The 142,973-nt window shown below is 42.0% G+C and overlaps 1 protein-coding gene and 3 long non-coding RNA genes across 11 annotated transcripts, besides 14 other annotated features; all 4 read right to left on the bottom strand.

The window, feature by feature from the left end:
- Positions 1-677: 677 nt before the first annotated feature.
- LOC105372063 (uncharacterized) lies at positions 678-12,694 on the bottom strand. Of its 2 annotated transcripts, XR_935376.3 has the most exons (3): positions 12,293-12,694; positions 6,957-7,011; positions 678-1,175 (listed from the first exon to the last, which is right to left on the bottom strand). It is a non-coding gene; the product is annotated as an uncharacterized LOC105372063 (long non-coding RNA). The 2 variants fall into 2 exon arrangements; XR_007066338.1 differs by lacking the exons at positions 678-1,175; positions 6,957-7,011 and adding an exon at positions 9,019-12,024.
- Positions 35,843-36,056: a silencer, noted in NCBI's record as "fragment chr18:33012187-33012400 (GRCh37/hg19 assembly coordinates)". NCBI's record gives its function as "represses an EF-1alpha promoter that drives an FKBP-Casp9 reporter gene in an ReSE screen in K562 erythroleukemia cells {active_cell/tissue: K562}" and the evidence as "EXISTENCE:reporter gene assay evidence [ECO:0000049][PMID:32094911]".
- On the bottom strand, positions 38,794-42,791 carry LOC124904284 (uncharacterized). The gene is made up of 2 exons (XR_007066341.1): positions 42,387-42,791; positions 38,794-41,909 (listed from the first exon to the last, which is right to left on the bottom strand). It is a non-coding gene; the product is annotated as an uncharacterized LOC124904284 (long non-coding RNA).
- Positions 42,792-47,488: 4,697 nt separating this feature from the next.
- ZNF24TR (ZNF24 transcription regulator) lies at positions 47,489-70,785 on the bottom strand. 2 transcript variants are annotated; one of them, NR_186611.1, is made up of 3 exons: positions 70,244-70,785; positions 50,495-50,575; positions 47,489-47,642 (listed from the first exon to the last, which is right to left on the bottom strand). It is a non-coding gene; the product is annotated as a ZNF24 transcription regulator (long non-coding RNA). The 2 variants fall into 2 exon arrangements; NR_186612.1 differs by having other exon boundaries at positions 69,947-70,785.
- Positions 61,623-62,450: an enhancer, noted in NCBI's record as "H3K27ac-H3K4me1 hESC enhancer chr18:33037967-33038794 (GRCh37/hg19 assembly coordinates)". NCBI's record gives its function as "activates a minimal SCP1, AML or CMV promoter by ChIP-STARR-seq in naive H9 embryonic stem cells {active_cell/tissue: H9 hESC(naive)}" and the evidence as "EXISTENCE:reporter gene assay evidence [ECO:0000049][PMID:30033119]".
- Positions 66,701-66,845: an enhancer, noted in NCBI's record as "145 bp enhancer 294 fragment used in the MPRA reporter construct; PK_construct_4061". NCBI's record gives its function as "activates an SV40 promoter by MPRA in K562 cells {active_cell/tissue: K562}" and the evidence as "EXISTENCE:reporter gene assay evidence [ECO:0000049][PMID:23512712]".
- Positions 66,764-66,781: a transcriptional cis regulatory region, noted in NCBI's record as "GATA motif; enhancer activity is reduced when this motif is scrambled". NCBI's record gives its function as "necessary for full MPRA enhancer 294 activity {active_cell/tissue: K562}" and the evidence as "EXISTENCE:site-directed mutagenesis evidence [ECO:0005528][PMID:23512712]".
- A 1,167-nt stretch (positions 70,786-71,952) lies between the features above and the next one.
- INO80C (INO80 complex subunit C) lies at positions 71,953-101,580 on the bottom strand. 6 transcript variants are annotated; one of them, NM_001098817.2, is made up of 7 exons: positions 101,339-101,580; positions 92,952-93,005; positions 91,006-91,059; positions 84,073-84,183; positions 82,920-83,031; positions 81,902-81,969; positions 71,953-72,362 (listed from the first exon to the last, which is right to left on the bottom strand). In NM_001098817.2, the coding sequence occupies exons 1-7, from the start codon at positions 101,492-101,494 to the stop codon at positions 72,231-72,233; spliced, it is 687 nt and encodes a 228-aa protein (NP_001092287.1). In that variant the 5' UTR covers positions 101,495-101,580; the 3' UTR covers positions 71,953-72,230. The 6 variants fall into 6 exon arrangements, with proteins under 6 accessions (NP_001092287.1, NP_919257.2, XP_005258253.1 ...); NM_194281.4 differs by lacking the exons at positions 91,006-91,059; positions 92,952-93,005; XM_005258196.6 differs by lacking the exons at positions 91,006-91,059; positions 92,952-93,005; positions 101,339-101,580 and adding an exon at positions 101,144-101,228.
- Positions 81,859-83,058: an enhancer, noted in NCBI's record as "CDK7 strongly-dependent group 2 enhancer chr18:33058203-33059402 (GRCh37/hg19 assembly coordinates)". NCBI's record gives its function as "activates an origin of replication core promoter dependent on BRD2, BRD4, P300/CBP, MED14 and CDK7 cofactors, with strong dependence on CDK7, by STARR-seq in HCT116 cells {active_cell/tissue: HCT116}" and the evidence as "EXISTENCE:reporter gene assay evidence [ECO:0000049][PMID:35650434]".
- Positions 92,085-92,379: an enhancer, noted in NCBI's record as "tiled region #729; HepG2 Activating non-DNase unmatched - State 7:EnhWF, and K562 Activating non-DNase unmatched - State 23:Low". NCBI's record gives its function as "activates a minimal TATA promoter and a strong SV40 promoter by Sharpr-MPRA in HepG2 and K562 cells {active_cell/tissue: HepG2 | K562}" and the evidence as "EXISTENCE:reporter gene assay evidence [ECO:0000049][PMID:27701403]".
- Positions 93,531-94,251: an enhancer, noted in NCBI's record as "H3K27ac hESC enhancer chr18:33069875-33070595 (GRCh37/hg19 assembly coordinates)". NCBI's record gives its function as "activates a minimal SCP1, AML or CMV promoter by ChIP-STARR-seq in primed H9 embryonic stem cells {active_cell/tissue: H9 hESC(primed)}" and the evidence as "EXISTENCE:reporter gene assay evidence [ECO:0000049][PMID:30033119]".
- Positions 94,317-94,978: an enhancer, noted in NCBI's record as "H3K27ac-H3K4me1 hESC enhancer chr18:33070661-33071322 (GRCh37/hg19 assembly coordinates)". NCBI's record gives its function as "activates a minimal SCP1, AML or CMV promoter by ChIP-STARR-seq in primed H9 embryonic stem cells {active_cell/tissue: H9 hESC(primed)}" and the evidence as "EXISTENCE:reporter gene assay evidence [ECO:0000049][PMID:30033119]".
- Positions 94,979-95,640: an enhancer, noted in NCBI's record as "H3K27ac-H3K4me1 hESC enhancer chr18:33071323-33071984 (GRCh37/hg19 assembly coordinates)". NCBI's record gives its function as "activates a minimal SCP1, AML or CMV promoter by ChIP-STARR-seq in naive and primed H9 embryonic stem cells {active_cell/tissue: H9 hESC(naive and primed)}" and the evidence as "EXISTENCE:reporter gene assay evidence [ECO:0000049][PMID:30033119]".
- Positions 100,598-100,747: an enhancer, noted in NCBI's record as "active region_13224". NCBI's record gives its function as "activates an Ori minimal core promoter by ATAC-STARR-seq in GM12878 lymphoblastoid cells {active_cell/tissue: GM12878}" and the evidence as "EXISTENCE:reporter gene assay evidence [ECO:0000049][PMID:35858748]".
- Positions 101,018-101,137: an enhancer, noted in NCBI's record as "active region_13225". NCBI's record gives its function as "activates an Ori minimal core promoter by ATAC-STARR-seq in GM12878 lymphoblastoid cells {active_cell/tissue: GM12878}" and the evidence as "EXISTENCE:reporter gene assay evidence [ECO:0000049][PMID:35858748]".
- Positions 101,488-101,757: an enhancer, noted in NCBI's record as "active region_13226". NCBI's record gives its function as "activates an Ori minimal core promoter by ATAC-STARR-seq in GM12878 lymphoblastoid cells {active_cell/tissue: GM12878}" and the evidence as "EXISTENCE:reporter gene assay evidence [ECO:0000049][PMID:35858748]".
- Positions 107,276-107,470: a silencer, noted in NCBI's record as "fragment chr18:33083620-33083814 (GRCh37/hg19 assembly coordinates)". NCBI's record gives its function as "represses an EF-1alpha promoter that drives an FKBP-Casp9 reporter gene in an ReSE screen in HepG2 liver carcinoma cells {active_cell/tissue: HepG2}" and the evidence as "EXISTENCE:reporter gene assay evidence [ECO:0000049][PMID:32094911]".
- Positions 112,474-113,056: an enhancer, noted in NCBI's record as "OCT4-NANOG hESC enhancer chr18:33088818-33089400 (GRCh37/hg19 assembly coordinates)". NCBI's record gives its function as "activates a minimal SCP1, AML or CMV promoter by ChIP-STARR-seq in naive H9 embryonic stem cells {active_cell/tissue: H9 hESC(naive)}" and the evidence as "EXISTENCE:reporter gene assay evidence [ECO:0000049][PMID:30033119]".

Consider the following 142,973-nt stretch of genomic DNA (forward strand, 5'->3'; position numbering starts at 1 on the left):
TTAGAGGTTTCTTAGATAGGGCACACTAAGTAAGAACCGTAGGAAAAAATAGATAAATTGAACTACATCAAAAATGAAAACATTTTGCTCTTCAAAAGACACTATTAAGGAAGACACAGAAAATATTTGCAAAACATATATCTGATGAGGGATTTGTATTCAGAATATGTAAAACTCTTACAAACCATAAGACAATCTATTTAAAAAAAAAGGTAAATAAACACATGAAATTTGGTCAACATTATTAGTCATTAGATAAATTGCATTTTAAAGCCACCATGAGGTGCTGGGCACAGTGGCTCACGCCTGTAATCCCAGCACTTTGGGAGGCTGAGGCGATTGGATCACTTGAGGCCAGGAGTTTGAGACCATCCTGGCCAACATGGTGAAACCCCGTCTCTACCAAAAATACAAAAGCTAGCCGGGGCCGGCCACGGTGGCTCACGCTTGTAATTCCAGCACTTTAGGGGGCCAAGGTGGGCAGATCACCTGAGGTCAGGGATTCGAGACCAGCCTGGCCAACATGGCGAAACCCCGTCTCTACTAAAAATCCAAAAATTAGCTGGGTGTGGTGGCGTGTGCCTGTAATCCCAGCTACTCGGGAGGGTGAGGCAGCAGAATCGCTTGAACGCGGGAGGCAGAGGTTGCAGTGAGCCGAGATTGTGCCACAATACTCCAGCCTTGGCAACAGAGCGAGACTCCGTCTCAAAATAAAATAAAATAAAATAAAAAAATAAAGCCACAATGAGCTCTTACTGGAGTGCCCTAATGATTCTTGAACCACTCTTGGAAAAACAGATCTCCAGCAGACTTTCAGCTTCTTCAATCTATGGTCTCTGTTCCTGGAGGTGGGCTGAAGCTCCCTAGACAGAAAGGCCAGAAACTGTTACAGTTCTACTAGAAGCTGCCCTTTCAGGTACATTTCTGGTTTCAGCCACTGTTGACAGGGTCCTTGAAGGGTCCAGAAAGAGACTTACGAGGTCCAGGTGAATCTGGATAGCAAAATTTCCTGGCATGTTTTGGAAAGACACGTGGTTCATGGCAGTTACTTCACTCCAGGCTGGAATTCCTGCTCTCTGTGGATAGTGTTCTCTTCTTCCTTTATATTTATACTTATTTCTCTTTCATTTGCAACCCAGTACAGTACCTTTATTAAAATTCAACAGTCATCATGGCTGTGGAGTGAAACAGCAAAACAGTTATTACTCTGAGTTTCCCTCCTCAGAAATCATTTAGGAATGGCAAATTGCAAAACTTCCTTGGGTCATAGATGTCTCCTAAAGGAGGGCAATACTTAATAACATAGTTTTATACATGGAAACATAATGAAATTTCCTAAGTAATTTGCAAGGCTGCTGTAACACTATCATGCACATAGTCACATTTATTTTAAAATAATGCTTTGTTTTATAGAGCACTTAGAGGAACTCAGAATAAGGAGACTGAACTTCTAACATTATTAAAATGTGGCTCCAATTACAGTTAACAAAAGATATTTTCCCTGCTGAAGGAACTGCCTTATAGTGACAGTGACCACCTTTCTATAGTGCTATAGAAAGAGAGACACTCTTTCCTCTGAGATAATGAAGGCTGGAGAGGAATACAGATTTTATACATTTCCAAATTGTTTCCCACACAAGACAGCCAAGGAGCGTAAGTAGTAGATTCTCCTTTTCCTGTATCAGAAATCAACTTACTAATCCTAGCAACAAAATAGCTCACATTTCATAGGCACTTGATACTACTGTGACAAGTGCCTCATACACACCATCCCACTGAATCCTCTCTGCAGACAGGAAGTGCCTGTTAACCATTGAGCTAGGGCTGAGCTCCTCTCCAGGATTCATTCCTTTTGTGCTTCAGAGCATCCTGGAGGCTGGAGGCTTGCTCCTCAGTGGCTTCAGGAGCAGAGGCCTCTCCTAGGTCCTAGGAGTCTGCCATGGGGGCTTCTTCCAGGGCTTCTTTGCCCAGGACCAAGAAAATCTTCATCGAATTGGACAGTATGAAGATCCTTGGTCCCCTTTCCTAGAACTGTTTACAGGGAAGGCTTTGAGTGAACGTGAAGATTGCAATCAGCTGATGACTAAATTAGAGGAGCAGAAAGGAGGCATTAAGTAGAGACGTTTGTGATAGGATAAGACTCTGAAACAGCAACTTCTGATGATGCTGTTCTCAGTAAATTTCCTTCTCACCTCATAGCCTTTCTATCACTCAAGTCATGAGCCTGAAGTGGGTATTGTTTCAAGGGACAGAAAAGCTTAGAGTTTTTCCAAATAGTTTTTTTAACCACATAGTGGGAACAATAGTCTTTAAAACCAATATTTTAAAAATTCCAATAGAACATTTATCTTTTTAAATAGTGGGCTTTTTGAGAAATTTCCTCATTCCTTTCCTTTCTTTTCTTGAGTTATAAAAATTCATCTTTGAAAATTCAAAGCTGACATCTGAAGGATCTCAAATACAAAGTTCATAGCATAAACAATAGTTAGTGGGGAAAATGCATGCTAGCATGAGTTAAAGTGTGACAGGCTAGTAGAATGAGAAAACTAGAAAACGGGAAGGCAGGTGACTAAAGCTTAGGAGCTGGTGGCTTTCTGAGCAGGCACCATTAGATGCCTGCCCAATAGCAGTTCTCTCTTTTTGAAACCAGTCATTGTAATCCAACTCCTTCTCTTTTTATTACCTACTTACATTTCCAGCCTCATTTGTTGCTAGGATGAATGGCCAAGAGATCCAGTTATTAGCAATGAGAACAAAGGAAAAAATGACCTGGAAAGCATTTGGGAAAGACTTTGCTCCTGATAAAAGGAAAGCCCTTTCCCCCTTGCCATTTTCTTCCTGACTTCAATGCAGTTGTGTAAGAAAGTGATGCTTGAAGCTGCACGGTTTGGAAATCATGAGATAATAAAGCAAAAAATGAAATGCAAGCACATTGAGAATGGCAGGTGTGGTAGACAGACTAATGTTCTCCAAAGATGGCCATGTTCTATCCCTGAAACCTGTGACTATGTTATGTTGCCTGGCATGGGGGAATTAAGATTGCAGATGGAATTAAGGTTGCTAATTAACTAACTTTAAAAATAAGAAATTATCTTGGATAATCCTGGTGGGTCCAGTGTAAGCACAGGGTCTTTAAATGGAAGAGGGAGGCAGAAGAAGAGGTTGGAGTCAGAGAAACGAATGTGCTACATTGCTGGACGTGAAGGTGGAAGAAGGGGCCATGAGCCATGGAATGTAGGCGATCTCTAGAAGCTGGAAAAGACAAGGAAACAGATTCTCTCATGTAGCCTCTAGAAGGCTCCAAGGCTGTTGGCACAGCCCTGACAACACCTTTGTTTTAGCCAAGTTAGACCATTTTACACTTCTAACTTCTAGAACTGTAAAACAATAAATTCATGCTGTTTTAAGTCACCACGTTTGTGGTAATTTGTAACAGCAGCAGTAGGAAATGAATACAGCCACTCAAGGGCAAAACACCTCCCAGCCCCCCATGCAGCAAGGTGTGACCATGTGTGTAAGTAACTTCCCACTCATATCCTGAAAAGAAAGCTCCTTGCTCTCAGCTTACATTTTATTTCTATAAAGTAGAAAATGGTCATGCAAATGATTGGCCTATTTCTACCTGGTAGATGTGAACAACCCTGTAGGGGTTGGCTGAAGCCACAGATAGAATAACCTGGATCCCTGAATAATAGTAAGTTGCAGAGACACATACACTCCTTGTTCACCCACCTACTGAGACTTTCACACCAAGGGGAAATAAACTCTCTGTCTTGTTTAAGTCACTGTTATTTAGCATGTACAGAAGTCTTGTAGCTAATATCCTGTATTTCTCTTGGAAACATAGAATTGAGCAGACAAAAAACTCAGCAAAAATTTAGAAGATTTGAACAATTCAATTAATAAACTGGATTTCTATACAGAATATAGAATATATATTTAATATATACAGAATATACAGAATACTGCACCCAACAACTGCTGAATACATTTTCTTTTCAAGGACGCATGGAATCTTCACCAAAACTGACCATATGCTGGGCTCTAAAGTAAGTCTCAACAAATCTCACAGGGTTGAAAATCATACACAATTTTCACAGGATTAAAATTATACAGAATGTTTGCTTACCACAATGCAATTAAGCTAGAAATTAATTACAAAATTACAAAAAGACAACTTTAAAAATATTCTTATGTTTGGAGATTATAAAATATATTTCTAAATAATCCATGTGTCCAAAAATAATTTACAATGAATATTATAAAACATTTTAAATTAAATGGTGATATCTTGAATCACCAAGAGTAGATTTTAAATGTTCTCACCACAGTGATAAGTATGTAAGGTAATGAGTATGTTAATTAGCTTGATTTAGCCATTCTACAATGTATACATATTTCAAAACATCACGTGGTACATGATGAATATATCCAATTTATTTGTCAATTTAAAGTAATTTAAATATAAATTAAAAATACTAAAATGAATAACAATTAACTCCCAATTAAAATAAGTAAATGGTAGTAAAATACTACACATTAAAATGTAAGATGTAGCTAAGGCAGTACTGAAAAGAAAACTTGTAATCTTTAGTGCATAAAAGGTGAAAATTAACAAAGAAAGCATTCATTTCAAAAGGTTAGAAAAGGCACAATAGGCTGGGTGCCGTGGCTCACGCCTGTAATCCCAGCACTTTGGGAGGCCGAGGTGGGCGGATCACGAGGTCAGGAGATCGAGACCATCCTGGCTAACATGGTGAAACCCCGTCTCTACTAAAAATACAAAAAATTAGCGGGGCGTGGTGGTGGGCGCCTGTAGTCCTAGCTACTCGGGAGGCTGAGGCAGGAGAATGGCGTGAACCCGGGAGGCGGAGCTTGCAGTGAGCCGAGATGGCGTCACTGCACTCCAGCCTGGGCGACAGAGCCAGACTCCGTCTCAAAAAAAAAAAAAAGAAAAAGAACAATAAAATATAGCAAAATACAGTAGAAGAAAGAACATATTAGAAATAAAATAAAAACAATAAAAAAAGAAAACATACAATAAAATGATAAATACAATAAAAATGTATTACATTTTTATTGTAATACAATACATAATGTATATGTGTATGTAATACAATACATAATGTAATGTGTATGTAATACAATACATACAATAAAAATGATAACAAAGCTATAGTTCTTTCAAAGACATCCAATCAATAAACCACTGGTGAGACCCTTCAAGAAAAAAAGAGAAGACACAATTAATAAGAGTGACTGTAATTTATGTCTACACCAGGGCATGTTTACACTGAGAAAGGCCACTGAATGTAATTATATACTTTTTTGAAACCTTTATTAATTAACAAATTAATTTTATTATACCAGTGAACCTATAAAATACTTTTATTCAAAAACTATTCTCAAAAATTCTTTTTTAAAAAATAAAAAGAGTATGTATAGCAAAGCAGTCACTGAATTTTTTTGACAGGTGCATTTTTTTCAACATGATCATATTATTTTTAGCACCTATATAAAATTGCCTGCAATCCTTTTTTAAAGCTGGAAGAAGCTTTGAAGGAGCTTCAAAGCTTCCTCAGCTATGATCAATTTATAGTTGGATTGGGTTGGGTTCTTTCGGAAACAGATTCTGAGATGAAGTTGACCGAGCAGTCTGTTTGAGGAATGTCTTTGGGATCAATGTGTGCGGGAGGAAAAGGAAGGAAAGGTGAGAGAGCAAAGGGCCGGATGGGCTGTGATACAACCCAATGGCAGCCTTAATCAACCCCACAGGGAACTCTGCTATTAAAATGACCTGTCAGAGTTGTCCTGTTTGTGCCACAATGTCCAGATCTTTACCCCCCCACCAGTTGTTGAATATGGACCACTGGAGGAAGAACAGGACCTTAGGCAAGGCAGCCCTCCAGCTGAGAGAGGCCCTGAAAGCATTGTATCTGTCACCAGCCCTGTGGCCAAAAGTCGTGATGGAAGCTGCTCAGTGCACATGTGTCTTATACGCTACTGGGCCACATCATGGCTGAAGCCTGAATGAATTCCAAAGTGAAAATTGACCAAAACCATTATGGCTTATTTAAATTCAACTATTGATGATAGTTAAATTTTGTTTCTCTAGGGAAAAATGCTAAACTAAATAGGATGCCAGGAAAATAGATATAAACTGGGACTGTCCCATACACATCAGGTCCATTTCAGGCAAATCGAGATGTATGATAGCCCTATGAATAACTGGCATTAGAAATGAGAATGGAGACATGGTTACAGATTGGCAGAGATTAAAAGAATAACAATTTGAAATTTAGAAATATTCATTTGAAATTCCTTGAAAATACAATTTTCCAATTTACTGATAGAAGTAGAAATAGGAAACATTAAATGCCCAATACTGCTAAGGAAATTGAATCTATAATTTTAAATCATCCCCCCACCCCACAAAAACTACAAGCCTAGATAGTTTCACTAATGAAATCTTCCCGAACATTTAAAGAGGAAATAGTGCCAACCTCAAACATTCTTACAGATGTTAGAAAAATAGAAAATATTCTCATTCTTATTTTATAAGGCCAGGATAACCCTGAAATGCCAAAAGCTAATAAAAACATTACAAAAAAAAGAAAAAAATGGCAAGGTAATTTCACTAATGAATACAGTTACAAAAATCTAAATAAAATATTAGCAAAATCCCTCAGCAATACATACAACATGATGAAATGGGTTCATTCCAGGAATGCAAGGTTTACTTAATACTATTGGAAAATTATTAAATGCAATCCACTATATTAACAAAACAAAGAAGAAAAATCATATGATTTAATAGATACAGAAAAGGCATTTAATAAAATCAAATCTCTATCTATGTTGAAAAGAAAAAACCAACCTCTTAGCAAACTAGAAATAGAAGGAAAAATCCTTAATACAATAAAGAGTATTCACAAAAGACCCACAGCAAACATTACCTTTAATAATGAGATGATCAAGCTTTCTTCTAGACATGGGAAACAAGACAAGGATCTGAGAAACAAGACAAGGATTCCACTGTTACTACCTATACTCAACATTGTCTTAGAGATCCTGGCAGAGACAAAGGCAAGGAAAAAATTTAAAAGCTAAGGATTAGAAAGGAGGACTTTTGGCTGGGTGTGGAGGCTCATGCCTGTAATCCCTGCACTTTGGGAGGCAGGTGGATCACCTGAGGTCAGGAGTTCGAGACTAGCCTGGCCAACATGGTGAAACCCAGTCTCTACTAAAAATACAAAAAATTAGCCAGATGTGGTGGCGGGTGCCTGTAGTCCCAGCTACTCAAGAGGCTGAGGCATGAGAATTGCTTGAACCTAGGAGGCAAAGGTTGCAGTGAACTGAGATCATGCCACTGCACTCCAGCCTGGGCAACTAGAGCAAAACTCTCTCTCAAAAAAAAAAAAAAAAGGATTTTTTAATAAGACATGGTAATATTTGTAGATAACCTATAGATAAATTAAGAGCTTTAACAAGTTCAATATACAACAAGCAACTGCATTTTTACATTTCAGCAACAGGTTGGGAAGTAAAAAAAATTTCCTTTAAATAGTCATTAGAAATTAAACACCTAAAGCATGTAACAAAAGATAGGCATGACTTCTTTATTTATTTATTTTATTATACTTTAAGTTCTAGGGTACATGTGCACAATGTGCAGGTTTGTTATGTATACATGTGCCATGTTGTTGTGTTGCACCAATTAACTCGTCATTTACATTACGTATATCTCCTAATGCTATCCCTCCCCCATCCCTCCACCCCATGACAGGCCCTGGTGTGTGATGTTCCCCTTCCTGTGTCCATGTGTTCTCATTGTTCAATTCCCACCTATGAGTGACAACATGCGGTGTTTGGTTTTTTGTCCTTGCGATAGTTTGCTCAGAATGATGGTTTCCAGCTTCATCCATGTCCCTACAAAGGACATGAACTCATCCTTTTTTATGGTTGCATAGTATTCCATGGTCCATATGTGCCACATTTTCTTAATCCAGTCTATCATTGATGGACATTTGGGTTGGTTCCAAGTCTTTGCTATTGTGAATAGTGCTGCAATAAACATATGTGTGCATGTGTCTTTATAGCAGCATGATTTATAATCCTTTGGGTATATACCCAGTAATGGGATGGCTGGGTCAAATGGTATTTCTATTTCTAGATCCTTGAGGAATTGCCACACTGTCTTCCACAATGGTTGAACTAGTTTACAATCCCACCAACAGTGTAAAAGTGTTCCTATTTCTCCACATCCTCTCCAGCACCTGTTGTTTCCTGACTTTTGAATGATCGCCATTCTAACTGGTGTGAGATGGTATCTCATTGTGGTTTTGATTTGCATTTCTCTGATGGCCAGTGATGATGAGCATTTTTTCATGTGTCTGTTGGCTGCATAAATGTCTTCTTTTGAGAAGTGTCTGTTCATATCCTTCGCCCACTTGTTGATGGGGTTTTTTGTTTTTTTCTTGTAAATTTGTTTAAGTTCTTTGTAGATTCTGGATATTAGCCCTTTGTCAGATGAGTAGATTGCAAAAATTTTCTCCCATTCTGTAGGTTGACATATAGGCATGACTTCTAAGCAAAAAGTTTTGAAATATAATTGAGGGAATCTGAAGCACTCCCAAATAATGAGAACAATCTTGAAACAGAACAAATTTGGAGGTCTCATACTTCCTAAATTCAAAACTTATTCCAAAAATACGGTAATCAGAACAGTATGGTACTGGTGTAAAGACAGACCTACAGACCAAAGGAATAGAATAGAGAGCTCAGAAACAAACTACCCCACACATAGTCAAATGCTTTTTAACAAGGATGCTGAGACCATCCAGTGGGGAAAGTCTTTTCAACAAATAGTGCTGGGAAGATTGGATATCCATATGCAAAAGAATAAAGTTGGACCCTTACACATCATACAAAAATTAACTTAAAATGAATTAAAGACCTAAATGCAATAGCTAAAGCTATAAAACTCTCAGAATAAAACAGGGGAAAATATTCAAGACATTGGATTTGGCAATGATTTATTCAATATGAAACCAAAAGCACAGGCAACAAAGCCAAAATAGATAAACTGGACTACATCAAACTTTAAAACTCCTGTGCATCAAAGGATACAATCAACAGAGTGAGAAGGCAACCTATAGAACTTGAGAAAATATTTGCAAATCATTTCAGACAGGGTTTAATATCCAGAATACATAAAGAACTGCAATGCAACAACAACAAACAACCAATTAAAATATGGGCAAAGGTCTTGAGTAGATATTTCTCCAAGGAAGATATACAAATGGTCTAACAAACACCTGAAAAAATGCTAAACACCATTAATTAGGGAAATGAAAATCAAAACCACAAGATACCACCTCACATGCATTAGGATGGCTACTAGCAAAAAACCAAAGCAAACAACTGGAAAATAACAAGCGTTGGCAAAAATGTGGAGAAACTGGAACTCTTGTGCATTATTGATAGAAAAGTAAAATGGTGCAACTGCTATGGAAAACAGTGGTTCCTCAAAAAACTAAAAATAAAATTACCATATGATCCAGCAATTCCACTTCTGGGTATATACCCAAAAGAATTGAAAGCAGGATCTTGAAGAAATATCTGGACACCCATGTTAGTAGCAGCATTATTCACAATAGCCAGCATTATTCACAATAGCCAAAAGGAGGAAGCAACACACATGTCTATCAATGGATGAGTAGATAAACAACCTATGGTATTTAGTATAATGGACTATTATTCAACCTTCAAAAGGAAGAAAATTCTGACACATGGTACACCATGGGTGATCCTGAGGACATGATGCCAAGGGAAAAAAAGCCAATCACAAAAAATACAAACACTGAATTATTCTTCTTATATGAGGTACCTAGAGTAGTCAAATTCATAGAGACAGAAAGTAGAATGGTGATTGCCAGGGACTGGGCGGAGGGGGAGGTGGCAATGGGCAGTTGTTTAATGGGTATAAGGTTTCACTTTTGCAGAATTACAGGAGTACTGGAGATTGTTTGCACAATGTGAATGTAGTTGACACTACTAAACTGTGCATTTAAAAATAGTTAAGATTGTAAATTTTATGTCATGTATATTTTAACACAATTAAAAAAATGAACAGAGCCTATAAAACAATATTTATGGATAAAATTATTGAGAAACCAGTAAAAAAAATTTACTGAAACACATTAAAGAAGACCTAAATAACTGGAGTGAATTCCATATTCATGGACTGATTATACCTTAATTGTAACCTATCGTAACCTAATATTGTAAAAATGGCAATTTTTCCCAAATTAACTTGTAGACTTAATGTAATCCCAATAAAAATTGAAACACTTTTTATGGAAATTGAAAAATGAATACTAACATTTATATGGAAATACAGAGTTAAGAAGAGCAAAGACACTCTTGAAAGGAGAATGTAGGTGATAAGACTTGCTCTACTGGTTATCAAGATTCATTAAACGGGCCAGGCGTGGTGACTCACGCTTGCAATCCTAGTACTTTGGAAGGCTGAGGCAGGAGGATTGCTTGAGCCCAGGAGTTTTAAACAGGCGTGGGCAACAAAGAGAGACCCTGTCTCTAAAAAAAGTTTTTAAAAATTAGCCAGACATGGTGGCATGCACCTGTGGTCCCAGCTACGTGGGAGGTTGAGGCCGGAGGACTGCTTAAGCCCAGGAGGTTGAGCCATATTTGTGCCATTGCACTCCAGCTTGGGCAAAAGAGTGAGACCCTGTTATCTCAAAAAAAAAAAAAAAAAAAAAAAAGAAGATTCATTGATTCATTAAAAGGTTGTAATAACTAAAAAAGTATGGTGTTAATGTAAGACAAATAAACATACCAATGGAAGAAATTAAAGGTACCAGGAAAAGATTCATACATACATGGGTGGCTTGACATGTGACACAAAGATCTTTGCAGAAGAGTGGGAGAAAGTTTTTTTTTCAATAAATGATGCTGAATCAATTATCTAAATGGAAAATGGAAAATAAAATTGACCCCTACTTCATACCATACACAAAATCATTTTCAAGTTAATTATAAACCTAATTGTAAAAAGCAAAATATTAAAGATGATGGAATATAATATAAAAACATTTTCAAGATATTGGGATAGGGAGAGATTTTAGAAATATGACACTAAAACTCTAATCTCAAAGGGAAAGAAAAAATGATAAATTCAGCTTATTAAAAATTGGGATTTTTATTTATCAAAAGACATGCAAATGTGGAATTCCAGGATGTTAGCTGTGCAACAAATGAAAAAGTAGTCTCAATTTGAGCAGTAGCACTGAGAATAACTCCAGTAATTTTTCAGAAGGAGAATTATTGGAGAATTCAGACTTGTTTAACAATATTGAGAGGACCATACAGCTTCAGTAGAGATTTTAAGCATTAATTTTGATAAGTACCTAGAAAACTAAGCAAAAAAATAAAGCAAGGTTATGATTTTTCAGGAGCAAAAACACAGAAGGATGTTTCCAGACAAGGAAAAATAATTATACAATACAATCTACCTGGTTCATTTGTGAAAAAATTTGCAAAATCATACTATGATGAAGACATATCATTACATTGTATTGCAACTGTATGTTAGAGGAAGAGGATGAACTAAATTCCCGTTTTCTGAGGTAGTATTATAGTATTCTTTGCCTTCTTCTCCACAAGAGGGCGCAAGGTGAATGAACCTTTCCTTTTGTGGCCTGGTCTTCATACTCTGCCGTTGGCATTTCAATCTAATCCACAAGTATTTTCAAAGCAATGGCTCTTTTCAACTTGAAAAGTGGAAAAGTGGTCTGTAATGGTCTGTAACCACCTTTCAGACCCTAAGCCTGGGTCTAGGAGAGCATTTCCGATTGAGCTTGTCTGCTATGCAATGCACTGGCGTAATGGAAATCATGCCAGACCAGGGGTCATCTAGCATGGACTGTCCTGCTGAGGCTGTCCCCTCCTGGCCAGGGCATCTGAGGCAAGTGAGTTGGCCTCTTGGAGTCTCAGTTTCCTCATCTGTAACATAAAGGCAATTAGAGTAATCACCTCATAGGATTGTCCTGGGAAATAAATGAGGTAGAGTTCCCTAAGTGTCTAAGAAATATTTTATATGTAAATTTTTACATATAAAATTACATATATTTTATATGTAAAAAAAGTAACTATTATTATTTTTACTATTAATTCCTTATCTGTGAAACTCTAGAGGGATTGCCAAGGGGGGACTGAGTGACCTCCAAGAGTCTCCTCCAAGATCTTTTTTCTGAGTTTGTCAATGACTTACCATGCATGCTGGTCATTTTCTATAATCTATCTGTAAAGCTTCAGAAAAGAAGAGGAGACCTCTGAAGAGGAGGGACACGCTGTTCCCAGGAATCTGCTCCAGCAGATTTTCTGTCCTGCTGGGCCCTGTACCCGCCCTCCATGCCTGCTGTGTGCTGTGGGGCTGGAAGTATGTGGCCAACACATCCCACAGTTTTGGTCCTGGTCTCAGCTTGGTCCTGCCAGCAGTGGAGAACAGAGGCGGCTTTGGTTTAGTGCTGTCCATGCTGGCCACAGCAGCAGCCTCTGGCTCCCGGGGCAACGGGTAGCTGGTGTAGGCTTGGGGCCAGCCGGGTCGGTAATGACTTCTTCATCTCTAGTTAACCCTCCTCTATTTTCCCCCTCTGGCACCCCTCCAGCCACACCCACCAGCCATTGCAATACCTTGGTAAATAGTTCTTTGCCCTGAATCCTTCTCTGCTTGAAAGAACAAGTGGTTTCTGTTCTCAGACTGCACCTTGATTGATGGGTGCAGGGGCTTCACCATCTGGAAAGCTCTCCCCAGGCAAGTGGGGTGCACAGCCCAGCCAAACCACAGTCATCATCACCACCTCTTCTCACATGCAGGTTTCTAGACATTAATATGAGCCAGGGGGCACCATACGGGTGTTATTTGTATACACCTGGTGTATACAAATATATTCATTTCTATTGTGGTGTAAAATCCCATACAGCCTGCAATGGGGCAGCCTTTCTGGGCCTGAGGAGTGGGTCGAACCTTTGCTAATGTTAAATTATCAGGTTGTGTATTCCCCTTTAGGATGAGTGTTTCCTTGCTTTCTGCTGCCTTCCTGCTTTAGAAGCACAGCAGCCATGAAGCACTAAACTTCATCGCGCACACAACCAGGCACTGCAGGATTTTGAAAGGGTGCTGAAGGATAGATACGGGCTGATTCCCAAGTCATGCTCGAGACTCCCTTATGAAGGAGGCTGCCAAAGACTGGTTTTGTGACCCTAGCTGGCCTCCTATCTTTGACCTAGAAAGAGGTTTCAAAGGCTGAGAAAAGGCTAGTGGTGAGAAGGTTTTTGAGAGGGTTGCTGGGAGGGGCCTGCATGATACCTTGAGGGGCAAAGGGAACGTGGGAGTGTTTCCCAAGGACCTGATTTGGGCGGCTCCACTGAGAAAGCTGGCTGGGGTCATTTGATATCCCACCCAAGAGAGCTGCCTGAAGAGCAAAACTCCGCAGCACAGTAAGTCTGAGGCTCCTTCATCATATAAAGGCTCAGGAAGGTGTCTTGAGTGACCAGCTGGAAAGAGAGCCCCAGAGACTAAGGAGTCTCTGAAAAAAACCTACGAAGTTCCTTACAGGGAGGAAAGAACTTGCTTCAGAGAGGGCTGATTCCAGATCATCACAAAGTTCCAAGTTATGTGAGAATCCTGCTGCCCCACCCTCCTTAGCTCCACCCTGGGTGTGGCCAAAACCCACAGCAAAGGGTGGAGCTGAAGAAACAAAAGAGCTTGGAGAAGAAAAGAGAGAAATGTATCAGGACGCGTCTCCCTGCAGGTGGCTGGTCTGCAGTGGGTGCCTGCCATGCAGAGGAGGGAAAAGGGAAGAACTAACCCCACTGTAGGGGAAATGAATGATGCTTTCTCATCACTTTCCATGAAGCCCCTTTGCTCCACATAAAGGCCAGGCTGGCAACGCATGCTGAGGTTTAGAGTTCATGGGGTGGCTAGGAGGGGTGGCAATGGCTTTGGGCTTTATTGTGGTTCAAGATCCTGAGCCCAAGAGGGTTCCAGCACCACCCCTAGGAGTGAGGGACTTTGCTTCTACCTTTCTCCAGGAACAGTGGGTCTCTGCAGAGCTTGAGGTGGGTGGGAGAGAGGATTTGAGAAAGGGGAGGGTGGAAGTAGACCATTTAGGGGAGGAGTGTGAACTTGTCCAAGGATTGTGGTGAGCCTGCAGGGTAGGGCTGCTGCTCATCTGACATTTCGGAAGGGTCTTCCTGGCTGTGACGTTGCTGTCCCTCAGCACCTGCTCCTCAGGTCTGATGGGGTTGATGGTTCTGGTTAACCAGTGCTGACGTTTCGCCCCAGTGAAGACAAAGTATGCAAAGTAGGTAAGGTCATTGGAAAGCAAGTGGGGCTAGCCCAATGAGGAAGAAAGTGAGACGTTGGCCCTACAGACCACGCCCAGTGAATGGAGGAGTTGGAGCCAGGATTCTATAGTGAGCAAGAACCATGGGGGCTTATGATGACCGAGCTTCAGGCTCCCAAGCAAGCTGTTGAAGGTGGTGCATTTACTTGTGAAGTTAGGCTGTGGGTGTCAGTAGCTGAGGTGTTGAGGAGGGAGAGGATGGTTGTCAACATGATAGAGGACTGGGAACCAGAGTGTGTGGTGCATCTACGGTGCTGAAGTGACAGAAGGTGGAGAGGAGCAGGTTGGTCAGGTGCGAGTCACCATGCAATGAGGAGGAGGAGATGGAAGGGGGTAGAGTCACCAAGTGGAGGGTCATGCGCGGTGAGGTTTTCAGAAAGCTCGACTGGGAGGGAGGAGAAATGGATCAGAAAGGGATTTGGATGGTTGGAATGACCGGAATTATCTGATTACTAAGCGCGTGCGCTCTCTCTCTCTCTCTCTCTCTCTCACACACACACACACACACACACACACACACACACACACACACACAGCCTGAGCTGACCAGGGCCTGGACCATTACTCAGCCCAGACAGACTGACCCTCCTAATGCTCCAGGTCACAAATGCCCTCCAAGGGCTCTTGGGCTGGGAAGTGCTGCAGAAGTAGACAGGGAGGGCCTGAAGTATTCTCCCTCAGCCGTCCCTCCTTTATTTAAAGTACAGAATTATTTGCTTGGTGCAGGGGCTAGGAAGGTGCCATACCAGGAATCTCTAGTGGCATTTTGTGGCTCATGGGTGGCTTAGGCTGGGGTGAGCCTCGGCAATGGCACCCCTCTGCAGTAATCCTCACCCTCCTGCAGGAACTTCAGACAAACTTCAGTTCACAAATACTCATCGAGTGCTCATGGTCGGGGAGGTGCTTTGCTGGATGCCTTGAGGGATCAGCCCTGCCTCCGAGAAGTTTCCAGACCTACAGAAGACAGAAGGCTTGTCTAAGAGTCACCTGAGTCACACAGTGTGAAGTGTGAATATTCACACATAAGGGATGCACAGGGGTTGGTGGAAGACTTCCTGGGAAAGGCAGCTTCAAGCTGAGCTGGGAAGGAGGGTAAAGTCTTGACAGAAAGGGAGAAGATTTCCAGGCTGAGACTGGCAATTGGACAAAATTGTAGTTAATAGGTTCTGGTGATTAAACCCGCCATAGGAGGATAGTGTCTTCTGCTGCTTGTCTGTATTACACACATGTGTGTAAGCAAATTGGAACCAACACATCTGCATGGTTCTTTTCCCACAGTGGAGGAGAGTTTCAATATGTTAATGTCATATTCCTCTTAGCAATGTTGAGACAGTGAAATCTTATTCAGCATTCTGGTTTGACATATTGCTCTGTGCTTGCATGGAATATCAGATGTGATCATAATTTGTAGACAAGAATCTTGCCTATTTTACATTTTCTGTATTCTGTGCAGTAGGCATGTCCTTAGTGACCCCATTCTCTTCTAGCTGACTTCATTCTCTTCCCTCCTGTTTTGTTGAAGGTCCTGGGGGCTCTGTCCTCACTCCTTTTTCTTCTTTCAGGAGAACCTTTGACTCCCATGGCTTTGATGACTCCTCTCCTGTTGGAGGATTGGGAGTGAAGAAGGAGAAGACTCTGTAAATCAGGGGAGTGTGTCAGGCCTTGAGTTAGACACTAAAGGTTTGTTGAGGACGGAGAGAGTGAAAGAGTGGCAGAGAAGCAAAAAACAAAGGTGGGGTCTGCTGCAGCAGATGCAGCTGGTGCAAGCAGGAGGAGGCCTGAAGGTGATTGCAGGGGCCAAGGAGAGATGCTGTGAAAGGCTGGGGATAGGAAGTAAAAGCCAGATTGCAGCTGGGCCAGGTGTGAGAACAAGGAGGAAGCAAGTTTTTTTTTTTCAAGAAATCTGGACAAGAAAGGGCAGGAAGAGATGGGGCAATAACTGCAGAGGGAGTGTTCTTATGATGAATGAGGCTTGAGCATGACAGGAAGCCTGCTTTTTCTTTAAATGCTCCTTGGTTGTAGTGTGTTAAAGCCAAGGTAATAATCTAGTCAGACTGCATGGAGGGACTTGCTCAGGTTTCTCCCTCTGACACGATGGTAGCAGGCACCTAAGCACATGCATACCACAGTGCTAGTGGTTCTTTGACAAACCTCTGCCCCAAGAGAGTCTAGGCTGGGCAGCAGAGAGTGCCTGTATTATTTAGAAGCACTACAGGCTGATGACAGAGAGAGAGGAGAGAGAGAGAGAGAGAGAGAGAGAGAGAGAGAGAGAGAGAAGAAAATAACTCAACTTAGAAATATCTTTATGTAAATGAAGATTGTTTTTAGAAATCTACCAACACCTAAAAGTTAATTATGCTGGATTTAAAAACAAATATCAAAAACTCCCTGAGCTCTAACAGGCTTGCATAGAGCCCAAGGGTTCTATGGACAACTGGAGTGGGGGGCAGTGGATGTGATGATCTCAGTTTAGGAGAGAGTCCAGCTACAGAGTGCATCTGATCTGATGACTAGGGACATCTTCAGCAGTTCATAAACACGTGCTGTTCTCACCAGCTGCTGGGGAAAAGAGGCTCTGGAAGCTGCCATTTGTTGGTTACAGGCAAAGGAGGTTAACTTGAAAGAAATGGGCATATTTTATATAATACAAGCTACCAGGGAGGATTTCAGAATGGTCTTTGTCTTGGTTAAAACGTGATCAAACACCACCATACCTTAAAAAACAGCTACAATGAAAATTGAATTAATTAATTAAAATTAAATTAGAACAGAAAATTTAACTACTTAAACTAAAGCACATAAATTATGTTTTTAAAGGTCAGATTTCTGCTCCTATTCAAGGTAAACTAACTGATACGTATTTAACCTCCCACCTGAAACAACAACAAAAAAGGGAAAAACACACAAAATATATGAAATAATTGTTTGAAGACACTGGACATCAGGCAACAAAAGACAGTGATCCTTGAGAAAAGGAAAACAAATGATTGCCCCAGCTTATTGGTTTGAGATTTTTAGGCAACAGTACAGGGAAGGAGACCCAAGCAAAGCAAGACCGAACTACATGTTGCCTATAAGAAACCCATTTTAAATATAAAGATAGAAACAAAGAATGCAAATTGGTAATTGCCAAGGGCTATAAGGAGGAGGAAATGAATAGTGACTGCTTAATGGATTTTCTTTTAGGGGGATGAAAATATTTTGGAACTAAATAGAGCTAGTGGTTGTACAACATTGTAAATGTATTAAATGTCACTGAATTGTGCACTTTAAAATAATTACTTTTAAGTTATGTGGATTTCACTTAAAAAAAAAAAAAAGAAAGAAAACTAGGCCAGGTACAGTGATTCACACCTGTAATCCCAGCATTTTGTGAGGCCGAGGCAGATGGATCACTTGAGGTCAGGAGTTCAAGACCAGCCTGGCCAACATGGTGAAACCCAGTCTCTATGAAAAAAAAAATACAAAAATTAACTGGCCATGGTGGTGGGTACCTGTAATCCCAGCTACTCAGGAGGCTGAGGCAGAAGGATTGAACCTGGGAGGCTGCAGTGAGCCAAGATCGTGCCACTGCAGCCTGGGTGAGAGAATGAGGCTCCATCTCAAAAAAACAAAACAAGACAAAACATTAAAACCCAACAAATTAAAAAAAAGAAAGAAAGAAAACTAACGAGACATGCAAGCGTACAAAACCATATAAATAACCAGCTACCTACAGGAGAGCTAGAAAATAAAGTTAAAAGACTCAGTCTTTAAAATAATTATGCTTGTTGTGTTCATTGAGAGATGAAAGATTGAGGATTTTGACAGAGACATATAAAGTATATAAAAAAGAAAATTCTAGAACTGTAAATACAACTATCAAAATTAGTAACTCAGTGGATGGAGTTAGGTGGAGAATAGATAGCTGAAGAGAGAATTCATGAACTTTCAATGGATCAGAAGACAATATCCAGAGTACAATATTGGGAGATGAAAGATAGAAAAAGCAGAAGCTGGGGTAAGAGACAAAGAAGTTAGACAAAGAAGTCCCAGAAGGAGAAGAGTAGGGAAGTGCAATAGAAGCAGTATTTGAAGAGTTAATAATTGAGAATTTAAAAAAGTTGATTAAAGGTATTAAGCCATAAATTAAGCTGACTTCAAAGCAGAAACAGTGGAATCTGGACACAATGGAATGATGCCTTAAATGCTAAAAAAAAAAAAAAAACAACAAAAAAAAAACTATTAGCCAATGAATACTTTAGGCAACAAGTGCTCCACAGTTCATAAGTGGGAACATTCACTTAGGACAGGAGAGATGTGAAAGGGTCACGGGAGATGGGTAAGGTTTGAGAAGGTCACTAAAGAGGCATTAGCAAGTGATGTTTTACAGCCAAGTGGTCAGGAAATCTCAGGGTCTGAACACTGATTCAGTCTGTTTGGGTAAAACTGAGCTCCTATTACTAGGGGTAGAATGGAAATTGAGGCTAGAAAGGGTCAGTAAGAGCAAGATGGTGAATGATCTCATTTTACAGGTGATAGGAAGTATTGGAGGTGTATCTGTGGCATCTCTACCTTGTTTCTTGGGAGGACACCACTAGTAAAACCTTTCTGACATTTTCCTGGTGTAGGTATAAATCACACTGTCTCTTGCCACTTTACTATGAGTGAAATGAAATTTAGATAAGTGCCAGGTTCAGCCTGCTCTGTACTTTCACTCCCTTGTGAGAACATATTATTGAATTGCCATTTTTAAAGAATCCAGTTGCAATGAATCTTATTTCCTCTTTCATTTGTTCCTCTGGAGCCAGAGTGAGACAGTAGATTAGGAAGGGAAGAGAAAATATAGAAGTTCCCTTTCAAAGTTGCTTTCACATGGCTGACCTTTCGATTTATTTTCTCTCTAAGTACCACACTTATTTTAGTCATAACCTTTCCCTTTTTGTCTCCGTAAGGGCAGACGCTCCTTATAAACCCACATGGTCTTCATCAGCCCACATGAATTCCGTCTTGCTTAACTGTGTTTTTCTCATCTCTGAGTGTCACTCCTATTTGGCTCCCTCCTCCAGAGTCCTACTCTGACACCTCTGGTGCACATCCTTGCATAATTCATAAATCTTAAAAAAAAATCTGTGGTGCTCTTTATCATGTGTTTTAAATCACATTAATGGCAGTGTGCTTTTAGAATCCTGTAATTTGACCTACTGAACCGAAAGTCTAACTTTCCAATCTTTTATCTTTTATTTGCATTTCTTGGGGTTTTTGGTTTTGGTATTATTCACTTCCTTTAAGATTTCTCAACTTTAACTTTTGCTGATTTAAAATTTATGCCATAAATTTGATATAGTACTCCACTTCTAATTGTTGTATGCAATGCGCAGCTTTCCAGACAGGGTATACATAAAGGGGTTTCAGTGCACAGATGTATGTACACATTTAATTGCACTAGTGTCAGGTTGCTGTCCAGAATGGCTGCATCAGTGTTCACTTCCACCATCGAAGCATGAAGTTTTTTATTTATTTTGTTTGTTTGTTTGCTTTTGAGATACAGTCTCCCTCTGTCACCCAGGCTGGACTGCAGTGGCATAATCACAGCTCACTGTAGCCTTGACTGCCTAGGCGCAAGTGATTTTCCATTTGCCTGCTCCTGTGCCAATATCCACTGTTTTAATATTGTGTCTACAGTATGTCTTCACAATTAATTAGTAAGACAATTTGTCCTTCTTTGTTTTTATTATCAAATTGACTTATCAGGCTGGGCACAGTGGCTCATGCCTGTAATCCCAACACTTTGGGAGGCCGTGGTGGGAGGGTTCGCTTAAGCCCAGGAGTTTGAGACCAGCCTGGGCAACATAGTGAGACCTCATTTCTACAAAAGACAAAAGTAAAAATTTAGCCTGGCATGGTGGCGTGTGCCTGTGGTTCCAGCTACTCAGGAGGCTGAGGTGGGAGTATCACTTCAGCCTGGGAGTTCGAGGCTGCAGTGAGCCATGATCATGCCACTGCATGCCAGCCTGGAGGATAGAGTGAGACCATGTCTCAAAAAAAAATTGACTAATCTATTTGAGAATCTTTAGTATTCTACTACATTTTAGAATAAGTTTGCCAAATCTTTAAAAAAAATCTTGTTGCAACTTTAGTAAGGATTACATTTAATTTACAGATTAGTTTGGAAGAAACAACTTTGTAAAGTGTTCTCATTACATCCTTGTACATTTATGTAAATATTCTTTTATTTCATAATTAAAAGCTTTATAGAAATAAAATTGTCATACAAACCGTGCATATGTTTAAAACACACAAATTGGTAAGTTTTGACATACGGATTAACCCATGAAACCATCACAAATATCAAGATAGTGAACAAATCCATAATCCCCTCAGACTTCCTTGTGTCCTTTTGTAATTCCTTTCTCCCATCTCTCTCCACATCCCTGTCTTTGTGTAACCTGTGATGCCCTCTCATCACTATAGATTAGTTTGCATTTTCTAAAGTTTTTAGTTAATGGAATCATACAGGAGGTACTTTTTTGTCTGGCTTCTTTCATTTGGCATGATAATTTTGAGATTCATCCATCTTGTAGCACGAATCAACAATTCCTTCCTGTTTATTGCTGAGTAGTATTCCACTGTATGGATATACCACAATTTATTTACCCATTCACTGGTCAGTGGACAGTTGAGTTGTTTTCAGTTGTTGGCTATTACAAATAAAGCTTCTATGAACATTTGCATAAAATTGTTTGCAGGAACATATGCTTTCTTTTCTTTTGGGTAAGTACATGGGAAAGAAATGATTGGGTTAGAGGGTAGGTATATGTTTAACTTCTTAAGAAGTTGCCAGACTGTTTTTCAAAGTGTTGGTATAATTTTACATTCCCACAAGCAGTGTAAGAGTTCTAGTTCCTTCAAATCCTTACCAGCAGGTTGTATGATTAGTCTTTTTAATTTTAGCCATTCTAGCAGGAGTGCAGAGGTATCTTATTGTGGTTTTAATTTTCATTTTCCTAATTACAAAGATGTTGGGCATATTTTGCTTATTTGCCATTCATGTATCCTCTTCAGTGAAATGAGTGTTTAAGCCTTTTGCCTACTTTTAAAATTGGTTTGTCTGTTTTTCTTTTATTGTGCTTTGAGAAGTCTACATATATTCCAGATAGAAGTTCTTTATTATATATGTAATTTACAAATATTTTCTCCTAGTCTCTGGCTTGTATGTTCATTCTCATAACAGTCTCTTGAAGAACAACTGTTTTATGGATGAGGTCTACTTTATCAAATTGTTCTTTTATGAAACGCGTCTGTATGTAAAGGAATTGTGTATATAAGAAGTGTGGTGTGTAAGTGTTGTATATAAGTCTTTGCTTAACTCAAGTTTATGATGAACATTTCATGTTTTCTTCTAGAGGTTTTGTGGTTTTAGGTTTTAAATTAAGGCCTATTTACTACTTTTCTACTGCAGCATAACAAATTACCAGAAATGTAGCAGCTTAAAACAATGCAAATTTATTATCTTACTGTTTCTATAGGTTAGAAATCCAGCATGGCATGACTGTATTCTTTGGGCTAAAATCAAGTTATTGGCTAAAGCTGCAGTTCTGTGTCTTTGGGTCCTCTTCCAAGCAAACTAAGGTCTTTGGCCAATTTCAGTTACTTGTGTAATTACTTCAGTAAGTAATTACATTCATTTGGCTTGATAATTTTGAAATTCATCCATCTTGTAGCATGAATCAACAGTTCCTTATTACTTCAAGAAGTAATTACACAAGTAATTGAAGTTGGCCAAAGTAATTACTTATTGAAGTAATTCAATTACTTATGGTCATACGACTGAGATCTCTGTTCCTTGCTGGCTATTAGCCAAGGGCCTTTCTCTCAGCAATTTAAGGCTGTCCGTATTTCTTCTCACATGGCCAAGCTCCATCTTCAAACAAGCAATGGTACACTGACTCTTCATGCTTTGACTCCCTCTAACTTCCATTTCTGTCTTTTTCTTCTGCTTTTAAGGACACATGTGGATTACATTGGAACCACGTGGAAATCCAGGGTAGCCTCCCTATTCTAAGTCAGCTGATTAGTAACCTTAATTACCTCTGCAAAGTCATTTTTGCTATGTAACATATTCAGTCTTGGGGATCAGGGTATAGAAACTTTTTGGTGGACGTAATTCTTCTTACCACAGTCAATGACCCTGATATGGTTTAGCTGTGTGTCCTCACCCAAATCTCATCTCGAATTTTAATCCCCATGTGTTGAGAGAGGGAAGTGACTGGATTATGAAGGCCATTTCCCCCATGCTGTTCTCGTAATAGTGAGTGAATTCTCATGACATCTGATTGTTTTATAAATGGCTATAAATGGTAGTTTTTCCTGCACTCTCACACATTCTCTCTCTCGCCTGCAACCGTGTAAGACATGCCTGCTTCCCTTTCCACCATGATTTTAAGTTTCCTGAGGCCCCAGCCATATGGAACTGTGAGTCAGTTAAACCTCTTTTCTTTATAAATTACCCAGTCCAGGGCAGTTCTTTATAGCAGTGTAAGAATGGACTAATATAGATCCATTTTGTGTTAATATTTATATATAGTGTGAAGTATGAATAGTTCATTTGTTTTCATGTGGATATGCAATTGTTCCAGCATCATTTGTTAAAAAGGCTATCTGCAATGATCTGGATGTGTCCTCCCAAAATTCAGATGTTGAAATTTAATCACAAATCTGACAGTATTGAGAGGTGGGACTTTTAGGAAGTGATTAAGTCATGAGGCAGAGATGCCATGAATGGGATTACTGCCCTTATAAAAGAGGTTGAAGGGAACAGCCTTGACCTGCCATGTGAGGATGCAGTAACAAGGTGCCACCTTGGAAAAAGAGATCATTCCCTCACCAGACACTAAATCTGATAGTGCATTGATTTTGGACTTCCCAGCCTCCAGAACTGTGAGCAATACATTTCTATTATGTATAAATTACTCAGTCTAAGGTATTTTTGTTATAGCTGCCTGAATGAACTAAGATACTTTTTCTCTACTGGATTTCCCTGTACCTTTGTCAAAAATCCTTTGTCAATGTATGTTTGGGTCTATATCTGGACTCTGTATTCTGTTCCATTTATCTGATTGTTTATTGCTATGCCAATACAACACTGTTTTGACTATCACAGCATTACAGTGTCTTGAAGTCTGGTAGAGTTAACCGCAATTTTTCTCTTATTTTTCAAAGTTGTTTGAATATTTCAGGTTTTTGCATTTCTATGTGAATTTTAGAATCAAAATATCAATTTCTATATGAATAATACTGGATTTTGAGATTGAATTGAATATATAGATTAATTTAGGGAGAATTGACATCACAACTATATGTTGTGTTTTCTTACCACCGAACAAAATATAATCTCCTTTTATTTAGATTTTCTTTTATTTATCTCAGCATTGTTTTATATTTTTCAGTGTAGAGCTCTTTCACATCTTTTGTCAGATGTATCCCAAGCTTTTCATTTTTTGGAAACATTGTATTTTAATATCAATATATGATTGTTCATTCCTAGTATATAAAAAAGGAATTTATTTTTGTTTCCGTTTCTTACTTTTCTTTCTTATTGCACTGGCCATAATCTCCTGTGCAATGTTAAATGTTGTCCTTGTCCTGTTCCTAATATTAGGGGAAAGCCTTCAGTCTTTCACCATTAAGTATAATGTTAACTCTAAGTCTTTCATAGATGGCCTTTATCAGGTTGAAGAATTTCCCTCATATTCCTAGTTTGCTAAGATTTGGATTTTTTTTCACAAAAAAACAAACAAAAAAGCCCACAAGAATCAGCTGGGCACAGTAGCTCACACCTGCAATCTCAGCACTGGGAGGCTCAGGTGGGCAGATAGCTTGAGTTCAGAAGTTTGAGACCAGCCTGAGCAACATGACAAAACCCTGTTTTTACCAAAAATACAAAAATTAGCCAGGCAAGGTGGTATGTGCCTGTGGTCCCAGCTACCTAGAAGACTGAGGTGGGAGACCCACCTGAGCCTGGGAGGTGGAGATTGTGCCAAGACCCAAGATCACACCACTGCACTCAAGCCTGGGCAACAAAGTGTAAACCCATCTCAAAAAAAAAAAAACCCACAAAAATTGATGTTGGATTTTGTCTAATGCTTTTTCTGTGCTATTGAGATGATTATATGGTTTTTGTTCTTTCTGCTGATATGATGTGTCACATTTATTGATTTGAACCATCTTTGTATCCCTGGGATAAATCCCCCTTGATCATGGTGAATAATCTTTTTAATGTGCTGCTGGATTCAGTTTGCTAGTATTTCATCCGAGATTTTTGCATACTGGTCCATCAGAGACATTGGTGTATAGTTTTCTTTTTTTGTTGTATTTTTGGTTTTGGTATCAGCGGAATGTTGACCTCATAGAATGAGTTTGGAAGTAGTTCCTCCTCTTTACTTTTAATTTTCCTTTTAACCAGGAAGAATGAGCTTGAATCTTCTTTACTTTTTGGGAATAGCTTGAGACATATTGTTATTGGCTCTTTAAATGTTTGGGCGAATAACTCAGTGAAGCCATTGGGGCCTCGGCTTTTCTTTGATGGGAGGCTTTTTATTACAGATTTAAGCTCATAACTCATAAGGGGTCTGTTCAGGTTTTCTGTTTCTTATTATTTCTATCTTGATAGGTTGTATATGTCCAGGAATTTATCTATTTCCATTCAGTTTTCTGATTTGTTGGCATATAGTTGTTTGTAATGTAATAGACAAATAATTCTTTGTATTTCTGTGATATTAGTTGCAATACCTCGTTTTCATTTCTGTTTTATTTATTTAGATCTTCTTTTTTCTTGGTCAGTCTACATAATGGTTTGCTGATTTTGTTCATCTTTTTAAAAAGCCAACTTCTTGTTTCATTGATATTTTATATCTTTTTATGTCTCAATTTTATTTATTTATGCTCTGTTCTTTATTATTTCTTACCTTCCACAAATTTTGAGTTTGGTTTGCTTTTGCTTTTCTAGTTCCTTGAGATGCATTGTGATATAGTTTCAATGTGTGTTCCTGCCTAAATCTCATGTTGAATTGTAATCCCCAGTATTGGAGGAGGAGCCTGGTGGGAGGTGATTGGATCATGAGAGTGGACTTCATCCTTGCTGTTCTCATGATAGTGAGTGAGTTCTCATGAGATCTGGGGGTCCTTATATTCTCATTTTCCACACAATGGGGGGGATTTAGCCAAGGAAATCTCTTAGTGTCAGGTCTGATACAGCCTACAAGCAGCTGCAATGACACTGGGTTCCAGGTGCAGGTGCTTGCAGTAGTTGTGAGTCTGGAGTCCTAGGCTTAGTGTCTTGTGAACCTATTTTGGCACCTGGGTGTTGGGGTACTGGTTTGCTCTCTGTGGTGGGGTTGGTTGTAGCTTGCTCACAGAGATAGAATCTGTCACCTTGAGGTAACTTCTAGCAGCTCAGGCCCAGAGGGCTGGGTTGTAGCTATGATTATATCCCTGGGGGTCAGAGCACAGCATTGGCCCAACTCCAGGGAGTAAGGGATGCTCTGGAGGTTTGGGCCTGGGGAGAAGGGTATGGCTGCAATTCAGGAACCTGAGCCAATAGGGCTCAGTAACAACTTGAGTGCCGTGAGTGCCACGAGATAAGGCACCATGTAGTAGTAACTATAGACCTTGGGATGGTGGGGCTTGGCAGTGTCCCAGACTGTGAGGGCAGGTGCATTGACAGCAAGTACCCCAGAATGGTGAAGCACAGCTGTCGTTTTGCCCTGGGGAGGGCAGAGCACAGCACAGTGATCATTTGACTCTCCAGGGCTCAGAATCTAGAGGGCTAGTCCAGCTTCAGGGAAGCAGGATACTAGATTTGTTTGGCCTGTAGGGTAGGGCGTCTCACCTCAGCCACTGCTCTATTTCCCTGGGATGCAGGGGTACAAAGTTAGCTCAGCCTTGGGATACACAGTTGCTCAGCATGGCCAGGCCACCAATTCACCAGGTGGCAATGTGCCACTTCAGTTCAGGACTGGGGTGAGGTGGTTTAGTGGTGGCTTTTAGGGATGAAAGGGAGCTATGGCTACTCACACCCAGAGTAAGACACTTCAGCTGTAGTTCCAATTCCAAGATGGCATAGTGTAGTCGCCACATGAGCTACAGTGGGCAGGGCACAATGTCAGCTCCTTCTCTCGGAGAAGCACAGGTATTTGGACTGTGCTCCCTCACCTGAGCTCAGTGCCTGTGAGGACTGCAGGGGACCTGGTAATGAGGTCTACAGATGTCCAAGGTATTGATGGGGGTTGCTGGGATCTTCTTTCTTACCTCCTTGCCTTAAGGAGAAGTTCTTGCTGGTTCCCAGCTGATCCCAGTTGAGTGGGAGGGTTGTAGAGGCCCAGTGTTTCCTTCTGTGGCGATCCCAAGTTTCTGTGCTCACTGGGGTTTCTGTTACTCCTCTGATGCACCCTGGTGCTCTTTCTCAGTTAATCTCATTAAAATGTAGTTGTTTATTCATTGTTCTGGCTGTCTTTGTGAGAGGAATGAGTACTAGGGGCTTCTAGTTGGCCATCGTGCTTCAGTGTGGGAACTTGAGCAGTCTATTCTACATATGTCATGCTGCTTGAAGCTGTTCCACAGTTTAATGAAGCTCGCTATTTTTTTTCCTTTTCTTCTGTCAAGTCTAATCTGCCATTAATTCTTCCAGGGCATATTTTTATTGCAAACAGTGTAGCTTTTCATTTCTAGAAATTTGGTTTAGGTCTTTTTTAAAAAATCTCACATGTTTTTATATAACTTTTTGAAAAATACAGAATACAGATTTAATGATTGCCTTAATGTCTTCGTCTGCTTACTCTAACACCTGGGTCAGTTCTAGGTCAGTTTTGTTTGATCCATTATTCTCATTGTGAATTATACTCTCCTACTTCTTTTCATTGCCTGATGACCATGTTTTGATGCCAGATATTGTGAATTTTACATTGTTGGGTGCTGGATACTTTTTTTTTTTTTTTTTTGAGATGGAGTCTTGCTCCATCACCCAGGCTGGAGTGCAGTGGCACGATCTTGGCTCACTGCAACCTCCTCCTCCTGAGTTCAAGCAATTCTCTGCCTCAGCCTCCCGAGTAGCTGGGATTACAGGCACCTGCCACCATACCTGGCTAATTTTTGTATTTTTAGTAGAGATGGGGTTTCACCATCTTGGCCAGGCTGGTCTTGAACTCCTGATCTCGTGATCCACCTGCCTCGGCCTCCCAAAGTGCTGCGATTACAGGCATGAGCCACTGTGCCCGGCCGATAGTTTTTTATTCTGTGAATATTTTTGTGGTCTGTTCTGGGATGCAGTTAAGTTTCTTAGAAATAGTCTCATCCTTTCAGGTCTTACTTTTATGATTCTAATGGCGCCAGAGTAGTGCTCTGTGTACTGCTAATTATTTCCCACTACTAAAGCAAGACCTTCTTGGGTATCCTATCCAATAGTCTGTGAATTAAGTTTTTCCAGTCTGGCTGGTGAGAATAAGCACTATTCCCAGCTCAGTGTTAATGCCAGGCACTGTTCTCTAATCCTTTCAGCTAGCTTCCTCCCACCCCCCACACCCAGTCTTGGGCAGGTTCCTCTCACTCCTGCGCTGGTCACTCCTCCACTGAATATGCAGGGTGACCATCTACAAATATCTGTGTTTCTCTCTTTGTCTTAAGAACTTCAGCCACTTTTATCTACCTGGGACTCTCAGTTCTGACTGTGACTCACGGAGACTGCTAGGCTGTGCCTGGGTTTCCTCTTCCAATGCTGTAGCCTGGGAACTCTCTCAAGGCAGTAAGTTGGTACAACCATAGGGCTCACCTCATCTGTTTCCTGTCTTTCAGGATTAATCTTTTTGTTGCCTGATGTCCAATATCTTAAAACCCATTGTTTCATATATTTGGTCTTGATTTGTTTGTTTGCTTGTTTGTTTGAGGCGGGAGTGTAAATGTGGTTCCTGTTACCCCATCCCGGGTAGAAGCAAATGTTTCTTCCTTTATTTTCTTAATTCGAGATTTTGTCTCCATAAATATCTTATATATTCTTGAATTATTTCCTTGATAGTTCTTTTCTCTCTGTTTTCTCTCTCTCTCTCTCATTCTACTTTATTGGAGACTTTCTCAACTTTATCTTTGAAATATTCTGTTGAATTTTTAGTTTCTACTATTATATTCCTAATTTCCAGGAGATCTCTCTTGTTTTTTGAATGCTTCTTTTTTTATAGCCTCCTCTTCTTATTTAATGGATGAACTATCACATCTATCTAGAATATTAATTCAATTTTAACACATTTTCTTCTACTCATTGCATTTCTTAGTTTCCAAATTCCCTTTTTCTACTTGTTTATTTGATTTATATATTTTATATTATATATTTTATGTTAAAGGCTTTCTTCCATTATAAGGTGATCTCTGGTTTCTCATTCACATATATATATGAATGAGAAAAATATATATATATATATATATATATTTTTGGAAACAGAGTTTCACTCTTGTTGCCCAGGCTGGAGTGCAATGGCGTGAACTTGGCTCTTTGCAACCTCCTTCTCCTCCCAGGTTCAAGTGATTCTCCTGACTCAGCTTCTGGAATAGCTGGGGTTACAGGCATGCACCACCACACCTGGCTAATTTTTTGTATTTTTAGTAGAGATGAGATTTCACCATTGTTAGTCAGGCTGGTTTTGAACTCCTCACCTCAGGTGATCCACCTACCTCAGCCTCCCAAAGTGCTGGGATTACAGGCATAAGCGACTGCTCCTGGCCCTCTTATTCATATTTAAGAGTAGTCACTTACAAGCAAATTGGAAGCTCTTGCTTACTTACACAACAGTAAATTTAATATTTATAAACAGTAAATGTTACCAAATTATACACTCATCCTTATATCCCTTATTCCAAGGTGCCTTCCTATATTTACTACTTCCCTTCTTGCTAGAATTCTTCCTCTAAGAGTGTTATCAAAAAGGGTTTTGTTTGTTTGTTTGTGTGGTTTTTTTTTTGTATAGTAAAACTCTATGAGACTCAGTATATCTGGGGATATCTTTATTTTATCCTCACCCTAAATGGTAATATACCTGAATATAAAGTTCTAGTTCATATTGCGTATTCTCACCTATAAGTGAAAGCTAAACATTGAGTACATATATGGTCACAAAGAAGGAAACAACATATGCTGAGGCCTACTTGAGGGTGGAGGGAGGGAGGAGGATGAGCATCAAAAAACTACCTATCGGCTGGGTGTGGTGGCTCACGCCTGTAATCCCAGCACTTTGGGAGGCCAAGGCAGGTGGATCACCTGAGGTCAGGAGTTTGAGACCAGCCTGATCAACATGGAGAAACCCTGTCTCTACTAAAAATACAAAAATTAGGCAGGAGAATCAGTGGAACCCTGGAAGCGGAGGTTGTAGTGAGCTGAGATTGCGTCATTGTATTCCAGCCTGGGCAACAAGACTGAAACTCCATCTCAAAAAACAAACAAACAAACAACCTATCAAGTACTATGCTTATTACCTGGATGGCAAAATATCCTGTATACCAACCCCCTGTGACACACAATTTACTTATATAACAAACAAGCGCATGTACCCCGGAACCTAAAATAAAAGTTAAAAATAAAAATAAATAAAAAATTTTAGCTCAATTCTTTTTCTGAAACACTTTCAAAATCATTACTCCATGATCCTCTTACACTAACAGTTGCTGTTGACAAGTCAGATGTCTGTCTTGTTCAGAGGTGTCTGCAGGTTCTCTGGAGTGGTATCTTTTTCTCTTTTTCAAATATCCCTAATGAAGCCATGATACCAGATCTCTTTTTAGAGAAGAGTTTGATAATGCCATGTAATTAAACCCTGCCTAAAGCCAGGGTTGTAATTCCCACCACAAGGTTTGTGAGGCCAGTCACTGAGCACCCTGCATACTAGATTCTGCAGCTGAAGGAAACATCCAACCACAGAATCATCAAAATTTTTCATCAGTTTTCTCTTGGAGAGCTTATTATGAGGTATTAAATTTTAAGAGTCAAAGACAATGGGAGATTGGCATGCATCCCTGCCCACAAAGGGTTCCAGGTCACCTGGGTTCCATCTAGTTGGAACGGAGATGCCTGCCTTTGTGTCGTCCCACCCCAGGGCTTCCACTCAAGCCTGTTCACAGGAATGTTTGGCTTGGTAAAGGAGGAGCCCAGGCGCATCTGGGTCTCAGAAGTGACATAATGTGCTTGCAATGTCTATGAAACACAGTGATGCTGCAGGAGATGGGTCTTTGGGAAAGAAGTGATGGAAGAACACGATGCTGGACAGTGTACAAGTGTGAGTGTGTCAACACAAGCTTGCTGTTCAGATGAAAACATATGGGTTAATCCAAAGTTTCTCTCTTTCCCTGAAGTAAACGAGGATTTTTACTCACTCTCACCAATCTCAGAAAAGTACAGTGAGACCTACAGGACTTCCATTTTCCATGAGGTCTCTCAGGAAATTCATCATTCCCTGACATGCCCCATACACCTAGGTGCTCATGTGTCCACCTAGACAAAGTCTGCTCAGAAGATGGAGCAGACATATGACTTTAGTTCAGCTTTCCCCATCTATGGGGATGTATGTAGAGGACCCTTTGGGAGGCAGAATAGTGGCCACCTCAAAGATGCCTATTCCCGAGTCCCTGGAACCTGTGGATATGTCATGTTACATGGCAAAAGGGACTTTGCAGTTGTGATTAATGTAAGGAGCTTGAGACACTGAAGTTATTCTGGATAATCTGGGTGGGCCAATTTAATTACATAATTCTTTTAAAGCAGAAATCCTTTTCTAGTTAGGTCAGAGAGATGAGATGAAAGAAAAAGGAGACAGAGGATGACAGCTTCAAGCCACAAAATTTGACAGCCTATAGAAACTGGCAACAGCCCTCAGTTTACAACCAGCAAGAAAAGGGGGACCTCAGGCCTACCACCCAAGGGACTGAATTCTGCCAACAATGCAAATGAGCAGTAAATGAATTCTCTCCTAGAACCTCCAAAAAGGAATGCAGCCTGCTGACACCTTGATTTTAGCTCAGTAAGACCCATACAGGACTTCTGACTTCCAGAACTATAAGATAATATATTTGTGTGGTTTTAAGCCATGGGGTTTATAGTAACTTATTATAGCAGCAATATAAACTACCATGGAGCCTTATATAAATGTAAAAAAAAAAAAGTCAACAAATGAGATGACTATAAATTGAGGTGCTCCTGATATATACAATCCTGGGCACTATCATGCGCCCAGATACAGATCACAAGAAGCAGGAACATATACCGTCTCTCACCCAGTCACAGACACCACAGATTATAAGATGCATCCCTACTTTATAGATATTAAAATATGAATTTTAAAATTGATGAACTTCTAGCTAGGCATGGTGGTTCACACTTGAAATCCCAGCATTTTGGGAGGCTGAGGCAGGAGGATCACTTGAGACCAGTTTAAGACCAGCCTGAGCAACATAGCAAGACCCCATCTCTATAAAATAATAATAATAATTTTAAAAAAATTATCCAGGCATGGCGGCATGCACCTGTAGTCCTAGCTACTCGGGATGCTGAAGTGAGAGGATCGCTTGAGCCCAGGAGTTTGAGGTTGCATTGAGCTATGATTGTGCCATCGTACTCCAGCATGGGTGACAGAGTGAAGCCCCATGCCTAAAAGTTTTTTTCAAAAGATGAATTTCTGTTTAAGCTTCGGGACCAAGTCAAGCCCTAAAGAAGGGAGGTGGGAGGGCACTAAGAAGACTGATTGGTGCTAGGCCCTGAGGATGTCCTGCTCACCTGCCTCCAGCATGACCTTGCTCCTGTTCTCCCTCCTCCAACTGTCAGAACCCCCAGCATGGTTTCAGCCAGCAGAGGAAGACAGTAGCACTGCACCTATTATGTGCTTTAGGTTTAATATCTTTCTCCCAACATCTCAGGAAGATGGTAAAAATCAAGAGCCAGGGTCATGGCCAGCCTCTCTAGCACAGATGAGGTTAATAATAAAAGAGTCTCATGAACTAAGCTGTATGTAAAAACAATTGAAAAACCCCTTTGCTTACATAAAATAAAATAGCTGTCTATAAAGGTGGTATATTAGTCCGTTTTCACACTGCTATAAAGACATACCCGAGACTGGGTAATTTATAAAGGAAAGAGGTTTAATTGAATCACAGTTCCACATGGCTGGGGAGGCCACAGGAAACTTATAATCATGGCAGAAGGGGAAGCAGGCACCTTCTTCACAAGGTGGCAGAAGAGAGAAGAGCAGGGGGAACTGCCATTTATAAAACCATCAGATCTCATGAGAACTCACTGTCACGAGAACAGCATGGGGGAAACCATCCCCATGATCCACTCACCTCCCACCAGATTCCTCCCTTGACACCCTGGGGGTTACAATTCAAGATGAGATTTGGATAGGGACACAGAGCCAAACCATGTCAGGTGGACATTTTAGATTTTGTTCCATCTACATTTTTTTCAACTTTGTTTTATGGAAATATTCAAACACACACAAGAAGTAGAGAGAATAACATAACAATCTCTCATGTGCCCATCATCTAGCTTCAACAATTATCAACGATAGTCTGGTTTCATTTCTCCCCACAAGTTGGTTTTACGATGGGTATATTTTAAAGCAAATTCCAGACACCATGTCATTTCACCTATAAACACTTGAGTGTGGGTTTCTATCAGATAAGGATAGTATTTTAAAAATATTTTTCCTATGACATTATCAAACCTAACAAAATTAGTGATTTGAGGTGGACCATTAGGCATGGTGGTATCAAAGGAGAGAGGCTAGCAGTGAAGTGTTCAATCTTGTATTCATATTCTATTGCTGCTGTAACAAATTACAGCAAATTTAGTGGTTTAAAATAATACACATTTATTTTCTTACAGTTCTGGAGGTTAGAAGTCCAAATCAGTCTTTTTTTTTTTTTCTTTTTTTTGAGATGGAGTCTCGCTCTGTCACCCAGGCTGGAGTGCAGCGGTGCCATCTCAGCTCACTGCAACCTCCACCCCCCAGGTTCAAGCAATTCTCCTGCCTCAGCCTCCCAAGTAGCTGGGACTACAGGTGTGTGCCACACATCAGTTAATTTTTGTATTTTTAATAGAGACGGGGTTTTACTATGTTGGCTAGGATGTCTCAAACTCCTGACCTCAGGTGATCCACCTGCCTCGGCCTCCCAGAGTGCTGGGATTAGAGGCGTGAGCCACCACGCCTGGCCCAAATCAGTCTTAGTGAGCTAAAATTAAAGTGACAGCAGGCCTGCTTCCTTTCTGGAGGCTCTAGGGGAGAATGTGTTTCCTTGCTTTTTCCAGTTGCTAGAAGCCACCACATTCCTTAGCTCATGGCCCCTTCCTTCATCGTCAAAGCCAACAATGGTACATGTCTCTGGCCATTTGTTTTGGTATTTACATTTTCCTTTCTGACTGTCTCTTTCACTTTTAAGGACCCTTAACATTATATTGGGCCCACTTGAATAATCTAGATTTTTCTCTCTGTTTTAACATCAGCTCACTAGCAACCGTAATTTCATCCACAACTTTAATTCTGCTTTGCCATGTAACCTAACACAGTCACAGGTACCAGGGATTAGGACATGAACATTTTTGAGGGGGTGTCTGCCACAGTCCCCTCCTCAATTATTTATCCATAGGTTTTAGGCATATGGTTAGGGGTAGGAGCCAGGAGATGCCAATAATAACAGGACTGGAAAAACCATGAGAGAAGGGATTCAAGTTCTGCATAAGAAACTTCAAGGAAAGTTTTCCAGTGTCACTATCATAAATAAAAGAGATATGAAATCTTCACAAAAAGGTGCAAGGCAAACTGAGAAACTCCTTTGCATGACTTGCCAGTCTTGGCTGCATTCAGAATTTGTTTGGAGAAGGAAAAGGCCCTTCCTTTTTCTCTCTAAACAGAGATTCAGTAATGCCAAATGGGCCCTCGTTGATGGAAAAAATCACTATGTAACTTTAAAAAAATTATAGAAATGTAAATCAGTGATGACAACAAGTCTTTGGCCCATCTGATAAGGTGGCTGGTGCCCACTGCTGGTGGCCTTTGCTGGGGCTCAAATAGAGAAGAGCCACCAGGATGAGGGTAGGGTCCCCAGCATCCCCTCTCTGTGAGTCAGCTTACAAAAGGCCATGTTGACTTGGATGTGAATCACGCCTATCTGTTCCAAGCAAGATTAAAAACCCAAGAAAATTATTGTTGAGCAAGGTGTTTTATGACTTTAGCTTACTTCCTTTTTTGAAACATTAGGAAATGTCAAAGTTAGTTTGTTCAGATTTATTAGAGAATGTGTGGAAAAGGGAAAACCTAAAAAACAAAACAAGAACAAAACCGCTTGTGGTTGGTTGACGCACAACTGTCTCTTGGGCATCATTTCTAGGCAAAGATTGTCATTTTGTAAACAAGGGTTTATCTCCCAGACTTCCTTGTTTTTGGATAGCTGATTGCCAGACATTGCTGGCACATGCATACTCACACAGTTATCTATACTTGTTCCTTGCTGCTTATTGCTCATGCTAAAACCTCTTGAATGTAAGGTTTTCAAACAGTAACATTTCCAAATACTAACACTTTGGCATTCTCACGTATATACTTTGTGTATTCGGAAGTTGTATTATTAACGTGGTGCAAACCTTGTGTTTAGTTTAATTAAACAGCAATGCTTTGCTATGTTTATTTCTTGGAGGGTGTGTGTGTGTGTGTACGTGTTCCATGCATGCCTCACATTTCTATTTGCATATGTGCATAAATCAAGAAAGCAACCAAATAAACAAACGCTGTTCTACTTCCCTACTAAAGTGACTTTTAAAGACTTATTGAATTATATTTTAGTGAATTTGAGTAAAGCATTTAAGTGCAGGGCAAATTAGAGCAAGCAAAACATTCGAGCATACATAACCATTTTATCTTGGCTCATGGCCCCTTCTTCATCTTCAAAGCCAACAATGGTGCATGTCTCTGGCCATTTGTTTTTGGGATTTAAATTTACATTAAAACAAATTTAAATTAAAATTTGTTTTAAATTTTAATTTAAAACAAAATTGTGGCCACAGCATGGATTGTGCTTCTATATTTATTTGCTCAGCTTCAAAAGTAAGACTAGTCCAGCCTTTATCCTGGGCAGGCTGTGGTCAACAAGCCACCAATCTCTTCAGTGGGGCCAATATCAGAGGACTGGCATGGGGACCTCAGATATCCATCAGGTTCCTCTCTCAGGAACATGGGAGCAGTGATCTTTTGGGGGGCCACATGGACACTGCATCCCCTGCCTTGGGCACTGGATGGTATTATCTTGCTGGAATTCCCTTCCAACTCTGCCAAGAATGTCTTTGAGACAGAGAGACTGATGGGAAGAAAGTGAGGAGGACCAGCTCTAATGAGGTTCAACTGCAGAGGTTTCAGTGTTGGTTGTGCTGTTTGACTTCACTGGGACCCCATCCTCCAGTTTCAAGCACTTCTCAGAACTCATGATTATTCCTCAATCTGAAACTTTAGAGAGGTTGGGGGACCACTTCAGACACCTAAGGGCAACAGAAAGGAAGCGCCGTGTGCCAGCACTCTACTGTCATTCGTGGTGAAAAGCTTCCTTCTCTTTCCTATTTTTTGTGGTTGGCAAAATATAAAAGGTCTTTCTACTTATTTCAAAAGGAAAAATAGAATGAGGGAGGGAGGGGGAGGTAAAGGCAGAAAGAGAGAGATCAGTTCATTTTTGTTTGGGGAAAACTTTTAGTCTATAACAGCAGCAAACATGTATTGTGGCAGTGGCCTCAGCCCTGCTGAAGGAAATCCAGGCCACATTAAAATCTGGGGAATTTGAAACGGCAGTGTTTGTAGTGGCCTGCAGATTTCCACTGGCAATTTCTTTAAAGCCAAAGAGTTATAATTAAAATAGAAATGGATCCAATTATTTCTGCCTCCTGTCTGAAAGGATGTAGCTGGTAATGAGAATCACATGTCTAAATTTCAGCTCCTTCTATTTCCAAGCAAGTTGCCCCATGAGAGAAATTCTTTCTTTTCAGCAAATCTCAGTAAACCACATTTCTCCCTCCTCCTTAGCTACTGTGGTTTTGCACTGATTTTTACAAGTCCCAGCAATGGAACTCAGTCATAGTAAATGTTCTTATTTTTCTCTCCTTTCTACTCTTTATAAGACATGTCAGGGTGATAAGACTTATTTTTTTGTTTCAAAGAGACAGAGATTAGAAGAGTGGGAGGGCTTAGTCTTAACCAGAAAAGATTTACCTTATCAGGAACAACAGGCTAGGTAGCTTGGCCATTGCCACTTGGGATATTCTTAGGCTAAGGGAGGGAGGTGAGGAGGTGACTAGGTGATGGGGGTAGAAGGGGTGTGTAAGGTGGTATAGGTGTACAGGGAGGCCAGTCTTGGGAAGAATTTTACCCACTGGGTGAGTGAGGCTCAGATAACATGGTGGTCAACAATGTGCCTTAGAAATGGCAAAGCCTATACTGGGACAGAATGCCATGGTCACCATGAATAAATATATAATACTGTTGTTCTTATCAGCATTACTGACTATTCATGATAGATTTGATCTGTGCAGTGCAGATCTATTCAAGTTCCAAAGGACATTCCAAGCCTCCATTCCTTCCACTTGCAGAGCCAGCCCCCAGTGCCAAGATGCTATATACATTCACATACAAGCCTTTGTGTAGACACGTGTTTTCATGTGCTTATTGGTCATTAGAATATCTTTTTTTTGGTGAAATAGCTACTCAAATCTTTCACCCATTTTAAATTTAAGTTGCTTGACCTTCTATTATTGAATCATAAAAGTTTGTTATGTATTCTAGATACAAACCCTTTATCAGACATGGATCTGCAAATATTTTCTCATTGTCTGTGATTCATCTTTTTTTAAATGGTCTCTTTTGTAGGGCAAATGTTTTTAATTTTGATGAAGCCAATTAATTCCTTATTTTGGTAACATATTGTCTTTTTCATGCCATACTTAAGAACTCTTTACCTAATCCAAGGCCACAAAGATTGTCTACAATGTTTTCTCCTAGAAATTTTAGTTTTTACTCTTACTTTTAAGCCTGTGATTCATTTTGGGTTAATTTTTGTACATGTTGTGATTTAAGGATCTAAATTGATTTTTCTGCATATGGATATCAAAATGTCCTAGCAATATTTGTTGAAGACTATTCTTTCTTAACTGAACTACCTTAGCACCTTTGTGAAAAATCTATTGACCATAAATGTAAGGATGTATTTATGAACTCTTAATTCTGTCCCATTGCTTTATACATCTACCTTTATGCCAACAGCACATTGTCTTGATTACTGTGGCTTTGTAGTAAGTTTTGAGGTCAAGTAGTTTGAGTCCTCCAACATTGTTCATCTTTTCAAAAATTTTTTTGGCTAATCTAGGTCCTTTGCATTTCATATACATTTAGGATTGGATTGCAAATTTCTATAAGAAATCCCACTGAGATTTTGATAGGGATTCTGTTGAATCTATAGGTCAATTTGGGGAGAGCTGCCATATTAATAATAGTGTGTCTTTCAATTCATAAAAATGGAATATGTCACCATTTATATAGATTTTTAATTTCTCTTATAATCTTTGTACTTGTAATGTATAAGTCTTGTAGTTCTTAGTTAAGTTTATTCCTAGATATTTTATTATTTTGTATACTATTGTGGACAAAATTTTTTAAATTTCATTTTTGGATTGTTCATTGTGCATATGTAGGAAATATGTAGGAAAGATTGATATTTTATGTATTGATCTTTTATCCTGAAACATTTCCAGACCTAGTACCACTATGTATATGTATATATGCTATATATATGTAAAAAGGTTTTCTACATACTGGATCATACTGTCTGTGAATAAAAACAAAGTTTTATCTCTTCTTTTCCAGTCTGTATACAATACACTGGATTGCCCTTTCTTGTTTTCTTTTATTGACCAGAACCTCCAGTACTACACTGAATAAGAGTGGTCAGAGCAGATCTCCTTTGGTTTTCAGCCTACACGTGTCTTTGAATTGAAAATGTATGTCTTATAGACAAAATATAATTGGATTTGCTTTTTTAAATTTAGTCTGAGAATCTGTGATTTTGACTGAAGTATTTATTCCATTCACTTTTAATGTAAGTATTAATATGATTAGAATTAAATGTGTCATTATGCTATTTGTTTTTCATATGCTTTGTGTCTTTTCTGTCCCTCTATTCCTCCTTTACTCCCTTCTTTGTGTTAAGCAAATAATTTTGTATAGTATTTTAACTCCTTGGTTGATTTTTAAACTATAATTTTGAGTTATCATCTTAGCATTTGCTCTAGGAATTACAATATGAGTTTTAACATACCACAACACACTTCAAGCTAAAACTAATTTAATCCAGTAAAATATAGCAACTTTCCTCCAATCCAGCTCAATTTCCTCCCTACCCTACTCTCACTTTTGTGCTGTTAGTATCGTACATTACTACATCTATTTATATTTTAAACCAAAAAGTACAGTTTTTTTGCATATCATACCATTTAAAGAAATAATAGAAGAAAAAATGTATACTCATTAAGTCTTTTATAATTACCCATATGTTAACCATTTTCAGTATTTTTCATTTCTTCTTGTGGATTCAAGTTATCAACTGGAGTAATTTTCATTCCCATCTTGAAGGATTTTGTTTAGTATTTTTTGTAAGGCAGGTCATTAGCGATATATTATCTCAGTTTTTGTTTATCTGAAAATGTCTTTATTTCACTTTCCTTTTCGAAGGATAATCTTGCTGAATATAAAATTATTGGCTGACAAATGTTTCAGTGTTTTGAATATGTCTTTCTACTGCTTTCCGGCCTCCACTGTTACTAATGAGGATTTAACCATGATTTGTACTATTGTTCTCTTATAGATGATTAGTTTTCCTCTTGCTGCCTTCAGGATTTTCTCTTTGCTTTTTGATTTCAACAGTTTGATGTGACTAAGTGAAGATCTCTGTGATTTTCCTACTTGGGGTACAGTGGGGTTCCTAGATCTATAGTTAATGTTTTTCCTCAAATTTGGGAGGATTTGAGTACTATTTGTTCAATTTTATTTTCCTGCCCTTTTCCTCTTCTCTCATTTTGAAACTCCTCTTCCACAGTTGTTATGCTTGATGCTGTCTCGTAGGTCTCTGAGACTGCTCATTTTTCTTCAATCTTTTTTCTCTTTGTTCTTCAGATTGGATAACATTCTATCTTTAGTAGGGATTCCATATAATCTTTTTTTATTTTGTTACTGCATTTTTCAGCTCTAGAATTTCCATTTGGTTCTTTTTTAAAAATGTTATTTCTTTATTGATATTCCTACTTGTTGAGTCACTTTCATAATATTTTCCTTAAATTATTTAAGCATGATTTCCTTCAATTTTTTTATCATATTTAAAATAGCAGCTTTGAAGTCTGTCTGTTAAATCAACATCTAAAGCACTCAAAGACCATTTCATTGACGTCTCTCCTGCCCTCCACTCCACCCCCTAGTATGGATAATACTTTCTTCATTTTTTTTCTATGACTCATAAACTTTTATTGAAAATTTCATATTTTAGATAATATATCATAAGAACTCTGGATTCATTTTTCCTTTCAACCTCAGAGAGTCTTGGTTGTTGCTACCTTATATTAGTTTATAACTTGCCTGGACTTGATCTGCAGAATCTGTTACCCTTCAGTGTGCATCTGCTGATATCCCTGATCAGTTTTTTTAAAAAAATTCTTATTTGTTGGCTGGGCGTGGTAGCTCACACCTGTTATCCTAGCACTTTGAGAGGCCGAGGAAGGTGGATCACCTGAGGTCAGGAGTTCAAGACCAGCCTGGCCAACATGGCGAAACCCCGTCTCTACTAAAAATAAAAATACAAAAATTAGCTGGGTGTGGTGGTGGGTGGTGGGTGCCTATAATCCCAGATACTCAGGGGGCTGAGGCAGGAGAATAGCTTGAACCCGGGGAGTGGGGGCTGGGAGGGCGAGCGGAGGTTGCAGTGAGCCAAGATCCTGCCACTTCACTCTAGCCTGGGTGAAAGAGTGAAACTCCATCTCCCAAAAAAAAAAAAAAATTCTTACTTGTTTTTTTGCACAGGTGGAAGGGTTGGCTTCTTATGGGTCACCTTTGTGTCTGCACAGCTTAATGAGCACTCAAAAACTGGTCAGAAATTGTGTTCAAATACCATACTTTGCCACTGGTGGATCTGTGATTGAAATGGGAAATGTATTCAAATTTGGGCCAGTTTTCATCTCTGCCCTAGGTGTTATGTTAACACTGGGCCCTCTTGGGTCTCCACTGTGCATGCATACAGGTTCCCAGACAGACAGGGATATGGAATGCTTGTCAAGCTCTCAATGCTAGTTCATTTCCACGACCTTCCTGTTAAATTTCTGGTTAGTTCAATACTGCTCATCCCAACCAGGATTGCAACTTCAGTCTAGGAAATCTGCAAGCTTTTCCCACTTGCTGCTGACTGTGGGTTTCTACTTTTCACTTCAAATCAAGTGAAGGCCTGTGCTGTCCAGGTCAAACAACCATGTTGACTGGTGGAGGCAGTTTCAGCAAGAATGCCATGTATTTCCACTGTGTTTACTTGAATCTCCATAGTTTCTTGAGAACATAAATTTCTCAATTTGCTTGCCCCTTGTCAATTTCCAGAGCCCTGAAATAATTGTTTTCGACAATTTTGTCCAGCTTTATAATTGCTTTGCAGGGAGAGGATTTGTTAACCGCTTCACTCCTTCATAGCTGGTAGTCCCATCTATATACAGTATATTTCCAAAGAAATGGATTTTATTATTTTAAGCATGACATCTTATTAACTTAGATATGACTGCATACTAATAAGTAAAGCTAAATTTAGAGAAACTGTGGTTCATGATAGTGTGCCTTTGACATTTTATGATCCAAAACAGAAAAGGTTTTTCAAAAGGCATTTTGAGATAATTCTTAAGATTTCAAGCCTTTGATTTGAAAAGTCTATTTATCTGAATAGTAAGAGTCTCATATTTTCATAGCAGGAAATTATTTCAAGCATTTAATTTAGCAAATGAACTGGAGCCTAAATTAAAGAATTCCAAATTTATTCCTGACCCTGGTTGTTATTGAGGGATAATAAAATATTTCCCTGGTGTCCTGTGAGAGATTGAAGGAATTTTGAGGTCATGATTTATATATTTGCCATCCTCTTTTAAATGGATTCAGCTGTGATGTCTGCAGCACCAGGAGAATTTAAGTGTCTGCCTGAGAGCCAGGACTCTGTCCACGTCAAGCTTTCAGCCAGACCACTTCCCTCAGATCCTTTCTAGTTTTCTCCTTCTTCAGTCCATTCCAATGACCCCTGGTTTTGATGAGGCATAGGACGAGGGGCTACAAGATCAGGAGCACATCTAGCTCTGGCTTCTGAGGCCACATGATCACCTGGGGAGACTGAGACATCCAGGATCCTGGAAGCAGAGCAAAGAGCCATCTGTGAAGAGGAGGAAGAAGACATCTGAAGAAGAAGGTTTTTCTTCAAGAACCACCACACACTTGCCTTCAGATGAAGTTTGAAGCCATTAAGCTTCCCCTTCTTCTTAAAGCTCTCCTTCCCTATTTTTCCTGCATGCCCTCGTTTTTATCACTGACAACACATCGTTCCCTGAGTCTCACTGTCTCCCAAAGAGGAGCTTCAGGTTCATCTTTGTCTCCCCAAGTCTGAAAATATCAGATAATATGCTTGCAACTTCATCTTGATGGCTTAATTCCTGCTCCTGTCATTTACACTTCACTGCCCTGTTTTGTCTCCTTCATCCTGCCCTGCCCAGCCCTGGGAACTCTGTGTCTCCCATATCACTCCCCTGCTGGGGACCTGAATGGCTCCCTACTGCCTCCCTAAGCCAGTCCAAGTTCCCCTGGCTTCCTGGGCCTTCCAGAATCTGTCCTGGCCTTATCTACCCCCACTTACTTCCCAACTGGGAGGTGTTGTGGCCATGGCAGAGGAAGGGATAAAAGACCAGTCATTCAGCCTTGTGTGCCTGTAAAGCAGTGTACCTCTAACAAAAATTTCCTGGCTTAAGAGCATAAAAATAAGTTTTACACAAAATCAATAACAGAAGCACTCAGATTGAAGCATATTTTTAAAGGTATTAGTGGGAGTGATTCAGAGTCAGCAGACCCAGGGTGTGGACATGAGCTCAGAATGGCTTCTCTGGAGCAAAATCTGTGACTTGATCCCGCAAAGCAAAAGCTGCCAGTCCTTTCTCATCACTGTCTCTTTCCTGGTGTGACATGACTATGGTCAGAACTATGTTCTCCAAAAGGATCCACTGAAGTCCTACCCCCAGTACCTCAGAGTGTGACCTTATTTGGATATAAGGTCATTGCAGATGTAATTAGTGAAAATGAGGTCATTAGGGTGGGCCCTAATTTAATATGACTGGTGTCCTTATAAGAAGAGGGAAGAGGCCGGGCGGTGTGGCTCATGCCTGTAATCCCAGCACTTTGCGAGGCCGAGGTGGGTGGATCACCTGAGGTCAGGAGTTCGAGACCAGCCTGGCCAACATGGTGAAACCCCATCTCTACTAAAAATACAAAAAAATTAGCTGGGCGTGGTGGCAGGTGTCTGTAATCCCAGCTACCCGGGAGGCTGAGGCAGGAGAATTGCTTGAACCTGGGAGGCGGAGGTTGCAGTGAGCTGAGATTGCGCCATTACACTCTAGCCTGGGCAACAAGAGTGAAACCCCATCTCAAAAATAAAATAAAATAAAAATAAATAAAAATAAATAAATAAAAAAAAGGAAGATGATGTGATGCGAAGACACAGAGAGAGGCCAGTGTGTGAAAATGGAGGCTGAGATTGGACTTATGTTACCATAAGCCAAGGAATACCTGGGGCTATCAGAATTTGGGAGAAGCAAGGAAGGATCCACCCCTAAGAACTTTAGGGAGGGTATGCCCTGATTGTACCTTGGTTTTAGACATTTAGTCTTCAGAACTGAGAGAATAAGTTTCTGTCATTTCAGCCCAGCCAGTTTGTGGTGCTTTGTTACAGCGGCCCCAGAAAACTGATAAACATGATATGCATATTTTGTTAAAGTCTGTTCACTCCGACTTTGACTTCTACATATCCAAGATAGCAGTCCTGTGTCTGCTATCTGGGACAAAAGCCCACCTGCCCTGTCCTTCTCTCCTGGGCTACCAGGTCCTGCCATGTGTGGGTTTGAAGCTTTGGGAAGCAGACACATTTAATAGATTGAGTTTCATTTTTCCCACAACTTCTCACCCTCACAGAGGAAGGTATAACTCATGCTCACTGTGAAATCAGGGCTGTTCTTGGGCCCCTAGCGAAGTGCTATCCAGACCTGGCTCTGTGACTCTGAGGAAAACGGCAGGAGTGTGAGGCCAGTGCCCTGGATGCAAAGTGCTATCCTTGGGAGAGGCCAAGCAGGGATGGCTGACCGGTGACGATGGTGGCAAGTGACTCCGTCTCTGGACCCTGTCTTTCCTCCTCCCCACACTGTTCAGGGCTCTTGCACAGGCTGTTGCCTCCACTGGGAACTCTCTAACCCGGCTCTTTCTCCTACTTTGTGCCTCGCCTAAGTGTCACCTTCTTCCTTAAGGGAGCGACGTTGTCTCCCCTCCCCATATGCATCCTCCCCAGCCCGTTCTTTGCTTGTCTCATAACATTCATTATTATTCCTCACTATTTTACTTGCTTGCCCACTTGTGGTGAACTGTCTAACAGTGATGCCAGCTTTGTCCCCCATGGGCCCCTGTAGTCTAGTTACTCAGCAGCCAGAGGAATCTGTTGAAACCGAAGTCAGCCCACATCACTCTGCTGTTCAGAACCCTCTGAGGCTCCCCAGACCACTAATAGTAAAAGCCCAGGACCTTACCATGCCTACTGGGGCCCCTGGGTCCAGCCCCAGCTATGTCCCTGATGCATCACCTTGTTCATCACACCAATTCCTTAGTGCCACTGAGCAGGCCAGGTGCTCACCTGAATTGGGGCCTCTGCCAGGGACACTGTCTCCCCAGATACCTGCACGGCCATCTCTTTCACCTCTTTCAAGTATTAGCTGAAATATCACCCTCTCAGTGAGCCCACCTTGGCCACCCTATTTTTTAAAAATTAAAGTTTTTATTGTGAGATAACTGAAGATTCACATGCAGTTGTAAGAATGCAGAAAGATACCTGGTACACTTTACCCAGTTTCCCCCAGTGGTAATCTTGTAAACCTATGTACAATGGCACAACCCGGATATTGACATTGATACAGTTAAGACACCAGGTATTTCCACCACCGCAAGGATTCCCATGTCTCCAATTTTTAGCCAAACACTTTGCTCCTGCACCACTCCCTCCATAAACCCTGGTAACCCATCACCTCTTCTCCATTTCTATGATTTTGTCATTTCAAAAATGTTACATAAACGGAATCATGTAGTATGCAAACTTTGGGGATTGACTTTTTTCACTCAGAATAAATCCTGGAGATTTATCAGGTTGTTGTGTGTATCCATAGTCAGTTTCTTTTTATTGCTGAGTACTATTTCATGGTATGGATGTACCACAGTTTGTTTAACCATGCTGCAACTGGAAGACGGCTAGATTGTTTCTAGTTTGGGGCCATTATAGATAAAGCTGCTATGAAAATTCATGTGTATGCTTTAATCTGAATACAAGTTTCCATTTATCTGGGATAAATGCCTAAGACAACAATTGCTGGATCACCTATTAGTTGCATAGTTACTTTAAAAATTTTTGTTTTTTAGAGACAGGGTCTCACTGTCACCCAGGCTGGAGTGCAGTGGTGCCATCATAGCTCACTGGAGACCCAAACTCCTGAGCTCAAGTGATCCTTCCAACTGAGCCTCCTAAGTAGCTGGGACTACAGGCACATGCCACTGTACCTGGCTAATTTTAAAATTTTTTTATGGAGACTGAGTCTTGCTTTATTGCCCAGATTGTTTGAACTCCTGGCTTCCAACAATCCTCCTGCCTCAGACTCTCAAAGCACTGGGATTACAGGTGTGAGCCACTGCACCCAGCCCTACGTATTTACTTTTTAAGGAAGCTGTGGCTATTTTATTTTGAACTGTACTCTCCTCGGCCCCTAGCCCCTTCCCCAAACATCTGATACCTTTCACCTGCTTGCTTTTTAGAAGCACTGATGCAGACACCAGATATGAAGTCAGACGTCTGACCAGTGTTCGTATATCAGGGGAAAGCTTGCTGGAATCACCAGCGCACACAAAAGTCAACATGCCCACAAACTGCGTAATGCGGTGATGATGACAAGACAGAATCTGTGCAAGAATTCCCCAGATGAAGCACTTTGCTAGATTTACAAGAAAATCACATTGAGTTCAAAAGTCAAGTTAGTGCTATCTTTCGTGAAAACTTATCACCTCAGGAAAGTTCTAACTCCAGAAACACTCCTGAGTTGTGGGATGACCAAGCAGAGCTGTGGTCCAAGCAGACCCTCACCTCACCAGCAGTTCCAGGCACCCACCAGTCCCAGGGGAGCAAGACTTTTTGCAAATGAGCAGAAACATTCTAGTTAGAAACATTCAGAGACCCCTAGAGGCGGGAGAATCAAAACAGAACTGTATTTCATGCTGAAAAGTGAAAACCAAATCAACAAAGCTCCCTGTCACAGCAACTGGTCAGCTCAGCTGTATAAGTGAATGGCAAAAACATTCCTGGGCTCTGTGGAAGCCCCTGGAAGAAATCCAGAACCTTAGGTACTTAGCCTGACTGGGGGTGGTTGTTATTACCATAAATTTATTTATTTCTTAACATATCAGTTCCTTTCATTTCAAACATTTGCTTGACATTTGTAGTAATTAGGTGAATGCTGGAAGAAATGATTAAATGATATTGTAAAATAATGTTTTGGCCTGACTCAAAATAGAAATATTTATAGTGTTCCCACTAATGCCAGATGATGTTAGCCCGATTATTGTGCTGCTTTTTAAAAAACATGCTAGGCTGAAAAAAAAATCACAAACAATCTAAAGTGAGCCGAGGCTCTAAGAGGCTTTGTGTCTATAAGCCCTCTTCCTGTCTGCTATTTGGCCCCAGCAGTAAAGCCCATGTGCTTCGATCAGTGTGGTGGATGTCTGGAGCACGGTGGCTCTGGGTGTTGGGAACTCACATGTCTCATTATCTGAAGACGAAACCAAAGACTGGAGAGATGGCTTGAGTATCACTGAGTGCAGAGGTCTGTGTCCCCTCCTAGCCTTGTACTGTGGGATTTGGAGGTCACTGTGCTTTCACTCCTGCAACTCCTGTTCCCCACTTTTCTCCCCTGCCTTTTTCTCTCCCCCGTGTTATCCCTCCTTTTCTTTTCCCTTCTCCTCCCACGCTAAGCTGAATCCATTAAACTAACTGAACCAATGAGGTCTCGGCCCAGAAGCATCAGCCTCCTTTATAGTGGAGACAGAGGTACAGACTCAGTGCAGTATATCGCCATGCTCTGCAGAGAGCCACGACTCATTCCTGGGCAACTGGAGGAAGGGGAGTGTGTCTGGGACCAGGGAGTGGCCTATGCCAGGGTGCAGACCTCAGTGTTACTCTCCAACCCGAGCCCAAGCCTGCCCCTGCCCCAACCCACACGATACCAAGTGCCACCCGGACCTGTCCTGGCAGCCCTGGGCTTCCTTCCAGAGCATCATGGGAACTACAGGGAGCAATCACTGTGGTCTCTTTACAGTGTCTTAGGGCAGAAGGTGAGGGTCTGAGGAAGTTTCATTGCAGGCTTCAGTACAATCTCTGGGGAAGATTATCAATTTGTGGAAGAAAAGCAGAAGTCATTTCCAGGAAGTCTTCAAAGACTAAACTATAAATGCTTAGTGAGCAGTGCAGGACGTGGATGGGAGGAAACGCAGGTGCCTGCCCAGGCCTGCAGCCCTGGGTCAAGAACCACAGGGAAGACCATTGTCTTCAGAGTCCATCAGAGGCCCCAGAGCCTGGATTTATGGGCCAGGCCATACTGGGCCAGGCTCATAGTGGCTCCTATGTTAGTCTACTTGGGCTGCCTTACCAAAATACCATAGACTGGGTAGGTTAATCAACAGAAATTTATTTTTTCACATCTCTGAAGGCTGGAAAGTCCAAGATGAAGGTTCTGGCTGATTTGGTTTCTAGTGAAGGCTCTTTCTGGCTTACAGACAGCTGCCCTTCTCCCTGTGTCCTTGCATGGCCTTTCCTTGGTGCCTGCACACATAAGCAAAGACAGAGAGTGACAGAGAGAGAGGGGGGGGGGGAGAGAGAGGGGAGAGAGAGAGACAGAGAGAACAAGCTCTCTTATAATGACGCAAATCCTATCAGCACCCCGTCTTCACTTAACCTTAATCACCTCCTTATAGGCCCTATCTCCAAATACAGTCACATTTGGGGTTAGGGCTTCAACATATGAATTTTGGGGTAACACAAGTCAGTCCACAGCAGCTCCCCAGGAAACGGTGTTCGACTTTCCTAAGTAAAGGCCAAGGATTCCTTGGGCATCAATTTGGTTAAGGTCTGCTCATGCACCACGTCAGTCACTGCTCTGGGTGGGGACTGGGCCATAAAGAAGTCAGGGTACCTTGAGTACCCCTGCCCTGGCAAAGACTCAGCTAAGAATGTGGGATGTTATGCTATGCAGGTTCCTTCCAAATCAAGCTACAGCTCCCACCAAGGTTGATGTGCAGACACAGGAGCTGTGTGCTGGCCCTTAGGCTTGAGAGCTGGACAGAAGGAGAGGTGGGCCATCGGTGTATCGTGGATGGTATATGAAAAGACCAGGCATCCTCTGTTTCCTTCCCTCCCTGGTGCAATGGGGATGATACAGCAAATGCTATGCAGGGCTGCTGTGGCACCTGCATGAGATGCCGTACGTGGAGTCTGAGAAGAAGTGGAAGGAGAAGGGAAGGGAGGCAGAGGCATAAAGAGATTTGTCTCCTCGCTTTTTCATGGCACCATGGGAAGCCCGCCCCTGGGTTGGCAATCCCAGCTGCCATCTCTGTCTCTGGCACTGTGCCTCCCTGGTGTCTGTCTCTAAACCCAGACTCTGAAAGATCCACAACGTGTCTAGCAACCAAAATTAGAGGCCTGCTGCTCTTGCTGCTGCTGAATGGAGAGCAAGCCAGCATGTGGGTTGGAAGTGCAGGGCAGCTCGGCAAACTTAGAAGCTGTTGCAGACCAGAGGGAGAGCCACCTGCTTCAGGAAAGAGGCCATGGTGTGTGTGTGTGTGTGTGTGTGTGTGTGTGTGTGTGTGTGAGAGAGAGAGTTGTAGCCATGAGTTCTTCCAGCAATTGGGCATGACCTTGGGAGGCTGCAAACAGATCCTAAATTGACAGCGAGATTCAGCATCTTGGGTCTCACCGTGTCCAAAGTCCTCTGGTCCTGGCCTCTGGCAATGCCCCTAAGTATGGATGGGACAGGAGTTGCAGTGCCTGTCCTTTTACACTGGGGGAGCCCAGTGAGGGGGTGACACATATTGTGGCAGATGTCTGAGCAGTATGTCCCCAGAGGCTCTCTGTAGGGGTGTGTGTATTGTGGGGAGGGAGGGAGGTGGGGGGCGGTTGGGGGAGTGGATGCTGTAACACTGAGCTCCTTGCTCTCCTGTCCCTCTGTGAGGGATAACCCAAGAAGAAGCTTAAACAGAAATGTGTGACCCCTGCCCTGACTCCTGTGGGGGTAGGGATGACAACCTAGATCCTCTGCAGCCCACTCACCCAGCCATGGAGGGGATATCTGCTTCCACACCTAGCAGGAGGGAGCAAAGAAGACTCAAGCCTTTGGTCAAGTCACGATATTCTTAAAAAAATAAAAAATGATTTAGGTCAGGTGCGGTGGCTCACGCCTATAATCCCAGCACTCTGGGAGGCCGAGGCAGGTGGATCACTTGAGGTCAGGAGTTTGAAACCATCCTGGTCAACATGGCGAAATCCTGTTAGACACAAAAATTAGCTGGGTGTGGTGGTGCATGCCTGTAGTCAGTCCCAGCTTCTTGGGAGGCTGATGCATGAGAATTGCTTGAACCTGGGGGGCAGAGGTTGCAGTGAGCTGAGATCATGCCACTGTATTCCAGCCTGGGCAACAGAGCAAGACTGTCTCAAAGAAAAAAAAAAAAAAAAAAAAAGGAAAAGAATGATTTAGTTGGAGGCCACAAATAGGTATCAGGATTCTCCCACATAGCATTGGCAGCCCTAATTTAAGTCACGATAGTATATAAAGTATACTACCTCCTTAGTTACCTGAACTGGATATGGAATAAGCTGTTTTCAACAGGTTAATATTTGAAAATGTCCCTTTTGTCCATTCAGCAGGTTCTTAGGGAGCCCCAAGCTGTGCCAGGCAGGTACAGCACTAGAGACCATCAGTGAGCAAACCAGAGGGTCCCCACCCTGTGAGTTTGCACTTTATTGGGAAGAGATAGACAATGAGCCACCAGCAGAGTAAAGAAAATTGCACTGCGTGCTGGAAGAAGGGAGAGATGCCCTGGAAAAAGAAAAGACAGAAAAGGAAAAAGAAGAGAAGAATGGGCAGTGGTGCCAGGCGCAGTGGCTCATGCCTGTAATCTCAGCACATTAGGAGACTGAGTTGGGGGGATCACTTGAGGTCAGGAGTTCGAGACCAGCCTGGCCAACATGGTGAAATCCTGTCTCTACTAATAACACAAAAATTAGCCGGGTGTGGTGGTGCTCGCCTGTAATCCCAGCTACTGGGTCGGCTGAGGCAAGAGAATCACTTGAACCTGGGAGGCAGAGCTTTCAGTGAGCCAAGATTGCACCACTGCACTTCAGCATGAACGAAAGAGTGAAACTGTGTCCCCCAGTCCCCTCCTCAAAAAAAAAGAATGGGCAGTGGCAAGGTAGATGGGTCAGGTACAGCTGTGGTCAGGGAATCCTCGTGTGGGAGGTGACAATCGAGAAAAGAAGGAGGCGCTATTGTGAGCCAAGGGCGTGTGCAGTAAGAGGTTTACAACCAGAAAGAAGAGCTAGTGCAAAGGCCCCCAAGGCTTGTAAATGGGGGTCCACGGATAGTCTTCACTGGGCCAAGAAGGAAGAGGATGGATGCCCACCTGGGCCTGGATCAGACTCCTCCTCCATGTGATCTTCAAGTAGTCAGTCCCCTCACCTCCTGGTTCTCCAAGTCCAGGCACCTGGAGACAGAACAGGCTTTGTGACAATGGACCCAACCCACGGTCATGCTAAGGACCCCTCTTCTTCTCCCTAGGGCATTCCTCCCTTGTCTCTGCTTAATCTATCTCTTGCCTTGAGGGCCCTGGTTCACACTCTTTCTCACTCGGCTGGCTGTCTTCATCCCCAACCCGGTGCCATGCAGCCCCTGGAATTATTCATCTCAGAACCTAGAAGACAACTCCCACCCCCGGGGTTTTTCTGGACCCTCTGGTCCTCATAGGGCATTAGATTCCATGATCCATTAGATCTTTTTGAGGATTTGTATCCTATGATTATGGGAGAAATCTCTAAAAAATGTAATGCATTCCTCGCTACCTTAGGATCCAGTGCAATGAATGTTTTATCCTTCTGCAAACTGCCAAGTCCTTATTACAATACTATAGAATCATAAGGTGGTCTTTGAGAACATTTACCACTCTGTTCTACAGATAAGCAAAGGAAATACAGGGTTATATGTACACTGGCCCCAGGACAAACCCTGAAGCATACCTGCTTGTAGAAGCCTATGATTTCAGCCTGGTGTTTTGTTTTTGTCATTTGACTTGTTCTGAAATAAAGTAAAATGGAGACTGTAGCTCTCTGACCCGCTGAAGAGCAACATTTGATAAAACTTATTACTGATTAAGAGAGGCTATCTTCTTGCACCAAGTTTTTTTTTCCCCATAGTAACTTTTCTTCACTGTTATCAGGGCCCTCTGAAGTGACTTAAATCCATACCACCTATTGCTCCCTGGGCTTCATGCATCCACAGATTCTCCCTCCAGTTAAACTACCCACTCCCTGAGAGAAGCAGCAGAACATCATAAATCTCTGTATTTATCCCCTATGGAACTGAGGAGCCACAACACACAAAGTCCCCAACCAACTTGCTGAGTTAATTTATGAAAGGAAAATAAACCTCAGGATCCCAAACTCACTAAGCCAAAGGGAAAAGTCAAGCTGGAAACTGTGTCATGCAAACCTATCTCCCTCATAATTTGCCCACTAGGAAATTTCTCACGGGCCCCAAGATCTTTACCCTAGAACAGTTCTGTTGAATTTCACCCTGACAAAGTGAATTGATAGCTTATCTTCATGGGTATGGGACGAAGGACAGAACTCAAAGTCATCTCTCTGCTTACCTGAGACAAATGCATACCTGATTCTTCCTCTGCCCTATGCTTATTTCATCTTATGTAAAAATGCAGATTCACTGAGCTGGATGAATGCATAAGTGACTATTCCTCTACCCTTCTCACATGTGGACAGCTGATCAAAGACTCAAAAGAACAATCGTTTGACTCTTATCTACCTACAGCTTTTTAAAATTTCTTCCTCTTTCCCCAATATCTGCCCTTTCTCCTTTAAATATTGAAACTCTCAAAATCACCTTTGAAGAAAGGCACAGACCTGTCTCCTGGGCGTGCATCCTCAATCTTGCAAAATAAACTTCTAAACTGATTGAGACTTGTCTTGAGTACTTTTTGGTTTATACATTCTCAACCATTTGTAAGATTCCTGCCAGAATAATCCAATACTTCATCACTTCTAGGGCCTGAAAAAAGGTTCAGGGCCCATTGAAAAAAAATTTTCAAGTCCCACAGCAAAGTTAGATAGATTTAAATTCTTTACATGGTATTTGATGGTATTTGTATTGACATGTAGCTATGCTATAAAAGCAAACATCTGCAAAATCTCGGTTGCTTAAAAAAAACAAAGCCTTATTTCCTTTTGTCTTTGCTTTTTTTTTTTGAGACAGAGTCTCACACTGTTACCTAGGCTGGCGTGCAGTGGTGCGATCTTGGCTAATTGCAACCTCCCCCTCCCAGGTTCAAGCGATTCTCCTGCTTCAGCCTCCCGAGTAGCTGGGATCACAAGCAAGCACAACCTTGCCCAGCTAATTTTTGTATTTTTAGTAGAGACGTGTTTCACTATGTTGGCCAGGCTGGTCTTGAACTTCTGGCCTCAAGTGATCTGCCTGCCTTAGCCTTCCAAAGCGCTGGGATTACAGGCTTGAGTCACTGCGCCCAGACCTCCAAAGCCCCATTTTTTGCTCATACTCCATCCACCATGGTCAGGTGGGGGCTCTGCTTTGCTGAGTGTCACCTGCCTTCAGGAGTGCAGGTGACAGAGCCTTTCCCACCAGGAGCATTGCTGTTCTCATGACAGCATATATTTGTTTCCTATTGCTGCTGTAACAAATTAATGTCAAATTTAAGTGGCTTAAAGCAACAGAAATGTATTATATATAGTTGTAGAGGTCAATGTCTGAATTGGGCCTCACTGAACTAAAATCGAGATGCTGGGGCTGTGCATGGTGGCTCATGTATATAATACCAGGACTCTGGGAAGCGGAGGCAGGTGGATCACTTGAGGTCAGGAGTTCGAGACCAGCCTAGCCAACATGGCAAAACCCCATCTCTACCAAAAATACCAAAATTAGCCAGGCATGGTGGCACATGCCTGTAATCCAGCTACTAGGGAGGCTGAGGCAGGAGAATCGCTTAAACCTGGGAGGCAGAGGTTGCAGTGAACAGAGATCATGCCACTGCACTCCAGCCTGGGAGACAGAGCAAGACTCTCTCTCAAACAAAAAAAACAAAAATAAAATAAAATAAAATAAAGAGATGTTGGCAGGGCTGTCTTTCTTCTGGAGGCCCTAGGAGAGAATCCTTTTTATTGTCTTTTCTATCTTCTAGAGACCACCTGCATTCCTTGTTTCAGTACTCCACCCTCCATATTCAGAACTAGCAATGTAGCGTCTTCTCTTTCTCCAAATTCTCCTTCTCCAACTTCTGCTTCCAAGGTCATATCTTCTCTTATTCTGTTACTCTTATTCTCTTACTCTTCTACTTTCTCTTATGAGGACTCTTGTAATGATGTTGAACCCACTTGGATAATCAAGGATAATCTGCCTATCTCAAGATTCTTAATCACATTTGCAGCATACTTATCGCCAAGTAAAGTAACATATTCACAAATTCTAGAGACTAACATGTGGATTTCTCTGGGGGGCTGTTATTAGCTGATCACACAGAGAGAAGTGATGGTGCCCAATCACACACAAGGCTTAAATATTCTGCCCAGAAAGAGGATACTTCATGCCCTTCACATTTCATTGGTTAATCAAGTCACATGGCCACACCTCACTTTTATAAGGTAGAAAGTACAATCCCTCCATGTATACAGAATGAGGAGGATAAGAAAATGCCAGGAATTCTCCTTCAGAGTTAGGAGGAAGAACGCAAAAGGTTTTCACCATCATGGTCACAAGATAAAACTAGAGGAAACAAAAATCATAATTTTCCATTTGGTGAGTAAGTGGCAGATGCAAAGAAGCCCTGATTAACTGAATTTCAGGTGGTGATGAGCCCGTCATGGTTGAGTCAAAAGGCCCAGTGGAGGCCAGCACCTAGTCTGCTGAAGAGCAGGCTGGCCACAGAGGAAGACTATGTGAATGAGAGGCAGCCAAGCTTTTCATGATAGTTCACAAAGACAAACATAAGCCCACAGACCCAAGAAGCTGAGCAAGTCACGGCAGAATAAATACAAGGAAAATCACATCCAGGCACTTTATAATCAAAATGCTGAAAAGCCTAAGTTAAATACAAAAATCTTTCAAGTAGCCAAAGGAAAAAAAGACACTTTATATACATAAAAAAAATTAGGGCTGACATCTCATCAGAAACAACGAATGCCAGAGGGCAATGGAACAAAATCTTTAAAGTGCTGAAAGAAAAACACTTGCAACCCAGAATCTATAAACTACTAAAATATCTTTTAAAGATCAAGGCAAAAATAAAAGCATTTTGGATAAACAAAAGGAGTCATCTGTAGCAGATTTGCACTCCAAGAAATGGTAAAGAAAATCCTTAATTAAGGCTGATAGAAAATGACATCAGACTGAGCAAGTTAACAAGATAGAAAATAAATTCCAAACATCAGGAACAAAAGGAGGTTATTATTGGCAATGCTGCAGACATGGAAACATTAAATAAAGGATTTTGAACAACTTTATCCTCAAGAATACTGACGACTTAGACAAGATAGGCAAATTCCTTGTGCTGTATTTTTTTTTTTTTTTTTTTTGGTAGAGACAGGGTCTTGCTCTATTGCCCAGAATGGTCTTGAACTTCTGACCACAAATGGTCTGCCTGCCTTGGCCTCTCAAAGTGCTGGGATTACAGGTGTAAGCCGCTGCACCTGATCTAATTTGGTTTTGAGGGCTGTCTCTGGAAAGTTGGCCGTAAGCCAAGATATCCACTGTCTAGGAGAGCCTTGACTAGGGTAAAGTTAGGTTCAAGTGTGTGTGTCAGGTGAGGCACGATGAAGAAGTGTAACCAAAAATGCATGAGATAGAAGGAATTTATTACTTATAGTTCCCAGGGAAGTTAGGGGTGCTGATGGGAGGCTGATGGGAAGTGTAGAGGTAGTAGGGAGCTCAACCAGCAAGTGATGGGGAAGAGGGAGAGGGAAATGGGGAAGGATAAGGAGAGGGAAAAGGGTAGGAGGGAGGACCTATGAGGCTATGCCTATATTAAGGTCCATAGGTGTTACCCTTTAGGCTTTCTCACAGGGATTGTGGATTATCTAATTTAAAGAAAATATGTGCAAAGAGGGGAACTTACTTTCATGACTCTGGTGTTGATCATTAGGTTTTATCACGGTTAGCAGCTATGAGGTGTGTGGGATTTGGGGTCAGTGGGATGAAGAACAAGTGGGCTATATCAGAAATAACCATCACAGGAAGGGGAAGTTTTAACTAGGCTAAAGGAGGTGGGGAATGGCTGGGTTTCAAACAACTTATGTAAGGCCTAAAGATGGATGCCAAGCAAGTATATTAAACATATTTATGATACCTTAAAAAAACGACATAACAAAACTGACACAGGAAGAAATAGAAAATCTGAAAATCTCCAAGTTGATTTAAAAAATTGAATGTGCAATTACTTGCAAGGAAACTTCAGTCACAGATGGCTCTACTAAATTCTATCAAACTTGCAATGCAGAAATTATACCAATTGCACATAAACTGTTTCAGAAAATAGGGGAGGAGGAAATCATTTCCCAATTTTTAAATGTTTTGGCCAGCACAATCCTAGTACCATAACCAGACAAAAAACATTACAAGAAAAGAAAACCACAGACCAATATTCCTCATGAATATAGACACAAAAATCCTTTAACAAAATATTAGCAAATTGAACCCAGCATTTTTTAAAAAGAATAACACAACATGACCAAGTGAAGTTTTTCCGAAGAATGCAGTGTCATTTTATTATTTCAATATTAATAAATCCATATAATTCATCACATTATCAGAAAAAAGAGAAAACCCATACAGCCATCTCAATAGACACAGGAACAACATTTGACAAAATTCAATACCTTTTCATGATACAAACTCTCAGTACACTAGGAATAGAAGGGACCTTCCTCAACCTGAAAAAGACATTTCAAAAAAAGCCCACAGTTAGGCCAGGTGCAGTGGCTCATGCCTGTAATCCCAGCACTTTGGGAGGCTGAGGCAGGAGGATGATTTGAGCCCATGAGTTTGAGACCAGCCTGGTCAAGATAGTAAGACCCCATGTCTACAAAAAATAAAAAATTAGCAGGGTATGGTGGCATGTGCCTGTGGTCTCAGCTATTTGGGAGGCTGAGGTGGGAGGACTGCTTGAGACTGGGAGGTCAAGGCTACAGTGGATCATGCCACTGTACTCCAGCCTGGGTGACAGAGCAAGACCCTGTCTCTAAATAAATAAATAAATAAAAACCTACAGCTTACATCATATGTAATAATGAAATCTTCAAAATTTCACCTTAACGTGGAGAACAAGGCAAGGACGCACAATTTTACCACTTTGATTCAACGCTCTACTGGACATCACTATCCACTGGGACAATAGGGCAAAAAAAGGAATAATAGGCCGGGTGCAGTGGCTCACGCCTGTAATCCCAGCATGTTGGGAGGCTGAGGCAGGTGGATCATGAGGTCAAGAGATCGAGACCATCCTGGCCAACATGGTGAAACCCCATCTCTACTAAAAATCTAAAAATTAGCTTGGTGTGGTGGCATGCATCTGTAGTCCCAGCTACCTGGGAGGCTGAGGCAGGAGAATCGCTTGAACCCATGAGGCGGAGGTTGCAGTGAGCCGAGATCATGCCACTGCACTCCAGCCTGGCAACAGAGCAAGACTGTCTCAAAAAAAGAAGTAATAGTCAGGCAAGGTGACTCATGCCTGTAATCCTAGCACTTTGGGAGGCCAAGGTGTATGAATTACTTGAGCTCAGGAATTTGAGACCAGCCTGGGCAACAGAGCAAGACTCTGCTCCCTGCACCCTCCAAAAAAAAAAAAAAAGAAAAAGAAAAGAAAAAAAATTAGCTGGGTGTGGTGGCTCATGCTTGTAGTCCCAGCTACTTGGAAGGCTGAGGTGGGAGGATGACTTGAGCCCAGGAGGTCGAGGGTGCAGTGAGTTGGAATCAAGCCACTGCACTCCAGCCTGGGTGACAGAGCCAAACCCTGTTTAAAAAACAAAACAAAACAGAAATAATAGGCATAAAGATTGGAAAGAAAGAATTAAAACTGTCTAGAACTAATAAGTGAATTTACAGGGTCTCAGGATACAAGGCCAATATAAAAGTATCAGTCGTATTTCTATACACTAGCAACAAGCAATTGGAAAATTAAATTTTAAAAAGCACCACTTTACAAAAGGTCAGACTGAGGGAATACTCTGGGGTGTTGGAATCATGTTTATGGTGGTGGTTATGCATGATCTGAAAATGAAATTAGGAAAACTATTTTACTAGCATCAGAAAGAATAGCATCCTTAGGAATAAATTTAACAAAGGAGGCAAAAGACTTGTACACTGAATACTGCAAAACATTGCTGAAAGAAATTAAAGAAAATCTAAATAAATGGAAAGACAGTCCATGTTTATGGCTTGGAAGACTTAATATTGTTAATATGATAGTACTACCCAAAGCGATCTACAGATTCAGTGCAATTCCTATCAAAATCCCAATGATATTTTTTACAAAAATAGAAAAACCCATCCGAAAATTCAAATGGAATCTTAAGGTAACCCATATAACCAAAATGATCTTGAAAAGAACAAAGTTGGAGGATTCACACTTCCTGATTTCAAAACTTACTAAAAATCGACATTAATCAAACAGTGTGGTACTGGCATGGGAACAGATGTATAGACCAATGGAATAGAATTGGGAGCCCAGAAATAAACCCTCACATGTATGGACAATTGATTTCTGACAAGGATGCCAAATCATTTAATGGGGAAATGACAGTTCCTACAACAAATGGTGCCAGAAAAATGGAATATTTACATGCAAAGGAATGAAGTTAGACCCTTATCCTACACTACATACAAAAATTAACTCAAAATGCATCAAAGACCTAAACATATGAGCTAAAACTGTATAACTCTTACAAGAAAGCAGCAAAAATATATTTGTGACATTGGATTTGGCAATGACTTATTGGATATGACACCAAAAGCACAGGCAACAAAATAAAAAATTGATAAACTGGACTTCGAAAAAATTTTTGAAGTTTGGTGCACCAAAAGACACTATCCAAAAAATGAAAAGACAACATTCAAAATGGGAAAAATATTTTCAAATCATATATTTAATAAGGATCTAGTATTCAGAATATCTAAAGAACTTTACAATTCAACAACAAAAAGACAACCCAATTTTAAAATGGCCAAAGAACTTGAACAGATATTTCTCCAACAAAGATATACAAATAGCCAATAAGCACATGAAAAATGCTCAACATCATTACTCATTAGAGAAATTCAGTCAAGCCACAATGAGATGCTACTTTACACCCACCAGAATGGCCATAATGAAAACAAAACCAAAATTAACAAGTGTTGGTGAGCATCTGGAAAAATTGGAACCCTCATCCATTGCTAGTGGGAATGTCAATTGATGCAGCCTCTGTGGAAAACAGTTTGGTGGTTCCTGTAAAAGTTAAACACAGAATTATAATATGACTCAGCAATTTCACTCCTAGATATATACTCAAAAGAACTGAAAACAAATATTCAAACAAACACTTGTACATGAGTGTTTATAGCAGCACTATTTATAATAGCCAAAAGGAGGGAGAAACTCAAGTGTCATTGATGGACAATGGATAAACAAAATATGGTTTACCCACACAATGGAATATTATTCAACCATAAAAAGGAATGAAATTCTGATATATGCCATAATGAAGATAAACTTTGAAAACATTATTCTAAGTGAAAGAAGCCAGACACAAAAGGTGACATATTATATCATTCTATTTATATGATTCTCCTTATACAAAATAAATAGAATAGCTCAGTCCACAGAGACAGAAAACAGATTAGTGGTTGGCAGGGGCTAGAGGGAGGGGGAAATGACTACTAATAGACTGGGGGCTTCTTTGAGGGGATTATAGAAATGTTCTAAAAATCAGATAGTCGTGACAGTTGCACAACCTTGTGAATATATTAAAAACCACTGGGTTGGACACTTTAAAAGGCTTTTTAATATATGTAATTTATATCCCAGTTTTTCAAAAAAAAAAGAGAATCTATCATAGAAATATATATCACAAAAGTGAATACTACCGCTTGTAAATAAATTTTTTAAAGACCATTTATAATAGCAACCAAAAACCATAAAATATTTAGGAATAAATTTGATAAAATATGCGCAAGGCTTCTATACTGGAAACTATAAAACATTACTGAGAGAAATTAAAGAAGATCTAAATAAATGGAAGGATGAGTCAAGTTTATGTTTCAGAAAACTCAATATTAAGATACTCATTCTTTTCCAATTGATCTATAGGTTCAATGCAATTCCAATCAAAATTGTAGTAGGCCTTTTTAATATATATATAAACTTTTTTATAGAAACTAATAGTCTGATTTTACCATATGTTGTGCTGTTTAAGTAGCCAACAGGAAGCCACTTCAGGCTCTGGGAAATCTTTGTTTTATGGAAATGAGCAGCATTAGAACCTTCAGCTAGGAGTGGATGAGTTGGATTTTGCTTAACTCGGGGATCCTTTGATTCACTAGTTACTACTCAAGGGAAAATGAGGAAACAGCCCAGAGAAATGAATACTATCAGATCATTCTCTAAGTGTGGGCCATACTCAGAAATGAGTTTGGAGATGTTGAAGTCACTCAGTAGCTCTATGGCTTCTTTGATTGGCTGATTGTTTTGTGAGACTTCTAAACCTTGTTTCCTCTTGAAATGCCAAATCCATTGCTAACTAAATGAGACAACCCGTAAGGAGGACTTGACAAAGCATACAGGACACTCAGTAAAAGCTGAGCTGCACCCTTCCTGGACCTGGCCTTTTTGGGTCAGGTTTTCTGTGTTGACTCATACACAGATGAAGGTCGTGCTCTGGACAAGGAAGAACATAAAACCAGAAAAAAAGCTGGCAAAGAGTAAAACACAGGGGATGGGGACCAGGACCGAGATAGGAAGAAGCCCAAGAGACAGATGAGCTGCAGACATGACAGGGAAAACAAAACAATGAGATGCTAAGATTGCAGAGTTGGGCAGGTCTGCATGACAGGGTTCATGGAGTATATTTCAGTTTTTCAAAGACCGTTGCCAGGACTTTTTTTCCATTTATTTCTTTATGGCTGGGTGCAGCGGTGACTCATGCCTGTAGTCCCAGCACTTTGGGAGGCGGAGGCAGGCCGATCACTTGAGCCCAGGAGTTCGAGGCATGCCTGGGCAACATGGCAAAACCCTGTCTCTACGAAAAAATATAAACATTATCCAGGTGTGGTGGTGCGTGCCTGTAGTCCAGCTATAGGGAGGCTGAGGTGAGAGGATTGCTTGAGCCTGGAAGAGGGAGGTTGCAGTGAGCCAAGATGGCACCACTGCACTCCAGCCTGGGTGATGGAGTGAGACCCTGTCTCAAAAAAAAAAAAAAAAAAAAAGAGAAAGTATTTTATAATTTGAATGGTATTACAATGTGTTATGTACCACAAATATGCAAATCAAGACACTAATGTTATATTTTGAGATATCTGTACTCAGAACAAGAGAAGCTTCTTCCCAAATTTCCCTTTGAGAGCATCTCTCCCCTTCTCAAATCGTCCCTCTCCCCATAAAACAATGGCAGCTCAAGAAACATTTGATGGATGAAAATCAGACACATATTGATAACCTCACCAACTACTGCAGGAAAGAATGGGCTAGGCTTTGCATATGCACGATGAGGTATGGAATCTACTTGTTTGGTTTTATTGCACCTAGCTATCACCGGAAAGCACTGCTTCTTTATCACAATTCCTACAGGGTAGAATGTGGTGGAGTAACTGGGCATTCTGAGTCATTTCCAAAAACTCTTTAAAGGGGTGTTCTGCAAATAATACTATTTCTTAAGGTAGGAGCAACTTTCACAATCTGTTCAAGTCCTAACAAGTAATATATTACATTTTGAATCAGAATAAGTCAAACCAGAATTTTTAAAGTACATATTAATAATAGTTCTTGTGGATTGTGTAATAGTTAAAATAGCAGTTAAAAAAAAAAGAAAGAAAGAAAGTGGATTTCCCACTTAGTAACTAGTTGATACTTTATCGTAACTAAAGTTTGAAAGGCAGCATTTGGGATTCATGAGTAAGATTTTCTTCCATGACACCTGACCAAGCAATTGCTGCTCCATTCTTTCCTGCAGTAACCTTTATTATGATTTTAAAATAAACTTTGAAATTTAAAACAGTTTCAGATTTACAGAAAAGTTACAAAGATACTACACAGTTCTACAGCTCCAACGCCAAGTTTCCCCTATTATTCACATCATAACACTAGTGTGACACATTTGTTAGAATTAACGAACCAATAGTGATATGTTGTTATTAACTGAAGTCTATAGTTTATTCAGATTTCCTTATGTTTTGCTTCGTGTCCTTTTTCTGTTCCATGGTCCCTTCTAGGACACCAGATTTCACTTAGTTGTCATGTCTGCTTAAGCTTCTCTTGGTCGTGACGGCTTTTCAGACTTTATTTTTGATGGCCTTGTCAGTTTTGAAGACTACTGGTCAGGTACTTTTTAGAATGTCCTTCAGTTGGGATTTGTCTGATGTTTTTCTCATAATTAGGCTATTGGGTGTTGGGAAGGAGACCACAGAGGTGAAATGCCATTCTCATCACATCCTATCAAGGGTACACGGTGTCAACATGACATCACTGTGGGCATTAATAGGATGATTTTTTTTTTTTTTTTACCTTACCAGGGAAGCATGGAGCTCCCTGAAGGATGAGCCAGACCTCAGTTTCCAGGCATATGTGGGAGAGGCTGTGGGGAAAGGGGCTTGAGCTTCAGATTCAGTCATGGAAAAGGGAGAGAAACCCGACCAGGCAGAGATCATATGCCTGCTGGGAAGCCACAGTGATTTACACTGCTGAGTGGAGAATTGCTGAGTAAATATTGCTTCCAAGGAGGGAGGATGTGCCCTGCTGCCTGCTCCCACCCAGTGCCTGGTAAGTGGATGCCCAAAAAAGCTTTTATCTATGCTGCAAGGAAGCCCAGGAATCCTGTGGGTGGTGGCAGTGGTGGTGGTTCAGGTGGGAGTAATTTATGAATATAAGTATTTGCTTAGGAGGCAGAGGTTATGTTTAAAATGTGAGCCTGTTTAAGGGAGCAACCTAAGTAAATGAAGGCAAAAGCATTACATAGATATGGCCCAAACCAGGCTGGTAGGAGAAATGTGCCCGAGGCTTGACTCCATGGGTTAGGAGCCAAAGGGGATGGATGTACCCCAGGCTAGCCTGGAAAGGGATTAATTCATGGGCTGCAGGGCCCCAGAAGGCAGGAGCCAGGTGGGGTAGTAATAAAACTGTCTGTGCAGCCCAGTGGATGTTGGCCATGCCTCCTCCCCAAACCCACTGTGGATTGGTGACAGAGGGATGGCATTTCCAGTCTTCTTCTTGCTCACCCTCAAGGACTCTGTGCAGTATGCAGGCCAGGATTCTCTCAGGCTGTGGGTTTCCACATGTGCTTCTGCATGGAAAGTCCCCTGGCTGCTGCAGGATGTCCTTTGCAGAGCCCCATCCTGTCCTCCTTATCGCAGCTGCAGGCAGCCTGAGCCACATTCCTCCTGCCTGAGTCACTGTTCCAGGCCACAGGCCACCTTGCCTCCAGCTTGGCCTATGGACCAGGCCACTGTCCATTCCATCATTTGCCAGACACTGTGGAGTGTCCCTGCCCTTAAGGTCTTACCCTGGTGACCATGCAAGGCAACAACTGTGGAGCTGGGGGACTGCCAGGGTTCCATGGAGGAAGGCAGAGGGCAGAGGAGGGGACGGGGGAGCCTCCTGGAGGAGGCGACTGCTGAGTTAAGTGCTGGGGAAAAGGGAGTGTTCCAGGTAAAAGGGGATAGGGGATGAGATTGCCACATTGTGGGAAATGAAATGTTGTGTTGAATGAAACTCATTTAAGGAGACGCTAAGCCAGAAATGTTAATGGGATTAAAAAGGACTCTTCTATACCTAGGATGGAGTTCTGAGGATGGTGATGCTAGGATACAAAGTCTTGATCCCTTTGTTAGGCTCTTCTCTTCAAAAAGTGGTGGGGGGCCGGATGTAGTGGCTCACACCTGTAATCCCAACACTTTGGGAGGCCAAGGCAGGAGGATCACCTGAGGTCCGGAGTTTGAGACTAGCCTGGCCAACATGGGGAAACCTTGTCTCTAATAAAAAATACAAAAATTAGCCAGACATGGTGGCACACACCTGTAATCTCAGCCACTTGGGAGGCTGAAACAGGAGAATCACTTGAACCAAAGAGGCGGAGGTTGTAGTGAGCTGAGATCGCACCACCGTACTCCAGCCTAGGCAACAGAATGCGACTTGATCTCAAAAAAAAAGAAAAAGAAAAAAAGAAAAGGCAGTGGGGTTAGGTGGTTGGGGATCCCAGGGAAGGAAAGCGAGGGCACATCCTCCTAGACACCTCTCCTCTTCCCAGTAGCTTCAAGACAAGCTTGGACTATGTTCCTGTGCTGCTTGGGCTGATGGCCCAAAATTGCTGAGCCTCAGCTTCCCCCAGGGTTAAACTGGAAGCAATAGTGCCTGCCACAGAGGATACTGAGGAAGTCCTGAGGGAACAGTGCAGGGCCCAGCGCAAATGGCCAGTAAGTGGTGTTTGTGACTAATGACAAAATGGGATCAGGCCTCTCCCTAAGGAGGGACCTGCACAGCAAGAGGCTCAGGGCAGCTAGGGTAGGGGAAGACGCCAACATTGCCTGTCCTAGGGCTCTCCCTCTGGTCTTCCCTGTCCCTGCTTACTCTGAGTAAAAAGACAGTCCAGGCATAGTGGCTCATGGCTGTAAGCCTAGCATTTTGAGAGGTCAAGGCAGGAGGATTGCTTGAGGCCAGGGTTCCAGGTTGCAGTGAGCTATGTTTGCGTCACTGCATTCCAGCCTGGACAACAAAGCAAGACCCTGTCCCTACAAAACAATAATAATAACTTTAAAATTAGCCAAGTGTATCTATCTATACCTCCTTGGGAGGCTGAGACAGGAGGAACCCTTGAGTCTAGGAGTTCCAGGTTGCAGTGAGTTATGATTGCACCACTGCAGTCCAGCCTAGGTGAGAGAGCAAGACTCTGTCTACAAAAAAAAAAAAAAAAAAGAAAAAACAAAAAAGAAGAAAGAAAACAAAGAAAAAGACAAAACACAAACTAGAATTTCTGGAATAATGTGGGTCACAGAATCTTTAGAAATGGGGGATACCTCACCACCCATTGCTCCCAGCCCTCTCTACCCACTCACAATTTCAAGACAATTTCAGTTCCTTCCCATTCAATGACTCATAAGAAAACAAAACAATAGTTTAAATAAATACTACATCTGGCAAAGCCATTCAGCATTTTAGCCTTATTGTTGGTTTCCACTCAAATATTTATGAAGCATATAAGATGTGCAATGCTCACTGCTAGGTGTGGTAATGCCAGTGAAGGGTAGTTTAAATTAAATGTGTACACTCACCCTTCTGCTTTAAACAAAGTGTCTTGGCCAGGCTTCTTCAGGAAAACAGAGCCAATAGGCTGTGTGTATATATAGAGAGAGAGGTTTACTTTAAAGAATTGGCTCATAAGATTGTCGGGGCTGGCAAGTCTGAAAACTGCAGGGCAGATGGGCAGGCTGGAGACCCAGGGAAGATGTGAGTCTGAGGAGGGCCTAGAGGCTTCTTTCCTCTCTTTGGGGACCTCAGTTTTTTTTCCTCGAAGGCCTTCAGCTAGCTGGATAAAGCTCACACATATTATGAAGGGTACTCTGCTTTACTCCAAGTCTATTGGTTTAAATGTTAATCTTATCTAAAAAGTACCCTCACAGAAAAATCCAGACAACATATGACAAAGTATCAGAGTACTGTGGCCTAGCCCAGTTCACACATGAAATTAACCATCACAGAACGTGACATGGGGTGATGTGCTTCTCATGAGTGTCCCAGGCAGTGTTCCTCTGCTTCTCCTTGCCCTCCGCAGGTAGCTCCAAGCCAACCTTCTCCTGCCAGAGGACACAGGGGCTGAGAAGGAGTGCTGGGCGTGGATGCAGGGGCCTGGCTCACAGCCTTCCCTTGCCTCTAGTTTCTCTCTTGAACCTCAGGTTCCTTAGGTGTAGAGCGAGCCCGCCGCTACACTTGCCTCAATATTGTTGTGGGCATTAGATGGAAACAACGTGTGTGGGGTGCACGGTGTGCCGTCAAGTGCAGTGGCTGTGCTATCAGGAGGGCTAGAGGCTCTGACACAGAGCAGGGCAGAGCGACCCTGGATCCTGATGGGTGGCGGTGGGCTTGCCTTATGGACGGAGGCAGCAGAGGACAGATGGTCCAACCTCAAGGAATTTTCCTGAGTTCACAGGAAAGTGTTAGCAATCCTCCCAGCCCAGGGCTCCTAAATTGAGTCTCTCTCACTCTTTGTAAATTATATTGTACTCTTTCCAAAAATTCTAAGACATTCAAGTTCTCCTTCTTCATCCTCCCACCCCAAATCCACTCCTTTTTCCAAAGGAGACAATCATTAACTCCTTAACATAAATCATTTCACATCCTCTCTTACTGATTTTTTTAAACTACAAAAAGGTGGTTGTCTATATTTGTGATTTTATTGTTGTTCACTTACCAACGTATTGTATGTATTTTTCAATGTCTAAATCTGACTTCTTGTATAGTAGTAGGCTTTTTTAACTTTCTACTCACTTAAAATAGAGAAGAAAGATAAAGAAGAAAAATAAACAAAAGACTTCTACAAATAAAATATAAACCTCGTTGTAGGCCAATGAAATCAGTTTTCTGGGAAAGCATCCACATTGCTCAGTCCCTTTTTCTCTGAGAAGGGCCCTGGCCCAGGTGATGCTACCAGGAGGCCTTGCCTGTGCTCTCCAAGAACTTACGTGCACCCAGAAGTCCCCACTTATAGGTTCCATTCCTAGAGTGTCCTCCTTTGTGTTTCTCTTTGGCTGCTGTAGCCATGTTTGCCTCTGAGGCAGAGCCAAATGCTGTGGGCTCTGTGCCACTCCATAAGCAAACAAATGGCAGCACTGAATTTCAAAGAAAATTCCTTAGGTTACTGTTTTCCTTCCTTCCTTCCTTCCTTCCTCCCTTCCTTCCTTCCTTCTTTCCCTTTCTTTCTTTTCTTTCTTTTTTCTTTCTCTTCCTTTTTCTTTTTCTTTCTTTCCTTTCTCTCTCTCTCTTCTCTTTCTTTCTTTCTCTTTCGCTCTTGTTGCCCAGGCCTAGTGCAATGGTGCAGTCTCGGCTCACTGCAACCTCCACCTCCCAGGTTCAAGTGATTCTTCTGCCTCAGCCTCCCGAGTAGCTGGGATTACAGGCATGCACCACCACGCCCAGCTGATTTTTTGTATTTTTAGCAGAGATGGGGTTTCTCCACATTGGCCAGGCTGGTCTTGAGCTCCTGACCTCAGGTGATCCATCCGCCTCGGCTTCCCAAAGTGCTGGGATTACAGGCATGAGCCACTACGCCTGGCCAGGTTACTGTTTTTCTACAAAACCTTCCAAACAGCCAAGCAAGGAGTTCGGGGGGAGTTGTACAAATGCGTACTTTGAGGAAGCTCATTTTTGAGGTCTAATGTTGTCTGTAATAATTTTCCGTTGCGAAGAGCAGAAATTCTCTTCTTTATCTCTAGTGAGCAATTTCCTTTCCAGATGTTATTAGGGGAGATATCAGTCACCAAGGCCTTGGCTGGCTCCCTGATAAAAGCCCTTGCAGTATTCCACACTGCAGAACCCCAGGCTATGCCCTCCTGGATTCATACTAGAAAGATCCAAGGCTCCAAGCCACCAGGGCTGATGGATGTGACTCATCTTCCTGACCCCAGGGGAGGCGAGTGGTGTGTTTGGTGCACACTGTGCACCTGTCAGTAGTCAGCATCCTGTAGGCCAGGAAAACACTGACTCTTCTCAGGAAAGGCTTTGACGGCAGTTGGAACAGAAGTACAAGTAGACAGAGGCCACTGAGTTATGGAAGAAAACCAGGCTGGATCCAGTTCTGTGGATCCAGGAAGAAGGATCCCTCCTTTTCCTGCTCAAGCTGGTCATCAAAACAAGTAAACAACTAGCCCCCCTTTTTTGTTTTTTTAGGGTTTTAAGGTTTGCTATTACATAGGAAACATGGTAGTATACATGGTGAATACCAAAGAAGGCATAAAACATTAGTGATTTTTAAGAGGTCCAGTGGGTGGTTTCTACTGGCTCTTTCTGTCCCTCATTATTCTAGAGGAGTTCCTCCATTAAAGTCCTCTGCTATTCACCCCACAAATCCCTCAACCCCTCTCTCTCCCCCGGCCTCAATCACAGATCATTGCTTCTTTAGCTAGTTATTTACTCCTTCCCTTGTCTCATAAAAAAGTTGAGCAAGCTTATTAGAATAAGAGAATAAAGGACGAAAAGAAATGGTCAAAATAAGCAATGAAGAAGGCAAGGAAAATAGTTGATAGAGCCAGCAATAAGATGAGCACATGGAAACATCTATCATATGATGTTATTCAGTTACTACAAGCGGGCATGAGCCAAGAGTCCTAGGAGCCAAGGAAATGAGAAATATAACCAAGCAGAACATACAAGTCAGGAAAACTCTGCCTTTCTAATGCACAGACCAGAGGGGATGTGGGTGATCCCAGTCCCGAGTTAAGTGTTTCTCTGACATTTTCTTATTTGATCCTGACAATCTCGTGGGGTGGACATTATTATAACACTCATTTTACAGATAAGGAAACTAAGAATTCAAGAGTAAGTTCGTAATGTGCCCAAGACTACAGTTAGTGAGATGCAGAAATGAGATTCAAACCCAGGCTATCAGGCTCCATGTCTGGGTCCTGAATGAAAAAGCTCACCCTACAGGACTGGGGTGGGGGAGTGGGGTTCTGTGGGACATTTCTGAGACAAATGTAATAGGCATTTTTGTAGGTCCATATCTCCTGACCTCTTTCAATCCAATTCCTTAATATGGGCACAAAAGCATAAACCCTGTTGAAATTCAGCAAAAGCAATTCCTTGAAGCCAAACAATTTGTGCAGGTGCATAGTTCTTTGATAACCTAATTTCCTTCTCTATTTACATAAATGAATACTGCAGATTCTATCAGGAATTATAACAACAGGTATTTATTCAAGCCATAGTCAGTCATTCAATGCATCCGCAGCCCTCTCTATTAAGATTTATACCCCACTAGAACCTCAAAGCTGAAGTCTTTGGTCTTCTCACTCTCAGGCTTCCTAACCTCTACAGAGAAAATACTCTTAAATACACAGCCCTCCGGGACAACTGAACACACAATGAAGACCTCTATTAAGAACATTTACAGGACAACTTTACCTGTCCATGGTTCTTCTCTTCTATATTCTTTGTTAGATGTTTTAGGAATTGGGTACTTCCTCTATTCAAGACCGCATACCATTTAGGCAGCATTTCTCAAACTTTCAGCATCTGTAAGCCAGTGCAAGCTAATGCAAAGCACTAACTTTGGGTAAGATTTCATCACAATTTTTAGTAATAAAAATATCTCATTCTTTTTGAAAGCTTTTTTATTATGAAGAAATGCAAACATATACCAAAGGCAGAATAGTATAAAGAACCCCCATGGACTTATCACTCAGCTTCAACTATAACTGACTCATGGCCAATCTTATTTCAACACGATTCTCATCCACTTCCTCTCTCTCATATCATTCTGAAGCAAATCCCAGATGTCATATCATTCCATCCATAAATATTTCAGTAGGTGTCTCTAAAAATATGAATTATTTTAACATTACAATAGCATAATCACAACTATTTGTGAGAATTCCAAAATATTATCAAATATCAAAATATATCAGATTCCCAAATGTCTCAAAATTTTAAAGTTTTTTTTGTTGTTGTTTGAATGAGGATCCAAATAAGGCCCACACATTCCCATCAGATAGAATATTATTTTAAATGACACTATTGTTTCATGCATTTGTAAGAGGGCATAATTTGTAATCTCTCCCCAGGATATCTGTCCTATTTGATAATGGGGTCAAGTTCCATAGTCCATTGATTTCTTTCGTTACCCTTTATTTTTACTAAGTTAAACTCTCCCAATTTACAGTCACTGGAAAGAGTAACAAATATCTGGTATCTTTTTCCAATGACTATGGATTCAGAAATTAAGAGATTTCTTACTGCAAACATGTTTAGCCCTCCACCAGGTGCCAAATCAATCATGAAACACATTTAAAATTTGGACAGATCCATGCTTTAACTTGGGAGATGGGGGAAAATGGGTCCCCCTCACCTACAGGGACTGCCTTCTGGCTCTGAAGAGCATATTTTCAACGTTACAGGTCGTTTTAAACCATGCCTAATACCAGATTAAGAAAGAGTCAAACTCCAGTCAGAGCAGACTGGACCTGAGTTTGGTCTTAAGAGGATTTCTCAAGTCCAGCTAATTGTTTTTCTCTTAAAGTGTCTGAGTTTTTCTTTTGGATCCTGCAGACCAATACCAGAACTGACCTCTTATCAGAGGCAAATGACCAGTAGATATGCCGTGATGAACAAAGTCATTCAAAGTTGTCAGGAGGACACTGAAAGTGTCAGGCAGGGTATGAGGTGATCCTGAAGCAGGATTGGAGCCAAGTAGAAGAGGAAGAGGGTGATGTAGGAATGAAGAGGGAGGAATCTGCAATGGCATTCATAGTTGACTCCAGTGTGGGATGCCATGTAAAAAGGAACTCTAAATTCACACATACATGCACACACATCCCAAAGAAACCCCTTGCAATTTGCTCATGGCCTGGGATGGAAAGAGCCAGCTGATCTGAGAATAAGAAAATGTACCTTACATGAAATATTCTCTTCATAGTTACAGCAAATGTTCTCAACGCTGGCTGCACATTAGAAGCATCTTGGGAGTTCAAAATACTATGTCCGGGCCCCTGCACAGGCCAGTGGAATCAGAATCTCTGGGTATTTTTAAACCTCCCTCACCATCCCCCTCCTGGACACCCCCCACCCACACAGGTGATTCTAACGTGCAGCCCGGCCTGAGAACCACCGGGGTACAGCATGGACAGCAAGGGCTATTTCAGTACAGGATCAGTTAATGAGCAAGGGCTCATTATTCAAAATACTCACAACTTGAAGCTTGGTTTGGCTCAGCCTGGACTTCTGGAGCTTGGGGTGAGAAGCAACCTAATCTTCAGAATTCACAGCTCTCCCGCAAAAACAATGTCAGCAGGGAGAGCCTGGCAGGGGAATGGGAAAGGAGGTGTGAGGTGTCCTGCACACGAGCTTCCCTTCTGCCCGGGGAGAACACTGGTTCTCTCACTCCTGTGTGCATGATGATCACACGGGGATATCTGTCAAATGCAGCTTCCTGGGCCCCACTCCCTGGGTCGGTCAGAAGGTCTAGGATGTGGCCCAAGAACCTGCATTTTAGCGGGTCTCCAGGTGACCCTCTGAGGGTTTATGGAACAAACACACATCCATAAACCGAGAGGCCTCCAGGAGCAGCAGTCTGTGGGTCCTTCCTGATGAACACGTGTGGAGCAGGGCTTCCCTCTTCAATCCTGGGCCCTGCCCCTGGAGGGTCTGAGCAGTAGGTCTGAGGTGTTGCCTAGCATCAGCATTAGAAGTGATTTCAGGGCACTGCCCAATTGGGGACCTTCATGGAAAAGAAGTGGACCTGCCCCAAGTTTTCTCTGTACAATAGAAGGTGGAAGCGAAGCAGGAAGGACCCTTGGCTCATTCCCTCCTTGCTTCTACCAAAACGGAAGCTGGCGTTTTTCCTAGGCTGACATCTGGCAGGAAGTACAAGCGGAAACCAAACAGCAGCCTCTGGTCTTTCAGAGACCATTGATTTCATCAGCAAAATGGGTCTCAAAGCTTCATCAAAGTGGGTCTCAAAGCATCATCAAAGCAAACATGCAAATTCTTGGGCCCCACCCCAGACCATCTACTGATCAGGTACTTCAGGGAGACAGGCTCCCTAATCTGTGTCACAGGAGGCTCCCAGGTGACTCTGATGCTTGCTCGGTGATTGTGGGCTTAGGAAAGGCCCCCACCTCTTCTGGCCATCCTTTCAGGTCCCTTGTCATGGAGGCAGGGGGAGGCCCCACAGCACCTCTCCCGCTCTCGGTTTGTTATTGGGAAGGTGCTGAAGGATGCTGGGGCTGCCAACCTGGAGGAAAAGGAGCCTGGTTCCAGGCAGCTGCCACTTGCACAGGCTGCTCTCCCAGCTGACTTGCTTTGTTTTATTTTCTCTAAGCCTGAAGAAGGGCTTTCCCCAGAGAGAAAGGACACCTGGTGCCTAATTCCCCAAAGCAGAGGCAGCTGTGGTCCAGAAGCCCCAGGGCCTGTTTCCACTGTCCTCCCTGGGGAAATGCGGGTATAGGGCCCAGAGAGGCCCAGGACTTATCTCGACACTCTCCTTTCCCCGGCCAAGAAAATGCTTCCTCTTCTTGGAGGATGGAGATGCAAACACTCCCTTTCTGGAGCAGGCTGCAGCCAGAGGGGTGGCATCCTGTACCAAGACAAAAGCCCTTTTGGGACAGAGTGTCAATGCTGGTACTCCACACCTCCAAAGATGAGGGGAGGCCGATCTGAGGCAGAGGCACATGTGAGAACCAGCCCAGTGGGACAGAACAAACTACTTGCCTCTTTCTTCTCTGGACCCAATTTTGGAATTCTTCTAAGCATTCTGATCAGAGACAAAGACTAACATGCTCTAAAAGGGGGGTCACCAGGATTAGAAGTAATCCAGACCTGTTGTGGATTCACTGCAGAGTCTTTAAATGTGTTATACGGGGTTCACCACTTTAAAACAAAAATTCAGGGACTTGGGATAAATGAAAAGTATGGTTTTATTGTATCTTCTTGTCAAACACCTTTACTTGAGGCAACAACTGAAGTATAATTTAATTCAGCAGGAAATATCACACTTGGAGGGAAAACACACACTAAAAAAAAAAAAAACCCTTAAATTAAAGCCAAACATTCTTTCCAAGGCACAGCACTGGCATTTTCAGATTGACAGCAGAACGAGTTTGTTTCCGTGAAACAAAATCATGAGTCCAGAGTCTGTTTTTGAAACAGCTTTCCACTTCATCTCCCTTTCTGGGGCTCAGGGAACGATGCTCGTGGCCTTCCTCAGGGCCAGGTAGCCGGTGACGACGTCAGAGGGCAGCCTCCGAATGTAGGAAAACTCTTCAATGGTGCTGAACCGCAGTTTGCTCTGGGGGTCTGTGTAGTTGGCCTGGGTGAAAAGAGGCACAGGGAAGGGCAGAAAGTTTTTGCTGGTAGGGATATTTTAAGTTCAAGTTTAAAAATTTTTTCTATTTCACTGAAAGTGATATATATTTTCATTATGTCTTACTCTGCCACCAAGAACACTAAATCACTCACTGTGGCACAGGCTCATTAACCTTCCCAGACTCTAGAAACACTTCAGGGTATGGACGAGAGGAAGGGGAATGACCACATCAGACTCTGGGACTCTTCTTGTTGGTGCCTCAAGGGCTGCAACAGGTCCAAGACTGAATTCATGATGGTCATCCCTCCCTGCCTTCAGACTCCTGCCTCTTTCCAACAAATGTCCCAGGTCTGTGCTCCTCAAGGCAGGAGCCGACGCCCAGCATGCTGGGCATGTGCCCCTCCCTGCTGTGCTCCACTTACCTCCAGCATGCTCCTTTCCAGCTCTTCCAACACCCCCTGCGCCACTTCCATGCCTCCCTGAGCAACTCTGTAGTGCATCACCAGCCATTCACACCCACCCTTCCCCTAGAACTGCGGCCAGGATCTTCTTTGCAACGTGCAATTCTGATCATGTCATTCCTCGGCATAAAATCTCTCAAAATGGCTCCTCTGCTCTTGGGACAAAGGCCCAAGTCCTCAGTGCAGCTCCTCAGCTATGGGCCTTCCTTTGTCCTCAGCCTCCTCCTCAGCCACATGTCCCCACTCTCTGATTCCAACTGTCCCCGGCCTCTAAGTTCCTCCCTCTTACCATGCCCCATCTGTCCTTTCCTTGGCAGGGGACCCCAACTGCAGCCCATTTTGCTCAGTAATCACCAGTTCATTCTTCAGGACTCGGCCCCAAAGCTACACCTCTGGGGAAGCCTATTTGTACCCCCACAGGAGGTCAGAACCTCACCCTCCACTTTCACAGCAGCAAAAATATTCCAGTGGAATGCACATCTCTGTTGCTTTAAAGTTTATTATCTACATGACTCTTTGATGATGGTCTAGGCTATGAGGGTCCATGAGACAGGAACCACAGTTTGCTTATCATTGTAGACTGGCTCCTAGTGCAACGCAGAGTACACAGAGGGCCTCCAGTCAGGGTTTGTATAACAAAATGAATGACTAATGAATGAATAAACAAACAGACAATTGGGACCATCACAGAAAAGAGAACTTGTTTCCCAGACATATCAAAATTCTCTCTTGGTCTCTGTTCCCCATGTGCCAAGCGGAGAAAATAATTCACTAACTATATACCTCAAAGCACATGGGCTTCTACGGATTTTGAAACAAAAGACATGAGGGTGAGTCATTTTGAGCTCCTTTAAAAAAATTATAAAAGATGCCATTAAAGTCTAGACAGATAACATCCAATTATTCAAGTGTAGATGTCTACTTTAATGTGGATCATCTTTGTGTGGACCTAGACTCACAGTAATCCTGTGATTTAGGAAGGGAGGGAACACTCAATAAAAAAGCAACAAGCTGTCGGGAACTTATTTATAGGCTTCTCATGCCCTAAAAAGTCTTCCATTTTGCCACTGGGAACCCCCCCTAAGTATTTAACTGCTGTGTGTTAGGAAATGGGATTATTCCTAAAAGGCTAAGATTAACTAATGGCTCTATATAAAACTTCGATCCCTTGGCTTGATCTAGATGTTACCTTTCTGTACTACATTTCCTTTAATGACAGTAATATAAGGAAAGGCTTAATTAGAAAAACAGTGACAAGTCTCTTCTGAGGGATCCTGGCAGTGAGGGAAGTTAGGTTAACTAGCAGGAGAGGCTGCCCTGCAGTTCCGAGCAGAGTGTAGGCATGTGTGTCTGGCGTGGACCATCTGGCCTCCATAGACGAACCAGCCTCGGCTGAGCTCCATGTCTGTGGCTGCCTCACTCCTACCAGCAAACTGTGCTGAGCCGGCCCGCCCAAGTTCAGACCTCACTGCCAAGAGGGCTGCTGAATAAACAGTGCAGAATACAGAGATCCTGTGGCACCAACAAAAAGGTTACCAACAAAAACCTGAACAGACTGCACTGGACCCAGGGGCCAACATCTAGGATTCTGAATAGAAGGAAGGATGCCAAGTGACACCCAGGAGTTGAACAAGTAAAGAGCTTCACACCTACAGTCCACCCTCCTCTGGATGCCATCCTTTGAGCCTGAGTGAAATAAGCAAACGCCAACTTCCCACAGGGAAGCCAGCAAACAGCTTCAGGCCCCCCTTGCTGTAGGGTGACAGGCAGTATTCACGGCTTGCCCGTCTCACCCAGAATACACTTTTCATAGCTCTGTAACGAGTGCTGAACACAGGTATGACCCTGCATGTCTTGCTGCCATGCCTAGGCACAGGGGAAAGAGTCACATGGCTGGCTAGGAACAGGTGTGTGTCAATGTAAATGTGAACTAGGCTTTACTTTTTAATTATGTAACTTTAAATTATATAAGCAACAGACGAACACGTTCTCCTCTAAAAAGAATTAAAAGAAAACATTACAGATAAGACTAAAGTCCTCATTTATCACCATCTACCATCCAAAAGTCCTCTGTCTTCCCCAGGAGAAACCACTGCTAAGTGGGCACCTTTCCAGACTTTTTATGTCTACCCCTATACACATATGTAAACACACAAGAGAAATAACCCAATTTGTGTGTGTGTGTTGATTTTTATATATGTGGCACCATGCTGTTTATATTGCTTTGCATCTTTCAATCAACATTACATCCTGGAAATTTAGCCATGTTGTTACTATGCATTGAGCTCAAGAACAGTATGAAAATATCCACTGTGATAGACCTTGATGTTGCTTCCAGCATTTTGCGAATGCGGTCTCTCATAAGCATTTCTGCATGAAGTTCTTTGTGCACACTATTTCTTTTTTTTTTAATTTTATTATTATTAAAGTTTTAGGGTACATGTGCACAATGTGCAGGTTTGTTACATATGTATACATGTGCCATGTTGGTGTGCTGCACCCATTAACTCGTCATTTAGCATTAGGCATATCTCCTAATGCTATCCCTCCCCCCTCCCTGCACCCCACAACATTCCCCGGAGTGTGATGTTCCCCTTCCTGTGTCCATGTGTTCTCATTGTTCAATTCCCACCTGAGTGACAACATGCGGTGTTTGGTTTTTTGTCCTTGTGATAGTTTGCTCAGAATGATGGTTTCCAGTTTCATCCATGTCCCTACAAAGGACATGAACTCATCATTTTTTATGGCTGCATAGTATTCCATGGTGTATATGTGCCACATTTTCTTAATCCAGTCTATCGTTGTTGGACATTTGGGTTGGCTCCAAGTCTTTGCTATTGTGAATAGTGCTACAATAAACATACATGTGCATGTGTCTTTATAGCAGCATGATTTATAATCCTTTGGGTATATACCCAGTAATGGGATGGCTGGGTCAAATGGTATTTCTAGTTCTAGATTCTTAAGGAATCGCCACACTGTCTTCCACAGCAGTTGAACTAGTTTACACTCCCACCAACAGTGTAAAAGTGTTCCTATTTCTCCACATCCTCTCCAGCACCTGTTGTTTCCTGACTTTTGAATGATCGCCATTCTAACTGGTGTGAGATGGTATCTCACTGTGGTTTTGATTTGCATTTCTCTGATGGCCAGTGATGATGAGCATTTTTTCATGTGTTTTTTGGCTGCATAAATGTCTTCTTTTGAGAAGTGTCTGTTCATATCCTTTGCCCGCTTTTTGATGGGGTTGTTTTTTTCTTGTAAATTTGTTTGAGTTCATTGTAGATTCTGGATATTAGCCCTTTGTCAGATGAGTAGGTTGAGAAAATTTTCTCCCATTCTGTAGGTTGCCTGTTCACTGTGATGGTAGTTTCTTTTGCTGTGTGCACACTATTTCTCTAGGGAGCTGCCTATAAGGCATATTGCAAGGTCAGAGGTTTTTCTTTTTTTTAATCTCAACAGACTGCTCCAATTGTCCTCCAAAGAAGCAGTACCAGTGTATGTTCCCACCTCAAAACAACAATGTATGAAGATACCCATTTCTGTTTGTTGGTGCCAAAATGTATAATCAAATGTCTTAATTTCTTCCCTGTTTGATGAGTCTTTCTCCTAATTACTAGTGAAGCTGAATATCTACTTATTGGTCATCTATATTTCTTCTCTGGCAATTGCCTATTTATATCCTTTTTGCTGATTCTTCTGTGGGATTGTCCTTTAATGAACTAGGAGAGTTATCTGTCTATTCAGAACTTCTTATTTCCTACATACAGTGGGGCAAGAGGTTTTAGGTAATGTGTAATGTGACAAGTCCATTGCCAATGTCATAAAGGGGCCTGGAATAATGATTCTCCCTCCTCCTAATGTGTGAAAACCATTGTACTAGCAGATGAGCTGCCTGAAACAATAAGGATAAAGCTGACATTCTGAGGAACCACCCTCCAAGTCTGGCCATAAACTGTGGCCTCCAGAAACTCAAAATGACACAGGGAGAGATTTCCACTTTGGGTCATAACAGAATAACTGGTGCCAGATGAGCTCTCTTGCCATAAACGACTATTACAACAGGCCAAATACATGAAGTAGCCATTTTCAGGCAACAGACAAGAGGTAGCACAAGACTGCAATGCCTGAGAAAAGAGAAGCTCACAAGGTAAGTTCCAGGATCATCCAAACTCTCTCTGCCTGTGACAATTTCCTGACCATGGGGCAGAGGTGGAGCTCACGCAGAGCTCAGATTCAGGGGCTACTGAAACACCTGTTATTGGCAAAGCTGAGTAACAGAAGAGGGAGCTGCCCTGGAAGGGAGGCAAAAGTCAGTTTGGGATTCCACGTGAGTCCATAACCATGGGCTGGGCTATGCATGTTCAAGGCAAGACTATATACGTCTTACTGGAGAGTGGTTAAGAGGGAAAGAGAAAATCCAGAGGTTGAGCAGTGCTAGGAGTTGCTGAAGTGCCAGCCCAGCCAGAATAGAGAGATCTCTATAACACTCCTGGCACCTAGCTCAGGCAACAGAAAGGCCACAGCTTGGGAAAAAAAATCATGCCCTTGAGTACCATCTATTCTAGTCTCACCACAACAAAGCCTAACACCAAACTTCAGTAAGACTGGCAGAGGATAAAGCACTTAGAAGTTAAGTGCAACTAAGTTAAAGGAGCTTGGGAAACATCATGGGCTTTCTGCAGACCTGTCCTAACAAAGGTGATCAGTCAGTAACTGAGCTACCACAGGAAAAAAATACTCTTCAAGGAAAGATAACAGAATCTAGAGTTTTTACAATATATCATCCATAATGTCCAGTACACAATCAAAAACTTGTAGATGCAAAGAAACAGGAAAATGTGACGCACAGTTAAGAAAAAAGGCAGTCAACAGAAACTGGCCAAGATGAACCAAATGTTGGACACAGCAGATAAATACTTTAAAGCAGCTATTATGTGTTCAAGGACTTAAAATATACATATATATATATATATGTATATATATGTGTATATGTGTGTGTGTGTCTATATATATATATATATATATATATATATATATATATACTTAATAACTAAGTAGTCTTAAAAGACAAGGAAATCACCAGAACCAGACCCGAATATGATGTAGGTTTTGAAACTACCAGACAGGAAATTCAAAATAACTATAATTAATATCTTGAAGGAGTTAAAGGAGAGACAACATGCAAGATAGAAAGTTATTTCAGGTCAGGCACGGTGGCTCACATTGGTAATCCCAACACTTTGGGAGGCCAAGGCAGGAGGATGACTTGAGGCCGGGAGTTCAGGACCAGCCTGGGCAACACAGTAAGACCCCTTCTCTATAAAAAAAAATTTAAAAGCCAGGTGTGGTGGCACACACCTGTAGACCTAGCTTCCGGGGAGGCTGAAGCACGTGGATCGCTTGAGCCCAGGAGTTTGAGGCTGTAGTGAGCTGTGATCACATCACTGCACTCTAGCCTGGATTAGAGAGCAAGACTCTATCTCTAAATAAATAAATAATTTAAAAGAAAGTTATTTCATCAGAGACATGAAAACTATAATAATCAAATAGAAAAGCCAGAAATTAAAAACACAATTAGAGAGATAAACGATGCTTCCAATAGGCTCATTGGTATACTCTATACAGTGAGTAAAGAACTTGAAGACACATCAGTAGATACCATCCAAACTGAACCGCAACGAAATAAGAGTTTTTAAAAGCAAACAAACCAGAACAGAGCATCCAAGAGTTTTGGGACACTATCAAATAGTTTAACATGTGTGTAACTGGAATCCTAGAAGAAGGGAAAAAGACAAGGCAAAAGAAATATTTGAAGAAATAATAGCCAAGAATTTTCCAAAATTCTTGACAGATACCAAACCACAAATCCAAAACCTCAGAGAACATCAAGAATACATACCAGAAAAATAATACCCTGAGTCATATTCAATACCCAGTCATATTCAAACTGCTGAAAACAAAAGACGAAGAGAAGATCTTGAAGGCAGTCAAACAAGAAACATTACATAGAGATGAACAAAGGTAAGAATTATATCAAACTTCTCATCAGAAACCATGGAAGCAAAAAGACAACATTTAACCACTGACATCTTAAAAGTGATGAAAGAAAAAACTGTCAGCCCAGACTTGAAAATGTCATTCAAAAATACTCATTGAAAATATCATTCAAAAAGGAAGAACAAGGCTGGGTGCAGTGGCTCACGCCTGTAATCCCAGCACTTTGGGAGACCAAGACAGGATGATCACTTGAGCCCAGGAATTTGAGACCAGGCCCGGGCAACAGGGTGAAATCCCATCTCTACAAAAAACACAAAAAATTAGCCAGGCATGGTGGCACACACCTGTAGCCCCAGTTACTTGGGAGGCTGAGGTAGATGCATCACCTGAGCCTGGGAGGTCAAGACGGCTGCAGTGAGCCAAGATGGCATCACTGCACTCCAGCCTGGGCAACAGAGTAAGACCCTGTCTTAAAAAAAAAAAAATGAAGAAGAAATAAAGGCTCTTTGACAAAACAAAAAAAGAAAGGACTTCGTTAGTAGCAAATCTACTTTATAAGAAAAGCACAGTAAATTGTTCCAGTAGAAAGAATATGACATCAGATTGCAACTTGGAAATAGACAACAAAATGAAAAAAGGTGGAAACAGAATGAAATGAAGATAAAAGAAAGTTCTTTTTTTTCTTATTTTTATTTCTCTAAAAGGTAACTGTCTAAAGCACAAATTAACAGCCATACATTTTGTTTGTAGCATATGTAAAAGTAAACTATATGACAACAAAGAATGAGAGAGTGGAATTAGAAATTCACTACTAGAAGTCCCTCACATTATGCACAAAGTGGCAAAATATTTGAAAATAGATTCAGGTTATTTAAAATGTATATTGTAAACATGAAAGTAACCATTCATAATTTGTAAAAGAGGTGTAAATAATAAGGAAACAAACAGAATTTTAAAATGTTCAATTAACCCCAGTTTTATCATGAGAAAACATCAGAGGAATTCCAGTAGTGGAGGATTCTACTAAATACCTGACTAGTGCTCCTTAAAACTGTTAAGGTCATTAAAAACAAGGACAACCTGAGAAACTGGCAGAGCCAAGAGGAGTCTAACGAGACAGGATGACTAAATTTGATATAGTTTTAGGTAAAAACTAAGGAAATGTGAATAAATTATAGACTTTAGTTAATAATAATATATAACTATTGGTTCATTAATTGTAACAAATATACCATAGATGTTAATAACAGCAGAAACTGAGTTTGGGTTATATGGGCACTTTCTATACTATTGTCTCCGTTTTTCATAAATCTAGAACTGTTCTGAAAAATATAGTCTATTAAAAAACGCTCAATAAATCCAGAGAAGGCAGAAAAAGGGAAATAAGCAACACAAATGGAACAAATAACAACTAGTGAGATGGTAGATTTAAATACAACCATATCAACAATCACTTTAAAGATGAATAGCCTAAGGACAACAGTTCTTAGATTGATAGACTGGATAAAAAGCAAGATCCACTGGGTGCAGAGGCTCACGTCTTTAATCCCAGCACTTTGAGAGGCTGATGTTGGGAGATCACTTGAGCCAAGGAGTTCAAGGCTTCAGTGAGTTATGATCACACCACTCCATTCTAGCCTGGGTAAAAGAGCAAGACTCTACCTCCAAAAGAAAAAGAAAAAGAAAGACCCAACAACTCAACAATATGCTTTCAACAAGAATCCACTTTAAATATATAGATAGTTTAAAAGTGAAAAGATAGGCCAGGTATGGTGGCTCATACCTGTAATCCCAGCACTTTGGGAGGCCAAGGCAGGAGGATCACTTGAGGTCAGGAGTTCAAGACCAGCCTGGCCAACATGGCAAAACCTCATCTCTACTAAAAATACAAAAATTAGCCAGGCATGGTGGCGTGTGCCTGTAGTCCCAGCTACTCAGGAGGCTGAGGCAGGATAATCGCTTGAACCCAGGAGGTAGAGGCTGGAGTGAGCCAAGAGCGTGCCACTGCACTCCAGCCTGGGCAACACAGTGAGACTCTGTCTCAAAAAAAAGTGAAAAGATCAAGAAAGATATACCATCCACACATGAACGAAAGAAAGCTGGGGTAACGATATTAATTTCAGACAAAGTAGACTTCAGAACAATGAATATTATCAGGGACAAACAGGGATATTACATAATAATAACAAAGGAGGCAATTCTCCTCCGTACATAATTAATTTGGTCAATTTGTTAGATAAGTTGGAGTCATATTTTCATTAAAATGTAAAGTACTTAAATTATTTTTCCAAATTTATGAGATGAAAAAGGATTAAGACCCTGACATGCAAGAGCTAATTAAAAGAATCTCTAAGTTCATCCATTTGTTTAAGAAAACAAAACAAAACAAAACAAAACAAAACAAAAAAAGATGAATCTTAGGTTCCACCTTCTGCAAATAAGGAAATGGGGGTGTTCTGAGGTTCCTGAGCTTTAGCAACTTGCCCACTTCCCACTATTTCAGCTCTGCTGGCAGTTTCTGAATTGTGTTCCCCAGAAGCACTTGAGCAGTCACTGTGGTGGGGAGTGGGGAGGAAGATAGGCGGCCAGATCCACATGGGACCACAGCAGAAAGGTGGGCTCCAGGCTGTTATATATTGGATTCTGTAAAAGATTTCATTTGGAAAAGGGGTTCTGATGCTTAAAAATAAGTTTGAATGTCACAACCTTTGCCAAAGCACCTGTTTAGAGAAGTTTAAACATGGTTTTGTAAATACAATCATCATCTAAAATGCAGGTTTTTAAAACTTCAGCAGTAAAAAAAGAAATACATAGTTGTTTCTTTCATGTTATCTCATATAGTTAACTAGCAGAGGTAAAGAAGAGAAGCTGGAGTCTCCTGCTTTCTGGTTCAATCCTCCCTGCAGGCTGCCCCCACAGATGCCTGTTTGCAGCAATGAACACACTGCACAAACCTATCACCTATCACTGTAGACAGGCTCCAGGCAGGACCAGCCATGATCAATATTCAACACTTGTCTAATTAGACATTACTGTGAAATCTTTTCCATTTAATGTTATAAGAGATATAATCATACTCACAAGCAGACCTGAAACATCAGAATACTTCTTAGCTGGCTTAAAGGATGGAGGAGCATCAATACTGAAGTCTGGGAAAAAAAAAAAAAAAAGATAACTAAACTGAACTGAAAACATTCAAATCCCTTCTCTTTTTTTTTCTAAAATAGTATTTGATAATATTCCTGAAAATTTCCTTTGTGATTAAGTAGTCACAGAAGTCTCTGGAGATTAACTAGAGAAGTAGGGGAGGATTCTCAGAAACAAGACAGTATGTCACAGGCCAAGTGCAGGCTCCAGATCTAGCCCTGCCCTGTCACCAGGGACCCTCTATTCCCACAGAACCACCGGAAAGCTCATCTGCCCACCAGCTATTTTCACGATCTCACACTACATGGGCTGATGGTGATGAAATGCCAAATGAGCCAATAACTGGATCTGAGCACCCTGACACCCTCATGTCCACACCCAGACGAATGAATGACTAGCTCACTTGTCACCCATGTGAGTCACCCCCATGAAAGAAGTACAGTGGAGTAGGAGATGGTGAGAACTTTGAACTTGTACTTTCCAGTGAAGCTGAACAGAACATATAACAGTGTTTTACATAAATCTGGACACACTGCAGCATGAAGTATTTACTAAACACTGGCTCACAAAGTATAAAAGAGCTGGCCTTTAAGCTGGTTGTCAGGAACCCTCCTAAATCTGGTATTATACTTGGGCTACCTTGTTTTTGGAAACACATTTTAAGAGTAGACTTTTGAATAAGAAGTTTGTCTAGTAGAAACACCAATATTATCATATTGGGACCTATGACCCTAAAAACCACACATCCATGACAACACAAACAAATAGGCTCAATACAGATACAGTTATGAGAAAATACACACATAATCTGCCCAGACTGATGCCACTATAAAATTCTCAAGCTAAAAATTATTTCCTACAATGATGCAAACACAATACAATAATGTAGGTTGTTATAAGACAGTTCCTACTCTGAACATTACAAACACATGGAAGGCTCTAGACAGCTCACAGTTAGGATCGTTCAGTTGCCACGGCAATGCCCTTTCAGAAGCGAGGATTTGTTTCAGGTTCTTCCAGGTTCTGTTCTTCTTGCCAGCTACTGCGCCACCGTGGCCAGAGTGCTTGAATTGAAGGCATGGATTAGAAGAAACAAAAACCAATGGAGACTACCATTTCGACATCTGACATTTATGCCTAATCATAACTGTAATATACCTCTCATCTGTCAACAATCATTAAGACCCCTGAGACTTTTTTTAAAAGGTATTTCACTGTACACATTAACATGTTAATCTTAGTTTAAAAAAGAAGTTTTCAGATTGTCAAAACCCTTGAGTTAGTTTGTGCTGGAGTAGAAATAAAAGGCTACTTCTTTATATGCACGTAAAAAAAAAAGCCTTTATTGGGTCTAACTTTGTAGAATTCATTCATGAATTTCTTCATACTTTAAGATAAATTTACTACAAAGTCAGATTTAAATCCAGGACTGCATCTCTCAACTCCCTTCTCGGGGCAAGTCTCTGCCATGTAAACTGGGGATCCTGGAAAAGTTGAGAAAGCCCCAGTTGCAGTATGGGTACTCTTCTAGGTACCTCTTTTTTTTTTTTTTTATCCTACAAAGATGACACAATAAAATGGAAAAGAATACCAAAATCTGTTGCAAACACTGGTAATATTGTATTTCCAAAACTAATTCATTAAAAAAAAATTTAACAGTATAATCTGAACTGCTGCAGTTTATTACCAGTCTCAAGAATGAAAGGAAGAATACCCTGTGTTCTACTCCACAGCACAACAGCTTGGATTTACCTTATGAAACTAATGAGGAAGTACTTCTCATTTAGCTAAATATTTCAAGCTTTGTCTAAGATTGTAAGACCAATGAAAAGGTTAGGGGAACAATCATCATGGAAATGTCCCACCCTCCAAACAGTATCCTTTAATGAATCCACAAAGGACACCCAAATCCTTGGGATATGGCACATTAAAAGATCAACAGAAAGAACCCTTCTCTTGTCCCCATCTTGCCCATAGGGGAGAAGGAGGTAACTGAGACTGAGGGAGGAGAGAATGCCAGTGCCACCCTGGCTACAGGCCCAGCAAGATCAGAGGCTGAGGTGTGGCATTTGGATGTTTATTCAGCTAATACCTTCGATGCTTACCACAAAGTTGGGATCCTTAAATGGCAAAGGTTTGGCAGCTTTTTCCACAGGTCCTGTGCTAAACTCAGAGGGCACCATTTTATTCTCACTCATGGCTTCCATGCTGATACCCTTAAAACATAATAAAAATAGTTTGAAGAAGTCAGTTTCTTTCAGCTGAGTTCCCCACCTCTGCTCTCAACAGGGCATACGATGATGCCACAGGGCATGCAAGGGAAGACAGTATGCCCAGAGCTCCAGCAGGCAGCCTGCCCTAGGGGAGGGCACACCACACGGGGAGTAGCACCTGCTGTGCAGAAGCCACAGGAGAAACAGGCCAGGACCTCCAACTGCTATGTTTCCCGGGTACCCTAAGTGCCAAGCACAGGGATGGCTGTCCTACGCAAGTTAGCTCATTTAATTCTGACAACCACTCCACAGTAGGTGCTATTATCCCCAGCATACAGAAAAGAAAACTGAGGCCCAGGGGAACAGGTTCAAGGTCACATAGTGATTGAGTTTTGGATTCAAACCTAGGTTGGGCCAGTTCTAAAGCCCTCATAATCTCCATGACACCACACAGTTCTGACTTCCACTGATCTTATGAACTCTGTCTTAAAATATTAAGACAACAAAGGTCCAGCCCCTTTAAGGGTCTAGTTGGCCAGAGAACCCAGACTGGAGCTGGTATGCTTAAGTGGCACAACAGGACATGGGCATTCCAAGGAAGGAAAACGGAAAAAAAGCTGGAGGGCCACAGGTCAGCTGGCAGCAGCCAGAGAGTGCCCTGACAAGAACGCTAATATGGTTTAAAGCAAAAAACCTTTAAGCTAACAATCACAAAGAAAAAACAAGCCAAAGTAAGAAACCACTTCTGATCTGTAATACAATTTCCCATCTTGCCAGGCTTCAATTAACTTTTAAAAAATTGAGATGTGATTTACATACAGTGAAATACACAGATCTTAAATGTAGTTGTCATGAGTTTTGCCAAAAGTTTACACTAGTACAATTCCTATCCTTGTCAATACCTTCCAGTCCCAACGGCAACCGCTGTTCTAATTTCTACCACATTACTTCTGCCTGTTGGAGAACTTCGTATAAACAGCATTTAACAGCATGTACTCTAGTGTCTGGATTCTTTTGCTCAGCATAAAGTTTCTGAGATGTGGCCAGGCATGGTGGCTCACACCTGTAATCCTAGCACTTTGGGAGGCTGAGGTGGTTGGATCACTTGAGGTCAGGAGTTCAAGACCAGCCTGGCCAACATGGTGAAACTCCACCTCTACTAAAAATACAAAAATTAGCCACGCATGGTGATGTGTGCCTGTAGACCCAGCTACTCGGGAGGCTGAGGCAGGAAAATCACTTGAACCTGGGAGGCGGAGGCTGCAGTGAGCCGAGATCATGCCACTGCACTCCAGCCTGGGCAACAGCGAGACTCTACTCCGTCTCAAAAACAAAGAAAAGTTTCTGAGATGTATCCATGTTGTTGCGTGGATCAGTCTGTTTCAGTGTATTTGCACACTACTCAACACAATAGTATTCCACGGTAAGGAGGCACCCCAATTTGTTTATTCATTTTCGTGTTCGTGGACGTTCGGTTCATTATCAGTCTTCAGCTATTACAAATAAAGCCTCTGTGATGTTTTCATTTCTCTTGGGCAAATACCTAGGAGTGGAATGGTTGGGTTATAGGGTAAGTGTATGTTTAACTTTACAAGTCACTGCCAAATCATGTTCCAAAGGTTGCATGCACCCTTCAAAAAAAGAGTTAAGGCTAAAAGTCATCATGTTGTCATGTGGAATGTGGAAGACACTACATGATTAACTAAATCACAGCTTATCTACTCTCAGCTGGAATTTTAGCAACTTATTCTGGTTCCCTCATGCTGATAAGGAGCTCAACTTACTTAGTAAGTGAAAATCTTACTTATCTTAGTAAGAGAGTATGGTGGAATATGAATATATCTACATTCATTCATGTTGGGGGAAGAGGAGTGGAGAAGACAAGAACCACTCACATTGCTGCAATAGTTCTTTGGGTGCTCTCTCCTCAAACACCTTCTCTGACCCCTCTCCAGGTCTCTCCACCTGAGCCGGGGTTCCAGCCAAGGCCCTGTGCTCCCTCTCCTCTGTGGCCGCCACCTTCTGTCTGGATTCCCCTTCACCTCATCCTCTCCACTTCTAAGGTCTTTCTTAGCTTTTCTTCCCTCCAAGCTCAGTGCAAATGTCAACTTTAAGAACTGAGAGGCTGCCCATTCCTCATCCTTTTCCTACCATCTGTACCCACAGTGATCTATCTCTTCCTTCCTCCCACCCTCCCTTCCGCACCCCACTCTCCCTTCCTCCCACAGTCCTTAGCGTTTATCTGGTAACTTCCTGAGCTATATAATTCAGAGGTGGGACTGTGCAGTACACATCTTGCCTACTCCAGCCGATTCTCTACAGCTCAGCCAGTGACATACTTTTCAATGCAAGCATGATGATGCTCCGCTACTTAAATCTGGCCAGTGGTTTCTACTTCCCTTGGGATTAGGAACAAATTCAGGCCTCCTCTCCAGCCTCGCCTCTTGCTCCCCATCCTTCCTACATTTTGTCTTTTCTGGTGCGATATCCATTTAGCCATTTTCTATACAGCAAAAAGAGTCTCCAATTTTTCCATTTTCATTTATGCTGTACTAAGATTATTTTCATTGGGATTCGTCCATGTCAGTTTTAATTTTACAACAAAGGTTAGATTTAGTTTTTTTTTACATAACTTTTATTGCTTGTATGATTTTTTTTCCTTTATAGTCATCATATTTCTACCAGGTACCTGTACTCTGGGAGACCCAGTCTGATAAGGAAGATTTGATTCTCCCATCACATTTCATCAGTAACGAACATTACCTTGTGCAGTTTTAGCCAGCTGTCAATGTTATTTTGCACTGACTATTTGTAAGAGTAACATCTAGTATATATTGTATATATGATTGATAGTTTAGACAACACAACAGCAGCTTTATGATACACGCAGGGAACAACAGATCAGAAGAAAGGGGGACAAGGAGAGAGGGGTAGATTCAGAGAGTGAGGATACACAGAGGGCTCAAAACATGCTGCTTTACTTCATAGTTCAGCCTCTGTCCCTGCTTCTAACCCAGTGCCTAGCACAGAGTAGGTACCAAATAATGAGTGATTCATTGATTAACTGATCAATGTTAAGGAACAAGACAGGGTGGTATGACTGAATGCCAGCATCAGCACTGGAGATGTATATGCTCAGAAGCTCCTTACAAGGAAGCATCTCTGGCTGGGATGCAGTGGCCAAACACACAGGAAGGATAACTTGGAAAGAAACAACTGAGTGTGGTTACCTGCAGGGGCAGAGGGGAACATAGTGGAATGGAGAGGGAGATGGGAAGGAAATAGAAGAGAGTAAATCTTCTCTGAGTATAGCTTTTTGTAGAGTTTTGACTTTTTGAACCATGTTAAGGTTTCATATACTTGAAAAAATAAATAATAAAATCAACAAGGATGCGGCAGGGGATAAAAAATAGAATTTTAAAAACCCTGTAAACACAAATTCACTTGTGTTTCAAATAACATAACCACACTGAAGTGGAGGCAAGGGAGAAATAACCTGAGTAACTATGAATATGGTATTTTGACTATGTAATCCAAGGTTAAAGGCCAAAAAGAACCATACATAGTTGGTAAGTTTGTTTCTCACAGGGGCACATGTTAATAATTCTGAAACTACTTTATGTGTATTCTAAGATACATAGCAAATGTAGAAAAGCAAATAAGAAAAGGGGGAAGGCCAGAATGAGTGCTGTGGAATTGGATTGAAACTAGAGGTTATCAATATGAGCTCACAGTTTTCAGTATACAGGCAGATAATTACAGAAATACATAGAGAGGTGTGGGTAGTGCAGGTATACACACACATATATTTCCTAGCTCTGTGCACTGAGAAGACTGGAAACAATGAACAATAGGCAAAGCAACATTCAGATCATCCTTTCTAAATACAATCAGCCCTCCATATAGAGGAGTTCTGCATCCATGGATTCAAGCAACCACAGACAGAAGACATTTGGTGGGGGAAAAATGCATCTTGACTAAACATGTACAAACTTTTTTCCTTGTCATTATTCCCTAAACTGTACAATATAACAACTATTTACATGGCATTTACATTGCATTACCTATTATAAGTAATCTAGACGTGGTTGAAGTATACAGGAGGATGTGCACAAATTATATGCAACACTATGCTACTTTATTTATATCAGGGACTTGAGGTTCCATGGATTTTGGTACCCATAGGAGGTCCTGGAACCAATCCAGCACATATACTGAGAGACAAGTGTATTATTCTCTAAGAACCAGTGATCCATGAAGAAATGGCTGACTCTAGGGCTGGAGCAGGAAAGTATAAGACTAGAACATCTTGTGGTGTCAGAAAGAAAGCACTTGTGTCAGTTTATTCAGAGTGCTGTAACAGAATACCATAGATTGGGTGGCTTATATGATAGAAATTTATTTTCTCCAGTTCTGGAGGCTAGAAGTCCAAGAACAACGTGTTGACAAGTTTGGTTTCTCCTGAGGCTGTGTGCACCCCTGGAGTCTCTCCCTCTTCTTATAACGGCACCAGTCATCCAGGATTAGGGCCCACCCAGACGACCTCATTTAATCTTAATTACCTCCCTGAAGTCCCTATCTCCAGAATGTAACTGAGGTATACTAGGGGTCAGGACAAAATAATAAATACTGGGGGCATGGGGGTACCAAAACTTAGTCCATAACAGCACCCAAAAAATGATAGGGGCAAACTAAAGGACACGGGAGCCAGTTTGAAGAGGCTCCTACTGGACCAATTTCAAAAACTTAAGCAACAAACCAGTATATACATAAATCCAGAATATATGAAGAACTCTACAACTCAACAACAAAAAGACAATTCAATTTTTAAAAGGGCAAAGAATTTCTTCAAAGAAGATATACAAACAGCCAGTAAGCACGTGAAAAGATGCTCAACATCACTAGTCATTAGGGAAATGTAAATCAAAATCACAATGAAATTCCAGTGCACACTCACTAGGATGGTTACAATCAAAGACAATAACACATATTGGCAAAGATGTGAAGAAACTGGAACCCTCATACATTGCTGGTAAGAACGTAAAATGGTGCAAAAACACCATTAAAAAAAAAACACAATTGGGAAGTTTCTCAAAATGTTAACCACAGAATTATCATATGACCCAATAATTTAACTTCTAGGTATACACTCAAAGAGAATGAAAAACATATGTCCATGCAAAAACTTGTACACAAATATTCATAGCAGCATTATTCATAATTGCCAAAAGGCATAAACAACCTAAATGTCCATCAGCTGATGAAGAGATAAAATGTGGCAGGGCCAAGCACAGGAACTCATGCCTGTAATCCCAACACTTTGGGAGGCTGAGGCAGGAGGACTGCTTGAGGCCAAGAGTTCAAAAGTGGCCTAGGCAACATGGCAAGACCCTTTCTCTACAAAAAATAAAATAAAAAAGTAACCAGTTGTGGTGGCACTTGCCTGTAGTCCCAGCTACTCCAGAGGCTGAGGCAAGTTCAGGAGTTCAAGGTTACAGTATGCTATGATTGTGCCACTGCCTTCCAGCATGGGCAGCAGAGTGAGCCCCTGTCTCTAAAAGAAATAAAAAATAAAACACAAAATGTAGTATGTCCATAAAATGTAATATTATTCAATCACAAAAAGAAATGGCATTCTGATTCATGCTCTGTCACGGATAAATCTTGAAAAAAATTACACTAACAAAAAGAAGCCAGACACAAAAGGCCACATATTGTATAATTCCATTTATATGAGATACGTAGTCACATTCAGAGACAGAAAGTAGATCAGTGGTTGCCAGGGGCTGGCAGAACAGGGGAATGGAAAGTGACTGCTTATGGGTAATGAGTTTCTCTTTGGGGTAACAGGAATATCCTAAAATTAGATAGGATATTGTGAGGGTTGCACAACTCAGTGAATATACTATAAACCACTAAATTATACACTTTAAAAGGGTGAATTTTATAGTATGTGAATTATATCTCAGTAAAGCTACTACAGATAAACTTATAAAAGAAGGAATGAATAAAGCTAGTAGTGGATTATAACCCATATAATAAAATAAAAATCCATGACATAAATACTGATTTTAAAAAATGAATAAATGGCCTGTTGTAGTTCTGGTTACTCGGGAGACTGAGAAGGGAGGATCACTTGAACCCAGGAGGCTGCACTGCGCTATGATTGTGTCTGGCAATAGCCACTGCATTCCAGCCCAGGCAACATAGCAATACCCAATTTCTTAAAAAAAAAAAAAAAAAAAAAAAAATTTTAATAGGAAAAAAAGAATGAATGGAAGAGAAGAGAAAGCTGTTGCTCACAATAGGATTCTAATTAATAAATCTAAAAGGAATGAAGATTCAAATTAGGAAATCACTACTTGTCAACCACCACAATAATAACTATTTCAAGCAAAAGCTATCAATGGATATTAAAAGTCACTGGCAAAGTATGAAATAAAATAGGCTATTTATAGTCTCAAAGTATCTTCCCACAAGATACTTCAATACAAACATGAAAAGAATAACTTTACATTGGAGAAACCTGGCAGATACCACCTTACTAAGTGCTCAAATCTAACATCATTAGTAATTTGACATCAAGTGCCACAACAGGATGCACTGAGAAGATAGCATTACTTCTCTATTTTTGCCAAAAATATATAACTCAAATCTAACCATGAGGAAATATCAGACAGGCCCAAATTGAGGAATATTCTAGAAAATAAGTGGCCAGTACTCTTCAAGTGTCAAGGTCATTGTGTTAGTCCATTTTCATGCTGCTGATACAGACATACCTAAGACTGGGTAAATTATAAAGAAAAAGAGGTTTAATGGACTCACATTTCCACGCGGCTGGGGAGGCCTCACAATCATGGCGGAAGGCAAGAGGCACGTCTTACGTGGCAGCAGGCAAGAGAGAGAATGAAAGCCAAGTGAAAGGGGTTTCCCCTTATAAAACCATCAGATTTCCTGAGAGTTATTCACTACCATGAGAACAGCATGGGGGAAACTGCCCCCATGATTCAATTATATCCCACCGGGTTCCTCCCACAACATGTGGGAATTTTGGGAGCTACAATTCAAGATGAGATTTGGGTGAGGGCACAGCCAAACTATCATTCCGCCCCCGGCCCCTCCCAAATCTCATGTCCTCACATGTTAAAATCAATCATGCCTTCCCAGCAGTCCCTCAAAGTCTTAACTCATTTCAGCATTAACTCAAAAGTCCACAGTCCAAAGTCTCATCCGAGACAAGGCAAGTCCCTTCCACCAATGAGCCTGTAAAATCAAAAGCAAGTTAGTTACTTCCTAGATACAATGAGGGTACAGGCATTGGATAAATACACCCATTCCAAATAGGAGAAATAGGCCAAAACAAAGGGGCTACAGGACCCACACCAAGTCTGAAATCCAGCAGGGCAGTCAAATCCTAAAGCTCCAAAATGATCTCCTTTGACTCCATGTCTCACATCCAAGTCACACTGATGCAAGAAATGGGTTCCCATGGTCTTGGGCAGCTCTGCCCCTGTGGCTTTGCAGGGTATAGCCTCCCTCCTGGCTACTTTCACAGGCTGGCGTTGAGTGTCTGTGTCTTTTCCAGTCACACAGTGCAAGCTGTTGGTGGATCTACCATTCCGGGCTCTGAAGGACGGTGGCTCTCTTCTCACAGCTCCGCTAGGCAGTTTCCCAGTGGGGACTCTGTTTGGGGGATTCAACTCCACATTTCCCTTCCTCAATGTCCTAGTAGAGGTTCTCTGTAAGGGCCCTGCCCCTGCAGCAAACTTTGGCCTGGACATCCAGGCATTTCCATACATCCTCTGAAATGTAGGTGGAGGTTCCCAAACCTCAATTCTTGACTTCTGTGCACCCACAGGCTCAACACTATGTGGAAACTGGCCAGGCTTGGAGCTTGCACTCTCTGCAGCCGTGGCCCAAGCTCTACCTTGGCCCCTTTTACCATGGCTGGAGTGGCTGGAACACAGGGCACCAAGTTCCCAGGCTGCGCACAGCAGAGGGGTCCCTGGGTCAGTCACCTGAAACCTTTTTTTCCCACTAGGCACTGGGCCTGTGATGGGAGGGGCTGCCACAAAGGTCTCTGACATGCCCTAGAGACATTTTCCCCATTGTCTTGGTGATTAACATTTGGCTCCTCACTGCTTATGCAAATTTCTGCAGCCAGCTTGAATTTCTCCTCAGAAAATGGGTTTTTATTCTCTATCACATTGTCAGGCTGCAAATTTTCTGGACTTTTATGCTCTGTTTCCCTTTTAAAACGGAATGCTTTTAACAGCACCCAAGTCACCTCTTGAATGCTTTGCTGCTTAGAAATTTCTTCTGCCAGATACCCGAAATCATCTCCCTCAAGTTCAAAGTTCCACATACCTCTAGGGCAGGGGCAAAATGCTGTCAGTCTCTTTGCTAAAACATAGCAACAACCACCTTTACTCCAGTTCCCAACAAATTCCTCATCTCTATCTGAGATCACCCCAACCTGGATTTCATTGTCCATATCATTATCAGCATTTTGGTCAAAGCCATTCAACAAGTCTCTAGGAGGTTCCAAACTTTCTCACATTTTCCTGTCTTCTTCTGAGCCCTCCAAACCGTTCCAACCTCTGCCTGTTACCCAGTTCCAAAGTTGCTTCCACATTTTCGGGTATCTTTACATACAGCAGCAACCCACTCTACCGGTACCAATTTATTGTATTAGTCCATTTTCATGCTGCTGATAAAGACATACCTAAGACTGGGTAAATTATAAAGAAAAAGAGATTTAATGGACTCACAGTTCCACGTGGCTGGGGAGGCCTCACAATCATGGTGGAAGGCGAAAGGCACGTCTTACATGGCAGCAGGCAAGAGAGAGAATGAGAACCAAGTGAAAGGGGTTTCCCATTACAAAACCATCAGATGTTGTGAGGATTATTCACTACCATGAGAACAGTATGGGAGAAACTGCCCCCATGATTTAGTTATATCACACTGGGTTCCTCCCACAACACATGGGAATTATGGGAGCTACAATTCAAGATGAGATTTGGGCAGGGGCACAGCCAAACCATATCAGTCATAAAAGATAAAAAGACTAAGGAAGTGTTCTGATTACAGGAGACTAAAAAGATATGACAACTAAATACAACGTGTGATCCTGGATTGGATTCTGAACCAGATAAGGGACAAGAATAAAGTCTGTGTATTAAATATCAGTGTTGTATCAGAGTTAACTTCCTGAATTTGATAAAATTTGGAATGATCTCTCCTCACTACCTTCCCACACTCCTCTCCAGGGCCTCTGCATGTGGGCATCTGGGCCCTCCTCTGTTAACACCCCTCTTCTGTCTGGACTGCCCCTCACTTCATCTTTCCCCCATGCACGGTCTTTCCTAACTGTCCTTATGTAAGAGAATGACTTTGGTTTTAAGAAATTCACACTGAAATATTTAGAGGATTAAAAAAAAAAAATACAGTGACCAAGTGAAGCCTCCCCAAGAGGCACACCCAGCTGCGAATGAGCCAGAGGTCATGACTCCTGGTTCCTGAGAAGGAAGGTGGAGCTGGCATGCAGGGCAGGAAGGGTGACAAGTGATCGCTCTTTCAGGAGGTGGTGGTACAAAGGCAAAGGAGAAAGCCCAGGCCCACTGGAAGGAACATGGGGTGAGCCGGTCCAAGGAGACCCGCCAGCATTAGCAGAAGGAAAGCAACCATTCTCCCAATCATCTAACCATTCATAGAGTGTGCCACAGGACTACTCAATGCCCTGGACTGTCAGGAGACTGGGCCTACGAGTGGCCTAAATTAAATTAGCAGGAGAGATAACCCTGAGAGCTATCCAGTAAGCACCACGTCAAAAGAAAAACAAAACACCCCCACTAGGGACAACTTCAGGTCTAATTCAGGGTAAACAGGCTATGAAAGAGATTTCCTGGGGCCAGATATGCTTTAAGTTTCAACTTTATCGTTTGAGTTTCTCATAAAGAATATGACTACTGATATAATACTGTTGCCATCAGGGAGGAAAAAACCAATCTGAACTGTTAAAGAGCAAAAAGGACACACTAAAGGGAAAGGGAAAATGCAGTCCCCAAAGCTTCCAACAGCGATTACAGAACCATCCACATACCTGCCAGCTCCCAGGGTCCTATCCTCAGGCAGTGGAGTTCGCTTTTTCTTCCACTCCAGAGATGTTCAAAAACTGCATTTCTTTTTTTATTATTTTGTTGTTGTTGTTGAGATAGGGTCTCGCTCTGTCACCCACGCTGCAGTGCAGTGGCACAATCACAGATCACTGCAGCCTCAACCTCCTGGGCTCAAGCCATCTTCTCACCTCAGCCCCCACTCATGAGTAGCTAGGACTACGGGTGCACACTACTATGCCCAGCTAACTTTTGTATTTTTGTAGAGACAAGGTTTCACCATGTTGCCCACAGTGGTCTCGAACTCCTGGACTCAAGTGGTCTGCCCACCTGGGCCTCCCAAAGTGCTGGGATTCCAGGTGTGAGCCACTGCGCCTGGCCAAATACTGTTATTTCTCCTTTTCAGTTTATTCCACTTCCCCAATCCCAGTGAGGAAGCTCAAAGGTGCTGTGTGCCCAATGAAAGGAAAGCAATACAGGGGGATTCTTCTGACATAGGCGTTTAGTTCCAAGGCCCCAGGGAGACAGGGGAGAAAAATGCCAGACAGGGGCCCTCGTTAGATTCAGGCAGACAAGCACGTCTGCTGAGAGTAAGGAGAGGGTGGTAATGAAGAGAGGACCAGAGGTCTAAGTCAGCCATTCCAGGCAGCAAGCTAGAGAAGAGTCAAGAAGAGGATGAAAATGACACACGGAAGCACTGGTTTTTGAAAGGGACCCCTCCTGCCGGCTTGCTCACTCCATCCTCTGCCAGACCCCCGCTGGGAAGTCAGGCTGAAGAGAGGGCAGAGAAAGGAAGCCACCCTGGAGTGAACTGAGCCACATCATACCAGTGCTGCCTCCTGCTTCTGAGATTGTGGCAGGCTCCCTTCCTTCTCTAACCAGAGACACCCCTGCCCCAGGCCAGAGCTGGTTTTATGCTTCACTTTCCTCTCCCCCGACCCCCACATTACTACACCCTTAGCCTAGCTGAGACTCCTGTGTCTACTAACAACAGGATGAGAGGGAGACAGACCTTTAGTCAAAGGGAAGATCAAGTCTGTGAGGCTTGGATGCAATAAGATAAAATTAAAATGATGCATCATTTCCATATTACTAAAGCACTATTATCACTAAGGACTTTACAAGATGAACTGTCCCGCCCCAAGATATGAACACCCTAAGAGGAGAGGAAGGAACGCCTAGCACTAAGGGGCGCCCCCTCTTTGCAGCACTAACAGAGCTGATGTAAGTCTCAGGGAAGAGAAATCCAGCCTGCTACTCAGGAAACACACGCCTATGCTAATAGACTGGAGTTCACAAGGCCTGGGTCTCGCCCTGCTCTGCTCTGCCCAACTGAAGAACCCAAATCAATGGCTTCATCTCTCCAGACAGTAGTGTGCTTGACTCTGAATCAGACTAAAGGATAATTTGGACATTCTGTCTGTGGTTACAAAGAAAGGAGAAAAATATCCTTTGTCTTATTACTGAAAAGTCAAATGTCAAGTTATATCTATGTCATAGAATTATAGATGCAAATAGCTGACCCTGGTCTAAAACTGCAAGGTTACTATAGGGTTACTTAAAACAGCAAAAATTCAAAATGCAACCTCAATATCCAATAATAAAGTCAATTAAATATGAGTAGTTAATTCCTTGGAATATAATGCAGTCAATAGTCATAAAAGACTATTTGACTTTTAAAAGTCTAATTGAGAAGACTATCAACACATAGAAATGTTCACAAAATAATGCTAAGTGAAAAACGGGGCACGTAATACTATATACCAAATATAATGATGAAAAACTGTATCTACATGTAGAAAACACAAATTATAATAGTTGTTGGGGAAGGAGATTGGGTGACTTTTTATGTCAATTTTAAAAATGAAAAAAAAGGTAATTTTAAAAATAGAAAAGAATAACTTTTAAGACTTAAAATTATCAGGATTTGTTGAATTTTTACTTTTGTGTTTTACAAAAGTTGAATAGTAGGATGACTATTTTTTCAATGAATAAACCAAATCAGTCCAGCATTATCTGGCTGCCCCTCCAATTACAGAAGATTCTCTCATTATCTGCCCTATCCTCCTAAAGATGCAACTACTGCCTCTCCACTTTAGATGTTTTATTAGCTGCTTCACAAATGAAGAGGCTATTAAGTAACTCTCAGTCTATAGGTTAATTAGATTTCTCAGTACATTTTATCAACTTTAATACACATTTGAAAAGCCTAAATTACCCTATATTGATTCAGTAAAACTGTTGCCAAAAGCATTTCTCTGTACCATGAATTTGGTTATACCAGAGATCTAATTAATAATCTTCTAATATACAAAGTAACAGAGTGATATCAAGAGAGGCAGTTAAGAAAAAAGAATGTAGACTCTGGACGGCATGCCTGGGTTCGAATCCCGACACTAACACTGTGTGAGCTTGGGCAAGTTACACAGTCTCTCTATGCTCTTGGCGTTTTTATCTGTAAAATGAAGTGATCAATTCACAGAGGGTCGTTTGGAGAATTAAATGACATAGTACTTAGAAAGTACATAGAACAGTGCCTGGCATGTAGTAAATGCTTGATAAATATTAATTACTATTATTTATCCTTATTCCTTTCACTTTAACAGTTATCTGTTCCCCAACCCACCAAAATTAATCCCTTCAAAGTAACAACCAGAGTGAATGGAAGACTGCACTTTCATAACATTATTAATCAACAACTGTTATAGTGAAAATATAAATCCACAGAATTGTGATTCTAAGATGATTTGTACCACCCCTTAGCAAGCATGAACATTAGTAGTAATTTCTGCTGAACTAGAGAGAGCCATCTTGATGAAATGATAAAACAAAGTTGTTTTTGTACTACTAAATTATTTAATAGTATTTCCTAACACTGATGTAAAGAAGGCTTCTATAAATGCTTTTCTCAGAATACTTTTAGCTGAAAAATATTCCCTTCAACTCCTCAGGACTTCTAAGCATCTAAATTTCTAAACTTCTTTAAATTTCAACTAAGCACTCAATTTTACTTTAGAAACAGCAAGCATATTTCAGGAAAGTTAAACCCACCTTAAGAATCCATGATAATTCAAGTTATCTTTAACAATCTCAAAAGGCACTCTAATGTCCTACACGTAAATGTGCTTTGTAAATTTTAAAATTCCATGAAAGTTTTACATACTTTGCCTTTACTTAAGAATCAAAATAGCTAAAATTACTGACGTAGGGAAATTTACGTGATGAAAGACCTATAAAATCTCCTCTAACTCAAGAAATACAATCATTTATAGAAAAACACTCACTTCCCCACTAAGGGAACCTTGGGCAACCTGGGTTAATCTCACAATGAGCACAGCTCTGAACCTGGAATGCCTTCTCCAGCAAACCTCTCCAAGCCAACTTCAAGTCCCTCTGCCTCCCTACCTCTCCTTTGAGTACCATCACCAGCACTGAGGAATCATCCTCCTGTGTCTCACCACAATAGGGCACCAACACCTATAATTACCTATAATTAGCTTTGGCTCAAGGTTAGACATTACTATATCTTCCTAATGGTTTCATTTGTGTGATAGGTAGAATTCCAGTACACCCCTGCTACCTTGCAAGTACTCTGCCCCTGGTGTGCACACAATTTCTCCGAGTTATTCAAGCAGACACTAATCTAGGTGCAGCTACAAAGGGGTTTTGCAGATGTAATTAAGGTCTCAAATCAGCTGACTTTTAAAAAAGGTGATTATCCAAGTAGGCCTGCCTAATCACATAAATCTTTTAAATCTGAGTCCAGGGGTCAGCAATAAAAGAAGTCTGAAATATCTGAAGCATGAGAAGAATTGGACACAAGGGAGATTCTCCATAGCTGGCTCTGAAAATGGAAAACGCCATGTGGCAAGGAACACGGGCAGCAGCTGACAGCCAGCAAGAAGACAGGGGCCCTGCAGTCCTGCCGCCCCAAAAGAACAGAATTCTGCCAACAACCTGAATTCACCTGCATGCAAATTTCTCCCCAGAGCCTTCAGACAAGAACTCGGCTAACACTTTGATTTCAGCTTTGTGATACCCAGAGCAGAGAGTCAACCCAGTTGCATTGTGTCAGGACTTCTGACCTACAGAACCATGAGCTACTAAATGAGTGTTATTTAAGCCACTAAATTTGTGATAATTTGTAATGACAGCAGTAGAAAACTAAACACAATGTATATACGTCATTCTCTCCTGGGATGTTTTTGGTAGTGTGGGGACAAGCTATAATCCTTTGAAATGTCTTAAGCATACTGCTGGGGATGGAACAGAAACAGTACAATAAATTACTGCTACATGAACTGAACTGAAACAGAACAGAAAGGTTGGGCAAGTGACACAGATGAGGGTGACCTCAAGAAGATTCCTGGCAGCCCTCAGGGGTACTGTGCTTATGCCTGCTTATTTCCTATACGCTGTGAAAAGGGAACTAGAATGAAAGGATCACAGCAAGGCAAAAATCTAAGACAACCGGGCACAGTGGCTCATGCCTGTAATCCCTAAACTTTGGGAGGCCAATGTGGGCAGATTGCTTGACCCCAGGAGTTTGAGACGAGCTTGGGTTATGTGGTGAAATTCCACCTCTACCAAAAATACAATGGTGGCATGCACCTGTCGTCCCAGCTACTTGGGAGGCTGAGGTGGGAGGATCCACTGAGCCAGGAGGTCGAGGCTGCAGTGAGCCATGATTGTGCCACTGTCCTCCAGCCTGGGTGACAGAAGAAGACCCTGTCTTCTTTAGTAAATATCAGTTGGGAAAAGGAGAGTCAGGACAAAAGAAGGCACTATTTCATGAAATGCTCTGCCCTTTCCAGCTTCTCCTGAGGCTGCTGCTTGGATACAAAAAAGGCCCAGAGGGAATAGAGAGTTAAGATTTCCACCATATTGGATTACTGGGAATTTCCAGTCTCCTGAAGGCATTTGACCACTTTCAGAAGCTTGTGGTAGTGGAAGTTGATCAACAATCCCTTTGGGGTCAAAACAATTATTCCTACCCATATGTCCTAGTGACACTCCTTGGTCCTGGCACAACTGGTTATCAAAACGCACCAGTCGCAGGCTGGGAGCAATTACTCACAATACATACATCTGGCAAAGGAGTCTAATCAAGAAAGATAATGTAATGAACTTCTACACATCAATATAATTTTTTTTTAAAAGCCAATTAGAAAAAAATAATTAGGCACTCCACAAAAGATCTGGAATGTCCAACAAGCTCATGAAAAGTGATTGATATCATTAGCCATCAGAGAAACAAATTAAAACAAGGAGATACTACTACACACTCAACAAAATGGCTAAAAGTTAAAGACTGACAATGAAAGACTGACAATACTCTGTATTGTTGAGGATTTCGAGCAACTGGCACTCTCATACTTTGCCGGTAAGAATGCAAAAACAGTGCAACTACTTTGAGAAATACTGTTTAACAGTTACTGAGTTAAATGTATGCCTACCTTCTGACTCAGCAATTCCACTACTTCTCAAGAGAAATGAAAGCATCTATCTACACAAAGACTTGTACAAGAATGTTCAGAGCAGCTTCTGCACAAAGCCAAAAACTGTAAACGTTCAAATATTCATCGGGTGTATGTTTATACAATGCAACAGATGTACTAAACGACTCTCAAAAACATTGTCTCAAAAAGGAACCTAGACAGATGCAAAAGAATATGTTCCCTATTGTCCTGTATTATTCCATTTATATTATGTTCCAACCCAAAGTCAGTCTATTGTGAAGGGTGGCTGAACAGTGGGTAACTGTTAGGAAGGAAAGACAGTACTGACAGGAAAATGTCACCTGCTCTTAGAAATGCTATCTTGATCCAGGCAGTGGCCATAGGTGTATACAAATGTAAAAGGGCACTGGATCTGTAGTTTTGTTTTGTTTTGTTTTGTTTGCGATAGGCTCACTCTGTTGCCCAAGCTGGACTGCAATGGCACGATCATAGCTCGCTGTAACCTTGAAATCTTGGGCTTAAGTGATGCTCTTGTAGTTGGGACTAAAGGCGTGCACCATCACGCCCAGCTATTTGTAAATTTGGATGGGGGTTGGGGAGCAGGTCTCGAACTCCTGTCCTCAAGCAATCCTCTCACCTTGGCCTCTCAAAGTGCTGGGATACAGGCGTGAGACAGGATTCTTGAAGATCTGTGGTTCAGCCAGTATTCTTGAAAATTTGTGCATTGTACTCTGTGTAAATCTTACTATAGCAAAGTATTTAATATTAAAAGGTTAAAATAAAAAGCACTACCAATCACCTACAGAAGAAGGAACAAGATTTCTAGAACAGCCACTGACTGACTGGGTGAACGGTGGTGTCACACCATATGCTGAGGAGCACAAAGTAACACACTCTATCTCTGCTTTTTTGCTTTGAATAAAATGCAGGAGCCAGAGAAAACACTAATCAAGCCACTCCCTGCTGAAAATTCATTGCTGGAATTACGGAACCTAGATTGTTCAGAGGCCCTGACGTCTGAGCCAGGCGCTGAGCTCAGTGCCTTTACACTCATTACTTCATAACCTTAACAAGCCCATGAGTTAAGACCAAACCTGCCTTTGGATTGGGAAACCCAGGGTCAAAAAAGCACTTTTCTCAGGATGAGAGAAAGCATACTTATCAATACATCTTGTATTCATCCATGCAGGACATTACAGCGCTATGCGCCTCAAAGACACTGGGTAGATGTCTGCAGAATGGACGAGGGGAAGACACGCAAATTTCTGAATGACTGACACTCATTAGTCCTGAACCTCATGCTAAAGGCGACCTCGAGGGGAAGAGGCAGTCCTTCTATTAATACTAAGTCAGTAATAACCTCCCTACTTCTTCTTCTCTCCTTACAACACAAGGCGTTGTAAGCCCATGTGTCCAAACGAAGGGAAAGAGTAGTCATTCACTCCGCGGGGCAGCGTCTTTCAACCCCAACGGAGACCGCACGCGCAGCGCCCCACATTACGCACGCGCCCTGGCTCGGCTCCGCCCCGCCAAGTCCCGTTTCGCGACGCGCACGCGCAGCCTGGGAGCGCGACTGCGTACCTGCGCAAAGCTGGAAGCGGACGCTTTTTTCTTCTTACTGGCGCCATAGCCCCCGCCGCTGCTGCCATTGTGGGAAGGGCTGGCCGGCCTCTTCTTGCTGTTCCGGACTATTCCGGGAGTGGAAGTGGTGGCCACAATTGGAATTTGCGCCGCCATCGCACTCCGAGTCTTCCCCTGGTCCCCCCACCTTTTTCCCAGCGCGGGCCTTGGAACTTCCTTTCCGCTGTTACTTCCGTCTTGATGCTTGAAAACCCGGCCTGGACTCCAAGCTGTAGCTGGCTTCTCTCGGTGCAATCTAAAAGGCGGAGCTCGGAGTAGCCTGTGCCGTCGGGACGGGAAGATGTCAGCGGGCGTTGTCCTGCCACTCGGGCGCTCTGGGCGTGGGCCTTGGGTGGGGCACGTGCCTGGAAATCCCCATTGATAGAGGAATAGAAAATCTCCCAATCTTTTTAAGTAACTACGTTTTAAAAAATTAATGAGCGTGTTGTCTTTTCTCATATAGAAGAGTGATTACTTTTGATGTCTGTAAGCCTAAAGCTGGGGTCGTTCTCAGTAGACCGCCAAGCTACTGGCTTCTCCCTCTATCCCTCCCTGCCTTCCCACGCGGAAAAGGTTTGTATATAAATAGCGCCCAAATGGACATGAAGGGTAGAGTGGTTCTTAATCTCTCCCTTTTTTTTTTTCTTTTATTTGAGACGGAGTTTCGCTCTTGTTGTCCAGGCTGGAGTGCAATGGCGCGATCTCGGCTCACTGCAAACTCCGCCTCCCGGGTTCAAGCGATTCTCCTGCCTCAGCCTCCCGAGTAGCTGGGATCACAGGCATGTGCCACCATGCCCGGCTAATTTTGTATTTTTAGTAGAGACGGGGTTTCTCCATGTTGGTCAGGCTGGTCTCGAGCTCCCGACCTCAGGTGATCTGCCCGCCTCGGCCTCCCTAAGTGCTGGGATTACAGGCGTAAGCCACCACGCCCGGCCGGTTCTTAATCTCTTAGGATTCACAGACTCTTGAGCATGGAATCTGTGCTTCCTATCCCTGCCGCACACCCCCACCTCCCCACCACCCCATTAAATGTATACAGACACAGACAAAATTTTACAGATTTCAGGGAGGTCACAGATCTACTAAAACCTATTTAGGAACCTGAGTCCCCCTACCCGCCTTGTTCTTTGCCTCATTCTACCCTATATTTTTACAGAACCTTTGCGACATCATATAACTAAATGATTTATAATCGGATGGTTAATGTCTTTTTTGGCTCCTGCTAGAATGTAATCTGTATGAGGGAAGGGTCAGTTATGTCTTGTTAACTTATCAGTCCCCCCAATCACAGTACCTTGCAAGTCATTGGTGCATTATAAGTATTTTTAATGATGTATTTAACGAATGAACTAACTCCCTGCAGTGATTGGTGGAAGCTACTATGTTTGAATACAGGAAGTTGATGTATATGAGTCTTGATATTTGAAATAAACAGGCTGCACAATGACTTAGAGGTGAGAGAGAAGGAGCAGTTAGGGAAACTTGCAATATTGTTACTGACATATTTTTTCCTTTAGAGAAAGGAATAAGCCTACCAGTGTTGAAATGTTCTTTCCCACACCCCATCTCCATCCCTATCCTCATCTAAAGCTAGTCTTTTCCTCATTCCTTAACTCAAGGACTCACCTCCAACAAGCCAGTCACCTAAGCAAACTCTACTGTCCCCACCTCCTCCCATTCCTCACCTCCTCAGCTCGCTTCTCTCCTTCACGGCTCCTGCCCTGGTGAATCTGTATCCCATGTCTACATCTCAGCAACAGCCTCCAGATGGACGTTTCGGCCGCCATCTTTCCCTTATCCATTCCTGACCCCAGACCATCCTTCACACTGGCTGCCAGAATGGGATTTCTAAATTACAAATATAATCATACCACTTACTTTCTTACATTCTTCAGGGCCCTTTTGCCTTCAGGGTAAAATTTTTTTTTTACCTTCAGGGTAAGAACGTTTTGGCTTGTCATACAAGGTCCTTAATGACTGGGCTCTGGGCCGGGCGCGGTGGCTCACACCTGTAATCCCAACACTTTGAGAGGCTGAGGCGGGCAGATCACAAGGTCAGGAGATAAAGGCCATCCTGTCCAACACGGTGAAACCTCGTCTCTACTAAAAATACAAAAATTAGCTGAGTATGGTGGCATGCGCCTGTAATCCCAGCTACTCAGAAGGCTGAGGCAGGAGAATCGCTTGAACCCGGGAGATTGCAGTGAGCAGAGATCGTGCCACTGCACTCCAGCCTGGCAACAGAGCAAGACTCCGCCTCAAAACGACAACAACAACAACAACAACAACAACTGGGCTGTGCCCCATTCTGTTGCTTGGTTCCCAACACTTAATTCCTTGTGTTCCAGCCAAGGACTAACTCTATTTCCTAGAATGTATATGTTTTCTTAGCTTGTCATATTTTTGTTTCTATTATTTCCTCTCCTGGGAATGCTTAGCTCCTTGCCTGATTACCATCCATTTTGCCTCAGTTCAGATGCTACTTCCAATGAAAAGCTTTCTGCCATCTGACACACCTTCCTTCCCCTTCCCTTTCCCTGTCCTCACGCTGTGCACGTGAGCACAGGGGGACCTGCTGGGCTGCTTCCTGTCATCCCTTATTGAGTTCAAACACCAACTCCCTACTTTTAAGGAGTCAGACAAGTGGATGCACCGCCATCTGGTTTCCTGTTACTAAATTCAGGCCTGATCTTGTCTGATTCCTTTCTTTCTGAAATTCTTCCCTTGGTATCTGAAACATCACCATCTTTTTGTTTTCCTCTTTCCTGGCCAGTCTTCTGTTACCAAATGGTCTCTAATGCTACTACAGGTTTTTCAAAATATATAGTCACATGCTCCTGTAGATTCACATTTTAAAAGTTTCCCAAGTGATTCTAATGATCAGCCAGGTTTGAAACCAGACTCTTGCACAGAATCCTTACATATTGAGAGTTCCTTGGTGCTTGGTCCAAGGCCCTCTGCTCTTCTCAGTTGATACTCTCCCCAGCCATTGCACCATTTCTTGCGGATTCAGTTACCACCTAAATGCAGACCACTTTCAGATTTGCATCCTTTATCTGGCTCTTTCTCCAAAGATGCATACCCAAGGCCAGGTATGGTGGCTCATGTCTGTAATCCCAACACTTTGGGAAGCCGAGGCGAGTGGATCACTTGAGGTCAGGAGTTCAAGTCCAGCCTGGCCAACATGGGTGAAACCTCGTCTCTACTAAAAAAATACAAAAATTAGCCAAGCATGGTGGGGCCTGCCTGTAGCCCCAGCTACTTGGGAGACTGAGGCACAAGAATCACTTGAACTCGGAGGGTGGAGGTTTCAGTGAGCCTGGGCGACAGAGGAAGACTCCGTCTCAAAAAAAAAAAAAAAAAAGCATACCTGGACGTAAAATTCCTTTCCCTAGTATAAACTCAGATGCTTACACGCATCTTTCACTCCGCATGGCAAAAACAGAATTCATCATCCTCTCTGCTCCTCTAAAACAGATTCCTCCTTCAGTGTTTCCTGTCTCAGCAAATGCCACGATTAGCCACCAGTTCTTCAGACCAAAACTTGGGAGTCATCCTTGACTCCTCCCCTTCCTCCACTCCACACCATAACCGTATTCCAGCCACCATCTCTCTCTGGACTTGCAAAGTGGCCTTATGCGTTCTCTTTCTGCCTCCACCTTTGGTCCGTGCAACCCAGTTCCAACATGCGATTCCAGATGATTTCTTTAAAGATACAAATGTGCATTTTTCAGATCACACCGCCTGCTTGAAACCATTCAGTGGCTTCCTGTGGTCCCTAGAATGAAGCCCATTGTCCACGAGGTGGTTCCAAAGGTCCTTAGAGACCTGCCATCTCTCCAGCTTGCCTCTGTCCCAGGTCCCTGCACTCCTGCTCAGTTTTCACTTTTGTTAGTTCCAACAACCAGCTGTGCCCCTCCTCCCTCAGGCCTTGACACACTGCTCCTCCTGCCTGGAAGCTGCTTTTCTCCCGACCCCACCCTCCTCTGGTCTCACTAAATTCCACGCACCCTTCCTATCTTGGCTGACATGCTACATTTTCAGTGTTCCCTCTCCTCTGGTCTGGTTCCACATTCCCATCAGTCTCTCTCAGTTATTTAATCCCTGTTGATTACCTTTTTTTCTTTTTTTTTGGGAGGATCTTTCTATGTAGCCCAGTACATACATTTCTAGTAGGGAAGGAAAGATATTATATTTGTCTTCTCAGCTGGACTTAAGCTTCCTATAGGCAGTTGCCAGAGTCATCAGGGATTGAGTGGCAGAGCATCAACAGATGACAGCAACAAGGAGAGTGGGAGAAATGCTGGAGGACATTGGCTTGAGAAACCTGCCCCATGATCACCGTGGTAGTGCCAGTTACTACCAGTGTTGGCACATACCAGGATCCCATATACTTGCTGCATATGTAACTCATGGGTTTCCTTGTCCATTGGTAAAGATAAATTAATACTGATGACTCAACATTCTGCTAGCTTATGTGTTGAGACAGGGCCTAAGGCTGCCCTAAGTTCCCTCCTCAGTTATTCCTGAAAACTTGCAGGGTGTGTCTCACCCCTGCCGTAGTGTGCGCCCTCTCTTGCACTTCCTCTTCAGCTTCCTTCCTGGTACTTGCAGCTCCTGTTTCCCTCACCAATGCCACACTTCCTTTGGCAAAGGCTGCTGGGGCTTTCTCTGGGATATTGATGCCCTGACTGCGGTGTACCAGTTAAGCAGCCTCAGCCAGAGTCTTGATCCCAGTTAAGACAATGATTAAGAATGAATAATGTGCCTGCTAAGCTACTATGTATGACTTGAGACACAGAGTGCCGAATTTACTGTCTCTCAAAGATCTCAGCAAACACAGTAGATATTTGGGATCATGCTGCTATTGCATGGAAGACACACTGCTCTTCTCTTGACACCTTGTGTGAAGTGTGCTAGTCATGCTCACTGTATGAAAAATGGCTGTTCCAGTTGATATGGGACTCCTTGATGAAGGGAAGAAACCTTGAAGCTGTTGCAGTCAAGATGCTCAAAATCCCCCAACTCCCAGATACTGAAAGAGGCAGCTTAGTGTGCACTGTCTACTCTGAGCTCTGGGGACGTGCAGTTGAAAACAAACCCATTGCAGTGAGAAGCTGATGGAATCCTCAGAGACCAGTGGCAGTCCTCTCAGGAGTGTGAGAGCAGCACTCATTCCTGGAACACCATCTCTGAGGAACCTTCCTAAAGTAGCCTGTGTTTTCTCCATCACAGACCAAAGTATATCGTTTGGTAAGTGCTTGTGGGTCACAGGCTCACTTGAGCAGACACAGTTTCTTCTTTGTCGCTGTTTTCAGAGTATTGCAGTCCCTCGGTGGCAATCTGCTATGTGCCTCATTGTAAACAATCAGTATTAATAGAGAGAGCAGAAGAGAGCTCGGGCCCAGTGGATGCTGGGGACAGGCCTTTGCTCACTTCATTGCCTGCTATTTCTTGCCTGACAGCCGCATGGAAATATTTAAAAGCTGGAAAGAGTAATTGAAAATAGGCCTGACTGTGACATTTCCAGGGTTCAGGGCAAGAGTACAAATGGAGGCCTACCTACCATATGCCTTGATATTTAAGTGTACAAAGCAAGCTAATAACATGTAAAATAAAATATGTTCTACCCTTCTATCTTGGCAAATGTATCTTTATAACCCAGAAGGCCAGAGTTGAATTTAGAATGCTCAGATTTCTTGGAGTTCTGCTCAGAATGTGGTAGGGTGGGAAGAGCTGTTCCAGCCCTGAGCCCCCCTTTTCCCCCCTACTCCTCAGGGCATCTGGAGGAAACATGTGTGTACACCTGTGGAAACCTCTTGACTACCCCCTCAAGCCTTTGGGGATATACATCAAGTGCAAGGACAAGGTCCACAGGGGCCCTCCCAGGGGGCACAGGGCCGTTTGAGCATGAGGTTCTGGGGTCCCAAGCACCAGAGCATGTTCTAAAAGGAGGGAGCCATGGACTTGGGTTGACACATTTCCCTGTGTCCCTATTCACTCTGCTCAGTGTGGAAAGGCAGAGCCAGAAAGAGGGGCTTCTTGCCCAGGCTGTGCGTCACAGGCCTGTGCTCAGAGTGTTAAGTAGGAAGACACCAGATGAGGAGCAGAAGCCAGGTGCATGGAGCTCCAGCCTCCTTTAAACTGGAGTGGGAGAGGGGAAGGCAGGTCCAGGAGGAGATCCAGTTGAGATGGCAGAAAGTTGATGTGATTTCCATCTCTAAGCCTGGGTTTTCTCAGTAACAGGAGAGGTAACAGGTAGCAACCCCTGCAAGGTGGAGGGAGAGTGGTAGAGGCTTAGGAAGGGTCGTAGGAAGATTTGGAAAAGCCACACTTTAAAGGTACCATTAGAGAGAGAGCTGAGAAGGGACCTGTGAGAAACCTCCTGGCAGTGCCGAGTGGCACATCTGCTTGGGCAGGTTGGGCACAGCTGAAGTCCAGAAGCACCCTTTATTGTGGTTACTGTGTGTATGTATGGCAACCCTCGAGTTGGGCACTGCACATCTTACACAGTAGGAAGACATACTTGGTGCATCCAAACTCATGCAATCTACTCTCTGAATTTTGACCTCAACAGATAATACTGCTTTGCAAAGTCTGAAGGAGAGAAAATAGTTTTAAGGGCCATTTTGCTTACTGGAATTACTTCTTAAATCCATGCCTGTTAAGTAAACACCAATTTAACATTACAAATATGGCCCAGAAAGGCTGACACAGGACTTTCCAAATAGTGGGGTGCTTGCCTTCCATTGTGAAAGGCAGGATTCTGCTCCCAGGATGGTATTTTTCTGTCTTTTGTTGCCCACCTCTGTGAATCCCCTTCTGGGCACTGGTCGTCCCTTTCTCTCTTACCAGAGGTCCCACCCATTATTTAAAATGAATTATTGTTTTAACACTTACTGTTTGTGCATACCATAGAGAAAGAAAACAATTATAATTACTATAATTCTCCCATCTCTGATATTTTTTTCCCTGTTTTCTCTCTCATAACCTCAAATTTGCTAATCCCCAGGCTGTGACAACACCTGCCTTCTTAAATTGTCAGCCTGCTTTGATTATTTTCCCCAGCATCATGGTTCCTAACCCCCACTGCTGTGTTGCTTGTTTTGGTTGTTTTTATTCACATGTGACACCTTGTTTCTGTCAGCTGTACATTAAGATAGTATCAGAGAAGATCAATCCACAAGCTTTGGGCACATTCACTAATGGAATAAAACAGAGACAATATGGAAGCTTAGAGATGTTCATTGTCTAAGTTCACCAAGAAATCCCCAAAGACTGAGAAATTGAGGCCTCCTCCAGGTATCCCATATGTACCCCTCTCTAGACATTGCTGCTGTTGCTGCTCCAAAGTAGGTGAGCTAACCAGTCCAGCTCCCAGGTGTGACCCAGCCCTGGGAACAGGGGCAGGGCGAGAAGAGGGTATGGCCAAGGGAGGGAGACCCATTCTGGGCAAAGGACCTGTGACAGGCAGGGCTGTCAGCGGTCTTCTTCCTTGGCATGGCACTGGACAGAACCCAAAGGATAGTGGGACAGTCCCCATCCCTCACTTTGTCGAAAGACGATGGCCATTGTTTGGAAGAACAAGAGAGGAAATGTGCTCACAGTTTTTTAGAGAATCTTCATTCTATAGAGAAAGACTCAAACTACTTAGGATGCCCTATGACCTATCTGTTTATCTCGCCTTTCATCTCTCACATTTGGGCTCCCAAATGTTGACTGGGTTCTGACCCAGTCCAGCCACCCTGCCCTCCATCCCAGTTCTCTCAGGGATCTTGGGGTCCCAGCCTGGCTCAGCGTCTGCCCTGCCTCTTTCGATCTCAATCCCTGGACTTGTGTGTAAAGTGGCTTCTAGCCCCTTTCCTTATCCCATGTTCACTTTTGCAATTCCCTGACGCTGTTGTGAAGCACTTTCCGAAGAGTTCTAGTTCATTCTCCATCTACTTGCACTGAGGATTTGAACTTTTTGTAAGGATTGGGGATTGTCAGTGTGAACTGAACATCAGTTTTTGTGCTCTGCTATAATGCAAGGAACCTCTCATGAGCAGGTCGATAAGGCATTTCTCCCTATGCTAAATGGCCCTGCACTAGTATGCAGTTTGAGTTTTTGCCTTCTGATTTCATTTCTGCCATTAAAGGGCTGGCTTCAGACATCTCCCGTAGCACACCCATAAACATAATAGATTTTCTGTTTTTAATATGTTGTGGACTGAAGTGATCAACCACCACAGGTGTTAGAAATATGTCTAAAATAATCACAGAAACCCACGAGTGAGGCCTTGGTGGGGACAGGGTGGGTGTCCCAAGACCAGAGGCATGTGCTTCAGTGTGTGGACTTTTGAGAATTTAGTTTAGCTGATCTGATTAATGGCCTTTTTGGGTAATTTTTAACCTCTTTTTGGCTTCAGTTTCCTTATCTCTAAAATGAGCTAACCAATTTTGTTTATCTGAGTTGTCAGACATTTTTAAGTAAACATTTTTTTAAGGCATAACACATAAAAAATGTGCACAAATCATTTGTGGACAGCCACGTGAATTTTTACAAAGTAAACATACTTGGTAATCCAGCTTACGAAACAGAATGTTATCAGCACCTAAAAGCCCCTGCTTCATGCCCATTGCCAATCCCCAAGGTTACCACTTTCCTGGCTTCAACCACCAGAGATTAGTTCTGAGCTTTATAGAAATGTAATCAGTCGTGTACTGTATGTATTCTTGTGTGTCTGCCTTGGAGGAGATTCCTTTTGCAGCATGTAGCAGTACTTCATTGTCGTGGCTGTATGGTTTTCCACTGTGAGAACAAGCCACAGTGTAACTATTCATCTGCTGGACATTTAGGTTGTTTCCAGGGTCTTCTGGCTCTTTTGAATGAAGCTGCTTTGAACATTGTGCATACATATCTTTCAGCCTACATAGGTAAACTTCTGTTGGATTATATCAAGAATGAAATTGTTGGGTCACAGAGTATACTTTAATAGATACTTCCATTTGACAAGTGGTTGTACCAATTTACCTTCCCACCAGCAGCAAACGAGAGTTCCACTCATCTACACCAAGGATTTTTTCATTGCACTTGATACTACATAACTATATTTGCCAAACAAATGCCCCGAGCAAGCGGAGAGGCAGTGGGATATAGCAGAAATCACACTCAGGTAAAACCTCAAGTGAAGGATGCAATAGTTCTGGACGAGGAAGTTATTACTTGTAAAGCAGTGATGATCTATAAGACTACTTTCATCTATGAAAGTCTTGGCTTTTTTTGTGATTTTCATGAGAAGTGCTACCTTTGTCACATACTTTCTGGTGTCTCCCTGTGACAGGCCCAGGACAGCTCTGGGTGGACCCTAAACAACAGACATATACACATTTGCCATAGATGTACTGCTTCAAGTGCAGAGATTTAATTGGTGCAGGGACACTGACGACCTAAAGGGCTTTGGAAACAAGTGTGGGAAAGAACAAGAGAAATTTGCAAGAAGAGTTCTTGGTCCCAGAGTGGAGTCATTTTGTTCTGGAGAGTAAGGCTGAGCTGGCAGGATGGTCAGAGTGTGAAAGAGCTAGTGGCAGAGGCAGTGCTACAACCACCGTGGATGACACGCACCTACTCTTTCATGCCTGGCCAAGGCAGGTGGGATGCTGCTGCCTGTGCCTGCCTCCTCTCACAAAGCTCTCCTGCATGAAATTTGAGGTGGGCCACTGGGTGGGTGGGTGGAGCCTGTAGCCTGTGCTCAGGCCCTCACAGCAAGAGAGACTTGAAAAATTTCTATCTTACATTTTTGGCTTTTTAGAACGATGAAGTCTTCAAACCTAAAAATGGGTGCAAATATTGGACCGCTAGGGCTATGGCTACTGATGATACTAAGAGCTAAAGTGATTGCCAGTTGTTTACCCTTCCTGGAGTTTTAAAAAAATCACAACTAAAGAGCATCAGAACATTATTTTGTTCCTTATTGTTTTCTATAGTTAAAGCTCCCAGGATCCACACCTTCAACCCACCCCGCCCCCAAAGTACACAATTGTCACATGTCCAGAAGTGACACAACTTCTCAAAACCATGCAAAATATGCGGGAGGACTTGTCAAACCAAGAGGTGGCCAGAGCAAGCCACTATAGTTTCCCATTATCTGAAGTAGCCATCTGCAAGGCAAGGGCTTGTTCCTAGTCCCAGAACGTAATGGTTCATGATTCCTCAATTAAAGATTTGAATGCTTTCACTCTATCCTTCAAGCAAAGATCTCACCAGGTACTTATTCTGAGAGCAAAGGAAATCTCCTTCCTCCCACCCGTCCAGATGCCCAGCCACACACTAACAAATGCACACACATCACAAACACCGGTGTTGTCCTCCTTAGCCCTTGGCCCTCCTGGCCATTCCCTGTGGGGCTGGCCCGATGAGCTGGCTTTTGTGTCACTGGGTGCTCTTCCTGAGGCCAGCTATGGGCAGATTATGAAACTGCCGCATCTGCCCTTTCTCTCCCCAGCCTCACCTCATGCCTATACGGTCCTTCCTCCTGTACCTCCTTCTGTCATGAGGGCTTTTCTTCCACTTCCCCTACCCCCTGCTATAGGGCAAGCAATGAATTAACTCAGTATGGGAGGAGGGGACTCCTTACAGAAGAATAAGACCAAAAATATCTTATATATAGGAGCCCCAGCACCTCTCCAAACTCCTGGAGAGCCACCGTAGGCACGGCTTTGACCCTGAGGCCTCTTAAAAGGCAGATGCTTCCCCCAGAAAGGTTGAGTGTTTAATCACCAATCCCTGGTGTCTCACTTTGAGTTATTTTGTCAGATCACTTTCCTCTGAGCCAGGAGAAGTCTTTAGGATGGAAAGAGCTTGTAAAAGTCAACAGAGAGAGAACAGAATAATAAGGAGGGTACCCCTGCTAAGAGAGCTGATCCAGGATCCTCTTGTCCCGTGCCCCTTCCTCTTGCTAACCAGCATGCCTCTGCCCCACCCGAGAGAAGGAGAGATGCAACCCAAGCTGGCTGCCTGCACAGCGTGCTCCAGGGTCCTGCTACAGCTTAGCAGGTATCAGTCCCCATCTTCAGCCTGACCCCCAGCCCCTCTTCGAGCACCTAGTCTAGACCTTGGTCTTCAAATCCCAAATCCTCAAACCTCCCTGTTACATTCCTAATGGATCCCATTGCTTCCCTGGTCACTCAATATGAATGTAGCAAATCCAAACGCTGGAATAGCGCTTTCCAGTTTGAAAGCACTTTGACACAATCTTACTCCATTTAAGCGTCACAACAAATCTGCCAGTGGGCTACTATTATGCTCACTCCATCACTTAGGAAACAGATTCCAAGAGATTAAAGGATGTTTTAAGGTCACACAGCTACATAGTGGTCCTGCTGGTTTGCATCAGCAATGTATCTGATGTCCCGTTGTGTGCTGGAGAACATCAGAGGCATTCCTGGCAGACCTCTCCCCTCTTCTCAGTGCCAGGCCTGAGCCAATCAAAGCCCTGCTGCTTCTTTCTTGCTCACTGCACTGGCCAGACTGTTCAGTACAATGCTGAATAGAAGCCATGAGCACAGACATCCCTATCTCCCTCCCAGTCTTAGAGGGAAAGCATTCATCTTTGACCCTTAAGTATGATGTTAGCTGCAGGTGTTCTGTAGATGTTCTTTATCAAGTGAGGAAGTTCCCTTTTATTTCTGAAAGTCTTAAATATGGAATGGAGGTTGGATTTCTTCAAATGCTTATTCTGCATCTAGTAAGGATATCATATACTTTTTCCTTTCATTCTGTTAATATGGCAAATTCGATTGGTTTTTGAATGTTAAACCAACCCTGAATTCCTGGGTTAAATCTCACTTTATTATAATGTATTACCCTTGTAGTAACATTGGATTTAATTTGCTACAAATTTGTCATGAGTTTTTGCTTTTGGTATTAGGGTAATGCTGTCCTCATAGGCTGAGTTGAAAAGTATTCCCTCCTCTTTGATTTTCTGGAAGACTTATAATATTATGTATTATTTCTTCCATAAGTGTTTGGTCGAATTTTCCAGTGCAGATATCTATGGCTGTTTTGAGGCTCTCTGGTTGTTATTTAAAAATAACCATAATAATCCAGGAAATGTCAACAACTGACAATTCCAATTGCTGTTGTCAGCATCAACATCCTTACCAACAGTATTTAGTGTCATTATTTTTAATCATCCCTGCTAGCTCACAAGAAGAATGAAGCTGGCATCTGAATAATGTTCTAGTGGTGGGCTGAGTTCATAAAGAGCCTCTGTCACATTTAACCCGAATCTTTCAGAAACCAGCAGATTCTGAGAATGAGTACTACTCCAGATGCCTTAGTGATGTTTTCAGCTCCCTCACTCGGGACCCTTGGCCAGGCAGGAGTCCTCAGCACAGCTGGTTCTCACCCCTTCCTCTGCCACTCATGGTCTCCACCCCTCAAACAACATATTCTCTCTTTTGCACTCTTCAGTTTTGCTCCATCCTTCCAGGCCCAGCTGGCATCCATCTAACTTCCCTGAGACTCTGTCAACACCTCACAGACCTTTCTCCAAATTCCTGTCACCCTGACAGCCAGAACTACGCCACTGAGCCTCTTGTTAAGCACTACCTTATGCTATTTTCTCATTGGTTCTTGAATGTTTTTCTAATTAGATTATAAACTGCTTTTCTCATATTGCCTCAGAGCACCTGATATGTGGTTGACTGCTTTAAGAGCAGCATTATAGCACATTGCATAGGAATTCCCGATGCAATTTCCTGATGCCTGCTTATTCTGCAGCAGCTCCACTGGAAAGCAAATACCAGGGAGGATGTCTTTTTATTTACGACTTTCTCTTCTAAGTGATTGCCCATGTTATATGTCAGGTCTGTGTATCTCTTAAACATTACTTGGCTTTCTTAATGGCAAAATGACTGACCTGATTTTTCAATGAAAAATCTAAAAGCATATATGACAAAAGTCAGTGTCTCCTAATATCCAAAGCATTTTTACTTACATTTCATTATACTCTGCCATGAGGCAGAGAAAGCAAATATCATGTTCACATTTTATGAGGCTCATCTTTCCAGCCTTGTCACTGCCCATGCTTCCTCTGGGCCCAGGTTTGGACTCACTGCTGTCTTGACTGAGCCCTGACTACCTTCCATGCTCCAGGCCTCATGCTGTTCCCTTGGCCTGGAAATTCCGCAGGGTCCAATTCAGATATACCTCCAAGTGAATGTTATCTGCCCCCAGGCAGAATTACTCCTACTTGAATATAAATTGCAAAAAAAAAAAAAAACCCACACTTTGATTTGCTTTATCACATACTATTAAAAACATCTTTAGAACTCATTAATAAAATATGCCTTGATTTCAAGAATAAATATAGAGTTTGAAAGTCATTTTTTTTCTTTCTAAAATTTTACTGTAGACATGGGGTGTTGCTATGTTGCCCAGACTAGTCTCAAACTCCTGGCCTCAAGCAATCCTCCCACCTCAACCTCCCAAAGAAAAGTTATTTTTATTGTTGATGAGTTGGTCAGTATTGCAAAAGGCAGTGAGCATCTATTCTGATGGCCTAAACCCAAGCTATCAGCAGCTATTAAAATATACGTTTATCATCAAAATCCATGAAGTCTCTTCATCTCATCTCTCTGTTTTCCAGTTCCTTATGTTTCTGATTCTTATTATTTCATGTACATATCCTTGAACGTCTATTTGTGTGTGCTTGTGGGCCTGCCTTGGCTGAGGTCTCTGAGGTATTTGGTTTCTCTTCTCTTTCTCTCCTTTTCCTATTGCCTTCTTGATCTTTTTTTAGTGTTGTTGTGACCTGGACTGGCTCAGCATTGGGTCACACCAGGTCTTGGCAATCAGGAGTCAAAAAGGACGGTGAGTATTTTGGGCACAGAGAATGGGCAAGATGGAAACTCTCTCAGCCACAGAGCCCAGCCCTAATGAGGGTGTTGGGGAAGACATCACAGTTTCACTTCTTGCCCCAGAGAAAGCCAGCTCAACCATGTGCCTGCATGGTTATCCCCTTCTTACTGAGTCCCTGGAGGCCAACTCTTAGCCTAAGTCTGATTAGGCTAGTTGTGCTTAGATCTGCCTAGCATGAAACACAGGTTATTTTTTTGGTTTTCCTTTAGGAGTTATCCCTTATATTTTTCCTATCCTAGAGAGCTCATTCAATTCTCTATCCCAGATGTGCATATCTGAAATTGGTAAACACTCCTTCCCCCATCAAATGACGTTCTCCCCTGTTTTCTGCCCAAGAACTGTCCAGATGAAGAGACCAAGGGCTCTGTTGCCCTCTGGTGCCCAGGTAGGTTCAGCCAATGGGGAAACTCAGCAGGAAATAGGTGAGGGAGAGTAGGTTCAAGATATTTGGTCCCCTAGCTCCCTTGTGATCTCCTGACACCCAGCCCAAACCTTGCTAAACTGTTACTTCATTGAACTCTCCACAGATTTTCATAATTTGAGTGTGCCATTGATTTCCTGCTGATGGACTTTGAGGTGTTTAAATCATCCAGAAGCAATGCAGGTTGAAATGTTATACCACCTTAGGGTATAGACACTTGAAGTAATCTCACAACAAAGGAGAACAACCAACTCAAATGGGAGCCTTGGGGAGAAATCCTGTGATTTCACTCAAGGCAGCTGTATCTTATTAATAAATGTATCACTTATTTAATGTAAAACTCCCATAACGACCAAGCTCAATGTCCTATAACTACAACTCCCATATTGGAATTGCTTAAAGTCTTAAGATTGTAAGATTATTAGGAAAGGAGTAAATAATGTCAAAATTATTCTAAAACACACCTGAAATTTAGGATCATGAGCATTCTTAAATTCATTTCCTCCTCCTTCACAAAGAGTAGGGGAAGTCATGTTTTTGTGCCACTGGCATAAGCAACTCTACTATTATGATGGCTCAGCAGGCTGATTAAGTTTAGGTGAGGCCAAGGTTCAGCTGGAGAAACAAGTCTGCAAAATTGCCCAGGCATTCTATGTCCCGAGTATGTCCTATGTGCCAAGCCGTTTGCCCAAGATGTCACATGCACTGCCACATTCATCCTCAGGTCAGTTTTGTAGAGGGGCCCATAGTCCCCATGTTATGGAGGGGTCTTTTCTTCTCACTAGCTCCCACACCCCAGCTGTGCTATGGGCTCCCCAGTTCCATAACAGGCTACAAAGGCAAATAGACAGGCCTTTACTTCGAAGGAGATGCACAGGGGACACCACAAATAACTCACATAGGCCTTCCCACCATCACCTTGCCTGACCTGGGTCACCAAGTGTGAACCCAGGACTGCCCCATGACACTGGGGTGCTCATATCATGAGGTACCCCCCAGAGACCAGAATGTCCCATCTGGACAGTCTCACAGAGGGAAACTGGTCTCTGTCAAAATATGTATTCCTTTTACTCACCTCTCACAGGGTGACATCTGAGCAAATAGGAAGTTGGTTCTTATTGTCTGTCATTCACAAAGGCTTTGGGGTGGCTCTGGGACTCCTATGTCATAGATAATCATGGTAGTCTTATGGCAGCCTCTTGACAAGCTAAGCTTCCTGCCCCTCCCAGACCAGACATCCCACGCACCTTCCAGGATGTGGAAATGTTAACCTCTCCTCGAAGCAGGAATGCACCCTGCATAAACTTGAGCCAAGTTCAACCTGTCTGTTGGCTGCACGAGCCACTCCTGACTACTCAGTCATTTCCTCATAACTTGACCCTGTATTTTATAGCCCTGAATTTTAGGTGCTCCCCTTCACTCTACCCAGCGTTATGGCAGTTGTTCTTGTGTTCCCTTTATTGACTAGGAGCCAGACAGTTTCAGACAGTATCCCAAGGAAGGAGGAGCAAAGTTTGAGGTCCCAGCAGCCCCAGGGTTCCTTTGCCCCACTGGGTGAAAGCCTTTTGAGGCCTGCAATGCTTTCGGAACCCTCCCTTCTTGCCCTGGGTTCATGGCCCCACGCATGGGAGTGACTTCGTCATGCTTCTGGAATGGGCAGCCTGTCTCAGCCAGGGTTTCCAGCCCAGGTTCCCTGCTGTGCCTTACAGAATGCAGACAGCTCAGGCTCAGCCAGGCCCAGGCCCTCCAGGAGAGCCAAGAGCTGATCTCAGCTATCAGGGACACTTACTGCATAGTGAGAAGGAATCCATTTTCACAGCCCCCCTGGGAAATGTTGCTCCTGTCAGTGTGGCTCCAGTCTTGACCATTGGCCACAATGCCCACAGCCCCACCTCTGACTGCAATTTTGTGCTGTGGGACTAAGAAGCATTTAGCTCTCGGCTCCCCCTGCTTGTCCCAAGACTTGGCATCATATCTTACACAGGTGTACACACACACAGAATACACATACACACATACGCACAAAATACATGCACACCTCTATATACGTAGCACACATGCATGTATACACATGTACACAGTCACACATAAAAAAATCACACTCACTCTCCTACATCTACACATACATAACACAAATATATACATATACGTTTTTACACACATACATATTCATATACACACACAGCCACCTTTTCAAGTGGCTCTCTCTGTTGTCCAGGCAGAGACGCACCAGTTCTGATTCAAACCTCCCCATCCTCCATCTCCCTTTGATGGGGAGTTGGGGGTGCAGAGGACAGTGGCCACTGGACCAGTGTATCCACACCACATTGAGGTGCTATTAAATAAATAAGTTCCAGTTTAAGAAGCAGAAGGCCATGATTTAGGGTGTGTCTGCTTGTGGTGGCAGCAAGTGTGTTTCTGAAGATCATACCTTCTCTTTCCTCCAGCTATAGACTTGTCCAGGGCAGAGACACTGTCTGACTTTTTATTTTTGTATTTTGTTGGTTTGTCTGTTTTTGTCCTAAGTTCCCATCACACACAGGCGGTGGCCACCTGGTTTTAGTGAATGGCTGAAAGAATGAATGGACAAACACATCCAGTTATTTAAAGGCAGTGACTGTGCATAATGATGAAGACGACAGCAAAAATAGATGTTTGAAAGGACAGTTGAGAGATAATGTGAGAAATAAGATAACTTGACAAATTGTTAATTTTACCTTCTAAATTTTTTTTTTGTCTCACTAACTGAAGAAAAGTTTACTGCAAAGAAAAGTTGCTTGATTCTTTCAAATGAATAGCTAGCTCCTAGCCCCAGATCTTCTGAGTTGCTGAATGACATGAGCTGTCCTTGCTGGAATGTTCTTCCCCTCCCCAGGTTACACAGTGCCAGGGTATGTGTATGTACTGAGGGAGAACCAGCTCTTGTCCTTGCTCTCAAATGGCCTCTTCAGGTCCCAGGTTCCTTGGCAGCCTCTGTGCCCCAGGTACCCCTAGGAGTGGGAATCTGGGCCAAGGCAGCCTGTGGTCTAAGTTCCCATGCAGGGTCACAGGATCCAGGCTGTGAATGGACATCAGTGGAGCCCATGGAGGCCCAGGATCTAAGAAGCACTGCTCAATGACAAACTGGGGTGACATTCGAATTGTTTATAACAACGTGCTAAACAAGACATTGGTCTCGACAACCAAATTCGGCTTATGGTCTTCGGTTGGCAGCCTCTCCTCTCTGGGGTCCATCCAGCTCTCTGGAGGCTGCCAAGCAGCTCAGCGCAGATCTCGCAGGTGTCAGGACTCCACAGAGCACTGTGGGGTGTGTGTCTGTGTGTGTCTGTGTGTGTGTGTGTGTGTGTGTATCTCTATTTATTCCTTCTTCCCTTCCACACCCTGACATCCTAAAAAGCATCCCCACATAACTGAGGAGACTAAACTGGTCCACTACCTTCAGCTCTATGCTCAGGTTAAAGAGAAGGAAAGAAATTCAAAAGGGGGAGCCCTTTGAAGAGTTGTCAGTGACTGGAGAGGGATGTGGCCTCTCGCTGCTGGGGCACACTGAGAGGTGGAGGAGGGAAAGCAAAGAGGACTGCCCACACTCCTGCCTCCACGCTGTGATGAGTGCCCTGTGCAGGGAAGATGGAAAGAGTTAGGATTAAATTGGGGGTGACATTTTAAGTTAAATGCTACTGGAAGTTTATAAACTAAAAGTAAAAGTTAGCCTGACATGTTAAGGAGTCAGGAATGGAAATTCAACTAAAAATGTTTCAAGACAGACAAAGAAAGTAAAATGAAGCCATTTCCTGTTCGCACCCCCGCTGGTTCAGCCTACTCAACAGACCATCTTTCTCCAGCCCCGGGAGATTCTGTCTAGCCTGGGGAAAATTCTTCTCCCTTCGTGCTTCTTCCAGAACTACTGGGACTGACCTAAGAGCATAGATTTTGGAAAGATAAAAGTCAGTCACATTTAGAAGTTACTCCACTCACTTGCCTGCCACATTCCTGCTGAGGGAAAATGAAGACAGGGTGAACTCCAGCTCAGATGAAAAGGCAGGAAAAAATATTTAGAGAGTCTTCTCATAAAACATGAGCCCAGACACACCAGTCAAAAACAAAACATCAGAGACCAGAGCGGTAAAGAGGAGGGCAGCTCAAAGCAGGAGGCTCCCTGGCCTTGCTTCCTAAAATCCTCCCGTGCAATGGCTCCTTCAGCTCATACGCACCCTCTGCCTTTAGATCAGCCAGGCAGTCTCTGTCTGAGGCCCCGGGTTTCCTGGCTGTCAAAATAGATACCAAGAGCTGGTTCCAGACACCTCACAGAGTGGCATTGAGTCAAATACGGTTTCATGGACTTAAACAAAAAAGAAACTCTGCAAACTCTGCAAATGTCCCCAGACATCATCACTGCATATGACTGAGGCCCTTATGGAGACCAGTTCCCTCTGTAATTCTCCTAAGGATATATATAGTGCATTCATGCTGTGTCACTCTCATTGGGACTTTGCAATCCAGTATTCTCCTAATTTTAAACATGCATGGCCCCAGCTTACAAACAAGTTGTGTTCCAAAAGTGCATTTACAGTTTGGTTAGTTGGCACCCAAAATTCGGTTTCACATGAAAACCTCGCTAAAACTAATCCATAATGCATGTGCAATCACACTGGTAGAAAACAATGCTGTTATACTGTGGTAATGAAGTCAAACGGAAAAATACGTGTACCGTATATTTAAACTAACCAAGTAATAGTACATTCACTAGCTTAAAGCCAGGTACTTGACATTCTCTCCTAATGCTTGAATGTTGCTGTTTCCTGCATCTTGAGGCCTAATGTGGGGCACGAAGCCAGTCTATTATAATATGAAGGGATATGGAAAATTGTGATGGAATTCCTGACAAATCAGAACCACCCACACATTTCTCCTCTAGGACTTCCCTGAGCCACCTCTGGCCTCCTCCACCGTCACTGTCTGCCCACTGCCCACTTCCTGGCTCCACCCCACTCTTAACACATTTCCCATCTTCCTCCTGCAACTCCAGCATGGATGAGAGCCACACACAAGGTGCTAAGGTTTAGAGGAAGAAAGAGTTGACATTTCTACTTTTAAATTTACTAAAAACAATTCAATTGCAAAGAAAAACAATTTCAGGGGCTCAGTTGCTGTGGTCTAACCCAGACTGACCTGAGGTAGCCAGGGGTGCCCTGGTGGCACCACACCTGGACTCGGGGGACTCATGGGTCCACTCTAGAATCAGTCTCTTTCTCTACATCTAGAATGGGTGTCACCATTTAGGGCTGCAGACCACATGTCCAGGACTGGCTACACAATTTGTGGGTTCCAGTACAAGATACAAATGCAGAGTCCCTTGTTCAAAGATATTAAAAATTTCAGGACAGTGACAACAAAGCCTGGGCCCCTGTACATAGACTCTGTGTGACTACCCAGGTGGCATAACCCTGAAACTGGCCCTGAAAATGACACCAACTTGATGGACAACCTTGACACATCTGGGTCATGTCCAAATTCTTGGAAAAGAATGGTCATTTCCTGTTCAGATTTCCCAAATGACTCCCCCTTTAGCCTCCTTTCATTCTGTGGACTGTGCCCAGGGCCCTCAAGAAACTGGACTCTGATTCCTGGCCACAGAGACTCCCTTTGCCTCCAAGGCCCCAAGTCTATGTGGTAGAGCAGATAACGCTCCAAACCAGCACTTACATGCCACCTCTCACTGTGGTCCTGTACAAAATTCCTTCTATTTACAAACTTTCAAAAATAAGAACACAGTGTTCCAGGGCCAAGGCAACAGACATAGGCTGCAGAGGTCACCTGGGTCCTTTTCATCTCAGCATCTGTTTGTTCACTGTCCACACCTTCAGCATGCTGGCTGCATCCAGGTCTTTCTTTAGGTCTTTGGCCAACATCAAACCACAGTGTGATGGCTAATTTTATGTGTCAATTTGATTGGGCCCCAGGGTGCCCAGACATTTGGTCCAACATTATTCCGGATGTGTCCATGAGGGTGTTTTTGGATCAGATTAACATCCACATTGGTAGACTGAGTAAAGCAGATTGTCCTTCCTAATGTGAGCCTTATCCAATCAGCTGAAGCCTGAATAGAACAAAAGATTGACCCTCCTGTGAGTAAGGGGGTTAAAAACTCCTCCTGCTGCCTGCCTTGAGCTGAGATATGACTCTTCTCCCGCCTTTGAACTCATTGGGAAACATTGGCTCTTCATGGGTCTCAAGTCTGCCGGCTTTTGGACGAGAACTTACATCATTAGCTCTCCTGGTTCTCCGGCCTTTGAACCCAGACTGAAACCACACCATCGGCTCTCCTGGGTCTCCAGCTTGCTAACTACAGATCTTGGGACTTCTCTGCTTCAACAATGGTATGAGCTGATTCCTTATTTTATTTATATCATGTATATAAACATTACAATATATTAGTTCATATAATAAATGTGAATTTCATATATATATATATGTGTGTGTATATATATCCTATTGGTTCTGTTTTTCTGGAGAATCACAATGAATACACTCAGTCTCAGGATTCAGAGTGCTCATGGCCAGGTAAGTACTAGTATATTTGTAACCAAGGTACACATAGACTTAAAAAACAAAAAAAACAAAACATAGCAATTATAACAAAGGCCCACCCTCCACCCATCACTGAAAGGCCCTTCTTGTGCTTGATCTCGTATACTTTAGGCAAGTGTGATGTTGTGTCTGTATACTGTGGCAAAATCAGCCACATGGTTGGTGGCTTATGCCTGTAATCTCAGCACTTTGGCAGGCCAAGGCAGGAGGATTGCTTAAAGCCAAGAGTTCAAGACTAGCCTGGGCAACAAAGCAAGACCCAGCCTTTATAAAAATTAGCCTGGTGCAGTGGTGCATATCTGTAGTCCCAGCTACTCAGGAGGCTTAGGCAGGAGGATCCCTTGAGCCCAGGAGTTCAAGGCTGCAGCAAGCTGTGAGGGTGCCACTGTACACCAGCCTGGGTGACAGAGTGAGACCGTATCTCCAAAAGAAATTCAAAAAGAAAAAGGAAAAGAAAGTGCCCATGGTCAACAGTGTATAAATGCCCTCCAACCAAAGTCCACCAAGAACACACCTGTAGCTGACGAGGTGTTGGGTGTACTTCTCATAGTGAGATAGAACTACACCAGGGGAACCATGGGGCATCTCAATAACAGTGTGTTAGAAAAATTCTATTATGGGGTTGGGGCTTGGGGGGTTATTAAAGAGGAACCAGGAAGGCAGAGGCTTTCCCTGGATTGCACAATATCAGAAAGTGAGGACAATTCTGTGATTGGTTATGTCGAGAAAACTTATCTATGAGAGGGCTCGCTAGAGCAGGAATAAAGCTATAATTGGTAAAGAAACAGCAGTCACTCATATTAGCCAAGGGAGGAATGCTTATAATTTTGTGGGTGACACAATAACTACTTTTGTCTGTGCCTAAGCAAAATTATGAAGTGGCCTTGTTTTGTCTAAGTGACCTTGTCTGATGTTGGTGTTCTGAAAGATCGTTTGTCTCTCTGCTTCATGTTCTCAGTCGTTTCTACTCCCCTGGTTCCCTTTGTTCTACCCCCACACCCTGACCAGCCCTGCTATCCTGGAAGAGAGCTAAAAGCTCAACTTGTGAGGTCAGATGGGCTGGGTCTCCCTTGTGCTAGCTGGAAGGGCTCTGGGACCTTCTGAAGGGAGACACTGCAGTACACATGGCTTTTCTCTTGCTTACCGTGACTCCCTTTCTTTTTTTTTTTTTCTTTTACTTTTTCTTTTTTTTTTTTTTGAGACGGAGTCTTTCCTTGTCACCCAGGCTGGAGTGCAATGGCCTGATCTCAGCTCACTGCAACCTCAGCCTGCCGGGTTCAAGAGATTCTCCTGCCTCAGCCTCCTGAGTAGCTAGGATTACAGGCGCACACCACCATACCTGTATTTTTGTATTTTTAGTAGAGACAGGGTTTCACCATGTTGGCCAGGCTGGTCTCGAACTCCTGACCTCATGGTCCACCCGCCTTGGCCTCCCAAAGTGCTGGGATTACAGGTGTGAGCCACCGCGCCCAGCCCAACTGTGACTCCCTTTCTAAAATCCCTCTACTCTGAATTACCAAAAACCAAGTGCTGTGCTGAAGCCTTTAATATATATTCACCAATTCAATCCTTACTACAACCCTAGAAGGTAAGTACTAGTATATTTGTAACCAAGGTACACATAGACTTAAAAAACAAAAAAACAAAACATAGCAATTATAACAAAGACTCACCCTCCACCCATCACTGAAAGGCCCTTCTTGTGCTTGATCTCGTATACTTTAGGCAAGTGTGATGTTGTGTCTGTATACTGTGGCAAAATCAGAGAACTTCCCTTTCCAGTCTGGGCACTATTTGCAGAGTAATCTTCTTATTGCTTGACCCTGGATCAAAAACCCACACTGTAGCTAGGCACAGTGGCTCACATCTGTAATCCTAGCACTTTGGGAGGCTGAGGCAGCATTTCTCTTGAGCTCAGGCATTTGAGACCAGCCTGGGCAACATGGCAAAATCCTGTCTCTATTAAAAATACAAATATTAGCCGGGCATGGTGGCGCATGACTGTAGTCCCAGCTACTCGGGAGGCTGAGGTGGGAGGATCACCTGAGCCCGGGAAGTCAAGGCTGCAGTGAGCTGACATCCCCCCACTGTGCTCCAGCCTGGGCAACAGGAGTGAGACCCTGTTCTCCAAAAAGAAACAAAAACAAAAAACGAACCGAAAAAACCCTACACTGCTCCCTACTGCCTAGAGAATTAAGCTCAAATTCCTTCCATCAAGACTTCGCCTAATTTGGCTTTCAACTGCTTTATTGTCCTCAGTTCCCCTTTTCCCCCTAAGTGAGCTCTCTACCATGGTCAAAGCCATACATTCGTAGGCCCCCTGAACACATCAAATGCATTTCCACATCTGCAGTATTCTTTCAAATTGAAACATTCCCCTGCCTCCATCCAATCTCAGGCTATCTCTCCTGTTCAACTCAAGTCTGACTTCAGCTGTAAAGCTTTTCTGGCATGTATCTGGTGCTATTTCATATAGTTATTTATGTTTTTATGCATTACCCGTGTTGTCCCAAAGAGACCTGGGGTAGATAGTTTGCAAAACGGCCACAGTAATTTCTCCCATGCCTGTATGTATGTATGCCCCTTTGCCATTTCTATCCTCAAGAGGTCTTCACTCGTTGAATCTGAGCTTGAATCGGAATATGACCTGTTTTGGCCATTGGTGTGTTAGAAACCCCTGAGACCACCAAACAGCTGGCCAACTACCAAATGTGTGAGCAAAGCCAACCTAAATCATCCAGCCCCTGCTAAGCTGGCCTGATCGGAAAAGCCATTCCAACCAATCCATGGAATTGTAAGCAAAATAAGAAATGTTTGTTTTTATATGTCAGTACTTTAGGGGATGGCTTGTTATGCAGCCAAAGCTAACAGATATAAGATTCTTAGCCCCTTCAGGAGCTGAGTTACTTTACCTGAATCCTCAGAATCCAGCCTTGCACATGGGATCAAGTTCTCAATAAATATTTGCTTTTGATGATAACAACTGAAATACAGAAAGCTGGAAACTGAGGTTTGAAGGATGAGAGGCCTAGCCTTCCCATGCTTAAAGCCTAGAGGTCAGGAGTTCAAGACTAGCCTGACCAACATGGTGAAACCCCGTCTCTTCTAAAAATGCAAAAAAAAAAAAAAAAAAAAATTAGCCAGGTGTGGTGGCACGTGCCTGTAATCCCAGCTACTCAGGAGGCTGAGGCAGGAGAATCGCTTGAACCTGGGAGGCAGAGATTGCAGTGAGCTGAGATCGCATCACTGCACTCCAGCCTGGGTGACAGAGCAAGACTCCATCTCAAAAAAAAAAAAAAAAAAAAAAAAATCCCTTATCTTACACAACAACTTACCTGTGCACTAACAGGTAAGTTGTGGATTCAGCTGCTGGAGTGGCAGGAAGGGGTTGACTTTGGGAAGAGATAGGCAGCCTGTGGCAGTGAGCTGTTACTCGTTTTATCATTCTTTCATCCATTGATCAAATGTTTATTGAACACCTACCATGTGCCTGGTGTTGTGCTGGGGACTAAGAACAAGGAAATGAACAAGCCATGACCCTGGTTCTCAGGGGCTCTAGGTCTAGAAGGAGACAAGCATCAGAACACATCTGACCATCCCTGGATTAAATTCAACAAGAAAAGAGGTTAGCCGGAGGACTTCTTTGTGCCAAGTCCCATGTTCCAGGGTTCATTTCCTGAACAAATTGATCATGTTGTTCTTTGATCTCTTCCGCTGGTGAAAATTCATACATATTTTCCCAAAGCTATAAGTTCCTATTTTCTTAACCAGATTACACTGCTCATTAGGAAAACAAGTGAAAAAAATGAGTCCTTAATGATATAATCATCTAATTCCTTCAGAGGTAACAACACTGTCTGTGCAGCTGGGTCCTGAGAACCACATGCTCTGACAATGTCAATACTTCAAACCTTGAGGCTGAAGAACAAAAGACAGTGATACCTGTTGCCCTCCACAGCTATGGTGACAATCTGCCTGATGGCCTAGGGCCTGAGTGTGGCTCACCATATGGATTAGAGTAATAACAGTTATTGGGTATTGAGTGCTTACTGTGTGCTAATCATTGTAAACACTTTATCTTTTTTAATCCTCCCAGCAACCTCATGGGACAGGAACAATTATTATTTCTTCTTTACAGTTGAGGAAACTGGAGCACCAAGAAGTTAAGTAACTTTCCCAGGGTCACATAGCTAGTAATAGCAGATATGAGGCTTGAAGCCAAGTGTTTGGGTTTTGTTTTTCCTGAAGCTTGCACAGCTTTAGACCTCATCTGCTAACAGCACTTGTCTGTTAGGAGATGATTCTGCCTCCTTTCTTTTCCTCCTACTCAGTCCAGAGCTTCAGGGTCCCCGCAGCCAGGCAGTTATTTGGGTGTTAAGTGGCCTTATGCTATTTTTAGCTCTTAGAGGATTGCAAGTGCTTTATACATATCTCTTTACTTCTTGTTTACTTTATCTTTTCTTTTTTTGTTGTTGTTGGTTTTTTGTTGTTGTTGTTGTTGGTTTCCTTTCTTCCTTTCTTTTTTTTTTTTTTTTTTTTTTTTTGAGACAGAGTCTTGCTCTGTTGCCCAGGCTGGAATGCAGTGGCACGATCTCGGCTCACTGAAACCTCCACCTCCCAGGTTCAAGCAATTCTTGTGCCTCAGCCTCCCAGGGAGCTGGGATTACAGGTGCACACCACCATGCCTGGCTAATTTTTTTTTTATTTTTGTATTTTTAATAGAGACAAGGTTTCACCATTCACCGTGTTAGCCAAGCTGGTCTTAAACTCTTGGCCTCAAGTGATTGTCCCCCGCCCTCCCGCCCCTTGGCCTCCCAAAGTGCTGGGATTACAGGTGTGAGCCACTGCGCCTGGCCTGTTTGTTTTATCTTTTCTAAAGCTCAAAACAAATAGGAAGGAGCTTCACCTGCTCCCCCCAGGCAGCTACCGAATGAGAGTCTCTGCAGAGCTGTCAGCCAGCACTTAGTTGACACCAGCCCAGCTCCAGGCTGCAAGTGACTTGGGGGAGGATTGGAGACATGCCTGGCACACTACATGCCTGGCACACTACATGCTTGGCACACTAAAGCAGTCCTCATTTATGAGATGGGGAACAACCTCACCTGCCAGTCCTGTTTCTGCCTTTTTTACTTTTAGTTATAGAAATTTCTAAAAAAGAAGAGAAAACCCTAGAGAGATCACTCCTTGCCTCAATATGGTCCCCATCCTTGCTCTTCCTGTTCTGGAGACAACTTCCTCTTTCTCCTCTCCTTCCCAGCCCAGTACTTCCCCCCCTTCTCCTCCCTGCCATCCCCTTCACACACAAGCTCTTTTTTCCCTCTGGTGTAGTTCGACCCTATAGTAATTTCTTTCTAATTCAGATCAGTGTGCCTGTGTTACCATGGCAACCTGCTGCTACCAAGGCTTCAACGAAGTCACTTCTCCCCTATATTTTTAATAGAAAATCTGCACTCTACATCTTGTCCTATCCGACCTGCTACTGCCAGTTTGAACAAAACTCCAGCCCCAGTTTCCCAAATGTCTTTAAGTATTTTTATACATCATCAATTGAGTTAATTCCAAATACATCCATGCAATTTTCTCCATGGGGGTGTACCTGGCTTTCTCAGTGAGGGGTGGACAAGTTGAATTTGTACTTATGCAGTGGGATTGACAGGAGCTGAACAGTGAATACTGAAGAGGGAAGCGGCTCGGGCGGAACTGCTGCTGCCTCACAGGGAAGGCAGGAGCAAACCAGAAACCCAACCCAAGGAAATTCTCCAGGCCACATGGGTCAGGCATGAGCTTGTGAAATCTCCAGCCATGGAAATACCCAGAACTCAGCATACTCTCCAGGCCCTTCTGAGCAGAAGGTCGCAAGTCTGGTGCAGAGGAAATGAAGCAGCACACACTTTGGAGTCAAGCAGATTTGAGTATTATTTTCAAGTCTGTCGTTGAACTAGCTGTGCTATGTGAGCTTGGGCTAGTTCCTTAACCTCTCTGACCCTCGGCAGTTTATCTTTCAGAGTTACTGGGAGAAACACATAGGCTAATGCATGTAAAATGGTCTAAAATAGTTCTCAGTCAGCACATACTTGGTAAAGAGTAACTGCCATTATTACAGTTATTATAAGGAAAACCCTCTGAGGAAGCATCGAGATACAAAGCCAGAGCTTGGGCTCAAGAGGCATATACCAAGATTACCAAATAATCAGGCTAACTGCAGCGCTGATAACCCAACCCGAAAACACAGTCCAGACACACCAAGATTCAGGATGTAAGCAGTAATTGGGAGCAACAGCACCAGGTCTCGTTACAATTACATGCTGTCATAAGAGCAATAAGCTAGAGTTGACCCGCAAATAAACCACATGTTAACTGCTTCCAGGTCCTCTCCTCTTCTCCTTGGCCTGTTTGCAGCTGATATATGAGTTAGGCAGGCCAAGAACTGGAATGGAGCAGTGTAAGGGAGAGAGCTTGCATTTATTCCATATGGGAGAGCCAGGTGTGACCCAAAGTCAGGTCCCTGCTTGGGCCCAGAAAGGAAGGCTGGGTACACACAGAAGGAGCCATTTGACCTGAGCTGGTTCCAAAGGACTCATGAATGTAGGACTGCTTCCAAGGCTTTGAAACTCCACCTCAAAAAATATGGCATGCAGATGACTATTAAATAGTCATCTATTTGTATCATCTATACATCTTACACCTGTAATCCCAGTGCTTTGGGGAGCCAAGACAGGAGGATCACTTTAGACCAGGAGTTCGAGACCAGCGTGGGCAACATAGCAAGACCCCATCTCTATAGAAAGTAATAATAAAATAAAAAATTAGCTGAGCATGGTGGTGCACACCTGTAGTACCAGCTACTTGGGAGGCTGAGGTGGGAGGACCTATTGAGCCCAGGAGTTGGAGGCTGCAGTGAGCTATGAGCATGTCCCTGCACTCCAGGCTGGGTGACAGAGCAAAACTCTGTCTCAAAAAATAAAAAGTCTTAACGGAGTGCATAATAGAATGTTAAGACATTTTCAAATGTAAAGAGTAACAGAGACCAGATCAGCAGTGCTGTACATATGAAGAGTGTAAGAAAACAGCCACTAGCTCAGTGACCCCTTCTGAGATGTGTAAGAGGAGCTTGGAGAAGAGCAAGTCAAACTAGTGGTGGTTCCTTCTTTGGAGAGTTGTTTCCTAGGCAGCAATGACAGGAAGCAGGACAGGAAACTTGGCATGTATCTGTTGGAAGGTCGTGGGCTGAAGGTGAGACATTGTGGCTAACGCTGCCTCCCATGATGGAGGAAGAAGAGGCATGTCTCGGATCCTCCTCCAAGTCACGTGCAGCCTGGAGCTGGGCTGGTGTCAACTAAGTGCTGGCTCTGCGGAGACTCTCATTCAGTAGCTGCCTGGAGGGAGCAAGTGAAGCTCTTTCCTATTTGTTTTGAGCTTTAGAAAAGATAAAGCAAACAGGCTGGGTGCAGTGGCTCATGCCAGTAATCCTAGCACTTTGGGAGGCTGAGGCGGGCATATCACTTGAGGCCAGGAGTTCAGGACCAGCCTGGCTAGCATGGCAAAACCCCGTCTCTACTAAAAATACAAAAAATAAAAAAATAAAAAATTAGCCAGGCATGGTGGTATGCGCCTGTAATCACAGCTCTCCAGGAGCACAAGAACTGCTTGAACCTGGGAGGAGGAGCTTGCAGTGAGTTGAGATAACACCACTGCACTCCAGCCTGGGCAACAGAACGAGACTCTGTCTCAAAACAAAAACAAAAACAAAAAACAGCAACAACAAAAATGAAAAGATAAAGCAAACAAGAAGTAAAGAGTTGTGTATAAAGCACTTGCAATCCTCTAAGAGCTAAAAATAGCATAAGGCTACTTAACACCCAAATAACTGCCTGGCTGCTGGGGACCCTGCAAGCTCTGCACTGAGTAGGAGGAAAAGAAAGGAGGCAGAATCATCTCCTAACAGACAAGTGCTGTTAGCAGACGAGGTCTAAAGCTGTGCAAGCTTCAGGAAGAACAAAAACCAAACACTTGGCTTCAAGCCCCACGAACCTGGGAGGCGGAGGTTGCAGTGAGCAGAGATTGCGCCACTGCACTCCAGCCTGGGAGACAGAGTGAGACTCTGCCTCAAAAAAAAAAAAAAAGAAGAAGGTGAAGGGGAGCTACCATGTGCAGAGAGTACATGGTAAGAGATCAGGGAAGTGGGGTGGGAAGATGTCATGTTCTTTTTAACAACCAGCTCATGCAGGAACTAATAAATGCCCAAGGGAAGGCATTAATATATTCATGAGGGAACCACTCCCATGACTCAATCACCTCCCATTAGGCCCACCTCCAGCATTGGGGATCAGATTTCAACATGAGATTTGGAGGTGACAAACACCCAAACCGAAGCAAGCTCCAAGAGAAGCTGTCTCCTTCTGACCTGAGGATGGGAAAGGGAGCCCATAAGACTCAGAGAGAGTGGGAGACATTCCCCTTTATTTTTAGTCATTTATTTTATCTCCCACCCAACCCTCCAGGAAACCCCATGGTGGTGACAGTGATAGTAACAGCAGCAGCAACTGAAGAGGCACCTAAAATTCTGAGGGAGTAGAACCCTTCTCTCTGACCAGAGGGACTATAGTCCGAAGAGCATAGAGAAAATTTGAATTGTTTTTTGTCTGTGTCTATTCTCCCACTGCTTGGCTTTGGAGGAAAGATGCAGTCAGAAGTATGCTACAGAGTTGGGAAGCTAAATTTTCAGTTTCTAGACGGAATACCAGGAGAAGCAATCCCTGGAGGCCAGAACATGTCACAGAGATCATGGTAAAGAGAAAATTCGAGAAAGCAAACCCCTAAAGTTATGTATGAGCATGTTGGCTTATTCCAGGAATATAAATGCATTGGTCTGACTCTAGACAGCATACCAAAAGTTTCAAGAACTGAACTGTGAACTAGGCAACCACCTGGTTCCCAGATCGGTCACTGGGAGGTAGACAGTTGAGGACATGTCTGAATATCACTGTAAAAACTTGGAAAACTGAACTGATATTAAAACCACAGCCCACTAAAGGCAGGTGAGACATGGGTCCTAACCAAGTTCATTGCCTGCTGAAACAAACAAACAAATCAACTTTCTCCATAAGAATCAATTAAGATCAGAGTCTCAATACAATATTCAAAATGTCCCAAATGAAGAACCAGAAGAATCTCAACAATTCATAAGGATAAACATAACCAAAAGACATCAATCACAAGAAGACACATATATTAAAATTACCAAAGATTTTAGAGCAGCTATTACAACAATGCGCCAATAAATAAGAAAGAACAGTCTTGAAATGATTGGAAAGATACAAAGTCTAAGCAGAGAGAGCCATGATATAAAAGAAGAACCAAATGCAAACTTTAGAACTGAAATATACAACAACCAAAACAAAAAATGTATGGGTAGTCCTCAATAGTAGAACAAAAATGGGAGGAAAGAGTCAGTCAACTTGAAGGTAGATCAATAGAAATTATTCAATCTGAACAACAAAGAAAAAAATTATTTTAAAAAATGGCTGGGCACAGTGGCTCACACCTGTAATCCCAGCACTCTGGGAGGCCAAGGCAGGTGGATCACTTGAGGTCAGGAGTTTGAGACCAGCCTGGCCAACATGGTGGAACCCCACCTCTACAAAAAATATAAAAATTAGCTAGGTGTGGTGGCGCACACCTGTAGTCCCAGCTACTCAGTAGGCTGAGGCAGGAGAATAGCTTGAACCTGGGAGGCAGAGGTTGCAGTGAGCTGAGATCCCACCACTGCACTCCAGCCTGGGTGACAGAGTGAGACTCAGACTCACAAAAAAAAAAAAAAAAAAAGAACAGTGTCGTAGGGATCTGAAGGACAACAACAAGAACAACAAACTCTAAATTTGAGTCATCAGAGTCCTAAAAGGAAAGGAAAAAGAGTGTGGTTTATAAAAGTATTGAAAGGAATAATGGCTGAAAGCTTTCAAAACTTAGTGAAATACTTAAACTTACAGATTCAAGAAACTCAGTTGTATTAGTTCATTTTCACACTGCTATAAAGACATACCCGAGACTGGGTAATTTATAAAGAAAAAAGGCTTAATCTGCTCATGGTTCTGCAGGCTATATTGGCTTCTGCTTCTGGGGAGGCCTCTGGAAACTTACAATTGTGGTGGAAGGCAAAGGCGAAGTGGGTACATGGTCACATGGCTGGCAGGGGAGAGCGAGAACAAAGTGGGAGGTGCTACACACTTTAAATCAACCAGATCTTGTGAGAACTCTGTCATGAGACAGCACTAAGCGGACGGTGCTAAGACATTAGAAAACACCCTCATGATCCAATCACCTCCCACCAAGCTCCTCCTCCAACACTGGGAATTGCAATTTGACATGAGATTGGGGTGGGGACACAGAGCCAAACCATAGCACTGAGCATACCATAAGGAAGATGAACCCAAAGCAATTCATACCCAGACACAAACAGATGAAAACTAAGAACAAAGGGGAAAAAACAGCCAGAGGAAAATAACACATTACATGTAGGAAAAAAATGGCTACAATGACTGGATTTCTCCTCAGAAATCCAGGTCAGAAGGCAGTGGAACATTTTAAACTACTGAAAGAAAATCATTGTCAGTTCAGAATTCTGTAACCAGCAAAAATATATTTCAAGAATACAGGTGAAATAAAGACATTCTCAGATGAAAAAAAAAACAAAGAAAATTCATTGTCATTAGACCTGCCATAAAAGAAATTCTTCAAACAGAAGGCAAATGACACCAGAGGAAAACTTGGAACTTCAAGAATGAAGAGTAGCAGATGTGATAAATACCTAATTCAGTATAATAAATTAGGCTTTTTCCTTGTGAATTCTTTAAAATATGTGTGATAATTAAAAAAAAATTAAAACATTGTTTAATGGGGTTTTCTTTAGCAATTGGTGCAAAACATGGAGAAAATACAATATAAGGGGCAGGTAAAGGAAACCATACAAGCTTTCTATAATCCACTTTAAGTGGTTGGATAGTAATTCAAAACAGACTGTAAAAAGTTAAGTATGTATATTATAATCTGTAAAGAAACCACTGAAAAGAAAATATATACAAAGAGATAAGTAAAAAACTCAAAAAATTAAAATATGAAAAAATGTTCAAAGAAATCAAAATAAGGCAAGAAAGGGGAATAGATGAAGAAATACGGAGGGAAAAAAGAGAAAACAAGTAATAATGTGGTTGATCTAAATAAAAACATACCAATAATTATTTAAATATAAGTTATCTCAACACATCAATTAAAAGACAGTGATTCTGAAAATGGATAAAAAATGAAAGAACAACACACAGCTATGTGCTGTCAACATAATTCTCAAATGTCAGTGAAAATATAATGATACAAGTAGATCAAGAGTAAAAGAACAAAAGAAATATGCCATGTAATCACTAATCAAAACAAAGCTGGAATTACTATACTAATTAATATCAGACAAAGTAGACTTAAGAGCAAGGAAAAGGGATAAAAAGGGACATTATAATAATAAAATGATTGATTATTCAAAAACAAATATTAATCCTAAATGTGTATGCACAAAGCAACAGAGCTTCAAAATATATGAAACAACTTACAGATTCAAGAAACTCAGTTGTATTAACTGACAGAACTGAAAGAATAGTGAAATATAGAAATAAACTTGGAGACTTTAACACTCCTTTCTCAGTTATTGATAAAGCAAAAAAGACAGAAAATCAGCAAAAATATAGAATAACTTAACATCATGAAACTACTAGATCTAATTAACACTGTAATATCATTCCACCCAACAGATTCTGCAGTTTTTCCAGGTGTGCATTAAAGGTTCATAAAGATATACCACATCCAGAGTCATAAAACAAACATTAACAAATATAAAAATTAAAATCATGCAACAATTTGTCCCTATTCATAATGGAATTAAACTGGAAGTAAACAACAGGGATATATTAACAAGTGGGAAATTTCCAAATACTAAGAAGTTAAAGCACTTCTAAATTATCCACGCATCAAATAGGAAGTCTCACGGGAAACTGGAAAATATTTTAAAATGGAGGAAAATGAAAACATTATATATTAAAAATGTGTGAGATGCAGTTACAGCAGTGCTTAGAGGGAAAATTATAGCATAAAATGCTATAGCTGCTTTTCTATTAGAAAAGAAGAAATTTTTGAATCAACAATCTAGGGTTTCACCTTAACAAACTAAAACAAACAAGGTAATTGTAAACCCAAAGCAAGGAGAAGTAAGGAAATACTAAGGATGAGAAGAAATTGATTAAATTAAGAACTGAAAGACAATAGAGAAAATGAATGAAAACAAAAGCCAGTCCTTTGAAAATATAAATAAAATTGATTAGTCTTTAGCCAGACTGACCAGGTAAAACAGAGAGAAAATATAATGTACCAATATCAGGAATGAGAAAGGAGACATTAATACAGACCTTATGGACATGAAGAGGAAAATAAAGGAATACGCCCAACAACTCTACACATATAGATCCAATAACTTAGATGAAATGAACAAATTACTTGAAAGCTACAATCTACAAAACTTACCCAAGGAAAAAAACACATAACAGGCATAGTTCTTTATTAACAAAATTGAATTATAGTTTTTTTAAGAACATTTGAAAAAAAATTCCAAGATTAAATGGTTTCACTGGTGAATTCTACCAAGTATTTAAAGAAAAATAGCATAGATTTTATACAATCACTTCCAGAAAATAGAAAATAGGAAATATTTTATGGGGCCAGTCTTATTTTGATACCAAAAGCATAGGTATTACAAGAGAAGAAAACTAGAGACCAAATCCATCATTAACATAGATGTAGGAAATCTCAGCAAAATATTTGCAAATTGATTCCAGCAATACATAAAAAGAAGAATACTCCATGATCGAGACCATCCTGGCTAACACGGGGAAACCCTGTCTCTACTAAAAATACAAAAACATTAGTCGGGTGTGGCAGCCTGCGCCTGTAGTCCCAGCTACTTCGGAGGCTGAGGCAGGAGAATGGCAAGAAGCCGGGAGGCGGAGCTTGCAGTGAGCCAAGATCACGCCACTGAACTCCATCCTGGGCAAGAGAGCGAGACTCCCTCTCAAAAAAAAAAAAAAAAAAAAAAAAAAAAAGAATAATGCTCCACAAGCATGTAGGGTTTATTTCAAGGATGCAAGGATGGTTTTAACGCTCGAAAATCAATGTAGCCTACCATATGAAAGACTAAAGAAGAAAAGCCACATAACTATATCCGTTAATGCAGAAAATAATTTGACATTCTTTTATGATAAAAACTCTTAGTAAAGTCGGGATAGAAGGAAAATTAACCTGACAAAGGGCATTTACCAAAATTTTTTTTAAAAGCCAATATCACAGCCAGGCATGATGGCTTACGCCTGCAGTCCCAGCACTTTGAGAGGCTGAGGCAGACGGATCATGAGGTCAGGAGATGGAGACCATTCTGGCCAACATGGTGAAACCCCGTCTCTACTGAAATACAAAAAATTAGCCAGGCGTGATGGCTCGCACCTGTAGTCCCAGCTACTCGGGAGGCTGAGGCAGAGGAATCGCTTGAACCTGGGCGGCGGAGGTTACAGTGAGCCGAAATTGCGCCACTACACCCCAGCCTGGTGATGGAGCAAGACACCATCTCAAAAAAAAAACAACAACAAAATTAGCCGGGTGTGGTGGCGGGCGCCTGTAATCCCAGCTACTCGGGAGGCTGAGGCAGGAGAATTGCTTGAACCCAGAAGGTGGAGATTGCAGTGAGCCTAACGGAGGAGACCACCGTTCATATTGTCTTATGCCCAATTTCTGCCTCCAAAGAAAGAAAAAGTAAAAACTAAAAGGCAGAAATGAAATCCACAAGCAGACAGCCTGGGGCCACACCCTGGTCCTCCTAGTTAAAGATAGACCCCTGACCTAATCGGTTATGTTATCTACAGATTACAGACATTGTATAGAAATGCACCGTGAAAATCCCTATCCTGTTTGGTTCTGATCTAATTACTGGTGCATGCAGCCCCCAGTGACATACCCCCTGCTTGCTCAATCAATCACGACCCTCTCACACGCACCCCCTTAGAGCTGTGAGCCCTCAAAAGGGACAGGAATTGCTCACTTGGGGAGCTCAGCTCTTGAGACAGGAGTCTTGCGATGCCCCCGGCCAAATAAACCTCTTCCTTCTTTAACTCAGTGTCTGAGGAGTTTTGTCTGTGGCTCGTCCTGCTACAAGCCGAGATCATGGCAAAAGCCAATATCACACTTAATGACAAAAGACTGACTGCTTTCCTGCTAAGATCTAGAACAAAACAAAAAGACACTCTCACAGCTCCTACTCAACAATAAAAGGTATTTGGATTGGAAAGGAAGAAATAATACTAACCGTATCACAGACAAAATGATTATCTGTCTATGTAGAAAATTCCAAAGAATCTACCCAAGGAATCTAGAGCTAATGAGTTTAGCAAGGTTGTGATTATAATTCAACGTTTTAAAAATCAGTGATATTTTTAGATACTCATAATGAATAATTGGAAACTGAAATTTAATAAAGCAATACCATTAACAAGAACTCAAAAATGAAATACTTACATATAAATCTAACAAAACATATGCAGGATCTATATGCTGAGGACCACAAACTACTGATGAAAAAATAAAGAAAACTTAAAGAAACAGAAAGGCATACTTTGCAGTTTGAAAGATTCAAGAGTTAAGATGTCAACAAGATTTTCAAATTGGTCTATAGATTTAATGCAAATTCAATCAAAAGCTCAGAAATCCTTTTTCAGTATTAACAAACAAGTTTTAAAAATTTTATGGAAATACCAAAGAACTGGAATGGCCAAAGCAATATTGAAAAAGAACAAAGTTGAAAGACTCACAGTACCCAGTTTTAACACCTATTATAAAGCTCCAGTAATCAAGACAGTGTAGTACTGGCAAATGGGAAAAACACATAAACTAATGGAATGGGATAGAGAGGCCAAGAATAGTCCCACACAAATAGGGCCAGTTGACTTTTTACAAAACTGCAAAAGTAATTCAATTAAGAGAGGAGAGTCTATTGAACAAATTAGTCTTAATTGGATTAAATTGTTTAATTTGTCAATCATTGGATTGAATTAATTTTGTCAACCATATGAAAAAAGGGAACCTTCACCTAAACTCTGTATCTTATACCAGAACTAACTCAAAATGTATCATAAATCTAAAAGTAAAGTGTACAACTGTAAAACATTTAGAAAAGAGAAAATTTTTATCTTGGGTTAGGCAAATAAGTTTTAGATACAACACCAGAAACATGATACATAAAAGAAAAAATTAATATATTATACTTCATCAAGATTAAAACATTTTAGGATTGGGGAGTTTCTTTTGAGGGTGCTGAAAATGTCCCGAAATTGATTATGTGATGATTGCACAACTCTGTGAATACAGTAAAATACATTACGTTGTACACTTTAAATGGGTGAAATGTATGGTATTTGAGTTATGTCACAATAATTCTCTCTTAAGAGTATAAAAAGGCAAGTTAGAGGCTTGAAGAAAATATTTTCAAATCATGCATCTGACAAAAGAACTATTTTCAGAATGTTTTTTTAAACTCTCAAAACTCAACAATAAGAAGAAACAACCCAATTAAAAAATAGACAAAAAGACTTGAACAGACACTTTACTGAAGAGGATGTAAGGATGGCAAATAAGCACAGGAAAAGATGTTCAACATCATTGGCCATTAAAGAAATGGGAATTAAAACCACAACAAGATATCACTACACACCTGTTGAATGGCTAACCAACAACAACAAAAAGATAATGCTAAGTGCTGGCAATAAAAAGGATTAGCTGCTAATAATAAGGATTAGCAAAAAACTTTTATTCTTTGCTGGTAGGAATGCAAAATGGTACAGCTACTTTGGAAAACAGTGTGACAGTTTCTTGTAAAGTTAAACTTACACTTATTTTATGGACCAGCAATCATATTCCTAGGTATTTGTTCCAAAGAAATAAAACTCTATGTTTATACAAACATCTGTATACAAATGTATATAGTAGTTCTAGACATAACTGCTGAAAACTAGAAATAACTCAAATGTCCTTTAACAAATAAATGGATAAACAAACAGTGGTCCCTGTATATAATAAAATTCCACATGGCAACAAAAAGATGTACTATTGATACACGAAACACTATGGGCAAATCACAAAAGTATCACAAGGAGTGAAAAAAGCTAGCCTGGCAGGATGTGGTGGCTCATGTCTGTAATCCCAGCCCTTTGGGAGGCCAAGCTGGGAGGTTCACTTGAGCCCAGGAGTTCAAGACCAACCTGGGAAACAGCAAAACCCCATCTCTAAAAAAAAAAAGAAAAAGAAAAGAAAAGAAAAGGAAAAGAGAGAAAAGAAAATAAAAGAGAGAAAAAAGAAAAAAGCTAGTCTTGTATGTTTATATGCATGTGATTCCGTTTATATGACATCTGGAAAAGGCAGAGCTCTAGGGAGGTATATTCATTTTCTCTTGATGCACAGCAAATTTCCACAAACTTAATGGCCTAAAATAATACACATTTGTTATCTCAAAGTTTCTGTGGATTAGGAGTCAGGATTTGGCTTAACTGGGTCTTGCTCAGGGTCTCACAAGGCTGCAATCAACATGTCAAGCAGGCTGCGTTCTCATCTGAAGGCTCAACCAGGGAAGAATTGACTTCTGAGCTAATTCAGGCTATTGGCAGAATTTATTTTCTTGCAGCTATGTGACTGAGGGCACCAGCTTCTCATGGGCTGTTGGCTGGAGAGTGCTTTCAGGTGCTAGAAGCTGCCCACAGTTTCCTGCCACATAGCCCTCCTCACACATGGCAGTTTGCTTCTTCACAGCAAACAGGGGAGAGTCTCTTGCTCCAGTCTTCTAAGAGAGAGTCTTATATAAGACAGTGTAATTGTGAGAGTAGCAACTCATAAACTTTACCATATAACAACCTAATCAGGAAAGTGACATCCCATAATCTTTACCATATTCTATTGGCTAGAATTAAGTCATAGGTTGTGCCCACACTCAAGATGTGAGGAATTAAATAGGGGATAACAGAACAGGACAAAGGTCATGGGGTCCATTTTATAATTCGGCTTACCTCAGTAGGAGAAGAGATGTTGCAAGAAGTTAGGGGCAGGGGAAGGGTTTCACTACAAAGGAGCAGCAGAGCAAGTCTTCAGAGGTCATGGAGCTGTTTGCATCCTGATTGTTTTTGTGGTTATGTGTGTCTATACATGTGTTAAAACTCATAGAACTGTAAACATGCACACACGTGTACATACACACACGCACACCAATTTGACTGAATTAAAATGTTAAAAAAAGGAGAATACATTTTTAAAAGACATTTTCCCATTGATTCCCATTTTAACGTGCTATTGGTATTAGTTTCACTCTTTTCTCATCATCAATGTACAGTTTGAATACATTTCTCCTCTCCTTGCCTATGGAGGATCCCCAAACAAGTGCCTCAAAACCAGGGTTTAATGGCATTCATCTACAGTCAGGGAATTTCACAGCATAGGGAAGGCTGCAGATATGATAGTAGAGAAATCCATTTTCATAAAACATTTAAGAACCCCTTCTTATTATTTCACTCAGGTGTCATGGGAGTAGGATGGGGGGCCAGGCACCAAAAACAACCTTTTCCAAACTGCAGGTTTAAGTAAAATTGGTGTTGTACTTTTTCGGTTCTATATTCTTAACAACATGCCATTCTGTTGTTTAAAATCCAGCAATAATCTTTCACCTTATTGCAATAAAATCCAAACTCATCCTGACTTCTAAAGCTCTGCATCTCCTGCTTTCTTCCCAATTCTCCCATCATCCCTGCATTCAGTAGGCTTCAGTAACACTGGCTCCCCTCCTCTGTCTCCTTCACATTTTTCTTTGGCAAATTTTTTACTGAATTAGAGCACATGTATAGAGCACAGATATATCATATGTGCATATGTTGATGAATTTTCACAAAGTGAACACAGACATAATCAGCACCCAAATAAAAAGACAAAAACCAGAACATGATTAAAGCTTCATAATTCTTCTTCTTCCACTTACTGTCCCCAAAAATGACCGTATCCTGAAGCTAGCCAATTTTTTTTTTTTTTTATTTATTCCTTGAACATCTCAAACTATTTAATTCAGGACTTTTGCATATGAGGTTTTCCCTGCCTGGATTATTAAGTCTACCTCCAGACACATTCATTCTTTACATGCCTGCTTCTCTTAATATCTCATCTTAAAAAGTCACTTCCTCCAATAGACTTTCCTTGTTCCTCTCCAGCTAAAGAAGCTCTCCCCACACCCTCACTCTGTCACCTATTCATTCTCATTCCCCTCCTGGAAATTATGAGCTGAATTCATTCATTTATCTATTATGTTTACTTGTTTATTTTCTCTCTCAAAAGTTAGCTTACTGTACTCTAAACATTAAGAGAAAAAAGACCAATAACCTCATAGAAAAAATGCTCTGGAAGATGTGAAGGCAGTTAACAAAAAGAAAAACGCAAATGGTTCTTAAACATTTGAAAAACTATTTGAATTTACAGTAGGAGAATCACCAGTTAAAACCATGATAACTTTTCTCCCTGTCAGAATGACAAAAAAAATCCAAAAGTTGGACAAAATATTCTGTTGCTAAGGCTGTGGAAGAATTGACACATTCATACATTGCTAGTGGGAATGCAAAATAAAGGCATAACCTCCATAGAAGGGATTGGGAATTTGAAATATACAGCAAAACTACATATACATTTACCCCATGACATAGCAATTCCTCTTATAAGAATTTATTATACAGATATGCTAACAAAAATATCAAATATATGCATACATTTGTTAATTATAGCACTGCTTATAATAAATAGCAAGAGCCTGGAAACAGCCCAATTTTCTATCAAGAGAAGATTGGAATGAACTCAATATTGTACATTCATGCAATGGAGTATTATGCAGCTATAAAAAGGAATGGAGAAGATCTTTTAAACTTCTCATAATCACCAGGGTATATTGTTAGGTAAATCAAGGTGCAGAACAATGTGTGTTTTTACGTATGTTTACATGGTTCCAAAGTTAAAACCATAAGACACATTCAGTCAAGTCTGTTTTCACCTCCACATTTCTTCACCTTGCTTCCTTCCTCCCCTATGAGGAATCAATTTCTATAGATTTTAATTAATTCTTTATTTTGGAAATTATGAGCATGTATATTTTTGCTACACACACACACACACACACACACACACACACACACATTTAGTTTCCTAATGCTGCTGTAAAAATTTGCCACAAACTTAGTGGCTTAAAACAACAAATTTATTTCCTTTCAATTCTAGTGTCTAGAAGGCTGAAATGAGTTTTATGAGACTAAAATTAAGGTATTGGCAAGGCTGGTTCCTTTTAGAGGCTTTGAGGAGAACATCTATTTCTTTGTCTTTTTGAACTTCTTGGTGGCCACCTGTATTCCTTGGCTTGTAACCTTTTTCTTCATCTTCAAAGTGCATCACACCAATCTCTGCTTCCATCACCACATCACCTTCTCTTCTTTGACAGTCAAATCTCCCACTGCCTCCCTCTCATAAAGATACTTATGATTACATTTAGGGCTCACCTGGATGATCATCCAGGATAATCTCCCCATCTCAAAATCCTTGACTTAATCACACCTGCAAAATTACTTTTGCTATAAAGGTAACTTCCACGGTTTCCAGAGATTAGGACCTGGATAGCTTTGGGGTCATCATTCAGCCTACCAATATACATATTCTTTTTTGCTTATAATGTTTAAATAAAAGATAAATTAAAATCTATTGGAAAATTTTTACTTATAGAAGAGAAAGAAAACAGGATGAAGAGAGACAGGGATAGAAACTAGATTTGACTGAATGCATCTTGTTTTATGGCTTTGGCATCAGAACCATGTAAATGTTCTGTACAAGTATAAAACAAAATGCAAAAAAAAAATGAAAATTAAAAATAAAATTTAGAAAATAAATCTAACCACACATCCTATTGGTACTTTAACCACACACCTCTCTCAGGTAATAATGTGACTTTAAAACATAGTAGTTTGACTGTATATATCCCTGGTGAAGTAGATCCTAATGTCAAAGAATTGCAAAAACAAAACAAAACAAAACCCGTAGTATTCAATAAGCGTACTTAAGCATACTTTTAATAAAAATATTGTGTTATTTGTAAACTATTATGTACATACATAGTAAAATAATCAAATAATTGGATATGTTAATATTGTTAAAAATTGAGATTTTTAGCATACAAAAAAGAGACATATAAAATTAAAGAAGTTGAGTAAAAGTTGTACATCTTAGATTTGGATATACCAATATGGAATCTCAATGTATTTTACTCTTAAAAAAATAGTTCCCAGTTCTGTCCACCAAAAGGTATAGAAGCAATGAGCAACCCCATCTCAGTGAGCACCTCTAACACCCAGACTGGAGTCTCTAAAGACCATTTCTCACTACAGGGAACTAGGTATCCATGGAGAAATGTTTGATTTCAGGTCTGAGACATGAAATGTACAAGATGAACCTGAAACATCTTTCATAACAGAAAACAAGGCTACTAGGGTCATATCAGAGGATTCAAGAGATAACTTAGTTTCATTGGTCAAAGACTGGGTAAT

This window comes from Homo sapiens, chromosome 18 (assembly GCF_000001405.40).
Source record: "Homo sapiens chromosome 18, GRCh38.p14 Primary Assembly".
NCBI lineage: Eukaryota > Metazoa > Chordata > Mammalia > Primates > Hominidae > Homo > Homo sapiens.

Bases quoted from the DNA above. Each gene is read 5' to 3' on its own strand.
- INO80C (NM_001098817.2), bottom strand. From the start codon at position 101,494: ATGGCGGCGCAAATTCCAATTGTGGCCACCACTTCCACTCCCGGAATA. The intron at 93,006-101,338 runs GTACGCAGTCGC...CTGCCATGTAAG, and splicing joins CCGCTTCCAGCTTTGCGCAG to ACGTGCCTTTCGCCTTCCAC. The intron at 72,363-81,901 runs GTGAGTATGATT...CTTTTCACCCAG, and splicing joins CTGATGTTTCAGGTCTGCTT to GCCAACTACACAGACCCCCA.